We start from the raw sequence: 110961 nt of genomic DNA on the forward strand, positions 1-110961 counted from the left end.
CGGGGGTTTCCTCCGGGTACTCCGGTTTCCTCCCCCAGTCCAAAAGACATGCATGGTAGGTTGATTGGCATCTCTGGAAAATTGTCCGTAGAGTGTGTGAGTGAATGAGAGTGTGAGTGCCCTGTGATGGGTTGGCGCTCCGTCCAGGGTGTATCCTGCCTCGATGCCCGATGATGCCTGAGATAGGCACAGGCTCCCCGTGACCCGAGACGTTCGGATAAGCGGTAGAAAATGAATTAATGAATGAAACGGGTTAGTATAAGAAGCCAAGCCTGATTGTGTGTACAGTAAGACTGCTGACTCAGGCGGCTGGACTGTTTTTTCGCCATTAATTAGATTGAAGCTTGAAGATATGTCAGATTAGACAAAATACAGAAAAACTCTACGCACTTATTTATCTTGCATTTTTAATAAAAACGTCTAAATAAAACACAATCATCTTCAAGATCTTAATATCAGATAAATTATTATATAGCAATCAGAATAAAGACAAAAAAACCAACCTTTTTATTTTTTTAAAGGTTTACTTAAAGCTTTTCTTCAGGAGAATTCTGAAAGTGATCTTTACAATTTACAGTTTAGATAAAATGAACAAAGAACTGGAATAAAATGCTGTAAAGGAATCTTTACTATAAATTACAATCAGATGTTTGGTGAAAATTCCACGACATGGTTGTTATAAAGAAAAAACACATTTACATTGATTTTTATACAGGATAAAGTTTAGTGTTAAATAAGTTGCAAAATCATATAAATAAAAACCAAATGAACATTTAAATTTAAAAATAATATTCCTTATATATTTTATACTAAAAACCTAAAAAGATCTTAACTCCCATTTACAGTAAGTACATTACATTAATCAGAGGTTACTGTTAATGTTTTTAATCCATTTCAGTCCGCATTTACTTTTTGAAAAATTAAATTAAAGATTAAAAAGAGAAATGAGAATCTAATCAGACTTAAGTCACAATTTTGTTTACAACTGACCAATCGCATGTATTTACTCCTCTCAAATCACTCCTATGGTTAAAATAATGGTTTCCCTTCATTACATTTGAAACATTTCTCTGCAGATAGTTGTGGTCTCTTACAGGAATACTCATCTTCCATCCATAGGGAACAAAGGCTCAATGATTGGTTTGATAAAAAAAAAAATACATAAATCACATCTCAGCCCAACTGAACACTGAGTGATGTGTAAGACAATGCTCTCCACCTCCACAACACCAAATTACTAAAGACCTTTTTAATAAGGGATCGTCAAACTTTATCCAGGAGTCGCACCTGACTGTGTAAAACCTCGTCTGGGTCTCTAGTCACCTGTGAAGTCTGCCTCCTGTTTGGCTTAAATGAAAGCATGCATACTAGTTTTTCAGTTAATTAATTAATTAATTTTTAGAAGAGAAAATTGCCATTGATTCAGTAAAGTTTCAGTGTGAAGCCGAACCAAATGATCTGAAGATGTTTCAGAGGCTTGACCATGCAGTGACACGTATTACATTCATTATGTGTCTCTGCTCTAGATTATTATATTATATAAGTAATTGTGAGGGCCGTATCCCAAACACCTTCATCTTCCCTACACAGAGCACACTACAGTGTGTGTGTATATATATATATACATACATATATATATATATATATATGTTTGTATATATATATATATATATATACATATATATATACACAGTTTACAGTTCAGTTAACTAAGATTAAGAAATTTTTCACAGAGGTTTCTGACGACAGCCTGCTGTGTGGCATTACTGTGTTTATCAGTATTATTTTCCTTGATTCTGGTTCCTGATCTGCTTTGGACACCATTTTGTAACGCTGGGGTTTGTGTTGGATTTCTCCAGCACAGAAATGGTCCTGTTGTTGGGTAATGTTGTCTGTGCTGAGATGCAGTAATCACTATTCCCCTTCATGTTCTGTAGATTAGTCCAGCCAAAGCCAACCAATTTCTGATCCAGAGACCCAGAGCACTGAATGCGAGATGTTTTGCTGTCTAGTCTGCAGCCTGGACTGAGTGAGTTTGCACCAGAAGTGGATGGTGTGAGAGAAGCACACTCCAGAGAAGTGTATAAAGAACGCAGCTTGCTTACATTGGGCCAAGGAAATCCCTCGACTGGCACGGGGCTTTTCAAGTGTGAAGGTTCTGGTGATAAAACGGTCACATTACTGGAGGAGGAAGAATGCGTAGGTCGTACGTCTTGTGTTGTCTGAACACATGCTGTCAGTGACAGTGCCAGGTTTGGTTTAACTGTAAAATAAAATTAAAACAGATTAATCAACATCAGGCACAGAGTGTAATTATTACATCATCACTAGGAGTCGAACTAATGTTTTACTGACTTTAAGGTGTAAAAGTAATATTCCTGCTCGTCCTACTATGAGCAGCTGCTTTAAACTGTGGTCCCTTTATTTGATAAACCTAAAGGCTTTTCAGGTTCACATGTAAGTGCACTGCTGAAAACCACTAGTATTGGTAATAAGACTGTATTTGTTTTTTTACATAATGTAATGTTAATGGTTCATTAGTTTGTTTACGATGTTTCTATTGATTTATGAACATATTTGCTCATTTCCCGGGTTGTACAAATAAAACAGAAGATACAGGGTAGATCTCCAGTGATCTAATGCTGTGTGCTCCTCTAAGCATAGAGATGTTCCAGTGTAGATATTAACAGTCTAGGTATTAACACTAATTTTATCTTCTTCTGTTTTACGTAATCTTTAATGACCACGTTTCCTTGTTTACTTGCTGAACAGAACCTTCTACCAATCTGAATGACACTTTGCTGTCATATTCGATTTTAAATGACTGACCATCAAAATGTTTAAATTAGTTTAAATTACTATATTTTAAAGTTCTGTTTTGTGATAATGGAAATATATGTAATGTAAAAATATTCTGACAAAATTTTGTCTAATAGAAAATTTTCAAATACAATCTCTTAACAAATACCTCTTGACCCTATAATAGTACGATTTTATGAATTTGAAGGGAAGCTGTGATAGATATGATAGATATTATTTACTCATATATTATGTCACATTATCCAAACACCAACCTCTGTGTTGCAAAGCCAAGATTTAAGATGTTCTTCTGAAATACATTATAATAACTGAATAATGCACCTATATCAGATACACACATACATATACACATAATGAATGTCTGCACACCTATAAAAAGGTTTTTGTGATAAAAATTGATAAATTATCCATCCATCCATTTTCTTCTACTTATCTGTGTCTAGGTCACAGGGGCATCAGTCAATGCAGAGATACCCAGCATTCCCTCTCCCTAGTCAATTCCCCCAGCTCCTCTTTAGGATTCACAAATTCCAAGATGTGTAATATCTTTTGCTAGAAGCAATATCTCATTCCCAACATGCTCAATAAAGCAAACATAACCACATCATCTGCAAATAACAAAGATGCAACATGCAATCCTGAGAGCAATGCAGCAGACGCACCGGTCATCCTCTGTTCCATGGCTGCATCTAGAGCTTCTGTCTAGAAAATTATGAGTAAAATATGTGACAGCAGATCCCCAGTCCCTAGCAGCCCTGACAGCAGATCCCCAGTCCCTAGCAGCCTTGACAGATCCCCAGTCCCTAGCAGCCTTGACAGATCCCCAGTCCCTAGCAGCCCTGACAGCAGATCCCCAGTCCCTAGCAGCCCTGACAGCAGATCCCAAGTCAGGAAATAATCCACATTGCTGAGTAGTGAGCTGGAACAAACCCTCTAATCCCCCTTCTTAAAGACAGGGACCACAGCTCCAATCTGCTCTGTAGTGTTGAAAAGGTTTGTCAGGTAAAAAATCTCAGGGAAAATTTCATTCACCCCAGTAGCCCAGGCACTAAGATACTTTAACACCCTCATGTTTGATCCTGGTATTCAATATGGACAAAACTTTATTAGCACAGAAATCTAATAACAAAATACCAAGGTATATTTTGAAGGTATATTTATTGGATGATCTTTATATATGGTTGTCTCTGAGGTCTGTTTCCTGGTCTGATTAATCATCGCTCTGCTCTGTGAGTGCTGGTTGAACTTCTCTGTCAGGCTGAAGACACGTACATCTCGTCTTTTTTTCCTTTTCATCTTCTTTACACTTAATTAAGACAAAACAATTTATTTTTCAGTTAATCCAGAAAATTCTTTAAAAATCAAGTGTAAAACACACACACACACACACACACACACACACACACACACACACACACACATTTACTGTGTATAATATTAAGGTATAATAGTTATAGCAGTGTTCTACCTTGACTGGTGATTCTTCTGTAATAGTGCTATCTTCAGCAGTACTCAGTTGCTCTCGAACTTGACCTTCTCTGTTTGTACTGAAACTTTGGGAAAGTGAACACGTTTCTCTGAATCGTGAAATATCTCTTATTTACTACCTATTTTCTCTCAGAGAGCTTGTGACCTCTTTCTCCATTTTCTGCCAAACCTTAATCATTTTTAAGCTGAAGAAAGGAAAAATTCCTCTTCTGATTTGAGACTCATAGAGCCATCGACCTCTGTGCTGAGCAGATCTCTGTGTTCATCAGGTTTTGTGATGATGTCAGAACTTGCAGATGATGATGACAATAACGATGTTTCTGTGTTTGGAGGTTTAATCTGTTCAGTGTGAGGGATTTTGTTAAAGTGGCTGACAGAAGTGCGCACTAACCCACTCGGGATGTACGTCAGACTCTCTCTTCGCTTTAGGCTGAAACCTGCATCATTCTCTTCAGCATTGTCATAGTAGTGCCTGACCTTATCAATCAGCAGCTGTTCCTGTTTAGACAGAGTGGAATCTCTCCTTCTACAAACATGTCGATCTGATCCAGACACCATCTCCTCTCTTGGGGACAGGAGGGCAGAATTTACAGCCTCATTTTTGCTTGATGTTACTTCCTGCTGAATTCGGTGAGGAGACCGAAGCTCATCTGGTGCTGCACTACTGCGGCGAGTGTTAGCAATAAAATGTTCAGCAATGACACCGGATTTATCGAGAACAGACGGTGGAAGGATGGAGTGATTCTCACTTTCTGCACAGTCCTCCGCCACTTCGTCTTCAGAAGACTGTCCATCCTGATTCAGCACAATTTCTTCTTTTATCTTGTATTGGTCAGATCCCTCCACAGTGCTCATGTGATAACCATGGTGTCTGATCTGGGCTAGATCACAATCAGACATGGACTGCAGTCCCTTTTCATATCCAAGCTCTGCTATGTTGTTCTGGACCTGGGAAATGCTCTGTGAAGTCTGCAAATCAAGAAATGCTTCAGAATTAAACTCATCAGATTTAAAAATCTAGTGATTCAATTAAATATTTAATTGAAATGAAGTAAAACATAATACAATGGCATTAACAGGAATGCCACCAAAGCCAAATCTAGACTTTTTTATTTATACATTGCGTCCTAGAAGTAACTTTAAAACAGGAAGTAAGCTAGTAAAGAATAAAACTGTTTTAGTCTTATAAATGTACTCTTTTGTTCGTTTTCCTGTTTGTATTAATTCATCTGCTGGTTTCAACAATTTTAGCCACCGTGGTCTAAAAATCACTAGCTATAAAAAAGTTCTGCTGTAGAAAATCTGTATATTTCTCTTTATCCAAAATTTTCTTTATTATCGCTTTCAAACCTGTAGGAAGGTCAGTAAGGTTTATAAATATTTTTGTATGTAAGGCCAGAGGTTTTGTTTATCGCTAATAATACTCATTAGAACTGCATGTTTAAAAAATACAGTTTTCAGCATATTTCACATCACTAAATCCCTAAACATTTTACAGTTTGGTGTGGAAACCTGAGGCACTGGGATAATCTGATTTTGGGGTTGAAGTCACTTTCTCTGGATGAACCAAGATATGCAGCATGGATTCTCTCTAACGCCACAACACGTCCCAGCAGACTAATCACTAAGTCCAAGGAATATTCCTTATCTTACACATACACATGTTGCTGACATAATAAAGTGTTCAGATCTTACAGTAGTTTTATTTTAACCTATATACGATGATCCTATATACAATAAATCTGTAATACTACAGAATGTACAAACCCGAAGTTGGGACGCTGTACAAATTGTGAATAAAAAAGGAATGCAATAATTTACAAATCTCATAAACTTATCTATAATATAACATATCAAATGTTGAAAGTGAGACATTTTGAAATGTCATGCTAAATATTGGCTCATTTTGGATTTCATGAGAGCTACACATTCCAAAAAAGTTGGGATCACCGATTCCCCCAAAGCTGCGGCGAAGAGAAAAAGTACAAAGAGTTTGAAGTTCTCATCATCTACTGTGTATAATATCATTCAAAGGTTCAGAGAATCTGGAACAATCTCTGTGTCTAAAGGTCAAGGCCGGTAAACCGTACAGGATGTCGTGATCTTCGGGCCCTTAGACGGCACTGCGTCACATACAGGAATGTTACTGTAATGGAAATCACAACATGGGCTCAGGAAAACGTCCAGAAAACATCGTTGGTGAACGCGATCCACCGCCATTCGCCGTCGCCACCTAAATCTCTATAGGTCAAAAAAAAAGCCGTATCTAAACACGATCCAGAAGCGCAGGTGTTTTTTCTGGGCCCAGGCTCATTTAACATGGACTGTGGCAGAGTGGAAACTGTTCTGCGGTCAGACAAATAAAGTTCTTTTTGGTGAACTGTACGTCGTGTCATCCGGACTAAAGAGGACGAGGACAACCCAAGCTGTTATCAGCGCTCAGTTCAGAAGCCTGCAGCTCTGATGGTGTGGGGTTACATGAGTGTGTGTGACATGGGCAGCTTACACATATGGAAAGTCACCATCAATGCTGAAAGGTAGATCCAAGTTCTAGAACAACGTACGCTCTCATCCAGACGTCGTCTCCTTCAGGGAAGACCTCACATTTTCCAACATGACGATGCCAGATCACATACTGCATCTATTACAACATCATGGCTGTAGAAGAAGGATCTGGGGACTGAGATGTCCAGCCTGCAGTCCAGATCTTTCACCCATAGGAAACATTTGTCGCCTCATGAAGAGGAAGATGTGACGAAGGTAATGTGACCTGAGACAGCTGAGCAACTAGAAGCCTGTATTAGGTAAGAATGGGACAACATTCCTATTCCTAAACATGAGAGACTTGTCTCCTCCGTCCCCAGACGTCTGTAGACTGGTATAAGAAGAAGACGGGATGCCACACAGGGGGAAACACAGCCTTGTCCCAACTGTTATGAGATGTGTTGATGCCATGAAATTTAAAATCAACTTATTTTTCCCTTAAAATGACCCATTTTCTCAGTGTAAACTGAATAAAATATTAAATAAAATAATAAAATATTGACATTTGAAACTTCCACATCATCGCATTCTGTTTTTATTCACGATTTGTAGTGTCCCAACTTTTTTGGAATGGGGTTTGTAGAATACTCACTTAGCATTGGCTATGTACCTAAATCCTTTAACCTAGCAGCTATTGAACCCCAGACTAAAAGGTGTTGACTCACGTTACACAATGATGTCTGAAAAGAAGGCCTGGGGCAAAATGATGATGTCATAGCTAGTTTTGTTTGAGTCTCTGCATGTACATCTTCTTGACCCATTACAAGACATAAAACCTAATACTGTAATCTATGTATTCTCTGTATGATGAGCTAAAAAATACTCCCATTGTCCAATGAGCTGGCAGTGAACCTTAATCCTGCTGTCCTCTAGACCTGATCCCATCCTAATGCTCTACATCTCCTTGAGCCTCAGAATCATTAGAATTTCTGCTGAAGATGGTTCCACATGCACAGCTTAGGTTTTGCCATGAGGTTGCTATAGATGGTAGTACATGGACACCATAACAAAGCTGTGTATGGTCTCAGTTGGATAACCTGATGATTGCACTTGCTAGAAATTATGCTTAAGTCTCATTCATTATAGAGTTGATATCATCACCTGGAAACTAATGAAATACATATGACCATGATGTCCATACCAAAGGTCCTTTCACCACACAGCACAGTGTGACTCTGTAGTATACAGCTGCTCAACACATTGAGGATAAATCTAAATCTATATCTCTATCCAGATTACTGTAAAGCTTCTTTGTGGTATTTCCAAAAGTGAAATAAAACTGAATTGCACTGAATTGGACAATTGGCAAAAAGCCAGTCAAATCTAGTTCTTAAAGATAAACTTGTAATTAGCATTTCTCTCTGAAGAAAGCTAATGAAGAAAAACACTTCACACATGACCATGATGTGACCATCAACCATCAATTGTTCTTAATATATCACATGTATCATGCATGATTATGTCATGATGAATAAACTGTAGCACACGTAGAGATGTAAATGTGACTATCTGACCTTGTTCCTGTTTGGATCCTCACACATCTGTGTCTCCTCCAGCTGTGACACTCGGGGATCTCCATGTCCGTGCCACTCTTTATCCTGATCCACAAACATTAATGATTTATAACCATGCATAAAGACTTAATGATCAGTAGTATTACACAACAAAACCTCCATATGGTTTAGTGGTCACACAATAAGTTGTGGTAATTCACATGTAGGGTGGAGTCAGTGAGCAAATGACAACAGTTCTCATGAAGAGCTGTAGATGATGTGATTTCTGCATTAGATAGGCTGTACAATGTGCTCCTCTCCTGTACTACTTTATAGACTAGAAAATGTTGCTGGAATTGCCCTCTCATAGCTGAGGTCTGATTTGTCTGATAGTTATCAGTTTGTAGGTGTAACTGGTGACTTCCATAAGGTTCTGTTTAAGGCCCACTGCTTTTCTCCTTAAATATGGTACCTCATCATACAAGTGTTCAAGATTGAAGAAATCATTATGATTAATAAGTCTAAAGAGTGTGTGAAGGACATTGGACACTAGATTCTTACTAACTTCTTCCTGCTTAACTGGGAGAGACAGAAGTGCTTGTACTAGGATTTCTCTATACTACAGACTTCCAATTAGTGTTCGGGACTCAGACACAGTCTCAGTGTTTAAGTCCAGGATAAAAACACATTTGTTTAGTTTAGATTTTTATGAATATATTTTCTCAGGTAAAGGAGCAGATCTGGAGGGTTAATGGGCATATAGTGAACTGGGATGTCTGGATGTTGTCTCCTTATCACCCTCGCAAGTCACTCAGGTCTGCAGACTGTGGAGCGGTGGGACACTTTACATCCCAGGAAGCCCCCATGTCTGTATCACCTTCTGACTCTAGACTTTTGGTTATGATTTCATAGCTAGTCTTGTCAGAGTCTGCCAGAGTCCCTGTCTGAACACCTAAAATATGTCCATATCTCACTCTCTCTCTCATCCCCTCTCCCCACATGCTACTCCTGAGCTCCCAGTGTCCAAACTCCTTCTTCTCTCCAGACCTGATGCTCAATTTCTGGTTGAACTCTCATGTCTCATCATCGCTCTTGTTGCTGCTGAGGTGCTCCACATGGAGTCTGGGAGATACATGGAAGTGCTGTGGGTAGAACTTCTGAGAGACCACTGAGATGACTTTGGACTGCAGTTGATATGATCAGTTTCTTTCTTGAGTCCCTGTCAGGAATCAGTTGAGAAGATCAATAAGACATACTTCATGTTTTAAGTATAATGAAGCCCCTGGCTATACAACTGCATCACCCACCCAGATGTCACCCACAACCAAGTTTCCCCTGTTGGTGCCCTGAGCAAGGCCATTAACTCTCTGTGCACCAGGGGTGTTGCATCATCACTGCCCCAGTGCTCTGACCCCAACCTCCAAAAAAAAAGGTGTGAAAAGCAAAGAAAGATTTCCACTGTGCTGTAATGTGTGTGGGGCAATAATAAAGACTGTCTCTCATTTTCTCTCAGTGAGTTTTTTCTTCATCATTGTCACCTCTGACTCTCATTATGGATAAACTTACATTTAATATTTTTATTGTGAATTTATATATTTCTGTAAATCTGCTTTGTAACAATGTCTAGTGTTAAAACTTAAGGAAATAACAATTAATTCAATCATTAGGGTTGATAAGGAAATGAAACAAAGTACACTTTGATTTTATTTCTGAACTTATCATAAGTTAAATTTTAATCTGAAAATAAAATACATTTAAAATGCATCAAAAATTTGCCTCAAATGTAGAGCAACAAGTGAAGGGTGAAGAAAAAGAGGAGTGTATCTTCATATTTCAGCATGAAAAATTACAATTCATTCTCTCTCTCTCTCTCTCTCTCATTATATATATATATATATATATATATATATATATATATATATATATATATATATATATATATATATATATATATATATATGCCACACCCAGTGTTCCGAGTTCCTAGTCTGATCATATAATTTTATGGAGCTACTTCATCAATCCTGATGTTCTACCCCTGTCTGGAGTCACGTCTCTCGGTGGTCATCCTGCCAGGGACGACTCATGACATTGTTGTTGCTGGAGCTGCCCGGAGGCTGTCATGCCTTCTCTGAACCAATGCTGTGTCAGTCAGCTGTATGGTCTGGTCTTTATCAGCAATAATTTGAAGACTTTGACAGGAAGGAATTAGTGTTGGGACCCTTTAGTCACCATCCACCTCCACCTGACATCGATAGCTCAGCAGAGCACTGAGTTAGTTTTGCAATCTTTTCAAAATAAAATCAATAGTATATATAATCACTTCACCTCTAGCCCCCACCCTCCAATGAATTTGGTTCAGTTTCTACTCAACATACCTTTGATAACATCACAGTATGGAGACAGCATTACTTAGGGTGGTTAATGATTTACTCATGGCTCGTGGTTCAGTTTGTTTCTTGATTCTTCTCGACATCTCTTTGGCATTTGACACTATATCTCACGACTATCTGCTCTGGGCATCTCTGGCACCGTTTTGTCTAACTTGTTTAAAACATATTAACATATATTTTGCAAAAAAAGTTGTAATATTTGGTATAATAAACCTCATTAATATGCAAAAATGCCTCATTTTCTAGTAAAAAAAAAAAAACAGAAATTTTGAATTATTTTCACTCTAGAGGCACAAAAGTTAATGCACAATTACAGGCTGGTATATTTCAAAGCCAGGAGATTGTTTTGAAACCATTTTGACCATTTTTAATGTCAGTAAATAATAAATTATATATATATATATATATATATATATATATATATATATATATATATATATATATATAAAAATTTATTTTATATATATATATATATATATATATATATATATATATATATATATATATATATAATATTTATATAATAAATTTTCCCTTATGAGAAAAAATGAACACAAACTATATTACAGCTAAATATATATATTTTTGAATAATAATAATAAATAATAATAATAATAAATATCTCTAAAATAAATGATTAAAGTAACTTAAGTGACATTAAGAGATTTTATTATGTTATGTTATGCCTAACTTGAACTGTGATTTCCTTTATATTTTATATTGCTATTATTTGAGTAAATGTAGGCAACATACAATAATAATAATAAGAAGAAGAACAAATGTTAATTTAAAAAATCCCATAGCCAACAGTGTTTCATACTTCTTTATAATTTATTGTGGATGTTTTCTCACAATTCTGATGTAATGTGAGGTAAAATAAAAAATCTAAATTTTTTAAATGTAAATTAATATAAACATATTATACAATCTTAACTAAGTATTAGAATGGTTTTATACTATTGGGGCAGTTTGGAGATATAACTGTATTAGATAAACATTCTGTGAAGATGTTGGTCTATATCAGCTTTACTGATGCTGGTAACGTGCTGGTAACATCACATGGATGCAGTCAGATTTACTTTGAAAGTATTAAATATTGTACAGTAATATCATATGTTGTTGACGTGAAATGTTCTGCACACTAATGTTGAGGATGAAAGTTTACTGAAAGAGTAATAACAGATGCAGCACATTGTGTGGTTTACTTACTGCGGTCAGATGTTGCCATCTAGTGGATATGTGTCGCTAGGAAAAAGTCAGTGTTCTGAGATATAAAGTCTAAGGGCCTTTTTACACCTGGTCACTTCATGTGTTGTCTCTGATCCGATAGCTATCTGATTTGTTAAAATTGTCCCATTTACATTAGGCCACATAAATGAGTCTCGGAGCAGGAGGCCAGGGCGGAGCCGGCAGAGCAGGAGGCGGAGCCAGAGACCAGAGCAGGACCGGAGACCAGGGTGGTGCCGCAGGTCGAGCCAGGGACCAAAGCGGAGTTGGTGGCCAGAGTGGTGCTGGAGGCAGAGTCAGAGACCAGGACAGGACTGGGAGCCAGGGTGGTGCCACGGGTCGAGCCAGGGACCAAAGCGGAGTTGGCGGCCAGGGTGGTGCTGGAGGCGGGGCCAGAGACCAGAGCAGGACCGGAGACCAGGGTGGTGCCGCAGGCGGACGCAGTCATTTCGGTCGACCCGGCTGGTTCGGCTGGTTCCGTCGACCCAGTCGGTCCGGTTGGTTCAGTTGACCCAGTCGGTTCGGCTGGTCCCGTTGATCCGGTCGGTTCGGCTGGTTCCGTCGACCCGGCTGGCCCATCTGGTTCCGACGACCCAGCTCATCGGGGTATCCGCCAGTTTGGAGACCAGCCGGTTCGCACTGGCCTCAGCCGAGCTTGCCGGTACAGTAGCCATGTGAACCGGCTTGGTCACAGGTGTGCATGGGACTGGGCTGGACGGAGGCACTGTAGAGCATTCGGGCGTTCGTGGCTGGTTAGGCTCCGTAGCCCACGGACGCCGATGCTTGCTGCCCCCCAAAAAATATTTAAGGCCGGCTTCCGTCTCTCCACTGCCCGTGGTAACGCGGACCTGCCCAGGAGCAACGCTAAGTTGACAAAGTCTGACAACGACCCCATTTCTCGGTCAGCCGGCATTAAGTAGCGCACCTTGCTCTCCATTCCATGCCTTAAGATGTCTTTCAGGGCCTTCTCCCCAAAGTCCACCTGGTTACATAGGTCCAAAAAGACCTCAGCGTATTCCTTAATTGAGGAACCTTCCTGGCATAAGCAAAACAGAATATCTGCTGGATCCATTTCGGTTATTCGTTCTGTCACGATGAGTCACAGAGGCGAGTGAGGATCCAAATGCAGTTTGAAGTTTTATTAATCCAAGACAAGAAACAAGTACACAAATAAGCAGGCAAAACAGGGCAGAACACTGAGCAGAACAGGGAACAGGAACAGACAACATACTACACCAAACAACAACTAACACCAGGGAAGTGAACAAACAGAGTAGATATAGTGAACAAGAACCAATAACAAAGCAGAGACAATCAGAGACAAAGACAACACACCTGGAGGAAAGATTGAGTACAATTAGTGTACATGGTAACCAAGAAGTGGGTGGAGCAAACAATTAACAACAGGGCAAGGCAGAAGACTACAAGAAGAAATCGCTGATGAACAAAAAAATGACACAGAGTGCCAAGAGATCATAGTTGAAGCCAAGACCCAAAAAAACACAGATCTTAAGAGAACTCACTACGTTTTTAAAAATGAAGTGTTATTTAGGAGCCTTCCAGACTCTAAATAAGGCCAAAGGCTTCAAATTGTAGTCCCTGCAAAACTGAAGGAAGTAATGTTAACTTATGCACATGACAGCCCCCTGAGTGGTCACTTGGGTAAATTCAAAACTCTAATGCAACTTTTAGAATTTGCTTATTGGCCATCGATACTTACAGATGTATGACAGCACTGCAAAAACTGTAAGACATGTCAACAGCATAAGCCCACTAACTTAAAACCTGCGGGTGGTCTACAAAGTGTGCCCATAGTCGAGCCTGGATATATGCTGGGCATGGACATCATGGGACCATTTCCACGGAGCACCCGGCAGAATGAGTATCTTCTGGTTATAGTCGACTATTTCACAAAATGGGTAGAGGTTTTCCGCATGAGAACTGCTAAGGCTGCAATCATTGTACGAATTCTTATAGAGGAGATTTTCACAAGATGGGGAACACCAGCCTTCATCGTGTCTGATAGAGGTACACAATTTACCTCAAACCTCTCGGACCAAGTATGTAAGCAGTGGCAAGTAACACAAAAACTCACCACCGCATACCACCCTCAGTCAAACCTCACTGAACGGGTCAATCAAAATTTGAAGACTATGATTGCCATGTACGTCGAACAAAACCACCGTACCTGGGATCAGTGGATATGTGAGTTCAGATTTGCACTAAATACCGCATGGCACGGAAGTACTGGGTACACACCTGCTGAGATTGCACTAGGATGACAATTGAAAGGTCCTCTGCAGAGAGCTTTACAGAATCCACCAGATCCTGACCAACCAGCCTATAGTACTCTAGAACGCCAAAAAATTCTATACGAGTCAGTAACAGGAGAAAACGTAGAGAAGGCACAAACTAAACAAATAAAATACTACAACCTTAAGAGAAGAGCTCAAAACTTCATTGAGGGTGATTTAGTTTGGGTGTGTACACACCCTCTCTCGTGTGCAGATGAGGCTTTTATGGCTAAGATTTCACCAAAATGGAAACGCCCAGGTAAAATTGTAAAAATACTAGATCCTGTAAATTACAAGGTAGCCATGTTATCTGATCCTACTCAGGTTGACTCGTATCATACCCAGAATTTAAAAATTTGCCATGGGTCATGTAACAGACAAGGTGTTACCGGTTTCTTTTATTGTGTTATTTTGTTCCTTTTATGTTTGTTGATTTCTAAGGGGTAGCTGCAAGCAGGGTTGTAGTACCTCTGGGAGCAGCTTGGGGGCACTAGTGCCGGGAGGTAGCCAGCATATAAGCTGAGCTACCATAGAAGCAAATTTGTTTGGTAGAGGGAAGCCTCATGGTTTCCAATCAAGCTACATTTGTTGTTAAAGTCCTAATTGAGAACTCTGAGTTTCTGCTCAATTAAAGGACTTTCAATTCAATTCAATTCAAGTTTATTTGTATAGCGCTTTTTACAATAGACATTGTCTCAAAGCAGCTTTACAGAACATAAACACAGAGCAGAAGGTAAACATAATTAATGATAAAGGAAATAACGAATAATAAAAGAAATAAGAATTAACAGAATAAAAATTCTAGATTATTATTAGATGTATATAGTTCACAGTGTGTATGTATTTATTCCCCTATGAGCAAGTCTGAGGTGACTCAGGCAGCAGTGGCAAGGAAAAACTGCCTTAAATTGGTAAGGAACCCATCCTCATATGGGTGACACTGGGGGTGTGATTGTAATATACAGTCAGTTAAATGTTGTATTGGTGTGAGGTTCAAGGACTTCTGATCTCCTGAGTACCACAGAGTCTAACTGGAGATGTCTCAGGATTCTTAGAGTCGGCCTCGGCTCAGTGGACGTCCAAAGGCTTCGTCCCACAGAGGACGTTGGGAGCTGGTACAGTGTCTGGATGCCTCGGGATGGGTACAAAGAGAGAAGCGGTGGAAAGGGATTAACATATCTGCTGTTCATAAAAATGTGCTGGTCTGATGTACTGGTGCATGATATTATGGGATGTATTATGTGTACGCCTGACTAAAGAGATGAGTTTTTAATCTACATTTAAACTGGGAAAGTGTGTCTGCGCCCCGAATACTATCAGGAAGACTATTCCAAAGTTTGGGAGCTAAATAAGAAAATGCTCTACCACCTTTAGTAGACTTAGATATTCTGGGAACTACCAAAAGCCCTGAGTTTTGTGATCTCAGAGAGCGTGAAGGATTGTAACGTGTTAGAAGACTAGTTAGATACATGGGAGCTAAACCATTAAGAGCCTTGTACGTAAGTAGCAGCAGTTTGTAATCAGTTCTATACTTAACAGGTAGCCAGTGTAGAGTTGATAAAATTGGGGTTATATGGTCATACTTTCTTGTCCTAGTGAGAACTCTGGCAGCTGCATTTTGGACTAACTGTAACCTATTTATTAAAGATGCAGGACAACCACCTAGTAATGCATTACAATAGTCCAGTCTAGAGGTCCTGAAGGCATCAACTAGCTTCTCAGCATCAGATACAGACAGGATGTTTCTCAGCTTGGCAATGTTTCTAAGGTGGAAGAAGGCTGTTTTGGTAGTATGGGCGATATGATTTTTAAAAGATAAGTTACTGTCTAATATAACACCGAGGTCTTTCACTGTCGAGCTACTTGTAATAGTACATCCCTCTAAATGGGAGTTAAGTTGTGAGAGTTTATGTGCACTGGTTTTTGGACCTATGAGTAGTATTTCCGTCTTATCGGAGTTTAACAATAGAAAGTTGCAGCTCATCCAGTCTTTTATCTCTCTAAGGCACTGAGTTAATTTGGACACTGTGGCTATTTCATCTGGTTTTGATGAGATATATAACTGTGTGTCATCAGCATAACAATGGAAACTAATCCCATGTCTTCTAATAATGTTCCCTAATGGAAGCATGTATATAGAGAAAAGCAGAGGTCCTAGAACTGATCCTTGAGGGACCCCATAATTAAGTGGTAGTAAACTGGAGGATTCACCATTTAATTCTACAAAATGGTATCGGTCAGACAGGTAGGATCTAAACCAGCTTAAAGCCTGACCATGAATACCTGTGTAATATTGTAAGCGATCTAGAAGAATGTTGTGATCTATAGTGTCGAATGCAGCACTAAGGTCAAGTAGAACTAATAGTGACATACAGTCTTGGTCCGAAGCTAAGAACAAGTCGTTTGTAACTTTAACAAGTGCAGTTTCTGTGCTATGATGGGGCCTGAAACCTGACTGAAACTCTTCAAGGATGTTGCTCTCCTGTAAGAAGGAGCTCAGTTGAACAGACAACCTTTTCAAGTATTTTAGACATAAACGGAAGGTGTGAGATAGGTCTGTAATTTGATAGTTCATTAGGGTCTAAGTTAGGTTTTTTGATGAGTGGCCTAATAACTGCCAACTTAAAAGACTTCGGGACGTAACCTAAAGATAACGAGGAGTTAATGATATTAAGAAGAGGCTCACCAGCTTTATGTAACACTTCTTTCAGTAGTTTAGTTGGGATGGGGTCTAGTGAACATGTTGTTGATTTAGCTGTAGTAATAAGTTTATCTAACTCTTCCTGTCCTGTACTTGTAAAGCCTTAGGTGAGATTGTGTCACTGGTTGCTCTCATATGTTGGGCGTCACCTATTTTATTCCTGATACTTTCGATTTTATCAGTGAAGAATCTCATAAAGTCCTCACTACTGAAATGTGATGGAATAGTGTGTTCAGATTTCTGATTTTTTGTTAAACTAGCCACTGTGCTAAATAAAAACCTGGGATTGTTCTGGTTATTTCCTATGAGTTTGCTCAGGTGCTCAGCCCTAGCAGCTTTTAGAGCCTGTCTGTAGCTGGACATACTGTCCTTATACGTGTAGCAACCCGAATGCCCAGGGAACTCAGGTGCATACAAAGAAAATCCACTACAGTAAGCATAAAATAGAAAACACATTAAACTTTATTTAACAGAACATAAAAATAATTTGGGTCGTTCACCCTGACCGGACACAGTCCCCCAGAGCAGCCTCCTTCAGATGGTATACTCAGCAGACAAAAGATAGAGCTTCCTACAGGGAAGAGTAGTTTCACTGCAAACTGTATGAGCACAGCAATCTCCACCCCATAAACCCACCACAAATCATTAATAATGCATCCTCAATATCAATACATCACACAATTAAGCACACAAATCCTGTTGGGGCTCTATCAATCCCCGTCTCTGATTCCCCACAAATTGGTGGGAAGCTACCCAAGGGGTATACCCAAAGGGTACAGGAAGACACAGAAAATCAAATGTACTTAAAAAGAGAAAGGAAAAATAAAAATAAAAACAAAATCCCCTAGCCAACCATTAAACCAAATTACACAAACTTAATAATTCGAAAAGAAACAAAACACCAGCTGGCTAGGGATTTAACATACATTCACCACAGGGAGCAGTCAATTTTACAAAAAAGAAAACCCAAAAGAGAACAGCGACTAGTCACTATCATCCAACAACCTATAACAAAATAGGCCATTTAATTATTACCAGTCACACTCAAATAAACAAACCAAATAAAAATTAAACATACCTTAACGAAACGAAACCAACCAGCCAACTGCACGGTGGTCCCGAACATCAAACCCACATTCTAAATAAATTAAATCATTTACATACATCACTTATAACCAAACACACAAACAAAACAAATAAAAACAAAAAAAACATACCTTGGCAAAACAAATCCACAATGATCCTGAGTTTCAAACTATCACATGCTAAAAACAGTAAAATACTTATACCGGGGGAAATATACCGGGACTAATGGTCCCACACAGCTACAAGCCGAGCACCGGGCAATTGCTAACAGGACCCCAGCCGCCCTTCGCTTTCGCCTGTCCTTTAAATAAGCGTGGCTTATTGGCAATCCGTAATAGGGTTAGAGACCCCGCCCCTCTTTGTTACCTTGCTACATACGCAATTCTAAACACCTCTAATTTAGTTTTTCTCCATTTCCGTTCGAGGTTACGGGTCTCCCTCTTGAGGGTGTGAGTATGACTATTATACCATGATGCAAGTGTTTTATCTCTAACCTTCTGTAATCTGACTGGGGCAACAGTGTCTAATGTGCTAGTGAATATAGCGTCTATGCTGTTAGTCATTGCATCTAGGTCGTTTGAGTTTGAGGGTACAGTAAGAAGTCCAGACAGATCAGGCAGGTTATTTGTGAATCTGTCTTTGGTGGTCGAAATAATGGTTCTACCGAGTCGATAACGTGGTGAGACATAGTTAGTCTGTTCTATAGGTAGTGTGTACATTATGAGGTAATGGTCTGTGATGTCATCACTTTGAGGTATGATATCTATATCAGTGACTTCTATTCTGTGTGATATAATTAAATCTAGTGTGTGGTTAGGTCGATGAGTTGCACTAGTGATGTTTTGTTTGAGCCCAAGTGATTTTAGTAAGTCCATAAATGTGAGTCCTAAAGCGTCGTTTGTGTCGTCAACATGAATGTTAAAGTCTCCTACAATTAATGCTTTGTGAAAGTTAACCAATAGGTCTGAGAGAAAACCTGTGAATTCTCTAAGAAAAACTGTGTAGGGCCCTGGGGGTCTGGGGCCCTGGGGGTCTGGGGGTCTGTACACGGTCGCTAGAGCAAGAGACATCAGGGATTTCTTCGTGTGCATGTGCGATAGTGTAACATTAAGGATGAGCACTTCAAAAGAACTAAATCTATACTGTGTTCTCTGGGTAACAGTGAGGTAATCACTAAGGATAGTGGCGACACCACCTCCACCACCTCCACCACCTCCACGACCAGTCAGACGAGGCTCGTGCTTATAGATATATCCTGATGGTGTAGACTCGTTTAGACTGATGTATTCATTTGGTTTAATCCACGTTTCGGTGAGGCAGAGTGCAGTAAGGCTATTATCTAAGATCATTTCATTTACAATAAGTGCTTTGGGTGCAAGAGATCTAATGTTCAGAAGTCCAAACCTTAAGAACTGTTTTGTTTGTTTCTTTGGCATTTTTCTGGTCTAATTACAGTAAGATTATTTCGAGAACTTCTCGTGTATTTACTTTTGGATCTCACTGCTCGGGGAACAGACACAGTTTCTATAGGGTGAGCTATGTGTGCATTTTCTGTGTCAATGTGCTGAGGTGAAGGATGGCTATTAAGATTTAAATTTAAAGAGTAGTTTACCAGTCAGAAGGTGTTCAGCGCCCTGGAGATGTGGTCCGAGAGGATCTCCGCTCCAACTCTGCTGGGGTGCAGGCTGTCAGCACGGAATAGCCTAGGACGCTCCCAGAAAACATTCCAATTATCGATAAAGAGTAGTTTCTGAGCCTGACACCATGACTGTAACCATTCATTTAAAGCGAAAAGTCTACTGAACCTTTCAATTCCTCGCTGGTAAGTTGGAAGTGGTCCAGACACGATGATTCTCGTCGTGGGCGCTGTGCTGCGAACCGTCTCCACCAGGGTGTTGAAGTCCCTCTTCAGGATCTCCGACTGCCTCAGGCTGGTGTCATTCGAGCCGACATTAAGAACCACAGCTCTGGTGTTTCTGCTCACGACTCTAGGTACCTGTGCAGAGACATCAAGAACACGAGCACCAGGTAAGCAGTGAGTGCGAGCCTTACCTTTAGCCACCGTAGCACGGACGTGGCGGACGATGGAGTTTCCGATGATCACGTTGTCGCAGTCCGTCTTGCGAAGGGGGGCGAAGCGGTTCCGGGTGGGGATCTCGAAGACCGGCGGTGGTGGAGGGGGAGAGGTCCTAGGCCGGGGACCGGCACGCGTCCTCCGCTGCTGCACCCAGGGCCTGCGGTGTCCTGGCGCCGGAGTGAACAGCTCCTGCGCAGGCCACTTCATCTGTGTGTTGGGCCTGGACAGAGAAACACGCGGGGTAGAGGTGGAGGGAGTGGTAATTACATCCTGGGAGTTTACCTGAGACAGGTGAGCGACCGACCGGGGAGCTTCCAGTGCGGCTTTCCGCTCCCGCAGCTCGGCCTGCTTCACCTGTAGTTCGCGGATCTGCTTCTCCACAGCAACCAGCTGGAGTTCTACCAAGTGCAGCTCCAATGCGTCCTCACCTGCACTCAAAGGCAGAGACGTAACCGGCATGGTGTTACAGAGCAAGTACAACAGATTGTAGTAGCGGTAGTCGAGCTAATAGGCTAGTTGTGCTAGCCGGCTAGATGCGGACTATTTAACCTGTTTATTTATTTATTTATTGTATATCACTTGATTCTAAAAGATGAGAAAGGACATGGAGGAGAGCAGGGTGGGAGCGAGCCACTGGACTGAGCAGGTCAACTCCCTGCCACTCACTCCAGTCTATGAAATGAAAATGTGGAAGATGCGAGAGCTTGTACTAGCCATAGCCGAGCTAACAAGCTAGTTATGCTCGCTGGCTAAAAGCTGATGCTGCGGGACAAGTAAATACTTTGTCAAGAATTAAAGTGTAGACTCAAGATAACTCGAAATTGAATAAAAAAATACTCACCCAGGCATATAAATTGGAAGATGCGAGAGCTTCCTGTGTGCAGCTTGCTTCCTGTGTGCAGCTTGCTTCCTGTCTTTTTCCAGCTTGCTTCCTGTCTTCCGGACTTTTTGATTACTTTTCTTGTCTTGGGTCACAATTGTCTCTTTCACTACGGATCAGGGGATTAAAAACATTGCATCGCACTCAAATAAGCTCATCTCATCCCACGAACATTATGACTTATCAGAAAAACTGAATATGGACTCATTGACTTGGAGGGAAAAGGAAGAGGGGGCCAACGCTTGCTTTTGGGTTTGTTCATTGTCTGGGGGTGCGGGTGTGTGGGCACTTGCAGATTAAAAATAAAATGATTGTAAAAGTTCATTTGTTTTATGAAGGTGTATCAGTACAGGTCAAATTTCTGAACCCCTCAGAGTAACATCTAAAGCAAAGGAGGTGTTACAACACCATTTACCCAGCTGAGCCACTTCCTCTCTATAGTGAGTTTCATCGTTGTTGCTGATTGTCAGGGAGCTCTCTGCTTCTTCCACCGTGCAAGCCCCACCCACATGGAGACCTTCGCCAGTCTACTGATTTGGTTCACCTGATGCTCGTTACCCCCCACACATATATACCACAAGCCCAACAATACCCTTTGTTCGTTATTGTTTGTATGGAGTTCACTGGATGCAACACGCCACTAAGCTTCTGCTCTACGCTGCGCTTCCTCCAGCGTACCTGTGGATTATTATCTACACGAACTGCCTTTCGCCAGTTCGGGACTTTGTTGGCCGCGTTCACGGAACGCACGATCGGATATATCCCTGCATTTGCATGCTTTTGTGTTTCCATGCCCTATCGAATGAATAAACATTGATTCATTTGCGATTGGAGCTGAACTTTGCAGTGCAGTCGTGTGTCAGCAGTGTGAAGAGCAGTGGGCTGAGCACACAGCCTTGTGGCGCGCCTGTGCTCAGTGTTGTAGTGCTCGATGTTTTTTGTCCGATAAGCACTGACTGTGGTCTTCCAGAAAGTCCAGGATCCAATTACAGAGGTAGTTGTTAAGGCCCAGCAGTTGCAGTTTTTGAATGAGCTGTTGTGGGATGATTGTGTTAAATGCTGAGCTGAAGTCTATGAACAGCATTCTGACATGGGAATTTTTGTTTTCAAGGTGTGTGAGAGCTAGGTGGAGGCTGAGGGCAATTGCATCATCTGTGGATCGGTTCTGGCGATATGCAAACTGGAGTGGATCGAGGGTGTTAGGGAGACTGGTTGTTATGTTTTTCATGATTAGCCTCTCAAAGCACTTCATCACGATTGGAGTCAGTGCTATGGGATGGTAGTCATTCAAGCAGGACACAGGTGATTTCTTTGGGGCCAGTATGATGGTCATGGACATGTGGGGACAACTGCTTGGCTCAGTGAGGTGTTAAAGATGATATCCGTAAGGATGTCAGTCAACTGTGCCGCACAATCTCTCAGTACCCTGCCTGGTATACCATCAGGGCCCACAGCCTTGCGTTGGTTAATCCTGGATTGAGTTTTCCTTACATCAGCTGGAGAGAGACAGAGCACCTGGTCGTTGGGCGATGTGGGCTGTTTTTGTGCAGGTGTGGTGTTCTGCATGTCAAACCACGAGTAGAAAAGGTTCAGTGTGTCAGGGAGTGATGTGTTGTTTTCACAGGCCTGTGGCGGAGGCTTGTAGTCCGTGATGGCTCGGATGGCTTTCCACAGGCTCTGTGTCTCTACTGTCTGTGAAGTGGCTTTGATTTTATCTGCATATGTCCATTACGCTTTTTTGATGCCCCATGACAGACTGGCTCTTGCTGTTTTATCTCCTGACCTGAAAGCTTCATCTCTGGTCTTTAGCAGCTCATAAACCTCTGCTGTCATCCACTGCTTTTGGTTTGCCAGTCTGGTGATAGTCTTGGTTACTGTGATGTCATCAATGCACTTTTTGATGTATGCACTCATGGTTTCAGTGTACTCCTGCAGATCTGTGCGGTTGTTGTAGGTGGCTGCCTCTCTGAACATATTCCAGTCTGTGCACTGAAAGCAGTCCTGGAGTTTTGAGGTGGCATCCTCTGGCCAGACTGTGATAAGTTTCTGAACCAGTTTTGTGCGTATCAGTAGTGGTCTGTATGCAGGGATTAGCATAACAGATATGTGATCTGAGAACCCGAGATGGGGGCGGGGCTCAGCCCGGTATGCATGCTTCACTGTAGTGTAAACCAAGTCCAGTATATTATTTCCCCTTGTTCCAAAGTTCACATGTTGGTAGAACTTCGGCAGCACTGTCTTTAAGTTGGCGTGGTTAAAGTCTTCGGCTATTATGAAAAAGGCATCGGGGCTGTGTGTTTGAAGTTCAGTAATGCCGCTGTACAGCGCGTCCTTAGCATTAGCACACGGGGGAATGTACACCGCTACAATAACGATGGCTTTAAACTCCCTTGGCTGATAAAATGGTCGGCACTTTACAGACATAAACTCCACCAGTGATGAGCAGTGAGTTTTTACCACCACAGTGTTATTGCACCAGTCTTACCAGACCTGACTTACCAGACAGTGTTTTGTTCCTGTCTGACTGATAGCATGCTAGCCCGTGTAGCTGAATGGCGATATGTTGTTGTTCAGCCATGTCTCAGTGAAAACAAACACACAACAATCCCTTGTCTCGCGGTATGTTGAGCGACTGAGTTGGATTAAGTCCAGTTTGTTTTCCAGAGAGCGAACGTTAGAGAGCATAATCGATGGAATCGCTGGTCTGGTGGGGCTAGCCTTTAGCCTAGCTCGTATACCTCCACGCTTTCCGTGCTTCTGTCTCCTCTCACACCGCCGGCGTCACTGCTTTGGTCTGATAGTGTCAATAGGCGAGTCCGTGGTCTGGGGGTTCGGCTCCCACAGCAAACAGAGGTCCCTTAGCCTTTCGGTGGTCTCCAGTGACAGCTGTTTGTACGTGCTGCCGATTTCTAGGAGGCTCTGTCGATAGTAAATGTATTTCCAGTTGTCTTGGTAATTTATTGATGGGTCCGGGAACGGAGGGACAAGACTAACAGACATGCACACACACACTGTTTTTGGGACCCGGAGTGGTCGCAGCAGATCCCCGCGCCGCCATCTTGCCGCGTCGCCATCTATACGGAAATTCCGCTCTGAAAGAGGCCTTAAAAGAAAATGTATCTCCGAAGATGAACTGGAGTTGGCGGTTTCACAAGCTGTTGTAGACGTGAGAAGTAAGTTACACATAGTAAGTTACTACCGTATACTACTGTATAACGTTAATTTTTAAACATTTATGTAGGTAACTTAAAATGTCAATACTGTACTTGATACTGTAAGAACTGGATCAAAATGACAGAATATTTAATAAATAAATTATTAACTGTATGATACTGTAGTGATAAAATACTGGCTTATACAATCATATTAAATTAATAGTTTACTTCTTTAGATTGTAGTGTGAATCACTTTAGTTTGGCATGCTCTGTCATATAATAGTCTTATAAACAAGACCTTATGTTTATTACATGGTTCGCAGTTTTTCCAAATAAGTTATGTAGGTAAAACCAAAGAAAGGTTTACATATTCATTATGTGCTGTTATCCTGTTTACATGTAAGGTTAATTTTAACATTTTGTTATGTACAGCCTGGACCATATTACGGACATAAAATGATGACAAGCTACCTTGCTGCACAAGGAGTTCATGCATCAGAGGTTCGAGTGGGGCAGACATTGGCACAGATGCATGAACCATATCACCAGCCTCGATGCCAGGTAGACTTATGTGCCAGAGTACATTATTTACCACAAACATACATAATTATCATGTGTTAGCACCTTCATTATTAAAAATTACATAATCATACATCAGTGTGTATTTAGCTTAGCATTTAACTTTCCAAAGTAGATGTATAAAACATACAGGTGAAAATGACATAGGCAAAGGGTAGGTATAGGGTCATTTCCTGAAGGTTTTCTGGACAAGTTTTAGATTAAGCCCGGACAAGACCGTAGATATATTTGGATTTTTAAGTAGTTTTTACAAACATACTTACTGGTGAGACAAAAGAATGGCACTGATATATTTTTAACTCTCAGTGCAAGCTGTTTTCAGTTAAGAGAGCTTAAACATGCATTTTAGTCTGGGACTACACTTACACCCTGTCTGGGAAACTGCCCCATAGTCTCTCTACACCAGTTCTTCTAAAACCAAGGGCTGAATTTCTGGGTGTTCATCTAGCGGAGAACCTCACCTGGTCACTCAACACCAGCGCCATCACCAAGAAAGCCCAGCAGCGTCTCTACTTCCTCCGAAGGCTGAGTAAGGCACATCTCCCTCCCCCCATCCTGACCATGTTCTACAGAGGGACCATTGAGAGCATCCTGAGCAGCTGCATCACTGTCTGGTTTGGGAACTGTGCCATCTCGGATCGCAAGACCCTGCAGCGGATAGTGAGGACAGCGGAGAAGATCATTGCAGTCTCTCTTCCCTCTATCATGGACACTTACACCACACGCTGCATCCGCAAAGCCAACAGCATTGCCGATGACCCCACACACCCCTCGCACACACTCTTCACCCTCCTGCCGTCTGGAAAAAGGTACCAAAGCATTCGGGCCCTCACGACCAGACTGTGTAACAGTTTCTTCCCACAAGCCATCAGACTTCTCAATAACTGAACTGTACTATACTGAGCACAACATACACACACATCATCTGTATGGACTGCACAGACCCTCACAAAACACACACACTGTTTTGCACACTTTTCTGCTGTTTTTGCACAAACTGTCCAACATTTCAGCTGTTTTTGCACATATTGTACAATATCTCAGCCATTACGCACATACTATACAATATTTAAGTCATTTGCTGTTTTTTGCACAACTCTATATATTATCCAAAGGACCTGCTGCTAAGAAACTGTGTTCATTCTAATGTTACTGCACCAAATATTGTTTGAACATTCAGTATACACACCGGTCGGTCGGCGCTGTTTCCATTACTGTTTATTGTCTTTTGTGTATTGCATTTTTTTTGTACTTTTTGTACTGTCTTGTAACTTTTGTCTGCACTGTCTTGTCCTGCACTGTCTTGTTTGTCTTGTCCTGCACTGTTTGCACCAGGTTACTCAGTTGCACTTTATGTGGCTAAGCCCTGTCTTTGTTTTATGTAGCTCCCTGATCCTGGAGAAACGTTGTCACCTTTCACTGTGTACTGCAACAGCTATATATGGTTGTAATGACAGTAAAAGCTTCTTGACTTGACTTGACTTGAATACTTTCTATATGTAACCTAATTAACCCTTGTTTTGTTTCAGGGTGCATGTAATTTAAACCCTGTTCCATATAATGCAGAGTATGTGGGTCACAAACTGCATATGGACCAGAATGAAAAGCTTTGCATGTTTGGTGTGACCCATTTCATAGCCATTGATAGCTTCAGCAAAAAAATTGTTGGACGTCCCACCATGGCAATAAAAAACAATTTAACAATTTATGAAGAGGTGTACAAGTAAGACTAAAATTTTCTGCTCTAATATTACCATATTTTTGGTGCACTAAATGATAACTTGTCAGGACTCAGCCTGAACTGTTGGCCATGTGCCTTTGTTTACCTTCCTCGTCATGTGTCTGCCCCGCCTTCGTCTGCCCCTCCCTATCTCCACTCCTGATCCTTATTGTGTCATCATTGTCTTTTTATATTTAAGTGAGCCACGTTGCCAAAGGCAGCGCGGAATCATTAGTTACGTTTACCCTTCGTCATGTCTAGTCATTGTTAAGTGTCATTTGTATTGTTTCAATTATCGTCTTTTATGTCTTTGTCTTCATTATTTATTAAACCCCTTTCATTTGAAGCTATCCTGCATACGGGTCTGTCTCCTTCCATCCTCGGTTGTGACATAACTTCAAAGTTTGATTATATTTTATTTTCTTAGAAATGCTGTCCTTTCCCATGGGATGTGGGATCAGGTCAGAGTGGAACATGGTAGAGAATTTTATCTAACCCTCTTCATGCAAGACATCTTAGCAGAATACAGGCATAACCAGCAACGACTGCCTTACATCCAGACAACATCAACTAAGGTGACCTTGAATGATTAATTATTTTCACAGATTTTTATGGCATATGTACTATTCTGTATAAGCTATTGGTAACAGTAAGGTTGTATTTGTCAACATTAGTTAATGCATTAGCTAACATAAATTAAAAATTAACAATACTTAATTTATTAATTTGGTAACACTTAACAATATGGTGTCATTTGTCAACATTAGTTAGTGTTAACTAACATGAGCAATGCATTTATTACAGCATAATTATATTAGTATATTTTTATAAGTATAAACACTGACGGATGCCAATTCACTCCCTAGCAACCAAGCAGAGGCACCTTAGCAACCATTAGCAAAACATATCTGCATCAGAACATCATAGAGACACGGTGGTTGGATCATTTCACTTGTGGCTTGGAGTATTATCATGAGTAAAGAGCAATTCACTCCCTAGCAACCAAACGGAGTAGCCAAGCAACCATTGAGTAAAACCACTTAGACTGTTTTTTGCATAAGGTTTGTGGCTTGTTTCTTCCACTCCCGAGGTAAGTCTTGTGAAGCTGTGGCTCTTTGATTGCTCAGTTTAATTGTCTACATGTTGGATTGGAGAAGACTTTCAGACCCGATGGTGGAAGTGTGACCACTCTTTGTAACAATATCAAGTTTTTGACTGCCATGTTTCAAATCCAGAGTAAATATTATTCCATTCATTGTTAAGCGAAAGATACCAAATCTTAAATCCAGCCATTTAGGCTAGCTTCAACCTCACAGGGTTCCAGCTAAGCATGACAAGGCTGTTGGGCTCAACTGGTTAGTGCATGGACTTTCAGACCTGATGATAACAAATGTTTGCTTTTACCAGGGGATGTTATTGTATCTCTTTCTACATGGGCATTGTAGCTTGTTTCTCCCACTTCCAAAATATGTCTTGTGAAGCTATTTGATTGCTCAGTCTAATTGTCTACTATTGTCTACTATTGTCTATTGTTTGGAGAAGCCTTTTAGACCCGATGGTGGAAGTGTGACCACTCTTTGTAACAATATCAATCATTGTCCTTCAAACCTTCTTTTGCTCTCTTGGGGTCCAATGTCTGAAGTAATTCGGCGTGCATTGTGAGATTTTGACTGTTTAAAATCCTGAGTAGGTATTATTCCATTCACCGATAAGGGTGAAATACCAAAGCTTATATCGAGCCATTTAGGCTACCTTCTACCTCGCAGCGTTCTAGCTAAGCATGATTTGGCCGGTTAGCTCAGCTGGTTAGAGCGTGGTGCTAATAACGCCAAGGTCGCGGGTTCGACCCCTGTACGGGCCATTTTCCAAGAGTTCTGCAGTGACATGACTCTGGCAGTTCACTTCTCAACCTGATGCTGCTCAAATGTCATGTATTGTGGTATAAATATTTTTAATATTAAGTGGTAAAATCTGTTTATAAAATATTATCATTTTAAATACAAAATGACCACCATGGTTTGAAGGAACAGCTGTAAAGCATGTTCATGGATACGGGGCTGCATCTTCAATAAACTTTGGTGTACTAGTGTGATGCTTGGGAAATGTCATCACAGTTATGACTTGTGCATGTACAGTTTTATCTCAGGGCCACATACAGGTACAAATATATGAAACATAGCTATTTTTGCTGATAACTTATGAGGTATTCCTAAGTTTTTCAACTGGTTTCCAAAACTCCTGTTAATTTCCTTTTCTGCCCTTGTTGGGCTTGACCCTGGTATTGCTGCTTGCAGCTATATTTAATCTTTGTTAATGAAAATAGTTATTCATTGTTCATGCTAGTTCACAGTTAAATAACTAATGTTAACAAATACGACTTTGATCTGAATAATGAATTAGTAAACAAGAAAAACTAAGATCAATAAATGCTGTAGAAGTATTGCTCATGCTTGGTTCATTTACTAACATTTTTTAAATCTAACATTGTAACATGAAAGTGTTTTGTACTTTATACTGTATAAGTTTTGAGTTATGCTTTACATTGTGGGAATGAACTTTTACTCAACAGAACCATACTGTAGAGAGAATATGGGCCGAAGTAAATAAGCGGGTCAATTATCCAATAAAGTCTGCACTCATCCAAATGGTTGACCAGGAGGCTTTGGATATGGAGGATGGGTTGACAAGATACTGTGTATCCAATCTTACATGTGAGATCAGCCACTCCCCTTGTATCACTTAGTAAAAACAAGTGAAAGCAGTTCACAGTGAAGGGATTTTACAGACAAAATTGCCACCCTTTTGCCATCATTTAATATATGAATGAATTAAATTATAATTATTTCTATATAACTATTATATGAATTGGCAGTTATTATTAAACTTACATACATAAACACTAATGCAGGAGAACATTACAGTTTTTTTCAGTCGCTAACAAGCGTTTGTCCAAACAGTTGTCACATTTTCAAAACTCTAAACACAATTAGCACAGCATCAGGCTTTTGTGGCCATACCTTTCACATATTTCATGTCGTTTTCACACAATATGCAATCAGTGAACACATTTCCACAATGCTTACATGTTCTTAACAGACAAGCTGTACTGCACCTCCCAACAAAATTATGGATTGTTTTTGTAATATTCACGAATGTTAACACACAACATCTCACAATAGCAAAAACAATATTCCAAACTTTAGATACAGTATAAAAACCTCTGCTTCTGCAATGATATCAGTTCAAAAACAATATATCTCAGCTGATAATAAACAAACAATTGAATAATTGACACACAGCTGATTTATGTTGGGTGAATTGGGCCAATCACAGCTGATTCCAGTCAGTGGCAGGGGTTTCTATTACTATAAAATGAGGACTTTGAGGAGTGATGTTTTTGGAAACAGAAAAAGACAAACACTGTAATGTCTGGACGTGGAAGAGGAAGGGGCCCAGGGAGAAGACCAGCTCCAGTGAGAGATGCAAGGCCAGGGAGAGGTGCAGTGAGAGGTGCAATGAGTGGTTCAGTAGGAGGTGCAGGTGGAGTGAGAGGTGCAGTGAGAAGTGCAGTAGGAGGTGCAGGTGCAGTGAGAGGTGCAGATGCAGGAAGAGGAGCAGGCCGAAGGAGAGGGCAAGATAGAGGTGTAAGAATACGTGGTGGTGGCATTCCAAGGGCTGCAAGAACAGTAGTCAGTGGTGAAATTCGTGCCACTATCATTGACCATGTAATCAACCACGGTCTCTCACTAAGAGAGGCTGGTGAAAGAGTGCAACCCAATTTGAGGCGGTCAACAGCATCAGCCTCACAACCATTACACGGACATTGTCCAAACACAGAGTGCGGATGAAGCAGCTCTACACTGTTCCCTTTGAGAGGAACAGTGAGAGAGTCAAGGAGCTATGACGACAATATGTCCAGGTTCTATAAGCTTTGCACTTTGCAAGTACGTAACGTACACAGTAATAGGTTACAGTACAGTATGGTATACAGTAATGTAGGGTGGAAGGAAGAGACTTACCAGTTATCTGGTCTTTTTACTGTTTTGCTTTTATACACAATTATATAAGTCATTCTGAAAAACAAAAGACAAAACAGCAAAAAAAAAAAAACATTCCATGTAAAATGCAATACTTACCTGTTGGTTTGTTGAAAGATGCGAATAATGGAGGTGATTGTTTATTATCAGCTGAGATATATTGTTTTTGAACTGATATCATTGCAGAAGCAGAAGTTTTTATACTGTATCTAAGGTTTGGAATATTGTTTTTGCTATTGTGGGATGTTGTGTGTTAACATTCGTGAATATTACAAAAACAATCCATAATTTTGTTGGGAGGTGCAGTACAGCTTGTCTGTTAAGAAAATGTAAGCATTGTGGAAATGTGTTCACTGATTGCATATTGTGTGAAAAGGACATGAAATGTGTGAAAGGTACGGCCACAAAAGGCTGATGATGTGCTAATTGTGTTTTGAGTTTTGAAAATACGCTTAGAGTTTTGAGTTTAGAGTTTTGAAAAACGCTTGTTAGCATCTGAAAAAAACTGTATATTGTGTTTCTACTGTACCTCCTTTAGTAAACAGTAAAGAAAAAATAACTGATTTGCTTTTTACTGGAATGCATCTGAATGTGAACATTACTGTACATGTGGACATACAGTTCCCATCTAAGACATTTTGTGTAAAAGGTGGATTGCATGTTACCTGAAACATAAAAGTCTATGCAGTTTTTCTAATGTCAACAATAGCCAGTATTTTGAAACCTGGTGTACTTTGATTGACTGCATTTACCTTGTGAAGTGAAAACAAGTGTTATTCTTTGACAGAATAATTTCATTTTGAGTCAGATTTCCAGTGTTTCGGTAAAGTTAGTGTGTGCAGAGAAAGATGTGTTCTGTTTTGAAATGGAGAGTTAGTATATATTTAACAAAATGTGTTTTTGAGAGGAAAATGATCAATTTGGCCAATTGTGTTTTGTAGGTGTAAGTCTGTGTTAAGAGTTTAGTAAAATTATCTTAAGTATAAGTAAGCGCTCGTTAGCGATTGAAAAAAACTGTAACACGTACACACATTATTTGAGCTCTTTGTAAACCTAAACTATGTAAATGATTAAATTCAGTTGAATCATTTGCATTGAAATGGTTAGTATTTTTTCAGCTGCCTTCTTGAAATTATTTCTTCAAAATTACATGAAAATGACAGTTACAGTAGGTGTTGAAGCTAGGCAGGACCTAAACTCTGGTAGGAAGGTCTTAAAGTATGATCAGTATTTATTTACATATTTTCTTATAATTCAAATGTTTCTATTAATAGGCAAAGGCATTCCTAATCTGCTGACCAGAGATGGCTGCAAGAGAAGAATTTCAGAGCAACTGCTGCCAAGGGCCTCAGAAGCTGCAGACCTATACAGACAGGAAATGGGACACAGTTTGATTACTCCATCAGCATTTGGCATCGATCCATTTCAGTCTGAAGAGGACAAAATTAAGGTAGAGACAGAGTTTAATGCACTGAATTTTGACCTTGATAATGTACTGAACTACACTGTAAATGAGTATTACAGACCATACCAAGATGTGCATAGAGATGCTTTATATCGTACCACTTACAGACAAAACTTATCTGATGTTTTTTATTTTTTATCGTAAACTGTAGCATGCAATGTGTAAAAGAACTAGAAGAAGAAATAATAAAAGAACAATGCAGTTATATTAAGTTTTCTTCTGGCCGTACATTTGAACATTCATTATACTATATAACAAACTTCTGCGGGCCTTATTAGATTTAAAACTTTAAAGTGGCCAGCCACCAAAAAATAAATAACAGGACTATTTAAACTTGACTTATTGTGCATTAACTTTTTTAACATTTGAAACATGCACTATATCTTTAACATGCATACACACATTTATACAGAAGTGTACTGCTCTTCTATGGCCCTAATTACATTCAAAACTACAGAGAGGCCAGCTACAGCCACCAGGGATTTCTCTGTAATTGGAGACCGACACTTAACACATCCTTGACCCTCGTGGAGTATAGCGTTGACACACTCTCGACAACCACCCAAACTGCAACAGCAGCATGCCAGCATAGGACTGTTCATCAGTCCTGTAAAAAATATTACAGAAATGTGATAATAATAATACTATATGTGATAACACTAAGGGGCAGTTTCCCATACAGTGTTTAAAGGAGTAGTCCACCCTTAAAATGGCGCCCATTGTCTTTTCATAGTAGGAAAAAAATTACTATGGATAAGTCAATGTGGACCATTTTTGGGTGAACTACTCCTTTAAGTAGTCCCAGACTAAAATGTATGTCTCAACTGTAAACAACTTGCACTTGAATTAAAAAAAAAATCAGTGCCATGTGTTTGTCTTAAGATATACAACCAGTAATGGTTTTTGTAAGGTATGTTTGTAAAAACACTTTAAAATCCTAATATAACTGCTAGTGCTGGCTTAAACACTTTCAGGAAAATAATGCCTAAGTGTCAGACTCATGATCCAGGTAACTGAAAGGACAACGTTGTCCTAAGAAAACAACAGGTACACATTTTGGTACACAAACTTTCATAAAATGGTTTTGATACACTTCAAATTTTGACTACTGTTGTTACATGTCTGTCTGATGACTAGGTGATTACTTGCCTCTGCATACATTGCACCTAAATGAGGTCTTCAATATCTCACTTTGCTGTTCTGTGAGGCCCTCAGAATGCTTGGAGAGCTCCCTGAGATTGGCTGACACAGCTGGTAACCCTTCAGATGCGAGAAGGACCTCCTCGATTTTGTCAATTATTTTTAAGAGCTCCGATTCCTTGAGTCTTTTAGCTTGCCTTTAACAGTTGAAAGACAATTAACAGATGTAAGAATCTCAAACCAAATTTAGACATTGTTTTCTAAACAATATTTGAGTTGCAATTCTTATCACCTGAGATCAGTGATTTTGCATTAATGGGTTTTTCAAAAAAAGTACTTTACGTCTGTAAAACTAATTTCTATAACTACCTCCAGAAAAAATAGTCCCATACATAGGAATTTCTAACTGTTTTTTGTCAAACTTTATTGTCCTCTGAGAAATCCAATCTCATCTGAAAGTTAGTGTCTGTCACTGCAGATAACAAACACCTTTTCAAGTTTTGGTCAATGTGAACAACTACAGATCTTGCTAACTAGCACATATTCTGCTTTCGGCATCCTTTATGTTGTGGCTATCTGTTTTTTCCATCTGGCAACAAAATAAAGAATAATTAAAGTCAACAGCAAAATCTTGTAATTGTGAAAAACTGGCCACTGTAACATCTAAAACATGTGGTTTCTCCATGTTTACATGGGCTTATATGTAGCACATGGCAACAGGACAGATCATATAGTTCACAATAGGACTGTCTCTGTGCATCAACATTGTGTCTAACAGATGTTTGAATATTCTAAACACAGACATTTGGAGTGCTTTAAAATTGCAACAGAAATGAACGATATCAGCTAACTTCATTTCTGCATGCTAGAAACCAGACTCGTAGATTCTTATAATGTGTTTCTTTTACACACACAACACATTATTGAAAAATTGTGTGTGTGTGTGTGTGTGTGTGTCATACAGTATCTACCAGTTTTGTTGAACTTATTTTAAAGCTGAGTTCCTGTTTCTCAGCACCTCATAGTTCTCATCTGCGTTTTATTTTAATTAGTCCATTAATGTTCATTTGTCTTGTTACGGTAAATATTTTTGTCAGTTTTTACCATCTTAGGTTAATTGTTGGTTTCTGGTTTTGTAGCTTCTGCCATTTTCTATTATTTTGTGTTAATAAATATGTATGGTATACTATTGTCACGGGGTGACACGGTGAGACACAGGCGAGTGAGGATCCAAATGCAGTTTACGGGTTTTAATAAACAAAACACAAACAAACAGGCAGGCAACGCGGAACAAACAGGAAACGGGAACATGGACATGCACACACCAACAACGACCAACAACATTGAAGTGAACAGACAGAGTATATATGGTGAACGAGAACCAATCACAAAACAGAGACAGACAAGGACTAAGACAAAACACCTGGGGAAGAGAATGAATGTAATTAGTGTCCATGGTAACAGATAGGTGGGCGGGGTCAACAATTAACATCAGGGAGAGACGGCAGACAGAAACAAGGGGAAAACACAGACAGACACATTACAACTATTACTGGTTACAGAAGATTCAGAGCCATCATCTTGTCAAACAGAGGTTCCACAAAGTATTAAAGGAAGAATGTCAGTAAAAAGAGATTGGATTTTTGTGAAAACATTAAATTAAAAAAGTAAAACATTAAAAACAGACTCAAAAATGCACCTTACCTTTGGTAGATTTTTTGATTAGTTGCAGGATGGGGTGTGCAAGCAGCAGCAGTGGTAGCAGTGGATGATCTTGAAAAACTAAAATGAGGTCGACTCTGACCAGGGTTTGGGTGAAATGGGTTTGTGACTGGGCTTGGTAATGCCCCACACATTTCATCCCCCATCACCTGGAAGGTTCCTCCACCAGTCATGAGATCCAAACTACTAAAGAATCCAGATGAGGATGGAAAAAGTGAAACTTGCTGGTCACTGGTCAAGTAAACACTTGATTGTGTTACCTACAGAGAAATCAAGAGAACAGTTCAATCACAATACAATACAATAATTATATTGAATGTAATTAACACTTTTAACCAACAAAACAGTTGGTTTGTTTAAGTCCTACATGATTACTGGATTTTGATTTTAAAGAAATTGTATATATATTATTCTTAGCATTTAGCCAATGAAATCTTTTAAAGTTGTACATAAAAAATTCATTTATATGTCACTTTTTATATTAAAAGATTTTAATCTTAAGCTTCCGGTAGCTGCACGCATCCGATTCAAAACACTGATGCTGGCCTACAAAGCCAAAAATGGACCAGCTCCCTCTTACCTCAAAGCCCTCATCATTCCTCGCACTGCACCCCGCAACCTCCGATCTACCAGCACTGCTCGACTGGTTCCACCATCTCTCAGGGTAAGAGGCAAGTTTACTACAAGACTCTTCTCTGTTCTGGCACCAAGGTGGTGGAATGAACTTCCCATAGAGGTCCGGACAGCTGAGTCACTGGCTATTTTCAAGCAGCGGTTGAAGACCTACTTATTCAGGAAGCACTACAACTAGCACTTCTTTCCTTATCTTTTACATTTAAGAAGAAAAAAAAAATAACCTTTGACACTTTTTCATTGTAACTTTGAACAAATGTTTTAAACTCATGGTATCTTAAGTATGTAACCTAGTGAACCAGCATTAATGTATTCAGTGTTAGAGATTTAAGCACTTATGTACGTCACTCTGGATAAGGGGTCTGTCACATAATGTAAATGTAATATGCAATATTGTCTATGGGGACTGAACAATCTCAAGTTTATAAGTACTTTCACAGTCACAAACATGTAAATAGATTTATGGCTGAGAATATATGTAATTTATCTCTTGTATAAATCAATTTGCGTAAGTGAAATTTATGCTGATTGCTACACATTTCATTAGCAACGGGGAGGGGGACGTTTATAGGTTATCGATGATTAAAACAGTTTAACTAGAACAAACCTTAAAAATCCTCGCCAAGTTGCCCACTGTTATATCATCCTCTCGAAGTACAGCTGACAACGTACCCCTCCTCAATGTGTAAGTTGTTCCCAAAGACATCTTGTAAAAGTTGAGAGACCGTGCCAAGAAACCGCCAATTTAAGTGCTAGCATACGCCATACGCCACGTCCGTTTGACCTGTGATAGGGCCTGTAACGTTACGCCTCATAGAGGTCATTTCACGTAAATACTTTGATAAAGCATTTCACTGAAATAATATGTTTGTGTATTATTACCATCCAGCCCATGTACTGGATTATTTATCAAATAATGGTATTGACAGACACATTTACAATAATTATGTTTGCAAATGTATTGTTCCCAATTTTCCCATTTACAGAAGTTTAAACATGTCCTTTTATAGGCTATGTCAATTTACACGTACTGTATAAAAGGTTTGGCCTACCAATGAAATGAGCCTATCGCGTGCGCTGTAGGTAACTCACGGGATGGGCTCGCCTAATAAGAAATAACGTGCATTTTAATAAATCACGGGTGGGTCGGAGGTGGATATTAGACATATGATAATATTGTTGTTTTGTTTTTTTTTAATAAATGAACTTCATTTAAAACAGCATTCATTAAAAAAGAATTAAATGATATCGAAGCTGCCGATTCGGGTGACGTTTATGATTCGAGCATCTCTAATGTACAGTAAGAAAAAAGATTAAGCTGGAGATGATTTTAATGGCAGTCTGAATGTTCATCAGTGGTCATCATCACTATTTCAGAATGTGGTAGACATTAGGTGGTTCTAAAACTGTATCAGCATGAGACCCCCTGGCAGTATGCAATGTGCATCCTAGTTTGTGTCCCCTTCCACAATTTCAAACTTACAAACCATACATATGAAATAATACAAAAGAATGCTTTATGCAATGATTTGATAAGTTATGTTGGTTTGTAGTCTTTTTCTCTGATGATTACATTCAATAAATTATATAGGCATAGTTAATAAAATGTCAAAAGTGTGGCTTGCCCTCTGTGCCATCTGGCAACTCCGCAGGAGGCACGATGACCATCCGTTTAGAAACAACTAGGTTAAAATCCATATTAATGGACTATTATTAAATAAAATAATATATAATTTTATTACAAAATGGAGGTTATGCTTTGGTGGGCTTGTTGCCACTGTCTTATTTGTTGAATTCTTTATACTTAACTGGTTTAGTATGTACTACGTTCCAAATAGTTGGTTTTTTAATTGATTCACAATTAAAGACTGAGAAGCATAGTATAACCTTTCAAGGATAGATCTAGTAATAACTATATAACATAAAAACTTTCTTTGTATTGTGTAAGTACTGCTTCTCATCTTGCACAGGTCACTCCTGTGAATTTTAATCTCAGTGAGTTCTACCTGGTTAAATAAAGGTTAAATAAAATAAATAAATAAAAATTTATTTTTATTTCACGCTGGGTATAGTGATGGTGAAGTGAAGCTTTCTTGAAGCAGTGAAGCTTTCAACCCAATTGTATCGGGAAAAGGTTCAGTACTCAAAGCTTTTCAAATCAGAGCTCGATGAGGACCTCTGCTGGTGAAAGTGCTATCACAGAATGTTCCACAACCAAACGTGTTCATTTTAAAAGCAAAAATTAATGGATTGACAAATTAAGGATAGATTAATAAATAAATGAATCAATATATTAAATACAATAATGTAGGTTCTTATTGTATTTCTACAATTTACTATTTTACTTTTAATTATCCACAATGTACTTTAAATTTAACTTTTTTTTACTATTTGTACTATTTGTACTGTTTGTATGCAGCTGCAAATGCTTTGGTAATACAGTTGTAATACAAGTAATACAGTACAAATGTACAGTTTTTGTCATGTCAATAAAGCACACTTAAATTGAAATTAAGAGAGAGAGAGAGAGAGAGAGAGAGAGAGAGAGAGAGAGAGAGAGAGAGAGAGAGACTGTGTTCCTATTTTGATAATAATAAAATAACAGCAGCACTTTTAAATCAGTTAATTATTTTAACTGAATTTCACTGAAGCAAGTGAATAGTAGGCTTTAACCTGGGCTGTTGTCTACATCTTGGACAGAGGATCTGGCTCTGTCATGATTTGCACGAAAATGCCTCAACATGGATGATGTATTATTATTATTATTATTATTATTATTATTATTATTATTATTATTATTATTATTATTATTATTATTATAGACCAGCTGCTGGGAGCAAATCAAACACTGGACCTGAAAACAGATTAAGGATAGAACTTGTCTCAAAAGTACAAAGTGTGAACCATTTATAAAAAGATCACTGTATTAAAATGCACAAAAGGCTTTTCCTTGCATTCCTTTTCATTTTCCAACTTATTACTACTATACAATAAATATATATGACATTAATCGTATAATTGCCCAATGATGAGTGAAGTTATAAATATAGGCTTCACAACAAAGGCATATAGGCTATATCCACCTTATTGGGCGAAATCAGATGAAAGTGTTCCCACATTTCAGAACGCGATCTTTTTGTAACAGGCTCCATTGACAAATCGCGACAATAAACTCTCCTAAACTCGCTATACAGTAATAGATTCCATGTAATACTCCAATACAACACACGAGGGCGCGCTGCCGCGTACGATTTTAAACCTTTGAATCAGATAACGAAGCGGTCACGTGGGTGTGTGTGAGACGAAGCTTCGGACGTCATTGGTCACGTGATTTTGCCAGAACGAATCAAGCTTCGATACAAAGCTTCACTGAAAATCGGTTCATTTTTTGACTCGCGCTCGGAGCCTCGGTGTGACGTCACTGTGGGAACGCTGTGCTGAGTGAGCTGGGAAACGGCGTGTGCTACAGTCTGCTATGCCGGTGTACCCTGACCCCTGACCCCTGACCCTACGCCACAGCAGCGGCGACTCGCTGGACTAAAGACAAACTACGGAGTGTTGTGGACATTATTTAACCTTGTAAAAGACTAACAAAAAATTTTAGAATAATAACATTTCTTACTCCATGTTTTGGGGTGCTGAGGCTGAGCTCCTTTTTAGGGGTGCTGAGGCTGAAGCAATCCTATGGGGCTAGCCTCGCCCATGTTGTAGACTACTGAGTGGGTAAAATATATATATATATATAACCCCCCCAACATCATTCAGAGGCGATGCTTTGAAAAGTGTATTGCGAGAACTGTCTCTGAACTGCACGCGCGCAACACACACACACACACACACACACACACACACACACACACACATTATTGTAGCTGGACACGTGTGTGTGTGTGTGTGTGTGTGTGTGTGTGTGTGTGTGTGTATCATATTAATTTGAAACAGCAACCCAGAATATTTGTCACAAGCATTGATTAAAACAATGATGACAATAATCACATGAAAAAAAAACGACTTAATTTCTGGACCTTTGGCAGTGGGGGTGGGGGGATTTGTACGAAACAAAGTCCCCCCCTCCCCCACGGGCTTGTTTAAATCTATCTAATATTAATCTTGAAGTTTGTATTATATTAATCTTTATATTATTCTTTATAATAACCTTTTGTTCTATGATTATGTTCTGTAAAGCCGCTTTGAGACAATGTCAATGTCAAGCGCTATACAAATAAACTTAAAAGCTTTTTCATATATACTATTAAAAGATAATGGCTGCATTTGTCTCTGTTGTATTGACCATTTGACCGTAGTGGGCCTGAACATGCTGTGGTGTAACTGGGCTGTAAACTGAGCTCTGTTGTGTTTCATTTCTTACTGAATAATAACCCACACTGAACAGATATGATGTTATGACCTAAGAGTACTCAGACAACTCAAACTGTAAAAGGTCTGGAACCAAAACTCTTTACATAGGACTGAGAATTAATTTGTGCTACAATTCAGTACATTTTAATCATTATGGTCAAAATAAGACCAGATATAAATATAAAAAATCTACCAGATAAATTTACTAAAAGCTTGAAGTTAAAGGCACATTATTGTGTCACTGTCTGGCAATGAAGAAAGATTTAATCATTTTATTTCATATATAAATTGTATATTGTGTATATACAGATAGATAGATAGATAGATAATGTATAAAATTGGTATAAAATAAAAAAAAAATGGTATATAATGTATAAACATATATATATACATACATACACACAATTTTATACATTATTTTCCATAATAGCACCAGAAAATGATCATTTGATGATTAATTTCTACTTTAAAAGTCAGTGATTTTTTACCCTAATTCAATTCAACACAAGTTTATTTGTATAACACTTTTTACAATAGACTTTGTCACAAAGCAGCTTTACAGAACATAAACACAGAGCAGAAGGTAAACATAATTAATGATAAAGGAAATAACGAATAATAAAAGAAATAAGAATTATATAGTTCGGAGTTTCGCTCATTACAGCTGCGGCTATAAACTGCCTCTCGCTTCAGCAGCGTTAGTCACAGATGACAGTGTACGTGATTGGCTGACGGTGCAGTAAAGTCGTAACGTGATTGGCTCTCGCGCCAAATGATTGACGGACAATGTCTCCGCTTTCGATTTATATTTTGATATATAACCTATAGTGCTAGTGACGTCACTGGGGTGAACGCGATAGAATCACGTGAGGAGATTCGACTAAATTCGACTTCTAATTCTACTCACGTCATTTTACTGTGTTACACAAATCGCTTGACAGGTAAACTACAATCCTCATTATTATTATTATTATTATTATTATTATTATTATTATTATTATTATTATTATTATTATAATTTGAAGGTAGCTCTTCTTCATGTTAATATTTTCTTATTTGCTCAAAAGATCATTTAGAAGCTTTTGGTCTAAAACATGTTTAAAAGGAGACGAGGCGAGTCCAGACCTGAGCATAAACATGGTATGTTAATGAAGCCACTCGAACACTTTATACACTTCACTTTACCCCCATTGTGTGTTCAAACAGATCTGTTTGTGTTTTTGTAGATAAAGCAACTCAGGAGAAAATTCATACCCAGGTATGAAGTCAGGTTCATGTGAATCAGTGCGAGCGTAAACTGGATGTTAATCCATTTGATTCTAGGACTAAAAAAGGATGAGTGCTAATATTTATGGTGGTTGTTGTAATTATTAAAAACTCTAAGTTAAAGCACTGACACTGATGTGCTCTTTATAGATGATTGAGAAGAAGAGACAAACTGGAGCAGGTGGAGGGTCCACAATGAGCACCTCATCTGACCAGAGACCAAAATGTTTCAGGGACATTATGGACCTGGTTCTTCGTCTGAGTGATGAGTATGATCGAACTCTGACTCTTTAACATTTTATTCAGTTTATTTACACTTGAATAAATGATTAGATGCTGATTTACACTTTGTGTGTGTTTAAAGGGAATGGAAGGCTCTGAGCAGGGGCATGACGAAGAAGGTGAGTGGAGAATATCGAATAACAAATGGGTTGTAAATATGAGAATGAGCTGATATGTTCTGGCCAATGAAGAGATGAATCAGTGTAATGTGTAATATTTTATTTACTTTATTAATGCCAGAAACAGTTATTTGCTGTTATATGAAGTGTTAACTGATGATGTTGTAATCACAACATCAACCACAGCAGAGTTAAACACCATTTGGTTAAACACTGATCATGTTTCAGATTTATTTCTTTTACCTTAAAAGGTCACAAGGTTGGAGTTTGCTGCCACCTGCACTAAAATTGTGACGGCGGTCTCTTCTGCTGTTGTACGGCGTTTATTGAAGCCTCTCAGCAAAAGCTTCGGGATCAAAGCGATTCTCGAGGCGAACGACAAACTGAAGAAGATGGCCAAGTCAAAATCAAGCATGTGCCCTGCCTCAGACGCCTCGGCTCAAAGGTAAACTTTATCTACCTGCTGCTCAGATTTTACTCTTAATATTCACAAGGATCAATAATTTACTGTTTAATCAACACCAGAGTAATCAGGATCCAGGATTCAAGAGCGTTGTGTTAGAAGGATAATCACACTGGTTTTCTGTGTTTTGGATCAGTTGGGTGTTTAAAAAGAGAAAATGAATTTAACATTGTGCTATTTTACTTGCATTTATTTATTTCAGTTCATATGTGCATTGACATGATTAATATTATTTATAAATATAAATATTAATTCCTTTTACTGTTCCCTCTTCCCTGTGTGTGTATAAAGATCCCCTATGCAGGTGTCTGATTTTATCTGTCATCTTGGTCAGAGAATTGTCATTGAAATTAAAGGTGCGATGCTGGAAGCGATCCGGAGTACGGCAGCAGGACAGAAGCCGAGCTGCTCTGAAAGTGCGTCATCACCTGCAGAAGATCCGATCACACAGATAGATGATCTCAGTGTTTCATGCACTAATGAGATCTGTGATAGGATCCTATCCCTGTATCACTCTGAAGCACTCCACAGGCCTGGAGGAGAGACATCAGTAATGTCGTTAAAGTCTCTCCTGGAAGTCCATAAAATAATGAAGGGCTTGGAAAAAGTTGTCTCCACCACTAGGTCTTCTTCGTGGTTTACCGTATCCACGACTTCTGACTCCAGCTCCATGACAACTGAAGTGGAGACTCCAAGCTGTGGTTCAGAACCTCCACAAACTGAGAGTCCTTTCAGTGATCAGTTTATGAGCAAAGCCTCACATGTGGTCAGTGAAGTTCTTCTGGAAACGGAGCAAAAAATCGCTGCCTCAGTGTCGTCTCAAACTTCTGTCCCTGCCGCCATTGAGACAGAACCGAATTTCCTGATGGAGCTGGCCAAGAGCACAGCCATGGAAATTCTACAGAAATTATTTTGTATACTTGTCAGTTGCAGCGATGCTGACCAGTCTGGTCCAGAACATGAGCAGAAGTTCCTCTCTTTTGCTCAAAGGATCCACATGGACATCCACAAGCGGGTGTTTACGTTCATCTGTGAGCGGAAGCAAGCAATTTCAGAGAAAAGCAAGACGCTCTTGGACGTCTGTACCGAAACTGACGCTGAGCGCGACATCATCACGGAGAACATAAAGAAATCTGCTGATGTTGAACAGTTCCTTGGTAAAGCCACTCAAGTTGCGAGCGATATCCTGGTAAAGAGGTTAACTTCACACATTTCCACAGGTTTAATCGGTACAAAAGCCACAGGTACCAGCACAATGCCATCATCAACAGCAGCAGTAGATCTGGATCACATAGCTTCTGGTAGCATAAACAAGGTGATCAGTGGAGTAGCTCAGGAGATCGGAATATCTGACACAGAAAACGGATTGGAAGCTCAGGTAGGTGAAGCTCATGTCAGTGATGTTAATGCTCCCTACACAAAGAGCTACTCAGACTTTTCCCCAAATCTCCAGAGTCTGCCAGGTCTGGAAGAGAGCATTATAGATTTAGAGAGCGAGTCTCTGCCTTCGAGCCAGAAGAGTCCGTACGTTCCTCTGCACCTTTTCACTGTGGTGCGCAATCAGCTGAAGTCTTTCTTCACTTCCTTCAATAAAAGTGCTGCTGATGATAAAAGGACAGATGCATCAGCACTCTCGGAGAGCGATGAGGACAGTGCCGTTCCCATCCACATCAGTGAGGAAAGCTCCGTTCACAAGCTGGACATTGGCCGGAGTTTCTCAGATTCTCTTCTGTTGAGAAGGAACAGCATGTTACACTATGTGCAGTTTCCCTCTGAGCTTGTTTACAGGTTTGTAGAGGAGTCCACCAAGGCTTTACTGCAGAATGTGCTAAATGTCATCGATATAACTGAAGAACGCTCCGAACATGCAGCTGAGGATCAGGAGAAGAAAAGGAGGTCTAGAGTTCGCTTTGTGGTGAAGACGAGCAGGACCATAGTCGTTAAGGTACGCAGGACCCTAAATGTTTTTATCTGGTTCTAGGATTTTATTTCTGTTATTGATAATTTAATGGTTTATTGTAAACATCAGTGACCTTTACAGCATTAATCACATTCTTACTGAACGTCATTAATCATCTTAGTCGTACGTTTCCTACTTTGTCTTTTTATCTTCATAATTCTCAGCATCCCAAGAAGCAGAAGAAGCGGCGCAGAGTTCCAAGCCCTTCTGCTTCTGCAAATCTCCAGGACGGTAAGTTGTTAAAACAAAATGAACCTGTTATTTTTGACCAGATTTACACCACTTGTCTTTTTAGTGTAAAACACATATTTTGACCTTCATCAGCATCCTGTATCTTGTGGTTTAAATTGGAACTAATGATGATAACGATCGTGTTTGTTTATGACATTAACTGATGATTTTTAATGTGCGTAATGATCATGTTTAAGAGTTTTAGTTCTCATCTGTTCCTGATAATCAGATTAAGCAGCAGGTTTTGTCATTTTGCTGAAAACTGCTTTTTCTACTTTCCAGCTTCACACAAGAACCTGGTCTTCAAGAAAGCTCGCAGGATGCTGGGCAGGTTCTTGTCTGACTTCTCCAAGACCTTCTTCAACTCTTCAACCCACTGAAGAAACTGGTCAGTGTAGACCTGTGCCTGGTGACTGTAAACCAGGTTACCATAGTAACCGATGGCGGAGACAGAAAATAGAAACAAATGTAAATAACCCCAAAACGAAATATATCAAATTAAAAACAATTTAAAACTCAAACAGAAAAAAGAACCAAACAAAAATATCCCAGACACATTTACAACAAATAACTAAAAACAAACAATAAATAAATCAATAATGAAACAACTGGCTTTGTGTATATTGGATTATTATAATAATGTGTTTTTCTGGGTTTTATCTAACTTTTATCCTTTCATTCTACATTCTATTCTACACATTTTGAAATCACTTTATACAGATTTGTAAGACTTCACATCTATTAGTTCATTTTGCTGTGTTTAGTAGTAGTAGTAGTAGCCTTTATTGTCACAGGAACCAGCGAAATTAGCCATCAACCTGTCCATACATACAATACATACAATATGACAAGGGGGGGACAGGACAGGAAGACAGGGACGGCGCTGGTCACAGACCCGCTTGTCAGACTGGCTGTACAAAGCGGCGAAGGCCTGGGATGGGGGTGAGGGGTGAATGCATATCTTTGAACATGTGCGTGTGTGTATGTATGTAAGTGTGTAGGCCTGGAGAGTCGTTGCTCCCGGCATCAAATCTCGGTGCCTCAGTCCGCAAGATTGTCATAGCGATACACAGCAAGTTGCCATAGAGACAGCCTTGATCAGGTCCCAGACCGAGTCAACAATCAGCCGAAAGCAGATAAGATTGGGATTGTTTGGTCTTGGGGCAAGTAGACGCATTCCAATTTACACGACTACACTCTTAGCCCATTCTCTCCAAATTGATCCATTGTTCTTTCCAAAGCAGTGAGCTTCCGGTGATGTTATCTAAAGCAGTGAGCCTCATCATGATGTTCTCCATATTGCGATTAATAGTCCCAGCCTCAGTGCTGACCGCTCGCCCACTGCATCAATCATGACGGGCAGCCTTGGGAGGTTTTGGACAGCTGTCACCGTTTTCTGATTTCCTCGATAAACCAGGGCAATGCCTAATCCAATCAGCAGAACTCCTGTTATCATGGTTCCCAATAGGTAGATATCTTCAATGTCCTCCACGGAAAGAGCCGCCAGACACACGACCCGCCACCTCTCCCACCCGTCCATCGTAGTATAGCCAGCTGTGAACGTTCCGGCAGGGCAGTAAGGTTCCCCCGAACGCAAGCTTCTCGTTGAGAAGATGGTGTCAATTGTGTTGAGAGACCAGTTTATAAATCCATATTCATATTTTTAGTTTGGAGCGCAGTGTGGAGAGAGTCTCAAAGTATAAAACAATAGATAAGACGAGAGAAGCGAAGCAGGTTAAAGCAAGGGGGAGGGAGAGGGAGAGAAAATGCGACTGCCTTCATTGAGAGCCAGAAGATAAGAGAGTTTATTTGTGAATAGTTATAAAGCGTGTACATTTATTAGGAACCACTGTCCACTTTATTAGGAACACGTGTCCTCTTGCACATTTATACAGTAATCCAATCAGCCAATCACGTGGCAGCAGCCAATGCAATGCACTCATGCAGGTGCCGCTTCAGAGCTTGAGTTAGTTTTCACATCAGAATGAGGAAAGTCTGACCTGAAAAAAATTATTGTGTAAACACATGTACAATGATTTTACAACCAAATATCCAGCTTGATTTACGAGGCCCGTTATTTATACAAACTGAATGAAGGTTTTTGCCCCAGGGTAAGATTGAAGAGTAAAGATGATCTTGCTGATTATTTCTTGTCCAGCTGAAGAGAAAATGAATCAATTCAAGAAGCTTTTATTGTCATTACAACCATATGTAACTGTTACAGTACACAGTGACATGAGACGACTTTTCTCCAGGATCAGGGAGCTACATAAAACACACACAGAGCTATAAGGACTTAGTAAGCCCTATATACATAAAGTGCAACTGTGCAACCTGGTGCAAACAGGACAAGACAAAGACAGACAAGAGACAGTGCAGGACAAGACAAAGACAGACAAGAGACAGTGCAGGACAAGACAAAGACAGACAAGAGACAGTGCAGGACAAAAGACAGTGTGCAAAAAAACTGTGCAAGACAGCATGTAAACAGCTTGATGACTGTACAATGGACGAGTGTGTAATTGGTGTAGCAAGTGTTCTGACTCTGATCAAGAGTAATTGATTTCCATAAGGCTGGGAAGGGTCTGGAAAAGAATCTCAAAATGTTTAGACATTCATCAGTCAACAGTTAGACAAATTGTCTATAAATGGAAACTGTACTTTTCCTAGAAGTGGGCCAAGATGACTCCTAAAGCATAATGGAAATCCGCAATGAGGTAAAGAAGAACCCTCAAGTAACAACTACAGGCTATCCACAGTGCTACTAGGGAAATGTTCTATGGACTTATGAAACAAAAGAATTGTTCAGAAAGAATACTCAGCAGTATGTATGGCCCAAAAGGGCACAGCTTTCCAGCATCAAAACATCATCCCAATGGTGAAGTATGTCGGAGGGAAGATCATGATTTGGGCTTGCTTCACTGCATCAGGGCATGAAACACTTAGCACAAAAAAGTCTGCATAATTCTCACCAGCAGAACTGGAAATGCTTATGCAGGCATATGGAGAATATGAACACGTATTTAAAAACAATAAACAATAAAACAATAGTGTATTTAAAAAAAATTATATATATATATATAAAATTGTATTTTTATATATATATAATTGTAGATTCACACTGAAGGCATCAAAACTATGAATGAACACGTGTGGAATTATATACATACATAACAAAGAAGTGTGAAACTACTGAACATATGTCATATTCTAGGTTCTTCAAAGTCGCCACCTTTTGCTTTGATTACTGCTTCGCACACTCTGGGCATTCTCTTGATGAGCTTCAAGAGGTCGTCACCTGAAATGGTCTTCCAACAGTCTTGAAGGAGTTCCCAGAGATGCTTAGCACTTGTTGGCCCTTTTGCCTTCACTCTGAGGTCCAGCTCACCCCAAACCATCTCGATCGGGCTCAGGTCCGGTGACTGTGGAGGCCGGGTCATCTGGTGCAGCACCCCATCACTCTCCTTCATGGTCACATAGCCCTTACACAGCCTGGGGTCTGTTTGGGGTCATTGTCCTGTTGAAAAGGTGGTGTGTCCAAACAAACTTTTGGAAGGTGTGTCCAAACTTTTGGTCTGTACTATATATATATATATATATCACAGTAAATTACTGCTCCAGAGCGGTGTGTGGCATTCCACAGACTAAAATAACTCAAATAACTCAAAAGAATGGAGAAAAGCCATAGATGAAGAAATCCAGTCTCTAAACGAGAACAAAACGTTTACCCCGACAACACTGCCAATAGGCAAGGAAACAGTGGGGGTAGATGGGTTTACTCTATCAAGACTGATGTAGATGGAAAAGACAAATACAAAGCAGGGTTTGTGGCCAAGGGTTACAATCAGAGAATGAGAATAGACTATGGGGAGACTTTTTCACCAACTGCAGATTTAACGATTGTAAGGAGCAGAAAGCAGCACAGGAAAATTTACTCCTGCATCAAATAAACATGAAAACAGCGAACTTGCACGCTTCCATAGACTATGAGATCTACATCAATCCACCAGAAGGTTACCAAGAGAAAGAGGGTATAGTTTACAAGCTAGAGAATCACTTTACCGTTTGAAACAATTCAATTCAATTCAAGTTTATTTGTATAGCGCTTTTTACAATAGACTTTGTCTCAAAGCAGCTTTACAGAACATAAACACAGAGCAGAAGGTAAACATAAATAATGATAAAGGAAATAACGAATAATAAAAGTAAAAGAATTGACAGAATAAAAAATTCTAGATTATTATTAGATATAAATAGTTCACAATGTGTATGTATTTATTCCCCTATGAGCAAGTCTGAGGTGACTCAGGCAGCAGTGGCAAGGAAAAACTCCCTTAAATTGGTAAAGGAAGAAACCTTGAGAGGAACCGGACTCAAGGGGGAACCCATCCTCATATGGGTGACACTGGGGGTGTGATTGTAATATACAGTCAGTTAAATGTTGTATTGGTGTGAGGTTCAAGGACTTCTGATCTTCTGAGTACCACAGAGTCTAACTGGAGATGTCTCAGGATTCTTAGAGTCGGCCTCGGCTCAGTGGACGTCCAAAGGCTTCGTCCCACAGAGGACGTTGGGAGCTGGTACAGTGTCTGGATGCTTCGGGATAGGTACAAAGAGAGAAGCAGTGGAAAGGGATTAACATATCTGCTATTCATAAAAATGTGCTGGTCTGATGTACTGGTGCATGATATTATGGGATGTATTATGTGTACGCCTGACTGAAGAGATGAGTTTTTAATCTACATTTAAACTGGGAAAGTGTGTCTGAGCCCCGAACACTATCAGGAAGACTATTCCAAAGTTTGGGAGCTAAATAAGAAAACGCTCTACCACCTTTAGTAGACTTAGATATTCTGGGAACTAGCAGAAGTCCTGAGTTTTGTGATGTCAGAGAGCGTGAAGGATTGTAACGTGTTAGAAGATGTGTGTGTCATCAGCATAACAATGGAAACTAATCCCATGTCTTCTAATAATGTTCCCTAATGGAAGCATGTATATAGAGAAAAGCAGAGGTCCTAGAACTGATCCTTGAGGGACCCCATAATTAACTGGTAATAAACTGGAGGATTCACCATTTAATTTTACAAAATGGTATCGATCAGACAGGTAGGATCTAAACCAGCTTAAAGCCTGACCATGAATCCCTGTGTAATATTGTAAGCGATCTAGAAGAATGTTGTGATCTATAGTGTCGAATGCAGCACTAAGGTCAAGTAGAACTAATAGTGACATACAGTCTTGGTCCGAAGCTAAGAACAAGTCGTTTGTAACTTTAACAAGTGCAGTTTCTGTGCTATGATGGGGCCTGAAACCTGACTGAAACTCTTCAAGGATGTTGTTCTCCTGTAGGAAGGAGCTCAGTTGAACAGACACAACCTTTTCTAGTATTTTAGACATAAACAGAAGGTGTGAGATAGGTCTGTAATTTGATAGTTCATTAGGATCTAAGTTAGGTTTTTCGATGAGTGGTCTAATGACTGCCAACTAAAAAGACTTTGGGACGTAACCTAAGGAAACCTGGGCGAAACTGGAATAAGATTTTGCACGATTGTCTTTCTGAGAATTAATTCACACAAAACCCAGCCGACCACTGTGTTTATGCTAAAGAGTCAAAAGCAGAAAAAGTGATCATAATTACATGGGTCGATGATTTAATTATTGCAGCAAGCAATCAAGACAGACTGAAAGAAGTGAAAGAGAAAAGTTTAAAATTAAAGACCTGGGTAAACTGAAACATTTCCTGGGTATTGATTTCAGATCAGATGGGTGTGTAAAAATGACACAAAAAAGGATACTAACAAGATACTACAGTGTTTTGATATGCAAGACTGTAGGATCAGAGAAACACCATGTGAACAAAAGTTAGAGTAAAATGAAAATGCAGTAAAAACGAAGGATATCAAAATGTACAGAGAAGCTGTGGGAAGTCTTATATACCTGACTGTTTGCACCAGACCAGATTTGAGTTTTGTAGTGAGAAAGTTATCACAGTATTTTTCTGAACCTACAGAAGAACAGTGGGTCACTGTGAAGCATGTGTTTCGTTATCTCAAAGGTACAGCAGAGGGTAAGGGTTAAGTTTTAGAAGAAATGACTGTGAGAAATTAGGTATACAAGACTACAGTGATGCTGACTGGGCAGCTGATACCAGTGACCGACGCAGTACTACCGGATACTGTGTGAGTTTAAGCCAAAACATCTCTCTGGTATCATGGAAGACCAGAACGCAGCCAACTGTGGTGCTTTCCACATGTGAAGCAGAATACATGGCACTTGCTTCAACCATACAGTACATGAGTGTTTATACCTAGAGCAGTTACTGGGAGGTATAGATAGAACTACAAGTACACACAAATGAGGACATGAAGACAATCAGGAACAATTGCTCTCGCCAAAAACCCTGTAAACAGACAGAGATGTAAACACATAGACATAAAGTATCACTTTATCAGGTCTATTGTAAATGGGGGAAGGTTAACTTTGATGTATTGTGCTACTGATAACATGATTGCTGATGTAATGAATAAAATAGGTGACACTCAACGTATGAACTAGTGAAAAACTAGTGACCCAGTCTCACTTAAGGCTCTACACACACAACTTCAGAGCTTTACAAGTACAGGACAGGAAGAGTTAGATAAACTTGTTACTACAGCTAAATCAACATGTTCACTAGACCTCATTCACACTAAATTACTGAAAGAAGTGTTACATAAAGCTGGTGAGCCTCTTCTTAATATTATTAACTCCTCGTTATCTTTAGGTTACATCCCGAAGTCTTTTAAGTTGGCAGTTATTAGGCCACTCATCAAAAAACCTAACTTAGACCCTAATGAACTATCAAATTACAGACCTATCTCACACCTTCTGTTTATGTCTAAAATACTAGAAAAGGTTGTGTCTGTTCAACTGAGCTCCTTCTTACAGGAGAGCAACATCTCTGAAGAGTTTAAACACAACTGAACACAACTGCTGAGGCTTTAGTTCACTGACAGATAAACTACTAGAGTGATATTTATATTGTGATGTTTTAGAGTAAATCTTACTATTTCTGCTTTTTACAAACTAAACTATAACCTTATAGAACAGAATAAAAACAATTTATTAATTTATAATAAAGAATGTATATTTATTTGTAATTATTCCAAAGTTAATACATGCTTCATCAGTGAACTATGTTAATATATAATAAAGAATTTAAAAGATGTGTTTTTGATGCGCTTTATTTATAAGAGCGTCTGCCAAATGCTGTAAATGTTTACATTGTTTATCATATAGATTTAATTACAATACTAAGCACATTCATAGAGTTTATTGATTTTCATAACATCAATTTTACTTGGACCAAATCGCTGTCCCAGTTTAATGTTCCAGCTTCGTTTTGGAACAATGGTAGGATCACCGTTTTCAGAGTAGGCGTATCTGAAAAGACAGAAAAAAAATTCAGATGTATATTACAATCATCTGTGTATTATATCTTTGCAAAACAAAGAAGCTCCTCATGGCCTTCAGGTCACGTGCACGTACACCACATCCCCATTCAGGTCACGTGCACGTACACCACATCCCCATTCAGGTCACGTGCACGTACGTCCCATCCACATCACCGAGCTGCAAGTTTAACATGTCTCCAGCTTCAAGTTCCTGGGATCCACATATCTCATGGACCACCAACACCTCCAGCCTGGTCAAGAAAGGTCACCAGCACCTTATCTTGATGAGGACACTAAACATCACCTGTCTTCAGCCATCCTGGTGCAATTTTATTGCTGTGTGATTGGGAGCCTTCACAGTCTGGTACAGGAAGTATGCAGTCGCAAGGCACTGCAACGGGTGGTGAAAACCGCTCAGCGCATCACAGGAACACTACTTCCATCCATTGAGAATGTCCAAAGGAAACGCTGTCTGCCTCACAGCATTCTAAAAGACTCCTCTCACCCTGACCATAGACTGTTTGTCTTCCTTCCATCTGGTAGTCACTTCATTAGCCTCCATAACAGTAGACTGAGGAACAGCTTTTTCCCTAAAGCTGTCACCTTACTGAACTGCGTCCCGGTGACAACCCACCTCTGTGCATTATGCCAATATCACCTTTATATTTGTGGATTCATATTATAAATACTGTACTCATGGTGTAAATATTGTACATCTTGCACTTGGAGCTTATTGCACTTCTGGTTAGATGCCAAACTGCATTTTGTTGCCTTGTACTTGGACATGTGTAATGACAAAGTAACACAACTACTGCATGGTAATGAAAGTTAATGTCAGTTTGTGGGTGTTATTAAACTTGTGTCAAACCTACAGTAGGCTGAACTGCAGTAAAAGCACAGTGTGATTAGTGTAATTCTACACATGTGTACAATTTCGAGGCACTGTTTTCAACATCATTTTGTCATATTGCGTTCTTTAATTATCGCTATTATGTTGAAAATGATGTGCGGCCAACAAATTTAATTCTGTACAAGTGCAGTAAGTTGTACACATGACTGAAAGACACTATTTAAATGACATACTTTCCAAAGTGCATGATGGAGCCATAGTCATAAGGCATGTCTATGTTGTTCATCTTAAACTTCTCAAAGTTCCTTACATGATCTGCAAAACACAAACATATCACTTGAGCCTAGAATATATCACCGCAGAAATCTTCTTAACTGTAAGGATCACTTTATTTATTTATTTATTTATTTATTTATTTATTTATTTATTTAACCTTAAATAGCAATGTGTGCATGGAATATAGACAATTTTACCACATTTTTATTTTGATTATTAAATTTTATAAAATGTGAGAAAAACATGCTTTGGTTCAAAATGAGACTAAGGGTTAGGTCACAACATGCTTCTGTGCATCATTTAGATCTGCGTCATTTTCTTCCATAACTTGACAAAATGCTTCTTACTTCATCTCTTACAGCTATTGGTTTTAGTGGTGAACACTAAAAGATAAAAACCGGGTCCAATTTGGGTTTGATTAAATATCAGGTTGATGATGTGAACCTCCAGCTTCTCTTTTCTATAATGAGATGAAAGATTAACAGATTCTAACAGTGATGAATTGTGTAACGTCCTAAATGAAGTGAACAGTGTTGACTAATGATGTGAGCTAATAACTACGGAAGCTGAATACCTGTGTATATGCAGTGGGGTGTCAGATGACATCACTTCATGTGTGTGTTTAACAATACGGCGCTGTGCGCTTAACACTTCACTAGTTTGTGGAAAAGTTCAACTTCAAGTTCAAAGCATTTTTTTCTTTTACATTTTTTACATATGTTTGCTAAAAATGTGTGGTCTTGCTTTCTGGATAAAACATACAGGTTTACATTATTTACCTATAGAAGAGAAGTTAGGGGCAGGTGGGGAATGTTATACCATAAGCATGTGACACATTTAAATCCCCTACCACGATATATTGTCAGAAAACCCATTTAACCATGAAGTTGCTTTATTTACATATTTATAATGATCTGTCTGTAAAGGCCATCTATAAATTAATTATGTATGAATTAGGTAAACATGCTTTCACTGGTATATCCACTGTGTTGTACACAAGCTGTAGTACATGCAGATGCTGTATAAATGTACTGAGTACTTTAAGTCGAGGTATCTACTGATGACTGGAGAAACCCACAGCGCTGTTCTCCATCGTTCCTGCCCAATCTTTTTATTTATCTTTAGTGTCAGAAAATAAATCATAAATTTGAATTGTGGATTAGTTATTTTTGTAATATCAGTGTAAGGTTTTTAACGCAGCGTTAGAACATTCCCCTTGTGTATTTCTGAGATTCTGATCTGATTACTCAATTAAGTTAAAGCCTTAACTTAATTTACTGATAATCAGTAAATACAGAAAGTTTCATCATACTAGTGTACGATAATCTGAAAGGAAATCTCAGCTATAAACTGTTTATGGGCCATATTCAGAAAGGAAATTGTCCAACTCAGTTTTCCTCAATTCTAATCTTGAAGCTAAGCACATTTTCTTGTGAGATACAGTTTGAGAGAGGAGCAGTTTTAAATCCTGTGCCACATTCTGACAGTCTGAAGTCATGATGAAATGTGTTTATTTGTTTGGACACAAAGCTTTCATAGTAATCATAGTCCTGGGCCATCAGAGAAAACAATCACATCAATGAAGAGTTACCACTTCACCTGTGTGTGTGTGTGTGTGTGTGTGTGTGTGTGTACCTTTCTGAATTTTTGACCACTTGATGGTGATGTATTTATCACGATCAGCACGTGACTGTTCATGTACAAATCCAAGCACATGCATGAGCTGATGAGAAACAACTCCAGAGCTCACACACTCTGGACTTTGTAAGGAAAGAGTCTGTCTGCCGCCGCTGGAGCCCAAATATGACCAACACCTAAAATAAACACACAATCCAACTTCTTCACTCTTCACTTGTGGGTTCATATACAGTTTATTCAAAATGTATTAACAATTACTTTCAGTTTATTTGACTTCTATGCAGATTTTATTTCCTCATGTTTGTTAATTTTGTATTTTATAATAACAATGCATGCATTTAAAAAACAATACATTTTCATACCCAGTTTTAGGCTGAATGTCCAGGAAGTCTCTCTGGTGTGTTCTGGGTACAAAGCGCACACACGTGTTTCTCTCAATCAGATTCATCCCTTGTTTTATAGTTCGGCGATCCACTTCAGCTGAAGGATGGGAATGTAGGAGAGAGTTGTAGTGTGTGTGTGTGTGTGTGTGTGTTTGTGTGTGTGTGTGTTTATGTGAGAAAGATGTAAATATATCTTACTGTACTCAGGTGAGAGTGTGTATGCGATGTAAACATGCCCATCTACAGATTTGGACCATAAACAGCTTTGGGCGAAACAACTTTTCTCAGTTCTGCTGGAGACGGCAATATCTCCCTCTCTGAGTTTCACTCCATCTTTCACATCCACTGCTACATTAAAAGGAAAAAACAACACACTCTTATTTCCCTGATATATTTAATGGAGACGCACCAATCATGACAGAAAAGCTTTTATAAATCTAACCATAAACTACAATAAAATCTCACTATAATCGCTGTAGGACCACTTAATGATATACAGATACATTAATGTGGAATTATTATTATTATTATTATTATTATTATTATTATTATTATTATTATTATTATTATTATCTTATAAACATTATTAAACAAATAATTAATGTACCTTCATAGTCATTGATGTCCATAATTGTGTCCACCGCAGTTCTTTCGTTCTCTTGTAAGTAACTCATAATAGATTCTAATAAATCAGAACATGACAAAATACAGTGACTTTTTATATTTAACTTCACTTCATAAATCTGTTCAGCATTAAATCCAAACCTACATCTAGTCTATTTTTACTTGCACTATACAAATAAAAATAAACTAAATGTCAGTATTTTAAAAAATGTGATGCTGAAACACAGAAAACCTTCAACCTGGGTTTGATGCTTATTGTAAATTGCAGTAAAATTATCATTACAGACCTGATGGTTAATAATGTGGTAAAACTGTGTTTACCTGCGTAACTACTTCTGTATCTCACATTTCTGAACTCAGATCCGATGGAATGCTGTAACGTACAAACCATCGCTCACTCCAGTGAATAACAAAGCGTACAAACAATAAGATAGTAACTAATGTATAAATAAATCCTGTACCTGGAACAGCAGAGTAAAGCAGTGGAAAAGGAGGACGAGGAGCTCAGTTTGTCTCATGCTGACTACAGATCCAAATGTGCAGCTTCACTAAGCTCTGCTTTAATAGGTTTTTACTGCGACCTGATCATTAAGGTCATGATGTCACTAATAACCTGCCATTAGTGTGTCTGTATTTCCAGAACTTTCCGTAAACATACACCTAACACCAAGCACTCCATAAATATCTGGAGAAAATAACAATCTTGCACTTAAGAGTTACATGTTAAAGTGTAATATTCCATGCGGCTGTAGAATTCTGCTTACTGCTTAAAGATGCTGATTAATGTTCTGTAACAAGAGCTCAGGTTTATATTAATGCACTTGTTCTCAAAGATTATCGCTTCTGTTGTAACAAACTCAATCAACATCATTCAACAGCCCAATTACTTGACTGATACAACTTTGTCTTGTTTTGATTATTCCTTTGTCTTCATTAAGCTGTGTGTTCATACTGTATAGGTTCTCTAACAATCGCTGGGTTCTTCGAGGAACAAATGTATTTATGCTGAGAACAGGTAACATTTATAAGCTAGCTTTTACTTGTAGATGTGATTCTTTCACTGTGGATGATCAGGAAGAGGGTAGAATATTTACACATGCATGTAAATGAATTACTTATATAGAGAAGCTGAAAAAAGTACAAGTTCTGTATTTGACTGTAGGAATTAATAATAGAAGATAACCCAGACATTGTGATGCATTGGGAGGAGAAAGGGATCGATTATAAACTGAGTAAATTTGGACTGTAAGTGTTTCTGAAGTGTTTTGAGCGTATCTGTACATCTACATCTCCTACACTGTGTGTTAATCAGGATAGTAAAGTGTGATCCTTAAACCTTTATAAAATCTCTCACTTTATATATTTCTATCAGCACAATATCACGATTATATGTTCTACAGGAATGTGATCGTATCGCTGTGTGTGATGAGAAGCTTGCTGGAGTTCATTTATAGTGTTTAGTGAAACAGTTTATTCACCTATCGCTGTGCAGTGAGTGTTTTTTTCACAGAGGTGTTTATTAAAGACTCAGGACTGAGAAACAAACAGTGAATCTGCTGACACTGAGATTTAACAATAATACCTTCTGTCACAAGCTGTTTTAAACTTTTTAACATACCAGACTTCAGAAAGCAGCAAATTCAGATCACAAGCTTGTCTAAGATAAAAAGTAAAATAAATAAATAAACAAACAAATAAACAAACAAATAAATAAATAAATACATTTAGAAACCCTTCAAATTCAAATTAAATTTATTTCTATTGCACTTTAAACAATTCCCATTGAAGAGAGAGAAGAGAGGAAAAATAAATACATTAATATATAATAGTAATAATAAGAAAAAATAAATAAATGAATACATACGATTTTAAGATTAAAATTAATTTAAAAATATTAATAATAGTAAACTAGAATAAAATCTATCCCTATCCCTAATGAGCAAGCCAAAGGAGACGGGAAAGGAAAGAACTCCCTGAGATGATATGAGGAAGAAACCTTGAATCCTCATTGGGTGACACTGGACAGGAGATTATGTCAGTGTAAATAATGTAAATGTAAATAATGTTCTTTCTACAACAGTTTATAATGCAGTTATAATTTATTATAGTGCATCTGAGAGCTCCTGAGGAATTAATGGGTCATCACAAACCTAACACTAATTCCTTTCTGTCAAAGACTTCAGATGATCTCTGGACCAGACCTTACAGCTGACTGACACAACATTGGATTAAAAAGAAGGCATGACAGTCTCCAGCCGGCTCCATCAACAGCAATTCCATTAGCCACTGGCTGAACATGCAGATCCCTGGCAAGGTGACCACCAGGAGACGAGACTCCAACCTGGGGTAGAACATCAGGATTGATGAAATAAAAATCATAAAAAGCTAAACTAAACAAATCCCTACAACACAATCTTCAGTCTTATTAATCTGGTGTCTCACATCTGACTGAGCTGAAACATGTAGCTGTGTGTCATCAGTGTAACACTGGAAGCCAATACCATGTTTACGAATAATTGCACCAAGGGATAACACATATAGGGATAAAAGCAATGGGCCTAAAACAGAACCTTGCGGAACACCGAACATTACCTTAGTTTGTTTAAAGTAGTCACCATTTAGATCTACAAACTGATAACAATCTGTCAAATAAGACCTGATCCAGGAGAGAGCTGTCACTTTAACCACAACATGTTCTAGTCTATCAAGTACAATAACATGGTCAATATCAGAAGCTGCACTAAGATCAAGTCACACCAGCAATGAGACACACAACACCGATGAGACACGCAACACAGATGAGACACGCAGCACCGATGAGACACGCAACGCCGATGAGACACGCAGCACCGATGAGACACGCAGCACCGATGAGACACACAACGCCGATGAGACACACAACACCGATGAGACACGCAACACCGATGAGACCGATGAGACACGCAACACCGATGAGACACGCAACACCGATGAGACACGCAGCGCCGATGAGACACACAACACCGATGAGACACACAACACCGATGAGACACACAACACCGATGAGACACACAGCACCGATGAGACACACAACGCCGATGAGACACACAACACCGATGAGACACGCAGCACCGATGAGACACGCAACACAGATGAGACACACAACACACAGGCAGCCACTGTGCACTAGCACGTTTCTTCATGCCACATTACCCATGATCCCCTTTGGTGTATCATGCCACATTACCCATGATCCCCTTTGGTGTATCATGCCACAAACAGGTGTTAATTCAGAAGTATAACTCTACACACACAATATATCAGTATCAGAATACTTTATTTAACCCCAGGGGGGAATTGGGTTCAATATACATATACACACACATTATAATTATGTCATCCCCCCCCCCCCCCCCCACACACACACACCAAAAAGAGCAGAGGGTCACTTTTCTAATTTTGTAGCTCTTTCAAAAATGGTGTAAGGATATTAATATATCGTGTAGGTAAGTGTGTGTGTGTGTGTGTTTGTGTGTGGTTTTGTGTGTGTGTTTGTGTGTGGTTTTGTGTGTGTGTGTGTGTGTGTGGTTGTGTGTTTGTGTGGTTGCTTTACACAGCCACATTGTCAAGTTGTGGGCGGTCCGTAAACACCACTCGTCTGTGATTGGCTGCTCTCTCCAGCTCTAGCACAGTGATGTTGTTGGTTACTGTGGCACTGATTAATGATGCAGGAACATACAGTGTGTGCTGAGGACCACGTTCTGGCCAGAACCGACCCACATTAACACCATTAATGAACACCTGACCCTGAAACAGACACAAACACATAAATAAATTAGAATAGATTGTTGATTGTTTGGCTGTAGACTTGTGATGACATTATATACTGAATCGAACATAAAAAACACACGTTACTAGCTACATGCATTGGAGTACAAGGCTGCGTCTTACAATGTGTGCAGTGCGGTGAAGGAAGCAAAGCGGCGCTACGGGAGGAAATAGAGTCACAGATCAAACATGGTGGCTCTAGGGGCCTGTGGCAGGGACTAAGGAACTTACGGACGTAGAACACCAGCTCTTCTGGAATGGGGGAATGCGGACGCTTCTCTGGCCTGACGATTGCATTGTTTACGCTCACATTGAGGCTGCAGCTAACGGCAACAAACAGCACGCACGCTGAGAGGCTGGAGACGTAAACACGTTCACCATCTCGGAGCATGACGTGAGGAGGGCGTTCAGGGCGCAGGACCAGATGGCATCACAGGTCGGGTTCTGAAAGCCTGCGCCTGACCGGCTTGCACCAGTGTTCACTGAGATATTCAACCTCTCACTGGAACTGTCTGTTGTCCCCTCATGCTTCAAAACAGTCCACCATTGTTCCTGTCCTGAAGAAACCCCAGCCCACCTGCCTCAACGATTACCGCCCTGTAGCTCGAGAGGTGCTTCGAGAGACTGGTCAGAGACTCCATCACTGCTTCACTACCAGAACACTGGATCCACTACAGTTCGTGTACCACCAGAAACCGCTCTACTGAGGACTCCATCGCTCACCTTCTCCAACCCCGATGAGGCCACCTGGACTGCAGAAAAAGGGAATTATGCAAATAATGCTGTTTGTGCACCAAGTTCAGCGTTTAAACACCATAATTCCCTCTACGCTCCCCTCTAAGTTGGAGGTCCTGGGACTCCGCCTGCCGCTGTGTCAGTGGACCTCCAACTTCCTGACAGACCAACCACAAGCCGCTGCGGGTGGACAAACACACCTCATCCACCCTCACCCTCAGCAGCTCCCCAGGGTTGTGTTCTGAGCCCCCTGCTGTACTCACTGTACACTTATGACTGTGTGGCCACTTCCAACTTCAACACCCTGGTGAAGGCCCGGCAGCGTCTGTACCACCTGAGACGCTTAAGGGACTACAAACTACCCTCTCAGGTGCTAAAGACTTTCTACACCTGCACCACCGAGAGCGTCCTGACAAGTAGCATCACTTCCTGGTTGGGGAACAGCCCCCATGCAGGACGGCGAGCCCTCCAGAGGGTGGTTGCGGTCCAGCTGATGTAGCATCCACCACCGAGCTCCCTGACCTGCAGGACATCTACAGCCGTGGTGCAGGACCCGGGCCAGGAAGATTGTAAAGGACATTCAGGCCATTCGGAGTTTAAACCAGGAAATGACCAGGATCTAGTTCTGGACCTCTTCCTCCATCTACACTGATTTTATGTGCACCTTCTTTACACTGACACTTAACTCTGGACTTGTACAGCCACTTTATACTCTATACACACACCATACTGCACATGCACACTTTAAGGATAATCATTAAAAAACATACACATTTATGTATATACATTATTTTTCACATTTATATTTGTGAGAAGAGAAGAAGAAGAGAAGAAGAAGAGAGAGAGGCATATACAGTGGGGGCAGTAAGAGGAACCCAACAGGAACAGGGTTAGTATGTAACAGTCCATTTAAACACTGCACCATTTACACTCCAAAACCTTGTCCTTAACAGACCCAACACTGAGACCCAACACTGAGAGCCAACACTGAGAGCCAACAACTGAGAGCCAACACTGAGAGCCACACTGAGACCCAACACTGAGAGCCAACACTGAGAGCCAACACTGAGAGCCCAACACTGAGAGCCAACACTGAGACCCAACACTGAGAGCCAACACTGAGAGCCAACACTGAGAGCCCACACTGAGAGCCAACACTGAGAGCCAAACACTGAGACCCAACACTGAGACCCAACCCTGAGAGCCAACACTGAGAGCCAACACTGAGAGCCAACACTGAGAGCCAACACTGAGAGCCAAACACTGAGACCCAACACGAGACCCAACACTGAGAGCCAACACTGAGAGCCAACACTGGAGACCCAAACTGAGAGCCAACACTGAGACCCAAACATGAGAGCCAACACTGAGACCCCAACACTGATGACGACCCAACACTGAGAGCTAGCGTTATTTATAATTGTAAAGTGATCATCCTGAGCTGCTGCTGCTGCTGAACATGAGAGATTTACTGCACCTTGGTCCAGCCAGTAAGTTTGATGAAGGTGTCTCTGGAGATTCCGTTGGGTTTTAAAGTGCCAGAATAGAAACATGGTCCAACGTCTCCTTCATTCCCATCTGCCTCCCATCCTGACTGCAGCCAGCCATTTGCAATGACACCATCAATATCCAGAGGGAAAATCAGCCAATCAGAAAGCACGTCATTACCCAGGATCAGATTTCCCAAGATGCCCTGTTTGTGTACACACAGACAGAAGGTAACTAACACACACACACATTACCACACCATACACACTAACACACACACATTACCACACCATACACACTAACACACCATACACACTAACACACACACATTACCACACCATACACACTAACACACACACATTACCACACCATACACACTAACACACCGTACACACTAACACACACACATTACCACACCATACACACTAACACACACACATTACCACACCATACACACTAACACACACACATTACCACACCGTACACACTAACACACACACATTACCACACTGTACACACTAACACACACACATTACCACACCATACACACTAACACACACACATTACCACACCGTACACACTAACACACACACACATTACCACACCGTACACACTAACACACACACATTACCACACCGTACACACTAACACACACACATTACCACACCGTACACACTAACACACACACATTACCACACCGTACACACTAACACACACACATTACCACACCATACACACTAACACACACACACACACACAATAAATAGAGCTGTACACACTAACACACACACAGTAAATAGAACTGTGCACACTAACACACACACACAGTAAATAGAGCTGTACACACACACAGTAAATAGAGCCGTATACACACACACACACACACACTAACACACACACACACACACACAGTAAATAGAGCTGTACACACACACACACAGTAAATTGAGCTGTACACACACACACACACACACACACACACACACAGTAAATAGAGCTGTATACACACACACACACACACACACACACACACACACACACACACAGTAAATAGAGCCGTACACACACACACACACACAGTAAATAGAGCCGTATACACACACACACACTAACACACACACACACAGTAAATAGAGCTGTATACACACACACACACACACACACAGAGTAAATAGAGCCGTATACACACACACACACACACACACACACAGTAAATAGAGCCGTATACACACACACAGTAAATAGAGCTGTACACACACACACACACACACACAGAGTAAATAGAGCCGTATACACACACACACACACACACACACACACAGTAAATAGAGCCGTATACACACACACAGTAAATAGAGTACATCTTATTAAACACCTTCCCTGTTGTGGTGTTTTGCAGCCCCTAAAGTGAGTGAGGTACACGGGGGTAAAGTTGGGAATCTGTACTGGCCTGCAGCTTCAGCTCTCACCGCACGCTTGCGTCGCCTTATTACTGCGTACCAGCGCTGTCACAAGAGACAGGAGATGCTGATTAAACCGGACGGCCGTAGACGCAGACGTCACCGTGACGACCACCTCCTTGTCATGGCGACTGAGGGCGGGGCCTACAGTCTGGAGCCCAACAGGATGGCTGCGACATCATATCTGACTGAAGGAGCTTCGTTTGTTAAAACCTCACCATTCCTACACGAGAGCGCCGCCCTGTTGGCCGACGGAGCTGCATTCTTCAAAGAGAGACGTCAGAGGTGAGGCTTTTCTACATGTTTAACTTCATATGATTAGGTGAAGACTTCAGCTGAAATTATTTATAAACACACTGAGCTGAGTGTAAAATATCTTAACCTGATCTTTATTTTCCTCTCTCTCTCTCTCTCTCTCTCTCTCTCTCTCTCTCTGTTTGTGTCTCTGTCTCTCTCTCTCTGTGTCTCTCTCTGTCTCTCTCTCTCTCACTCTCACACTCTCTCTCACTCTCTCTCTCTCTCTCTGTTTGTGTCTCTGTCTCTCTCTGTCTCTCTCTCTCTGTGTCTCTCTCTCTCTCTGTGTCTCTCCGTCTCTCTCTCTCTCTCTCTCTGTGTCTCTCTCTCTGTGTGTCTCTCTCTCTGTCTCTCTCTCTCTCTGTGTCTTTCTCCATCTCTGTCTCTCTCTCTGTCTCTCTTTGTCCCCCCCCCCCCCCCCCCCGTCCTCCAGATGGACGAGGCGTGAAGAGGCAGATTTTTACCGTGTGGTGTCTACATTCGGGGTTGTTTATGATGTCCAAACCCAGTGTTTTGACTGGTCCCAGTTCCGGGCCTTTGCTCGTCTTGATAAGAAGACCGATGAGAGTCTGGAGAAATATTACTATGCCTTTGTGGCCATGTGCAAGCGCGTGTGCCGAATGCAGGTCAAAGACTCAGGTACGACTTGTCCTTATTTTCAGCTTATTAACGCATCGACTTGTTTAAGTCATTCGCTCCTGTTTTAGTACGAGTCCTAAAGTGTGTGAGGTGTCTCCTGTGTCCCAGCAGAGCTGGCCGACCCGACTCTGATCATCGACCCCATCACAGAGGAGAGAGCCTCCCGCACACTGTACCGTATCGAGTTACTGCGGCAGATTAGGGAGCAGGTTTTGCCCCACCCCAAACTGGAGGAGAGACTCCGCCTGTGTCAGCCCAGCCCCGACCTCCCGGCCTGGTGGGAGGCAGGAAAACACGACCGGGATCTTCTCTACGGAGCTGCCAAGCATGGAGTAAGTCGCACAGACTACCACATCCAGAATGACCCAGAGCTCGGCTTTCTGCAGGCTCAACGCAGGTTCATCCAGAGCCGAGGACCTGACACGGCCCTGACCTCAAACCCTCTCACCACCGGGGATCTGATCAAAGACCAGCCGAAGGACCAGCTCAAATACGACAGTATGGGAAAAGCAGACATCGAGGAAACGAAAGAGGAGAAAGCGGAGGCCGCTTCACCCAAACAGGAAGTGAAGACGGAAGAGGAAGAAAAGACTCAGGACAGGGAGCAAAAAGAGAATGACAATGAAGCAGAAGTGAAGAGCGAAGAAAGTCACAGTATTCCTCAATCGACCGACGAGGAGAAGGTCACACAGTCTGAGGACACACTCACACTTCCTGTTAGTGTCGGCAAGGACACCATCACGGGGGAACCGGAGAACCCGACAGGTCCGGAGGAGAACCTCAACACAGAAGAGGAGGAGGAGGAAGAGGGGGAGAAGATGGATGAGGACAAATCAGAGAAATCATCACAGGCTGAAGGTAAACAAAGTTCACATGTGATTATCTCCCCCTGGACACATGCTAATGATTAGATTCAGACATGTGGATGTTCAACACTGCTGTAATTCATCATGTTCTGTCTCCGTTAGCTGAAGCATCCTCAGAAAGGAAGAACTTTGACGAAGAGAGTAACGCCTCCATGAGCACAGCACGAGACGAGACACGCGATTATTTCGGCATGGACGATGGCGAGCCCTCTGTGTCTCAGACCTTTGGTGAACGAGCTACCTTCTCCTTCTGGCCCAAGGTAAATAAATACAGGAAGTCTCTTGTCACACATTTTAGGCTTAGGGCAGTTTGATCAGTCCATCTCATTGTAAACACGCACACACACACACACACACACACACACACACACACACACACACACACACTTACATGCGTCTGTGCTGGGTGTGTGTTACAGGACCGGGTGATGATCAATCGAATGGACAGCATCTGTGAGGCCATCATCAAGGGCAAGTGGCCATCCAATAGGAGGCAGTTATTTGACTTGCCTGGCCTGTTGCCTGGATATAATGCCATGGCAACGGACAGCCCTATACCCAGGAGGAGCATGGGAGACTTCTCCATGATGAATCAGAGCAGCTACAGTGGGAGTGATGACATCACCTTGTCACCACAGGTCAATAAGGCAAGTCTCTCTCTATCTCACACACACACACACACACACACACGCACACACACACACACACACACACACACTTTCTCCCAGGCACAGTGTCTCCATCTATCCTCCCAACACCCACAATGCTTTTGTTCTATTATAGCAACATTATTTTAAAAGTCTATTCTGATGGTTTCTTCTGATCTTTATTGTTACCTGGGACTTTTAGATCTTATAAACATTTATAAACTGAAACTACAATTAATACAGAAATGTCATAGTACCTTTTTACCCCCGGTCACTTCGTGTGTTGTCTCTGATCCGATAGCTGTCTGATCTGTTAAAACTGCCCCATTTACATCAGACCACATAAACGCATCTCGGCGAATCGGATATCGATCCGATCTTTCTGCTCCTGCCCAAAATGCAAATATATTTGCCCTCATTTCCGGGGTAACTGAAACAGAACGCGATCAAAAAGAAGGCATAAAAAACGGTTACGACGTTTATGCTACAAAAAAACAGCGTTTACTGTTTGCTGCATTTTCGCTGGCGGCAGCAGCGCGTTTTAAGCCCCGACGAGACGCCTGGGTGAAAGATCACCTGCGAGTGACGTAGTTCCGTTTGGGAGGAGTTTAGCGCTGACGTATGTGGCTCGAACAACCACATTCATTTACACCTGTCCAGTTTCATCTGAAACGCGTCCCAGACCTCCTCCTGAAGGGGTTTGTACCATCGGGGTTATATCCGTCTCCAAACCGTTTCAGAGGGCATTTAGACCTGGTCTTTTTACCATGGGGTAGATATCTGATCACAGAAAACACAGGAAGTGACCAGGGGTAAAAACGCCCTTAGGCTATGCTGGGGTAAAATAAATGAAGGTACTAAACTACAAAATTCAGGTGTAATTTAATATAATCAGGCTGGTGGGTTGCAGGTGAAGTCTTTATTCCCTTTGTTTCTCTTTCTGTTTGAGGTCAGTCATTTATCGTGTGTGTGTGTGTGTTTGTGTGTGTGTGTGTGTGTGTGTGTGTGTGTGTGTGTGTGTGTGTGTGTGTGTGTGTGTACAGGAAGAGGCCCTGAGTCTGTCTGTTCCTCGTCAGCGGAGACGCAGAAGAAGGAAAGTGGAGATCGAGGCCGAACGAGCCGCAAAGCGCCGCAATCTCATGGACATGATATAGTTCGGAGTTTCGCTCATTACAGCTGCGGCTATAAACTGCCTCTCGCTTCAGCAGCGTTAGTCACAGATGACAGTGTACGTGATTGGCTGACGGTGCAGTAAAGTCGTAACGTGATTGGCTCTCGCGCCAAATGATTGACGGACAATGTCTCCGCTTTCGATTTATATTTTGATATATAACCTATAGTGCTAGTGACGTCACTGGGGTGAACGCGATAGAATCACGTGTGGAGATTCGACTAAATTCGACTTCTAATTCTACTCACGTCATTTTACTGTGTTACACAAATCGCTTGACAGGTAAACTACAATCCTCATTATTATTATTATTATTATTATATTATTATTATTATTATTATTATTATTATTATTGTTGTTATTATTATTATTATTATTTGAAGGCAGCTCTTCTTCATGTTAATATTTTCTTATTTGCTCAAAAGATCATTTAGAAGCTTGTTGGTCTAAAACATGTTTAAAAGGAGACGAGGCGAGTCCAGACCTGAGCATAAACATGGTATGTTAATGAAGCCACTCGAACACTTTACTTTACTTCACTTTACCCCCATTGTGTGTTCAAACAGATCTGTTTGTGTTTTTGTAGATAAAGCAACTCAGGAGAAAATTCATACCCAGGTATGAAGTCAGGTTCATGTGAATCAGTGCGAGCGTAAACTGGATGTTAATCCATTTGATTCTAGGACTAAAAAAGGATGAGTGCTAATATTTACGGTGGTGTGTGTAATTATTAAAAACTCTAAGTTAAAGCACTGACACTGATGTGCTCTTTATAGATGATTGAGAAGAAGAGACAAACTGGAGCAGGTGGAGGGTCCACAATGAGCACCTCATCTGACCAGAGACCAAAATGTTTCAGGGACATTATGGACCTGGTTCTTCGTCTGAGTGATGAGTATGATCGAACTCTGACTCTTTAACATTTTATTCAGTTTATTTACACTTGAATAAATGATTAGATGCTGATTTACACTTTGTGTGTGTTTAAAGGGAATGGAAGGCTCTGAGCAGGGGCATGTCGAAGAAGGTGAGTGGAGAATATCGAATAACAAATGGGTTGTAAATATGAGAACGAGCTGATATGTTCTGGCCAATGAAGAGATGAATCAGTGTAATGTGTAATATTTTATTTACTTTATTAATGCCAGAAACAGTTATTTGCTGTTATATGAAGTGTTAACTGATGATGTTGTAATCACAACATCAACCACAGCAGAGTTAAACACCATTTGGTTAAACACTGATCATGTTTCATATTTATTTCTTTTACCTTAAAAGGTCACAAGGTTGGAGTTTGCTGCCACGTGCACTAAAATTGTGACGGCGGTCTCTTCTGCTGTTGTACGGCGTTTATTGAAGCCTCTCAGCAAAAGCTTCGGGATCAAAGCAATTCTCGAGGCGAACGACAAACTGAAGAAGATGGCCAAGTCAAAATCAAGCATGTGCCCTGCCTCAGACGCCTCGGCTCAAAGGTAAACTTTATCTACCTGCTGCTCAGATTTTACTCTTAATATTCACAAGGATCAATAATTTACTGTTTAATCAACACCAGAGTAATCAGGATCCAGGATTCAAGAGCGTTGTGTTAGAAGGATAATCACACTGGTTTTCTGTGTTTTGGATCAGTTGGGTGTTTAAAAAGAGAAAATGAATTTAACATTGTGCTATTTTACTTGCATTTATTTATTTCAGTTCATATGTGCATTGACATGATTAATATTATTTATAAATATAAATATTAATTCCTTTTACTGTTCCCTCTTCCCTGTGTGTGTATAAAGATCCCCTATGCAGGTGTCTGATTTTATCTGTCATCTTGGTCAGAGAATTGTCATTGAAATTAAAGGTGCGATGCTGGAAGCGATCCGGAGTACGGCAGCAGGACAGAAGCCGAGCTGCTCTGAAAGTGCGTCATCACCTGCAGAAGATCCGATCACACAGATAGATGATCTCAGTGTTTCATGCACTAATGAGATCTGTGATAGGATCCTATCCCTGTATCACTCTGAAGCACTCCACAGGCCTGGAGGAGAGACATCAGTAATGTCGTTAAAGTCTCTCCTGGAAGTCCATAAAATAATGAAGGGCTTGGAAAAAGTTGTCTCCACCACTAGGTCTTCTTCGTGGTTTACCGTATCCACGACTTCTGACTCCAGCTCCATGACAACTGAAGTGGAGACTCCAAGCTGTGGTTCAGAACCTCCACAAACTGAGAGTCCTTTCAGTGATCAGTTTATGAGCAAAGCCTCACATGTGGTCAGTGAAGTTCTTCTGGAAACGGAGCAAAAAATCGCTGCCTCAGTGTCGTCTCAAACTTCTGTCCCTGCCGCCATTGAGACAGAACCGAATTTCCTGATGGAGCTGGCCAAGAGCACAGCCATGGAAATTCTACAGAAATTATTTTGTATACTTGTCAGTTGCAGCGATGCTGACCAGTCTGGTCCAGAACATGAGCAGAAGTTCCTCTCTTTTGCTCAAAGGATCCACATGGACATCCACAAGCGGGTGTTTACGTTCATCTGTGAGCGGAAGCAAGCAATTTCAGAGAAAAGCAAGACGCTCTTGGACGTCTGTACCGAAACTGACGCTGAGCGCGACATCATCACGGAGAACATAAAGAAATCTGCTGATGTTGAACAGTTCCTTGGTAAAGCCACTCAAGTTGCGAGCGATATCCTGGTAAAGAGATTAACTTCACACATTTCCACAGGTTTAATCGGTACAAAAGCCACAGGTAAAAGCACAATGCCATCATCAACAGCAGCAGTAGATCTGGATCACATAGCTTCTGGTAGCATAAACAAGGTGATCAGTGGAGTAGCTCAGGAGATCGGAATATCTGACACAGAAAACGGATTGGAAGCTCAGGTAGGTGAAGCTCATGTCAGTGATGTTAATGCTCCCTACACAAAGAGCTACTCAGACTTTTCCCCAAATCTCCAGAGTCTGCCAGGTCTGGAAGAGAGCATTATAGATTTAGAGAGCGAGTCTCTGCCTTCGAGCCAGAAGAGTCCGTACGTTCCTCTGCACCTTTTCACTGTGGTGCGCAATCAGCTGAAGTCTTTCTTCACTTCCTTCAATAAAAGTGCTGCTGATGATAAAAGGACAGATGCATCAGCACTCTCGGAGAGCGATGAGGACAGTGCCGTTCCCATCCACATCAGTGAGGAAAGCTCCGTTCACAAGCTGGACATTGGCCGGAGTTTCTCAGATTCTCTTCTGTTGAGAAGGAACAGCATGTTACACTATGTGCAGTTTCCCTCTGAGCTTGTTTACAGGTTTGTAGAGGAGTCCACCAAGGCTTTACTGCAGAATGTGCTAAATGTCATCGATATAACTGAAGAACGCTCCGAACATGCAGCTGAGGATCAGGAGAAGAAAAGGAGGTCTAGAGTTCGCTTTGTGGTGAAGACGAGCAGGACCATAGTCGTTAAGGTACGCAGGACCCTAAATGTTTTTATCTGGTTCTAGGATTTTATTTCTGTTATTGATAATTTAATGGTTTATTGTAAACATCAGTGACTTTTACAGCATTAATCACATTCTTACTGAACGTCATTAATCATCCTAGTCGTACGTTTCCTACTTTGTCTTTTTATCTTCATAATTCTCAGCATCCCAAGAAGCAGAAGAAGCGGCGCAGAGTTCCAAGCCCTTCTGCTTCTGCAAATCTCCAGGACGGTAAGTTGTTAAAACAAAATGAACCTGTTATTTTTGACCAGATTTACACCACTTGTCTTTTTAGTGTAAAACACATATTTTGACCTTCATCAGCATCCTGTATCTTGTGGTTTAAATTGGAACTAATGATGATAACGATCGTGTTTGTTTATGACATTAACTGATGATTTTTAATGTGCGTAATGATCATGTTTAAGAGTTTTAGTTCTCATCTGTTCCTGATAATCAGATTAAGCAGCAGGTTTTGTCATTTTGCTGAAAACTGCTTTTTCTACTTTCCAGCTTCACACAAGAACCTGGTCTTCAAGAAAGCTCGCAGGATGCTGGGCAGGTTCTTGTCTGACTTCTCCAAGACCTTCTTCAACTCTTCAACCCACTGAAGAAACTGGTCAGTGTAGACCTGTGCCTGGTGACTCTAAACCAGGTTACCATAGTAACCGATGGCGGAGACAGAAAATAGAAACAAATGTAAATAACCCCAAAACGAAATATATCAAATTAAAAACAATTTAAAACTCAAACAGAAAAAAGAACCAAACAAAAATATCCCAGACACATTTACAACAAATAACTAAAAACAAACAATAAATAAATCAATAATGAAACAACTGGCTTTGTGTATATTGGATTATTATAATAATGTGTTTTTCTGGGTTTTATCTAACTTTTATCCTTTCATTCTACATTCTATTCTACACATTTTGAAATCACTTTATACAGATTTGTAAGACTTCACATCTATTAGTTCATTTTGCTGTGTTTAGTAGTAGTAGTAGTAGCCTTTATTGTCACAGGAACCAGCGAAATTAGCCATCAACCTGTCCATACATACAATACATACAATATGACAAGGGGGGGACAGGACAGGAAGACAGGGACGGCGCTGGTCACAGACCCGCTTGTCAGACTGGCTGTACAAAGCGGCGAAGGCCTGGGATGGGGGTGAGGGGTGAATGCATATCTTTGAACATGTGCGTGTGTGTATGTATGTAAGTGTGTAGGCCTGGAGAGTCGTTGCTCCCGGCATCAAATCTCGGTGCCTCAGTCCGCAAGATTGTCATAGCGATACACAGCAAGTTGCCATAGAGACAGCCTTGATCAGGTCCCAGACCGAGTCAACAATCAGCCGAAAGCAGATAAGATTGGGATTGTTTGGTCTTGGGGCAAGTAGACGCATTCCAATTTACACGACTACACTCTTAGCCCATTCTCTCCAAATTGATCCATTGTTCTTTCCAAAGCAGTGAGCTTCCGGTGATGTTATCTAAAGCAGTGAGCCTCATCGTGATGTTCTCCATATTGCGATTAATAGTCCCAGCCTCAGTGCTGACCGCTCGCCCACTGCATCAATCATGACGGGCAGCCTTGGGAGGTTTTGGACAGCTGTCACCGTTTTCTGATTTCCTCGATAAACCAGGGCAATTCCTAATCCAATCAGCAGAACTCCTGTTATCATGGTTCCCATTAGGTAGATATCTTCAATGTCCTCCACGGAAAGAGCCGCCAGACACACGACCCGCCACCTCTCCCACCCGTCCATCGTAGTATAGCCAGCTGTGAACGTTCCGGCAGGGCAGTAAGGTTCCCCCGAACGCAAGCTTCTCGTTGAGAAGATGGTGTCAATTGTGTTGAGAGACCAGTTTATAAATCCATATTCATATTTTTAGTTTGGAGCGCTGTGTGGAGAGAGTCTCAAAGTATAAAACAATAGATAAGACGAGAGAAGCGAAGCAGGTTAAAGCAAGGGGGAGGGAGAGGGAGAGAAAATGCGACTGCCTTCATTGAGAGCCAGAAGATAAGAGAGTTTATTTGTGAATAGTTATAAAGCGTGTACATTTATTAGGAACCACTGTCCACTTTATTAGGAACACGTGTCCTCTTGCACATTTATACAGTAATCCAATCAGCCAATCACGTGGCAGCAGCCAATGCAATGCACTCATGCAGGTGCCGCTTCAGAGCTCGAGTTAGTTTTCACATCAGAATGAGGAAAGTCTGACCTGAAAAAAATTATTGTGTAAACACATGTACAATGATTTTACAACCAAATATCCAGCTTGATTTACGAGGCCCGTTATTTATACAAACTGAATGAAGGTTTTTGCCCCAGGGTAAGATTGAAGAGTAAAGATGATCTTGCTGATTATTTCTTGTCCAGCTGAAGAGAAAATGAATCAAGTCAAGAAGCTTTTATTGTCATTACAACCATATATAACTGTTACAGTACACAGTGACATGAGACGACTTTTCTCCAGGATCAGGGAGCTACATAAAACACACACAGAGCTATAAGGACTTAGTAAGCCCTATATACATAAAGTGCAACTGTGCAACCTGGTGCAAACAGGACAAGACAAAGACAGACAAGAGACAGTGCAGGACAAGACAAAGACAGACAAGAGACAGTGCAGGACAAAAGATAGTGTGCAAAAAAACTGTGCAAGACAGCATGTAAACAGCTTGATGACTGTACAATGGACGAGTGTGTAATTGGTGTAGCAAGTGTTCTGACTCTGATCAAGAGTAATTGATTTCCATAAGGCTGGGAAGGGTCTGGAAAAGAATCTCAAAATGTTTAGACATTCATCAGTCAACAGTTAGACAAATTGTCTATAAATGGAAACTGTACTTTTCCTAGAAGTGGGCCAAGATGACTCCTAAAGCATAATGGAAATACGCAATGAGGTAAAGAAGAACCCTCAAGTAACAACTACAGGCTATCCACAGTGCTACTAGGGAAATGTTTTATGGACTTATGAAACAAAAGAATTGTTCAGAAAGAATACTCAGCAGTATGCATGGCCCAAAAGGGCACAGCTTTCCAGCATCAAAACATCATCCCAATGGTGAAGTATGTCGGAGGGAAGATCATGATTTGGGCTTGCTTCACTGCATCAGGGCATGAAACACTTAGCACAAAAAAGTCTGCATAATTCTCACCAGCAGAACTGGAAATGCTTATGCAAGCATATGGAGAATATGAACACGTATTTAAAAACAATAAACAATAAAACAATAGTGTATTTAAAAAAAATTATATATATATATATATAATTGTATTTTTATATATATATAAAATTGTAGATTCACACTGAAGGCATCAAAACTATGAATGAACACGTGTGGAATTATATACATACATCATAAAGAAGTGTGAAACTACTGAACATATGTCATATTCTAGGTTCTTCAAAGTCGCCACCTTTTGATTTGATTACTGCTTCGCACACTCTGGGCATTCTCTTGATGAGCTTCAAGAGGTCGTCACCTGAAATGGTCTTCCAACAGTCTTGAAGGAGTTCCCAGAGATGCTTAGCACTTGTTGGCCCTTTTGCCTTCACTCTGAGGTCCAGCTCACCCCAAACCATCTCGATCGGGTTCAGGTCCGGTGACTGTGGAGGCCGGGTCATCTGGTGCAGCACCCCATCACTCTCCTTCATGGTCAAATAGCCCTTACACAGCCTGGGGTCTGTTTGGGGTCATTGTCCTGTTGAAAAGGTGGTGTGTCCAAACAAACTTTTGGAAGGTGTGTCCAAACTTTTGGTCTGTACTATATATATATATATATATCACAGTAAATTACTGCTCCAGAGCGGTGTGTGGCATTCCACAGACTAAAATAACTCAAATAACTCAAAAGAATGGAGAAAAGCCATAGATGAAGAAATCCAGTCTCTAAACGAGAACAAAACGTTTACCCCGACAACACTGCCAATAGGCAAGGAAACAGTGGGGGTAGATGGGTTTACTCTATCAAGACTGATGTAGATGGAAAAGACAAATACAAAGCAGGGTTTGTGGCCAAGGGTTATAATCAGAGAATGAGAATAGACTATGGGGAGACTTTTTCACCCACTGCAGATTTAACGATTGTAAGGAGCAGAAAGCAGCACAGGAAAATTTACGCCTGCATCAAATAAACATGAAAACAGCGAACTTGCACGCTCCCATAGACTATGAGATCTACATCAATCCACCAGAAGGTTACCAAGAGAAAGAGGGTATAGTTTACAAGCTAGAGAATCACTTTACCGTTTGAAACAATTCAATTCAATTCAAGTTTATTTGTATAGCGCTTTTTACAATAGACTTTGTCTCAAAGCAGCTTTACAGAACATAAACATAGAGCAGAAGGTAAACATAATTAATGATAAAGGAAATAACGAATAATAAAAGTAAAAGAATTGACAGAATAAAAAAATTCTAGATTATTATTAGATATAAATAGTTCACAATGTGTATGTATTTATTCCCCTATGAGCAAGTCTGAGGTGACTCAGGCAGCAGTGGCAAGGAAAAACTGCCTTAAATTGGTAAAGGAAGAAACCTTGAGAGGAACCGGACTCAAGGGGGAACCCATCCTCATATGGGTGACACTGGGGGTGTGATTGTAATATACAGTCAGTTAAATGTTGTATTGGTGTGAGGTTCAAGGACTTCTGATCTCCTGAGTACCACAGAGTCTAACTGGAGATGTCTCAGGATCCTTAGAGTCGGCCTCGGCTCAGTGGACGTCCAAAGGCTTCGTCCCACAGAGGACGTTGGGAGCTGGTACAGTGTCTGGATGCTTCGGGATGGGTACAAAGAGAGAAGCAGTGGAAAGGGATTAACATATCTGCTGTTCATAAAAATGTGCTGGTCTGATGTACTGGTGCATGATATTATGGGATGTATTATGTGTACGCCTGACTAAAGAGATGAGTTTTTAATCTACATTTAAACTGGGAAAGTGTGTCTGCGCCCCGAACACTATCAGGAAGACTATTCCAAAGTTTGGGAGCTAAATAAGAAAACGCTCTACCACCTTTAGTAGACTTAGATATTCTGGGAACTAGCAGAAGTCCTGAGTTTTGTGATGTCAGAGAGCGTGAAGGATTGTAACGTGTTAGAAGACTAGTTAGATACATGGGAGCTAAACCATTAAGAGCCTTGTACGTAAGTAGCAGCAGTTTGTAATCAGTTCTAAACTTAACAGGTAGCCAGTGTAGAGATGATAACATTGGGGTTATATGGTCATACTTTCTTGTCCTAGTGAGAACTCTGGCAGCTGCATTTTGGACTAACTGTAACCTATTAAAGATGCAGGACAACCACCTAGTAATGCATTACAATAGTCCAGTCTAGAGGTCATGAAGGCATCAACTAGCTTCTCAGCATCAGATACAGACAGGATGTTTCTCAGCTTGGCAATGTTTCTAAGGTGGAAGAAGGCTGTTTTGGTAGTATGAGCGATATGATTTTTAAAAGACAAGTTACTGTCTAATAAACACCAGGTCTTTCACTGTCAAGCTACTTGTAACAGTACATCCCTCTAAATGGGAGTTAAGTTGTGAGAGTTTCTGTGCACTGGTTTTTGGACCTATGAGTAGTATTTCTGTCTTATCGGAGTTTAACAATAGAAAGTTGCAGCTCATCCAGTCTTTTATCTCTCTAAGGCACTGAGTTAATTTGGACACTGTGGCTATTTCATCTGGTTTTGATGAGATATGTAACTGTGTGTCATCAGCATAACAATGGAAACTAATCCCATGTCTTCTAATTATGTTCCCTAATGGAAGCATGTATATCGAGAAAAGCAGAGGTCCTAGAACTGATCCTTGAGGGACCCCATAATTAACTGGTAATAAACTGGAGGATTCACCATTTAATTCTACAAAATGGTATCGATCAGACAGGTAGGATCTAAACCAGCTTAAAGCCTGACCATGAATACCTGTGTAATATTGTAAGCGATCTAGAAGAATGTTGTGATCTATAGTGTCGAATGCAGCACTAAGGTCAAGTAGAACTAATAGTGACATACAGTCTTGGTCCGAAGCTAAGAACAAGTCGTTTGTAACTTTAACAAGTGCAGTTTCTGTGCTATGATGGGGCCTGAAACCTGACTGAAACTCTTCAAGGATGTTGTTCTCCTGTAGGAAGGAGCTCAGTTGAACAGACACAACCTTTTCTAGTATTTTAGACATAAACAGAAGGTGTGAGATAGGTCTGTAATTTGATAGTTCATTAGGATCTAAGTTAGGTTTTTCGATGAGTGGTCTAATGACTGCCAACTAAAAAGACTTTGGGACGTAACCTAAGGAAACCTGGGCGAAACTGGAATAAGATTTTGCACGATTGTCTTTCTGAGAATTAATTCACACAAAACCCAGCCGACCACTGTGTTTATGCTAAAGAGTCAAAAGCAGAAAAAGTGATCATAATTACATGGGTCGATGATTTAATTATTGCAGCAAGCAATCAAGACAGACTGAAAGAAGTGAAAGAGAAAAGTTTAAAATTAAAGACCTGGGTAAACTGAAACATTTCCTGGGTATTGATTTCAGATCAGATGGGTGTGTAAAAATGACACAAAAAAGGATACTAACAAGATACTACAGTGTTTTGATATGCAAGACTGTAGGATCAGAGAAACACCATGTGAACAAAAGTTAGAGTAAAATGAAAATGCAGTAAAAACGAAGGATGTCAAAATGTACAGAGAAGCTGTGGGAAGTCTTATATACCTGACTGTTTGCACCAGACCAGATTTGAGTTTTGTAGTGAGAAAGTTATCACAGTATTTTTCTGAACCTACAGAAGAACAGTGGGTCACTGTGAAGCATGTGTTTCGTTATCTCAAGGTACAGCAGATGGGTAAGGGTTAAGTTTTAGAAGAAATGACTGTGAGAAATTAGGTATACAAGACTACAGTGATGCTGACTGGGCAGCTGATACCAGTGACCGACGCAGTACTACCGGATACTGTGTGAGTTTAAGCCAAAACATCTCTCTGGTATCATGGAAGACCAGAACGCAGCCAACTGTGGTGCTTTCCACATGTGAAGCAGAATACATGGCACTTGCTTCAACCATACAGTACATGAGTGTTTATACCTAGAGCAGTTACTGGGAGGTATAGATAGAACTACAAGTACACACAAATGAGGACATGAAGACAATCAGGAACAATTGCTCTCGCCAAAAACCCTGTAAACAGACAGAGATGTAAACACATAGACATAAAGTATCACTTTATCAGGTCTATTGTAAATGGGGGAAGGTTAACTTTGATGTATTGTGCTACTGATAACATGATTGCTGATGTAATGAATAAAATAGGTGACGCTCAACGTATGAACTAGTGAAAAACTAGTGACCCAGTCTCACTTAAGGCTCTACACACACAACTACACAGCTTTACAAGTACAGGACAGGAAGAGTTAGATAAACTTGTTACTACAGCTAAATCAACAACATGTTCACTAGACCCCATTCACACTAAACTACTGAAAGAAGTGTTACATAAAGCTGGTGAGCCTCTTCTTAATATCATTAACTCCTCGTTATCTTTAGGTTACATCCCGAAGTCTTTTATGTTGGCAGTTATTAGGCCACTCATCAAAAAACCTAACTTAGACCCTAATGAACTATCAAATTACAGACCTATCTCACACCTTCTGTTTATGTCTAAAATACTAGAAAAGGTTGTGTCTGTTCAACTGAGCTCCTTCTTACAGGAGAGCAACATCCTTGAAGAGTTTAAACACAACTGAACACAACTGCTGAGGCTTTAGTTCACTGACAGATAAACTACTAGAGTGATATTTATATTGTGATGTTTTAGAGTAAATCTTACTATTTCTGCTTTTTACAAACTAAACTATAACCTTATAGAACAGAATAAAAACAATTTATTAATTTATAATAAAGAATGTATATTTATTTGTAATTATTCCAAAGTTAATACATGCTTCATCAGTGAACTATGTTAATATATAATAAAGAATTTAAAAGATGTGTTTTTGATGCGCTTTATTTATAAGAGCGTCTGCCAAATGCTGTAAATGTTTACATTGTTTATCATATAGATTTAATTACAATACTAAGCACATTCATAGAGTTTATTGATTTTCATAACATCAATTTTACTTGGACCAAATCGCTGTCCCAGTTTAATGTTCCAGCTTCGTTTTGGAACAATGGTAGGATCACCGTTTTCAGAGTAGGCGTATCTGAAAAGACAGAAAAAAAATTCAGATGTATATTACAATCATCTGTGTATTATATCTTTGCAAAACAAAGAAGCTCCTCATGGCCTTCAGGTCACGTGCACGTACACCACATCCCCATTCAGGTCACGTGCACGTACACCACATCCCCATTCAGGTCACGTGCACGTACTTCCCATCCACATCACCGAGCTGCAAGTTTAACATGTCTCCAGCTTCAAGTTCCTGGGATCCACATATCTCATGGACCACCAACACCTCCAGCCTGGTCAAGAAAGGTCACCAACACCTTATCTTGATGAGGACACTAAACATCACCTGTCTTCAGCCATCCTGGTGCAATTTTATTGCTGTGTGATTGGGAGCCTTCACAGTCTGGTACAGGAAGTATGCAGTCGCAAGGCACTGCAACGGGTGGTGAAAACTGCTCAGCGCATCACAGGAACACTACTTCCATCCATTGAGAATGTCCAAAGGAAACGCTGTCTGCCTCACAGCATTCTAAAAGACTCCTCTCACCCTGACCATAGACTGTTTGTCTTCCTTCCATCTGGTAGTCACTTCATTAGCCTCCATAACAGTAGACTGAGGAACAGCTTTTTCCCTAAAGCTGTCACCTTACTGAACTGCGTCCCGGTGACAACCCACCTCTGTGCATTATGCCAATATCACATTTATATTTGTGGATTCATATTATAAATACTGTACTCATGGTGTAAATATTGTACATCTTGCACTTGGAGCTTATTGCACTTCTGGTTAGATGCCAAACTGCATTTCGTTGCCTTGTACTTGGACATGTGTAATGACAAAGTAACACAACTACTGCATGGTAATGAAAGTTAATGTCAGTTTGTGGGTGTTATTAAACTTGTGTCAAACCTACAGTAGGCTGAACTGCAGTAAAAGCACAGTGTGATTAGTGTAATTCTACACATGTGTACAATTTCGAGGCACTGTTTTCAACATCATTTTGTCATATTGCGTTCTTTAATTATCGCTATTATGTTGAAAATGATGTGCGGCCAACAAATTTAATTCTGTACAAGTGCAGTAAGTTGTACACATGACTGAAAGACACTATTTAAATGACATACTTTCCAAAGTGCATGATGGAGCCATAGTCATAAGGCATGTCTATGTTGTTCATCTTAAACTTCTCAAAGTTCCTTACATGATCTGCAAAACACAAACATATCACTTGAGCCTAGAATATATCACCGCAGAAATCTTCTTAACTGTAAGGATCACTTTATTTATTTATTTATTTATTTATTTATTTATTTATTTAACCTTAAATAGCAATGTGTGCATGGAATATAGACAATTTTACCACATTTTTATTTTGATTATTAAATTTTATAAAATGTGAGAAAAACATGCTTTGGTTCAAAATGAGACTAAGGGTTAGGTCACAACATGCTTCTGTGCATCATTTAGATCTGCGTCATTTTCTTCCATAACTTGACAAAACGCTTCTTACTTCATCTCTTACAGCTATTGGTTTTAGTGGTGAACACTAAAAGATAAAAACCGGGTCCAATTTGGGTTTGATTAAATATCAGGTTGATGATGTGAACCTCCAGCTTCTCTTTTCTATAATGAGATGAAAGATTAACAGATTCTAACAGTGATGAATTGTGTAACGTCCTAAATGAAGTGAACAGTGTTGACTAATGATGTGAGCTAATAACTACGGAAGCTGAATACCTGTGTATATGCAGTGGGGTGTCAGATGACATCACTTCATGTGTGTGTTTAACAATACGGCGCTGTGCGCTTAACACTTCACTAGTTTGTTGAAAAGTTCAACTTCAAGTTCAAAGCATTTTTTTCTTTTACATTTTTACATATGTTTGCTAAAAATGTGTGGTCTTGCTTTCTGGATAAAACATACAGGTTTACATTATTTACCTATAGAAGAGAAGTTAGGGGCAGGTGGGGAATGTTATACCATAAGCATGTGACACATTTAAATCCCCTACCACGATATATTGTCAGAAAACCCATTTAACCATGAAGTTGCTTTATTTACATATTTATAATGATCTGTCTGTAAAGGCCATCTATAAATTAATTATGTATGAATTAGGTAAACATGCTTTCACTGGTATATCCACTGTGTTGTACACAAGCTGTAGTACATGCAGATGCTGTATAAATGTACTGAGTACTTTAAGTCGAGGTATCTACTGATGACTGGAGAAACCCACAGCGCTGTTCTCCATCGTTCCTGCCCAATCTTTTTATTTATCTTTAGTGTCAGAAAATAAATCATAAATTTGAATTGTGGATTAGTATTTTTGTAATATCAGTGTAAGGTTTTTAACGCAGCGTTAGAACATTCCCCTTGTGTATTTCTGAGATTCTGATCTGATTACTCAATTAAGTTAAAGCCTTTTTTTTACACAAATGTTGGTCTGATAATCAGTAAATACAGAAAGTTTCATCATACCAGTGTACGATAATCTGAAAGGAAATCTCAGCTATAAACTGTTTATGGGCCATATTCAGAAAGGAAATTGTCCAACTCAGTTTTCCTCAATTCTAATCTTGAAGCTAAGCACATTTTCTTGTGAGATACAGTTTGAGAGAGGAGCAGTTTTAAATCCTGTGCCACATTCTGACAGTCTGAAGTCATGATGAAATGTGTTTATTTGTTTGGACACAAAGCTTTCATAGTAATCATAGTCCTGGGCCATCAGAGAAAACAATCACATCAATGAAGAGTTACCACTTCACCTGTGTGTGTGTGTGTGTGTGTGTGTGTGTGTGTGTGTGTGTGTACCTTTCTGAATTTTTGACCACTTGATGGTGATGTATTTATCACGATCAGCACGTGACTGTTCATGTACAAATCCAAGCACATGCATGAGCTGATGAGAAACAACTCCAGAGCTCACACACTCTGGACTTTGTAAGGAAAGAGTCTGTCTGCCGCCGCTGGAGCCCAAATATGACCAACACCTAAAATAAACACACAATCCAACTTCTTCACTCTTCACTTGTGGGTTCATATACAGTTTATTCAAAATGTATTAACAATTACTTTCAGTTTATTTGACTTCTATGCAGATTTTATTTCCTCATGTTTGTTAATTTTGCATTGTATAATAACAATGCATGCATTTAAAAAACAATACATTTTCATACCCAGTTTTAGGCTGAATGTCCAGGAAGTCTCTCTGGTGTGTTCTGGGTACAAAGCGCACACACGTGTTTCTCTCAATCAGATTCATCCCTTGTTTTATAGTTCGGCGATCCACTTCAGCTGAAGGATGGGAATGTAGGAGAGAGTTGTAGTGTGTGTGTGTGTGTGTGTGTGTGTGTGTGTGTGTGTGTGTTTATGTGAGAAAGATGTAAATATATCTTACTGTATTCAGGTGAGAGTGTGTATGCGATGTAAACATGCCCATCTACAGATTTGGACCATAAACAGCTTTGGGCGAAACAACTTTTCTCAGTTCTGCTGGAGACGGCAATATCTCCCTCTCTGAGTTTCACTCCATCTTTCACATCCACTGCTACATTAAAAGGAAAAAACAACACACTCTTATTTCCCTGATATATTTAATGGAGACGCACCAATCATGACAGAAAAGCTTTTATAAATCTAACCATAAACTACAATAAAATCTCACTATAATCGCTGTAGGACCACTTAATGATATACAGATACATTAATGTGGAATTATTATTATTATTATTATTATCTTATAAACATTATTAAACAAATAATTAATGTACCTTCATAGTCATTGATGTCCATAATTGTGTCCACCGCAGTTCTTTCGTTCTCTTGTAAGTAACTCATAATAGATTCTAATAAACCAGAACATGACAAAATACAGTGACTTTTTATATTTAACTTCACTTCATAAATCTGTTCAGCATTAAATCCAAACCTACATCTAGTCTATTTTTACTTGCACTATACAAATAAAAATAAACTAAATGTCAGTATTTTAAAAAATGTGATGCTGAAACACAGAAACCTTCAACCTGGGTTTGATGCTTATTGTAAATTGCAGTAAAATTATCATTACAGACCTGATGGTTAATAATGTGGTAAAACTGTGTTTACCTGCGTAACTACTTCTGTATCTCACATTTCTGAACTCAGATCCGATGGAATGCTGTAACGTACAAACCATCGCTCACTCCAGTGAATAACAAAGCGTACAAACAATAAGATAGTAACTAATGTATAAATAAATCCTGTACCTGGAACAGCAGAGTAAAGCAGTGGAAAAGGAGGACGAGGAGCTCAGTTTGTCTCATGCTGACTACAGATCCAAATGTGCAGCTTCACTAAGCTCTGCTTAATAGGTTTTTTACTGCGAACTGATTATTAAGGTCATGATGTCACTAATAACCTGCCATTAGTGTGTCTGTATTTCCAGAACTTTCCGTAAACATACACCTAACACCAAGCACTCCATAAATATCTGGAGAAAATAACAATCTTGCACTTAAGAATTACATGTTAAAGTGTAATATTCCATGCGGCTGTAGAATTCTGCTTACTGCTTAAAGATGCTGATTAATGTTCTGTAACAAGAGCTCAGGTTTATATTAATGCACTTGTTCTCAAAGATTATCGCTTCTGTTGTAACAAACTCAATCAACATCATTCAACAGCCCAATTACTTGACTGATACAACTTTGTCTTGTTTTGATTATTCCTTTGTCTTCATTAAGCTGTGTGTTCATACTGTATAGGTTCTCTAACAATCGCTGGGTTCTTCGAGGAACAAATGTATTTATGCTGAGAACAGGTAACATTTATAAGCTAGCTTTTACTTGTAGATGTGATTCTTTCACTGTGGATGATCAGGAAGAGGGTAGAATATTTACACATGCATGTAAATGAATTACTTATATAGAGAAGCTGAAAAAAGTACAAGTTCTGCATTTGACTGTAGGAATTAATAATAAAAGATAACCCAGACATTGTGATGCATTGGGAGGAGAAAGGGATCGATTATAAACTGAGTAAATTTGGACTGTAAGTGTTTCTGAAGTGTTTTGAGCGTATCTGTACATCTACATCTCCTACACTGTGTGTTAATCAGGATAGTAAAGTGTGATCCTTAAACCTTTATAAAATCTCTCACTTTATATATTTCTATCAGCACAATATCACGATTATATGTTCTACAGGAATGTGATCGTATCGCTGTGTGTGATGAGAAGCTTGCTGGAGTTCATTTATAGTGTTTAGTGAAACAGTTTATTCACCTATCGCTGTGCAGTGAGTGTTTTTTTTCACAGAGGTGTTTATTAAAGACTCAGGACTGAGAAACAAACAGTGAATCTGCTGACACTGAGATTTAACAATAATACCATCTGTCACAAGCTGTTTTAAACTTTTTAACATACCAGACTTCAGAAAACAGCAAATTCAGATCACAAGCTTGTCTAAGATAAAAAGTAAAATAATAAAAAAAAAAAATAAACAAATAAACAAACAAACAAACAAATAAATAAATACATTTAGAAACCCTTCAAATTCAAATTAAATTTATTTCTATTGCACTTTAAACAATTCCCATTGAAGAGAGAGAAGAGAGGAAAAATAAATACATTAATATATAATAGTAATAATAAGAAAAAATAAATAAATGAATACATACGATTTTAAAATTAAAATTAATTAAAAAATATTAATAATAGTAAACTAGAATAAAATCTATCCCTATCCCTAATGAGCAAGCCAAAGGAGACGGGAAAGGAAAGAACTCCCTGAGATGATATGAGGAAGAAACCTTGAATCCTCATTGGGTGACACTGGACAGGAGATTATGTCAGTGTAAATAATGTAAATGTAAATAATGTTCTTTCTACAACAGTTTATAATGCAGTTATAATTTATTATAGTGCATCTGAGAGCTCCTGAGGAATTAATGGGTCATCACAAACCTAACACTAATTCCTTTCTGTCAAAGACTTCAGATGATCTCTGGACCAGACCTTACAGCTGACTGACACAACATTGGATTAAAAGAAGGCATGACAGTCTCCAGCCGGCTCCATCAACAGCAATTCCATTAGCCACTGGCTGAACATGCAGATCCCTGGCAAGGTGACCACCAGGAGACGAGACTCCAACCTGGGGTAGAACATCAGGATTGATGAAATAAAAATTCATAAAAAGCTAAACTAAACAAATCCCTACAACACAATCTTCAGTCTTATTAATCTGGTGTCTCACATCTGACTGAGCTGAAACATGTAGCTGTGTGTCATCAGTGTAACACTGGAAGCCAATACCATGTTTACGAATAATTGCACCAAGGGATAACACATATAGGGATAAAAGCAATGGGCCTAAAACAGAACCTTGCGGAACACCGAACATTACCTTAGTTTGTTTAAAGTAGTCACCATTTAGATCTACAAACTGATAACAATCTGTCAAATAAGACCTGATCCAGGAGAGAGCTGTCACTTTAACCACAACATGTTCTAGTCTATCAAGTACAATAACATGGTCAATATCAGAAGCTGCACTAAGATCAAGTCACACCAGCAATGAGACACACAACACCGATGAGACACACAACACAGATGAGACACGCAGCACCGATGAGACACGCAACGCCGATGAGACACGCAACGCCGATGAGACACGCAGCGCCGATGAGACACGCAGCACCGATGAGACACGCAGCACCGATGAGACACGCAGCACCGATGAGACACACAACGCCGATGAGACACGCAACGCCGATGAGACACGCAACGCCGATGAGACACGCAGCACCGATGAGACACGCAGCACCGATGAGACACGCAGCACCGATGAGACACGCAGCACCGATGAGACACGCAGCACCGATGAGACACGCAGCACCGATGAGACACGCAGCACCGATGAGACACGCAACGCCGATGAGACACGCAGCGCCGATGAGACACGCAGCGCCGATGAGACACACAGCGCCGATGAGACACACAGCGCCGATGAGACACACAGCGCCGATGAGACACACAACACCGATGAGACACACAGCACCGATGAGACACACAACACCGATGAGACACACAACACCGATGAGACACACAACACAGATGAGACACACAACACACAGGCAGCCACTGTGCACTAGCACGTTTCTTCATGCCACATTACCCATGATCCCCTTTGGTGTATCATGCCACATTACCCATGATCCCCTTTGGTGTATAATGCCACAAACAGGTGTTAATTCAGAAGTATAACTCTACACACACAATATATCAGTATCAGAATACTTTATTTAACCCCAGGGGGGAATTGGGTTCAATATACACTCATTATATATATTTATTTATATACATATACACACACATTATAATTATGTCGTCCCCCCCCCCCCCCACACACACACACCAAAAAGAGCAGAGGGTCACTTTTCTAATTTTGTAGCTCTTTCAAAAATGGTGTAAGGATATTAATATATCGTGTAGGTAAGTGTGTGTGTGTGTGTGTATGTGTTTGTGTGTGTGTTTGTGTGTGGTTTTGTGTGTGTGTGTGTGTGTGTGTGTGTGTGTGTGTGTGTTTGTGTGTGGTTTTGTGTGTGTGTTTGTGTGTGGTTTTGTGTGTGTGTGTGTGTGTGTGTGGTTGTGTGTTTGTGTGGTTGCTTTACACAGCCACATTGTCAAGTTGTGGGCGGTCCGTAAACACCACTCGTCTGTGATTGGCTGCTCTCTCCAGCTCTAGCACAGTGATGTTGTTGGTTACTGTGGCACTGATTAATGATGCAGGAACATACAGTGTGTGCTGAGGACCACGTTCTGGCCAGAACCGACCCACATTAACACCATTAATGAACACCTGACCCTGAAACAGACACAAACACATAAATAAATTAGAATAGATTGTTGATTTGTTGGCTGTAGACTTGTGATGACATTATATACTGAATCGAACATAAAAAACACACGTTACTAGCTACATACATTGGAGTACAAGGCTGCGTCTTACAATGTGTGCAGTGCGGTGAAGGAAGCAAAGCGGCGCTACGGGAGGAAACTAGAGTCACAGATCAAACATGGTGGCTCTAGGGGCCTGTGGCAGGGACTAAGGAACATTACGGACTGTAGAACACCAGCTTCTGGAATGGGGAATGCGGACGCTTCTCTGGCTGACAATTGCATTGTTTACGCTCACATTGAGGCTGCAGCTAACGGCACAAACAGCACGCACGCTGAGAGAGCTGGAGACGTAAACACGTTCACCATCTCGGAGCATGACGTGAGGAGGGCGTTCAGGGCAGCAGGACCAGACGGCATCACAGGTCGGGTTCTGAAAGCCTGCGCTGACCGGCTTGCACCGGTGTTCACTGAGATATTCAACCTCTCACTGGAACTGTCTGTTGTCCCCTCATGCTTCAAGCAGTCCACCATTGTTCCTGTCCTGAAGAAACCCCAGCCCACCTGCCTCAACGATTACCGCCCTGTAGCTCGAGAGGTGCTTCGAGAGACTGGTCAGAGACTCCATCACTGTTTCACTACCAGACACAGTGGATCCACTACAGTTCATGTACCACCAGAACCGCTCTACTGAGGACTCCATCGCTCACCTTCTCCACACCACGATGAGCCACCTGGACTGCAGAAAACGGAATTATGCAATAATGCTGTTTGTGGACCACAGTTCAGCGTTTAACACCATAATTCCCTCTACGCTCCCCTCTAAGTTGGAGGTTCTGGGACTCCGCCTGCCGCTGTGTCAGTGGACCTCCAACTTCCTGACAGACCAACCACAAGCCGTACGGGTGGGCAAACACACCTCATCCACCCTCACCCTCAGCACTGGAGCTCCCCAGGGTTGTGTTCTGAGCCCCCTGCTGTACTCACTGTACACTTATGACTGTGTGGCCACTTACAACTTCAACACCCTGGTGAAGGCCCGGCAGCGTCTGTACCACCTGAGACGCTTAAGGGACTACAAACTACCCTCTCAGGTGCTAAAGACTTTCTACACCTGCACCACCGAGAGCGTCCTGACAAGTAGCATCACTTCCTGGTTGGGGAACAGCACCATGCAGGACAGGCGAGCCCTCCAGAGGGTGGTGCGGTCAGCTGAATGTAGCATCCACACCGAGCTCCCTGACCTGCAGGACATCTACAGCATGTGGTGCAGGACCAGGGCCAGGAAGATTGTAAAGGATCATTCAGGCCATTCGGAGTTTAAACCAGGAAATGACCAGGATCTAGTTCTGGACCTCTTCCTCCATCTACACTGATTTTATGTGCACCTTCTTTTACACTGACACTTTAACTCTGGACTTGTACAGCCACTTTATACTCTATACACACACCATACTGCACATGCACACTTTAAGGATAATCATTAAAAAACATACACATTTATGTATATACATTATTTTTCACATATATTTGTGAGAAGAGAAGAAGAAGAGAAGAAGAAGAGAGAGAGCATATACAGTGGGGCAGTAAGAGGAACCCAACAGGAACAGGGTTAGTATGTTAACAGTCCCATTTAAACACTGCACCATTTACACTCCAAACCTTGTCCTTAACAGACCCAACACTGAGACCCAACACTGAGAGCCAACACTGAGAGCCAACACTGAGAGCCAACACTGAGAGCCAACACTGAGACCCAACACTGAGAGCCAACACTGAGAGCCAACACTGAGAGCCAACACTGAGAGCCAACACTGAGACCCAACACTGAGAGCCAACACTGAGAGCCAACACTGAGAGCCAACACTGAGAGCCAACACTGAGAGCCAACACTGAGACCCAACACTGAGACCCAACACTGAGAGCCAACACTGAGAGCCAACACTGAGAGCCAACACTGAGAGCCAACACTGAGAGCCAACACTGAGACCCAACACTGAGACCCAACACTGAGAGCCAACACTGAGAGCCAACACTGAGACCCAACACTGAGAGCCAACACTGAGACCCAACACTGAGAGCCAACACTGAGACCCAACACTGAGACCCAACACTGAGAGCTAGCGTTATTTATAATGTGTAAAGTGATCATCCTGAGCTGCTGCTGCTGCTGAACATGAGAGGATTTACTGCACCTTGGTCCAGCCAGTAAGTTTGATGAAGGTGTCTCTGGAGATTCCGTTGGGTTTTAAAGTGCCAGAATAGAAACATGGTCCAACGTCTCCTTCATTCCCATCTGCCTCCCATCCTGACTGCAGCCAGCCATTTGCAATGACACCATCAATATCCAGAGGGAAAATCAGCCAATCAGAAAGCACGTCATTACCCAGGATCAGATTTCCCAAGATGCCCTGTTTGTGTACACACAGACAGAAGGTAACTAACACACACACACACGCATTACCACACCGTACACACTAACACACACACATTACGACACCGTACACACCAACACACCGTACACACATTACCACACCGTACACACTAACACACCGTACACACATTACCACACCGTACACACTAACACACCGTACACACATTACCACACCGTACACACATTACCACACCGTACACACTAACACACCGTACACACACTAACACACCGTACACACATTACCACACCGTACACACACTAACACACCGTACACACACTAACACACCGTACACACACTAACACACCGTACACACATTACCACACCGTACACACACTAACACACCGTACACACATTACCACACCGTACACACACTAACACACCGTACACACATTACCACACCGTACACACACTAACACACCGTACACACATTACCACACCGTACACACCAACACACACACACATTACCACACCGTACACACCAACACACACACACATTACCACACCGTACACACCAACACACACACACACATTACCACACCGTACACACCAACACACACACACATTACCACACCGTACACACCAACACACACACACATTACCACACCGTACACACCAACACACACACACATTACCACACCGTACACACCAACACACACACACATTACCACACCGTACACACTAACACACACACATTACCACACCGTACACACTAACACACACACATTACCACACCGTACACACTAACACACACACACATTACCACACCGTACACACTAACACACACACACATTACCACACCGTACACACTAACACACACACATTACCACACCATACACACTAACACACACACATTACCACACCGTACACACTAACACACACACATTACCACACTGTACACACTAACACACACACACATTACTACACTGTACACACTAACACACACACACATTACTACACTGTACACACTAACACACACACACATTACCACACTGTACACACTACCACACACACAAATTACCACACTGTACACACTAACACACACACACACATTACCACACCGTACACACTAACACACACTCATTACCACACTGTACACACTAACACACACACACATTACCACACCGTACACACTAACACACACACACATTACCACACCGTACACACTAACACACACACACATTACCACACCGTACACACTAACACACACACACATTACCACACCGTACACACTAACACACACACACATTACCACACCGTACACACTAACACACACACACATTACCACACCGTACACACTAACACACACACACACATTACCACACCGTACACACTAACACACACACACATTACCACACCGTACACACTAACACACCGTACACACATTACCACACCGTACACACTAACACACCGTACACACATTACCACACCGTACACACTAACACACCGTACACACATTACCACACCGTACACACTAACACACACACATTACCACACCGTACACACTAACACACCGTACACACATTACCACACCGTACACACTAACACACACACATTACCACACCGTACACACAAAAACACAATCAGGACTGGAAGCACCACATTTCTACCACTACTTTTTGGCTGATCAGCTCCAAAACATATACAAATGGATTCATCCTAACCCATCAGAAAGCACATGGCTAGATGTTGAACAGACAATTTGTAAAGAGATTAACATTTCAGAATTACCTTTCTAGAGTCAGGCAATGAAAAAGCACCACTGTTTCAAATCACCAACAATAGCCACAGCTCTGACAGCCTGGTGGAAATGTCATCAAATCACAAACACCCCTCTTGCACCATCTAAATACACCCCGATCTGGAATAACCCAGATTTTATAGTTAATAAGAAGACACTCAGCTTACGCACATGGGTAGATAAGGGCATCACACAACTTCAACACATCCTCCTTAATAACAACTTGGCACCATTTTCCCACTTGGTCCAGAAATACGGCATTGGGAGTAATTGTTTTTTGGAATATTTACAAATCAAATCATCTATTCAATCAAAAATTGACATTCACAGAATTAATCTAGACCTTTCGCCCAATTTCAGAACTAATTAATATAACCTCCCCAAAAAAAATTACTCTCCAAAATATATAAAATAATATCCAAATCAGACAACATTAAGCCTACCCAATGCTAAATGGGAATCAGACTTATCTATTGCTCCCAATGCCGCTTTCTGGACACAAATCTGCAAAAATATCTACTTCATGACAAAAAATGCCAACTTACAACTTATACAGTATAAAGTACTTCATAGATTTCACCCAACTGGACAGAAATTATTTAAAATGGGTTTTACTTCAGAAACATGCTCACATTGCACACAAAACACCCCAGACACATATTTACACGCTATTTGGCAATGCACTGCGGTTAAAAAATTCTGGGAAAACGTTACTGACTCACTATCCAACCTTATGGGTTGTCACATCCCGCTGTCTCCCTCCTTCTGTATCTATAATCAATTTAAACAGTACAAACAGTCAATTACTCCTAGTGGCTCTAACTATCGCCAAGAAAACTATCCTCATGAACTGGAAATCAAGGAATGCCATACACAATACAACTTGGAAAAATGTACTAATAGAGTACATCTCCATGGAAAACTTGTCTACCTCCACTCAAAATAATACATCAGAATTACACCCGTCTTGGTCGTCTCTCTGTAACTTCAAACAGTCATGAATCCACCCTCAATGATACACCATCAATAATCACATCAATAATCACACATGATTGGGAGGAGGGGGGTCAGGAAGAGGCAGCAACACAGAATAATAAATATAAATTAAATACTTATATTTTAAACTCTCTCTCTCTCTCTCTCTCTCTCTCTCTCTCTCTCTCTCTCTCTCTTTCCCTTTTTCGCTGCTTCTGGACCCTGGTTGGCTGTGGCATACCAGTCCCTGCCATGTGCAGTTCTGATTAGTTGTGGGTGGGTGTGATGTGGGGCCGAGGGCATTGGACTTTCACCCTCCAGCCTGTACTTTTGTCTGATATTTCTTGTCTCCGGCTGGCCCAGCACTTGTCTCGCTGTTTTAATGCATCACATATTAGATGAGGTGCACACACATTCATTTGGAGCATAATGATATAAAAAAAAAAATACATAGGGTAAGTGTGGCGTGTGCACATACATAGGGTAAAGCACTATTCGGACGGGACTAGTTCTACGTGGGGACGTGGGGGGTAAAGTAATTATTACCACAGCCTCTCTGTGATTTTAGTCCCATCCGAATGTGCCATCTCGGTAATCGTTACGGACAATGTCAGTAAAGATTACGGCGACTTTTACCTTCTGTAAAAAGGTCTGGAAAAATGACCTCAGGTAATACTGATCCCGTCCGCATAAATCCGCTGTAAATATGTACGGTAAAATTCAGTCATGTCCTGTTTAAAAGTTTCGCGCGGTTTTCAAGCATGGAGGGCCAAGTTGTCTGTTTGCGCATGTGATAACAGGAAGCAACGTCATACGCACATGACAACAGGGAGGTTACTGTGGTGCGTAAAGCGGGTTACCCCTCCCACTTCTGCTATTTTTACTGAGATGTCTTGTCCCGTGCGAATTGGCCAATTAATATTATAGACGTCCTGAGGTAAAATTGCATTACTCCGCGTCCCCACGTAGAACTAATCCAGTCCGAATAGTGCTTAAGTGTGGCGCGGGTGTGGTGGCCTGGGCTTTGCACTGGGCTGGTTCCATGCTACACGCCATGCTTTTTTAATACATTATACACTAGTTGACAACACACACAAACAGGTTAAGCGTGGCATGTGCGGGACGGCTGGGGATGGGTATGGATTTTGGGACCATGGATCCCGCAGCACCTCACCTTGATAGCCCGTTGTAATATGACGCCGGCGGGGGTCTATACTATGCCATGGCCATGAGGGTTATCAGCGGCAGCTTTATAATACCTTATCATTAATAGCTGTATCAATATTACCATTATTATTATTATTATTATTATTATCATTATTATTATTGCTATTATAGCTACTACTATTATCATTACTATTAATGGCTGTATCAGCATTATTACTGCTATTACTACTACCATTACTATTTGTCCTCTTCCTGATCCTTTAACCTCCCCTTCATTCCGTATGAAATGAGTATATTTGTAAATATATTTATTATTACTACTACTGCTAATACTATTATTACTATTTCTTATTAATTGGATTTTTCATTATTATTATTATTGCTATTACTTTTGATATTGTCACCTTCCTCATACCCAATTTTACATTCACATTTTGTCTTGTGTGATACTATTACTGTCTTCATCGTTATTATTGTCATTAGGGGTCAAGCCCCGAAGGGGCGTAGACACCTATTGTTATTGTCGATTTTCATATTATTAATGTGCTTGCAAAGCACATTCTTATTCTCTTGCATACTTTATTATTATTATTATTATTATTATTATTATTATTATTATTAATTATTATTCCGGACACTTTTTCGGCACGTGACTTGTCCCGCAGCTTTTGTCCTAGACCCATGCTCATTGAGGAGAGGTGTGCTTTGGTTTTTATAAGCGATCCGACCAACGATGTTCGCACAGCGGACGAAAAAGCGGCCAAAAAAGTCCCATAGAAATGAATGGGAAATTCCTAAAATTCATGCTAAATCAAAAAAATTTAGCACAACATGGACATGTCATATATCAAAACACTCAGCACGAGGAGGGGAACCTGCCACGTGCAAGCACATTCACATTTTCTTTAGGAAATGTACCGTTCTAGTTAATGTGCTTGCAAAGCACATTCTTATTCTCTTGCATACCTATCATTATTATTATTATTATTATTCTGATAATTATAATTCTTCTTCTTCTTCCGGACAGGTTTTCGGTGTGTAACTTGTCCCGCAGCTTTTGTCCTAGACCCATAAATGAGGTGTCAAATCGACCGGCTCATTGAGGAGAGGTGTGCTGTCTATTTTGTAAGCGATCAGAATTCCAGAATTCCCAGTATGAAAGTTCAAAGGGGTGTTTTTTCCCCATAGACTTGAATGGGGAATCTCTCTGTAGATGTGCTAACATCTAAAAGAGGGCAGCAGACACCAGTGAATCTGTGTAAAGGTCTTCAATTAAAGCTTGTTCCTATATTTCACAGTGAGCTTCAGTTTCATTTCACATATATATATTGTGGGATCGTCCCCTATTTTCATGATTTTCGTTTGATTCGTTAGGCCCTGGACTACAAATCTGACGGCTCAGTGTAGTTTTTTAAGCCTCCTAGGACAAGTGACAGCCGAACACAAAGGACGGAAGTGCTGTGTGTTTCGGTCAGAAACGCGTTTTGGATTAAAGCGTTTTGGATTAAAAGGCTTACATATTCCAGTTCCTTAGACTCTTGGGGATTTTTTACAAGCATTTGTTTTGGAAAATATTACCCCAGTGAAGAAAGGTAAGCGCCGCCTATTTCCAGTGACTATCAAGTTGGATTAAATTAGTATGATGGCTATAAATCATATTATGCTTTGTGTGTGGGCTTAATAAAATCCCGAGAGTCTAAGCTTTCAAACACTAACATTTAACCGTGTATTTAATGCTTAACCCTAGTGGTCGCGTGCCTTGGACAGCACGGCGGTCACATATGTTGTTGTTTCTGCCATTTGTAGAACTTTTTGTTGTTTTCAACTATCAGTGTAGTTTTTATAATTTTTTATTTCACTTTAAACTAATGTCCTTTTAAGAACAGCAACAGCTCTTTTAAGAGCCACCCATTTGTAACAAATCGGTCTCAGTGAGTTCTTGGACCTACAGTTACACTAACATTCGGCACTCAAATACTGTGTTTAAATAGAAAGCGGCCAGAAAAGGACACAACAAAAATTCCACACAACTAGGTTGAATACAAATGCAAATATTAAGACAGCAATTACAAACACCAACTGTTCACCACTTAGCTGCTTGTCTTTAGTTGGTCCTTAGTTAGGCCTCTCTCAGTCCTTGCAGAAACAATGAATAATCCGAAAAAACAGATAAATCCCAAGGTTGAAGAGAAGAACAAAAAAGTAATCCAATTCTCTCTTGAAACTTAGCAGCCGTGAAAATCCACCCTCGTTTCAACTGGAGACCTTTTCCTGGAGAGAACTTGTAGGGAAGCACCAGCATGCACAACTCCCAAACATTGCCTACTTTATTCTCTAGGCCTTCCTTCCTCTCCGGTGTACTCCTTCAAAATAAAAGTCCCTTCAATTACCCATAATAGGGTTTCAACCTAAAAGTCCCCCAAAATTAACAACATAAATAAAGGATGTTGATATAAAGGCATACAAACTCAAAACCAGCTCAAACAAACAATGAACTTAAATTAAGGCCTGAAACACAAATAAAATATATATGCATTAACAAAACTGGGCCTGTTTTTAACAACCAAAAAGCAAGTATGTGCATAAGATATTGTTTTTGTGGGCCTTAATAATGTAGCAAGGCTACACATTAATTAAAATTAAGTGCATTTTTTCTTTGTCTCCTCACATTACATAATTATTTTTTAAACATATGACACGTATATCATAAAGAATGATAAGAATGACTGTAATATAATAAAGCTTGGGTATTGTTAGACGCGCCATTCTTCACATTAATGAATTAATACATAAAACCGCAAAGGCTTTCTCGTGTTCCTGGATGGCCTAGTGGATAGTGAACCCGTTTAGTATGCAGAGATTCGGGGTTTGAATCCACCCTCAGACAGTTTTATTTCTAAAATTTTATAATAAAGGTTCTTTAGTTGACATTAGTTACCACATTACTTAACATGAACTAATAATGAACTGCACTTCTACAGCATTTACTCATTTTGTTCATGTTAATTTCAACATTTACTAATACATTATTAACACCGTGTTAACATTACTTAATATACTGTGAACTAACATGAACAAAGAATAAACTTTATTTTAACAAAGATTACTAAATACAATAATTTATTACTCACGGTTAGTAAATGTTAGTTAATACATTACATTTGAACTAATGATCCTTATTGTAACGTGATTATATTTTTTCCCAGTAAAATCACTGATTGATGCTTTAGTTCAAGATCTTCATGGTGCTTGTTTCAGGAAAAGATAAATGGATTTTCAGGTGTGCTCTTTTGTTGCAGGTGAGAAACTAGTCTGCAAATATAACCATAGTAACTGTGCAGCCATACCCTAGCAACCATGTAGTGCACCTTAATAAATAAAGAAGCCATATCTCAGTTACACAACATAAAACACTCAACACGATGAGGGGAACTGACGTCACGTGTAGCCCCGACCCCAAAATAAGCGAAATCAAAAATTTAGCACAACATGGACAAGTGACATATCAAAACACTCAGCACGATGAGGGGAACTTGCCAAGTGCAAGCACATTTCTTTACAAAATGTACCGTTCTAGTTATTATTAGGGGTCAAGCCCCGAAGGGGCGAAGACACCTATTGTTATTGTCGGTTTTCTTATTAGGGGTCAAGCCCCGAAGGGGCGTAGACACCTATTGTTATTGTCGGTTTTCTTCTTCTTCTTCTTCTTCTTATTATTATTATTATTATTCCTCTTCTTCCATTGAAGTCAATGGCAGCCCATAGAAAAGTTATATAATTTGGCACACATATAGAGGCCAGTCTTAGAAGTTACTCTAGCAACTTTGGTGTGTCTAGCTCAAACCCTTTAGCGCCACCAACAGTCCAAAATCCAATTATGTTCATGTTCATAACTGCTGACTGGTAAGGCCTAGAGACACAGTTCTTGCATATTGTGGATCCTTTGCTCATGCCGATGCACCATATGACATCATTTCCGTCATGAATACCTTTCCGCCATTTTGAATTTTCCGTAAAACTTAATTTTTCGAACTCCTCCTAGACTGTTTGTCCGATTTGCATGTTCTTTCGTATCTAGCATCTAGAGACACCGAACAAAAAGTTATCAAAAGTTTTTTGATAGACCAATGCCTTGTATAGCGTTGCGACATACATGGTGGCGAGCACGCCAAAACAGACGTGAAGCCGTATCTTCGCAAAACTTATGCATGTCGACACGAAACTTGATATATGTCATTATAGTCATGACCTGAGGGTGCATGCAACGTTTCGTGATAGCGCCACCTAGTGGTCACGAGATTTTAAAAACAGATATTTTCGCTTATAACTACGGCAAACTTTAGTCTAAAATCATGAAGGAGGTGTTGTTAGACTCCTTGAGGCATGCCGAGTCAAACGATACCAAACCCGTCGCAACATACATGGCGGCGAGCACGCCAAAACAGACGTGAGGCTGTATGTTCGCAAAACTTATGCGTGTCGACACGAAACTTGGTAAATGTCATTATAGTCATGACCTAAGGGTGCATGCAACGTTTCGTGACCGTGCCACCTAGTGACCACGAGATTTTAAAAACAGCTTTTTTCGCTTATAACTACTGTAAACTTGAGTCTAAAATCATGAAGGGAGTGTTGTTAGACTACTTGAGGCATGCTGAGTCAAACGATACCAAACGGTTTTCAGACGGCCATTTTGTGTGGTGGCGAGCACGCCAAAACAGACGTGAGTCTGTATCTTCACAAAACTTATGCGTGTCGACACGAAACTTGGTATATGTCATTATAGTCATGACCTGAGTGTGCATGCAACGATTCGTGACAGCGCCATCTAGTGGCCACGAGATTTTAAAAACAGCTATTTTCGCTTATAACTACTGCAAACTTGAGTCTAAAATCATGAAGTGAGTGTTGTTAGACTCCTGGAGGCATTCTGAGTCAAATGATACCAAACGGTTTTCAGACGGCCATTTTGTGTGGTGGCGAGCACGCCAAAACAAACGTGAGGCTGTATCTTTGCAAAACTTATGCGTGTCGACACGAAACTTGGTATATGTCATTATAGTCATGACCTGAGGGTGCATGCAACGTTTTGTTACAGTGCCACCTAGTGGCAACGACATTTTAAAAACAATGCCATATCGCTACGAAACTTGGTTTGGGTCATCAGTGACATGTTCTCAGCGCACCTGATCGGCTTGACCCGGGAATGGCTGCTTGCAGCTATATTTAGGGGTCAAGCCCCGAAGGGGCGTAGACACCTATTGTTATTGTCGGTTTTCTTCTTCTTCTTCTTCTTCTTCTTCTTCTTCTTCTTATTATTATTATTATTATTATTATTATTATTCCTCTTCTTCCATTGAAGTCAATGGCAGCCCATAGAACCGTAAATAGGAAAGTTATGTGGTGTTTGGTGTGTTTAGCTCAAACCCTTTAGCGCCACCAACAGTCCAAACATCTAATTATGTTCATGTTCATAACTGCTGACTCCTAGTGACTAGAGACACAGTTCTTGAATATTTTGGATCCATTGCTCATGCCGATTCGAATGCACCATATGACATCATTTCTGTCATGAATACCTTTCCGCGATTTTGAATTTTCCGTAATACCTACTTTTTTGATCTCCTCCTAGACCGTTTGTCCGATTTGCATGTCCTTTGGTATGTAGCATCTAGAGACACCCGTGACAAAAAGTTATCGAAAGCTTTTTGATAGACCAATGCCTTCTCGTATACCGTGGCAACATTCATGGTGGTGAGCACGCCAAAACGGAGCTGAGGCCGTATCTTCGCAAAATTTATGCGTGTTGACACAAAACTTTGTATATGTCATTATAGTCATGACCTGAGGGTGCATGCAACGTTTTGTGACAGCGCCACCTATTGGACATGAGATTTTAAAATCAGCTATTTTCGCTTATAACTACTGCAAACTTTTGTCTAAAATTATGAAGGAGGTGTTGTTAGACTCCTTGAAGCATGCTGAGTCAAACGATACCAAACCGTCGCAACATACATGGCGGCGAGCACGCCAAAACAGACGTGAGGCTGTATGTTCACAAAACTTATGCGTGTCGACACAAAACTTGGTATATGTCATTATAGTCATGACCTAAGGGTGCTTGCAACGTTTTGTGACAGCGCCACCTAGTGGCAACGAGATTTTAAAAACAATGCCATATCGCTATGAAACGTGGTATGGTTCATCAGCGATATGTTCTGAGCGCATGTGATCGGCTTGACCCCGGAATGGCTGCTTGCAGCTATATTTATTATTATTATTATTATTCCTCTTCTTCCATTGAAGTCAATGGCAGCCCATAGAACCGTATGTAGGAAAGTTATGTAATTTGGCACACATTTAGAGGCATGTCTTACAAGTTACTCTAGCAACTTTGGTGTGTCTAGCTCAAACCCTTTAGCGCCACCAACAGTCCAAACATCCAATTATGTTCATGTTCATAACTGCTGACTGGTAAGGCCTAGAGACACAGTTTTTGCATATTTTGGATCCTTTTCTCATGAAGATTCGAATGCACCATATGACATAATTTCTGTCATGAATACCTTTCTGCCATTTTGAATTTTCCGTAATACCTACTTTGTCGAACTCCTCCCAGACTGATTGTCCGATTTGCATGTCCTTTGGTAAGTAGCATCTAGAGACACCCGAGACAAAAAGTTATCAAAAGCTTTTTGATAAACCAATGCCTTCTCGTATACCGTGGCAACATACATGGTGGCAAGCACGCCAAAACAGACGTGAGGCCGTATCTTGGCAAAACTTATGCGTGTCGACACGAAACTTGGGATTGTCATTATAGTCATGACCTGAGGGTGCATGCAATGTTTCGTGACAGCGCCACCTAGTGGTCACGAGATTTTAAAAACATTTCCATATCGCTACGAAACTTGGTATGGTTCATCAGCGACATATTCTGCGCATATGATCGGCTTGACCCCGGAATGGCTGCTTGCAGCTATATTTATTAGGGGTCAAGCCCCAAAGGGGCTTAGACACCTATTGTTATTGTCGGTTTTCTTATTAGGGGTCAAGACCCGAAGGGGCGTAGACACCTATTCTTATTGTTGGTTTTCTTATTAGGGGTCAAGCCCCAAAGGGGCGTAGACACCTATTGTTATTGTCGGTTTTCTTATTATTATTAGGGGTCAAGCCCTGAAGGGGCATAGACACCTATTGTTATTGTCGGTTTTCTTATTAGGGGTCAAGCACCGAAGGGGCTTTCTTCTTCTTCTTCTTTTTCTTCTTCTTCTTCTTCTTATTCTTCCTCTTCTTACATTTACATTTACAGCATTTGGCAGACGCCCTTATCCAGAGCGACGTACATAAGTGCTTAAATCTCTAACACTGAATACATTAATGCTGGTTCACTAGGTTACATACTTAAGATACCATGAGTTTAAAACATTTGTTCAAAGTTACAATGAAAAAGTGTCAAAGGGTTTTTTTTTTTTTAAATGCAAAGGATAAGGAAAGAAGTGCTAGTTGAAGTGCTTCCTGAATAAGTAGGTCTTCAACCGCCGCTTGAAAATAGCCAGTGACTCGGCTGTCCGGACCTCTATGGGAAGTTCATTCCACCACCTTGGTGCCAGTACAGAGAAGAGTCTTGTAGTATACTTGCCTCTTACCCTGAGAGATGGTGGAACCAGTCGAGCAGTGCTGGTAGATCGGAGGTTACGGGGTGCAGTGCGAGGAATGATGAGGGCTTTGAGGTAAGAGGGAGCTGGTCCATTTTTGGCTTTGTAGGCCAGCATCAGTGTTTTGAACCAGATGCGTGCAGCTACCGGAAGCCAGTGGAGGGATCGCAGCAGCGGGGTGGTATGCGAGAACTTTGGCAGGTTGAAAACAAGCCGGGCAGCTGCATTTTGGATCATTTGCAGAGGACAGATTGCTTTCATAGGTAGACCTGCCAGCAGTGCATTGCAGTAATCCAGTCTAGAAATGTACCTGGGCAGTCTGTGTGGACAAAAATCGCCGAATCCTTCTAATGTTGTAGAGAAGAAACCGACATGAGCGAGTCACATTTGCAACATGAGAGGAAAAGGACAGTTGATTGTCCATGGTTACCCCAAGGTTGCGAGCTGTGGCTGAAGGGGAGATCAGATCGTTGTGCAAGGATATAGCAAGATCGTGACCTGGGGATGAATCACCTGGGATGAACAGCAGGTCAGTTTTGCTAGGATTGAGCTTTAACTGATGAGCAGTCATCCATGATGAAATTTCTGCCAGACATGCTGAGATCCGGTCAGAAGCTGTGGCATCTGAGGGTGGGAAAGAGAAGATAAGTTGTGTATCATCAGCATAGCAGTGGTAAGAGAACCCATGTGATGAAATAACTTCACCAAGAGAGTGAGTATACAAGGAGAAAAGAAGAGGACCAAGTACTGAGCCCTGTGGGACGCCAGTGGAGAGTCTGTGTGGAGCAGATGTCACTCCCCTCCATGTTACCTGATATGAGCGTCCTTCCAGGTAGGAGGCAAACCATTCCCAAGCTGATCCACAAATCCCAAGACTCTTGAGGGAGGATAAGAGTGTCTTGTGGTTGACCGTATCAAACGCTGCTGAAAGGTCAAGGAGGATAAGGACGGATGACAGTTTGGCTGATCTAGCAGTATGTAGCTTCTCAGAGACATCCAAAAGGGCTGTCTCTGTAGAGTGAGCTGCTTTAAAGCCAGACTGTTTGGGATATTGGAGGTTGTTCTGTGAGAGATAGACAGACAGTTGATTATAGACAATGCGTTCAAGAGTTTTTGAAAGAAATGAGAGAAGTGATACCGGTCTGTAGTTACTGATGTCTGATGGATCCAGAGCAGGTTTCTTTAGGATGGGAATAACCCTTGCTCTCTTGAAAGTAGTTGGTACCTGACCAGATGCTATGGATCTATTGATGATAGTGGAAATGAAGGGCAGAAGGTCTTGTGAGATGGTCTGGAGCATAGTGGTAGGGAGTGGATCCAATGGGCAGGTGGTAGGATTGCAGGACTGGATGAGTTGTAAAATCTCTTCTGCTGCCACAGTTGAAAAATGTGACAACGAAGGTGTAAGGGAATCCACACTCTGAGATGTAAGTGCAGTCGGGGCTGAAGTGAAGGTCCGGCAGATTTCCTCAATCTTCTCCTGGTAGAAAGAAGCAAAGTCTTCTGCAGTCAGGGAGGATGAAGAAGGTGGAGCCGGGGGGTTGAGCAGAGAAGAGATGATGTTGTGGAATTTCCGAGGGTCATGTGAGGAAGCTTCAAGCTTTTCCTTGTAGAAGGAAGTCTTGGCAGAAGTCACATCTGAGGAGAACTTGACAAGAAGTGTTCTGTAAAAATCAAGATCTGCATCAAGTTGTGATTTCTTCCACTTTCTCTCTGATGATCTGAGCTCTCTTCGATTGTTGCGCAGCACATCTGAAAGCCAAGGAGCAGAACAAGAAGTTTTCTTGGTTTTATTGAACATAGGGCAGAGGAAGTCCATAGTTGAGGAAAGAGATGAGAGGAAAGTATCTGTGGCTGAGTCTAAGGGTAGTGAGGAAAAAGACTTAGCATCAGGAAGGGAAGAAAGAGTGCCAGAAGCAACAGATGAAGGTGAGACAGAGTGAAGGTTGCGGCGAGTAAGAGCGAGGGGGTGAGAGGTAGTTTTAGGTAAGATAGGTAGAGTGATGGTGAAGGATACCAGGTGATGATCAGAGACGTGGAGTGGGGTAGCAGTCACATCTGTAGCTGGAGAAGGACGGGTGAAAACCAGGTCCAGGACATTGCCTCCTTTGTGTGTGGGGATGTAGCTGTTGAGTGTGAGGGAGAAAGAGTCGAGAAGAGACAGGAGGGAAGAAGAATGTAGCTTGTCAGAGGGGAGGTTGAAGTCACCAAGCACTGTCAGGGGGGAGCTATCGGAAGGGAAAGCACTAAGCAGTGAGTCCATTTCTTCCAGGAAGTCTCCTAGGGGACCAGGAGGGCGGTAGACAACAATGATAACAAGGTTGATAGGAGAGGTAACTGAAATGGCATGAAATTCAAAAGAAGAGATGGTTAAATTAGAGAAGAGTAGAGGTTTAAAGCACCATTTCTTTGACAACAATAAACCTGTACCACCACCCCTGCCTGTTTCTCGTGGTGAGTGAGAGAAAGCATAGGCAGAGGATAAAGCAGCTGGTGTAGCAGTGTTCTGTGGGGATATCCAGGTTTCTGTTAGAGCAAGAAAATCAAAGGAGTAATGGGAAGTTAAAGCAGAGATAAAATCAGCTTTCTTTACCGCAGACTGACAATTCCAGAGCCCACCTACCACTACTGTTTGAGACTTACACAACAGAGGAGGGTAGATGAGGTTATTGGGATTGTGACCTCTGCTTTGTGGATGAGAGCGTCTGCGAGAGTAGGCCTTGAGTACAGAGATGGGTTTAAGGCACATATTTGTAGTCAAACAAGAGTGAGAATTAAGGTATGGTAGAATATATCAAAACAGTACTAGACACTAATGTTAGACAGAGAACCTTCAATTTAAATAGGTAAGCCCTGCCCCCAATTCACACCTTAAGGGAGACTGAAACTACTCCTGATTAATCAGCTGAGAGAACAACAAAAACCAACACTATAAAAATCAACAATGCTATAGAATATAACACGATTCAGAATATAACACTTCTTCCATTGAAGTCAATGGCAGCCCATAGAACCGTACATAGGAAAGTTGTGTAATTTGGCACACATGTAGAGGCCAGTCTAAGAAGTTACTCTAGCAACTTTGGTGTGTCTAGCTCAAACCCTTTAGCGCCACCAACAGCCCAAAATCTAATTATGTTCATGTTCATAACTGCTGACTCGTAAGGCCTAGAGACACTGTTCTTGCATATTTTGGATCCTTTGCTCATGCTAATTCGAATGCACCATATGACATCATTTGCGTCATGAATACCTTTCCGCCATTTTGAATTTTCTGTAAAACCTAATTTTTCGAACTCCTCCTAGACCGTTTGTCCGATTTGCATGTCCTTTGGTATCTAGCATCTAGAGACACCCGAGAAAAAAAGTTATCAAAAGTTTTTTGATAGACCAATGCCTTCTCGTATACTGTGGCAACATACATGGTGGCGAGCAGCTATTTTCGCTTATAACTACTGTAAACTTTAGTCTAAAATCATGAAGGGCGTGTTGTTAGACAACTTGAGGCATGCTGAGTCAAACGATACCAAACGGTTTTTGGATGGCCTTTTTGTGTGGTGGCGAGCACGCCAAAACAGACGTGAGGCTGTATCTTCGCAAAACTTATGCGTGTCAACACGAAACTTGGTATATGTCATTATAGTCATAACCTGAGGGTGCATGCAACGTTTTGTGACAGCGCCACCTAGTGGCCACAAGCTTTTAAAAACAGCTATTTTCGCTTATAACTACTGCAAACTTTAGTCTAAAATCATGAAGGAGGTGTTGTTAGACTCCTTGAGGCATGCTGAGTCAAACAATACCAAACCGTGGCAACATACATGGTGGCGAGCATGCCAAAAACAGACGTGAGGCTGTATGTTCGCAAAACTTATGTGTGTCGACACGAAATTTGGGATATGTCATTATAGTCATGACCTGAGGGTGCATGCAACGTTTTGTGACAGCGCCACCTAGTGGCAACGAGATTTTAAAAACAATGCCATATCACTACGAAACTTGGTATGCTTCATCAGCGGGCTTGATCCCTGGAATGGTTGCTTGCAGCTATATTTATTCTTCCTCTTCTTCCATTGAAGTCAATGGCAGCCCATAGAACCGTACATAGGAAAGTTATATAATTTGGCACACATGTAGAGGCCAGTCTTAGAAGTTACTCTAGCAACTTTGGTGTGTCTAGCTCAAACCCTTTAGCGCCACCAACAGTCCAAACATCCGATTATGTTCATGTTCATAACTGCTGACTCGTAAGGCCTAGAGACACAGTTCTTGCATATTTTGGATCCGTTCCTCATGCCGATTCGAATGCACCATATGACATAATTTCTGTCATGAATACCTTACCAATGCCTTCTCGTATACCGTGGCAACATACAACGTTTTGTGACAGCACCACCTAGTGGCCACAAGATTTTAAAAACAATGCCATATCGCTACGAAACGTAGCTATATTTATTATTAATCTTCCTCTTCTTCCATTGAAGTCAATGGCAGCCCATAGAACCGTATGTAGGAAAGTTATGTAATTTGGCACACATGTAGAGGCCAGTCTTAGAAGTTACTATAGCAACTTTGGTGTGTCTAGCTCAAACCCTCTAGTGCCACCAACAGTCCAAAATCCAATTATGTTAATGTTCATAACTGCTGACTCGTAAGGCCTAGAGACAAAATTCTTGCATAGTTTGGATCCTCATGCCGATTCGAATGCACCATATGAAGTCATTTCTGTCATGATTACCTTTCCGCCATTTTGAATTTTCCGTAAAACCTACTTTTTCGAACTCCTCCTAGACGATTGTCCGATTTGCATGTCCTTTGGTATGTAGCATTTAGAGACACCCGAGACAAAAAGTTATCAAAAGCTTTTTGATAGACCAATGCCTTCTCGTATACCGTGGCAACATACATGGTGGCAAGCATGCCAAAACGGACGTGAGGCCGTATCTTGATAGACCAATGCCTTCTCATATACCGTGGCAACATACATGGTGGCGAGCATGCCAAAACGGACGTGAGGCGTGAGGTCCGTTAAATCTCGTATGGCAACATACATGGTGGCGAGCACGCCAAAACAGACGTGAGGCCGTATCTTCGCAAAACGTATGTGTCTCGACACGAAACTTGGTATATGTCATTATAGTCATGACCTGAGGGTGCATGCAACGTTTCGTGACAGTGCCACCTAGTGGCAATGAGATTTTAAAAACAATGCTATATCGCTACGAAACTTGGTATGGTTCATCAGCGACATGTTCTGAGCGCATGTGATTGGCTTGACCCCGGAATTGCTGCTTGCAGCTATATTTATTATTATTATTATTATTATTATTATTATTATTATTATTATTATTATTATTATGTTTGGCTTTTTAGAAGCCAACATTCTGATTTCCGTTATAAGCTTATTATTATTATTGTTATTATTATTATTCTTAGACAAAAATTTATTTAAGAAATGTCGCCTAGGGCTTTCGAGCCACATGCACCAAATTCAGATATGTTGTAAAGCCTGGTCTGAAGTTTGTTGCTTCTACTTTTCTAAGCGATCGGAATTCCGGCATTCCGTACCGGATTCAAGTCTATGGGATGTTCGATCGTCGACTATGGGAAAACCGAAAATTCTGCCAGAACTCCGGGAAAAAAAACTTCATCCGGAGTAAGGTCCTAAAGAACCTGTCCGAGTTCGGTGTAAATCGCTCGAAAACTTGCCGAGTAGCGGTACCGGGAATGCCGGAATTCCGATCGCTTAGAAAAGTAGAAGCAACAAACTGTAACTCGGCAAGTTTTCGAGCGATTTACACCGAACTCGGACAGGTTCTTTAGGACCTTACACGTGACGTCACGTGTAGCCCCGCCCCCAAAACAAGCGAAAATTAAAAATTTGCACAATATGGACATGTGACATATCAAAACACTCAGCACAATGAGGGGAATCTGCCACGTGCAAGCACATTCACATTTTCTTTAGGAAATGTACCGTTCTAGTTAATGTGCTTGCAAAGCACATTCTTATTCTCTTGCATACTTAATAATAATAATAATAATAATAATAATAATAATAATAATAATAATAATAATATTATTATTATTATTATTATTAATGTGCTTGCAAAGCACATTCTTATTCTCTTGCATACTTAATAATAATAATAATAATAATAATAATAATAATAATAATAATATTATTATTATTATTATTATTCTGATAATTATAATTCTTCTTCTTCTTCCGGACACTTTTTCGGCACGTAACTTGTCCCGCAGCTTTTGTCCTAGACCCATAAATGAGGTGTCAAATCGACCCTCAAAATCGACAAATCAAAGTTTTGGAAAATATTGCTCCAGTGAAGAAAGGTAAGTGCCGCCAATTTCCGGTGACTATCAACTTGGATTAAATTAGTATGATGGCTATAAATCATATTATGCTTTGTCCATCCATCCATTTCATCCATTTTCTACCGCTTATCCGGGGCCGGGTCGCGGGGGCAGCAGTCTAAGCAGGGATGCCCAGACTTCCCTCTCCCCAGACACTTCCTCCAGCTTTTCCGGGGGAATACCGAGGCGTTCCCAGGCCAGCCGAGAGACATAGTCCCTCCAGCGTGTCCTAGGTCTTCCCCGGGGCCTCCTCCCGGTTGGACATGCCCGGAACACCTCCCCAGGGAGGCGTCCAGGAGGCATCCGAAACAGATTCCCGAGCCACCTCAGCTGACCCCTCTCAATGTGGAGGAGCAGCGGCTCTACTCTGAGCTCCTCCCGAGTGACTGAGCTCCTCACCCTATCTCTAAGGGTGCGCCCAGCCACTCTGCGGAGGAAACTCATTTCGGCCGCCTGTATCCGGGATCTTGTCCTTTCGGTCATGACCCAAAGCTCATGGCCATAGGTGAGGGTAGGAACGTAGATCGACTGGTAAATAGAGAGCTTCGCCTTGCGGCTCAGCTCTTTCTTCACCACAACAGATCGGTATATCGACCGCATCACTGCGGAAGATACACCGATCCGCCTGTCGACCTCCCGCTCCATCCTTCCCTCACTCGTGAACAGGACCCCAAGATACTTAAACTCCTCCACTTGAGGCAGGAACTCTCCACCAACCTGAAGAGGGCAAGCCACCCTTTTCCGGCTGAGAACCATGGCCTCGGACTTGGAGGTGCTGATTCTCATCCCCGCCACTTCACACTCGGCTGCAAACCGTCCCAGTGCATGCTGAAGGTCCTGATTTGAAGAAGCCAACAGGACAACATCATCTGCAAAAAGCAGAGACGAAATCCTGTGGTCCCCAAACCTGACTCCCTCCGGCCCCCGACTGCGCCTAGAAATCCTGTCCATATAAATAATGAACAGGACCGGTGACAAAGGGCAGCCCTGCCGGAGTCCAACATGCACCGGGAACAAGTCTGACTTACACCCGGCAATGCGAACCAAACTCCTGCTCCGGTCATATAGGGACCGGACAGCCCTTAACAGAGGGCCCCGGACCCCATACTCCCAGAGCACCCCCCACAGGCCATCACGAGGGACACAGTCAAATGCCTTCTCCAGATCCACAAAACACATGTGGACTGATTGGGCAAACTCCCATGAACCCTCCAGCAACCTGGTGAGGGTATAGAGATGGTCCAGTGTTCCACGACCAGGACGAAACCCGCATTGTTCCTCCTGAATCCAAGGTTCGACTATCGGCCGAATTCTTCTCTCCAGTACCCTGGCATAGACTTTTCCGGGGAGGCTGAGGAGTGTGATCCCCCTATAGTTGGAACACACCCTCCGGTCCCCCTTCTTAAACAGAGGGACCACCACCCCAGTCTGCCAGTCCAGAGGCACTGTCCCCAACCGCCACGCGATGTTGCAGAGGCGTGTCAGCCAAGAAGGCCCCACAACATCCAGAGACTTAAGGTACTCAGGGCGGATCTCATCCACCCCCGGTGCCTTGCCACTGAGGAGCTTCTCAACTACCTCAGTGACCTCAGCTTGGGGGATCGACGAGTCCACAACCAAGCCCTCCACCTCTGCTTCCTCAATGGAAGACATGTTGGTGGGGTTGAGGAGATCCTCGAAGTACTCCTTCCACCGTCCGAGGATGTCACCAGTCGAAGTCAGCAGATTCCCACTCCCACTGTAAACAGTGTGAGCAGGGCACTGCTTCCCCCTCCTGAGACGCCGGACGGTTTGCCAGAATTTCTTCAAGGCCAACCGATAGTCCTTCTCCATGGCCTCACCGAACTCCTCCCAGACCCGAGTTTTTGCCTCTGCAACCACCCGGGCTGAAGCTCGCTTGGCCCTCCGGTAACTATCAGCTGCCTCCGGAGTCCCCCGAGCCAACCAGGCTCGATAGGACTCCTTCTTCAGCTTGACGGCATCCCTTACTTCCGGGGTTCACCACCGGGTTCGGGGATTGCCACCACGACAGGCACCGGAGGCCTTACGGCCACAGCTCCGTGCGGCTGCATCAACAATGGAGGTGGAGAACATGGTCCACTCGGACTCAATGTCTCCAACCTCCCTCGGGATCTGGTTGAAGCTCTGCCGGAGGTGAGAGTTGAAGATCTCTCTGACAGGAGACTCTGCCAAACGTTCCCAACGGACCCTCACAGTACGTTTGGGTCTGCCAAGTCTGTCCAACTTCCTCCCCTGCCATCGGACCCAACTCACCACCAGGTGGTGATCAGTTGACAGCTCCGCCCCTCTCTTTACCCGAGTGTCCAAGACATACGGCCGGAGGTCAGATGAAACAACCACAAAGTCGATCATCGACTTCCGACCTAGGGTGTCCTGGTGCCATGTGTACTGATGGACACCCTTATGCTTGAACATGGTGTTTGTTATGGATAAACTGTGACTAGCACAGAAGTCCAATAACAGAACACCACTCGGGTTCAGTTCGGGGGGGCCGTTCCTCCCAATCACGCCCCTCCAGGTGTCACTGTCGCTGCCCACGTGAGCGTTGAAGTCCCCCAGTAGAACGACGGAGTCCCCAGTCGGGGCACTTTCTAGCACCCCTTCCAGAGACGCCAAGAAGGTCGGGTACTCTACACTGCCATTTGGCCCATAAGCACAAATAACAGTGAGAGACCTCTCCCCGACCCGAAGGCGCAGGGAAACGACCCTCTCGTTCACCGGGGTGAACTCCAACACATGGCTGCTGAGCTGGGGGGCTATGAGCAAGCCCACACCAGCCCGCCGCCTCTCACCGCGGGCAACTCCAGAGTAGTAGAGAGTCCAGCCTCTCTCGAGGAGTTGGGTTCCAGAGCCCAAGCTGTGCGTGGAGGCGAGCCCAACTATCTCTAGTCGGTATCTCTCAACCTCCCGCACCAGCTCAGGCTCCTTCCCCCCCAGCGAGGTGACATTCCATGTCCCTAGAGTCAGATTCCATGTCCAGAGATTGGGTCGCCGAGGCTCCCGCCTTCGACTGCCACCCAATCCACATTGCACCAGCCCCTTACGGTTTCTCCTGCAGGTGGTGGGCCCACAGGAGATCGGCCCCACGTCGCTCCTTCGGGCTGAGCCCGGCCGGGCCCCGTGGGGTAAGACCCGGCCACCAGGCGCTCGCATGCGAGCCCCAACCCCGGGACTGGCTCCAGGGTGGGGCCCCGGTTGCGCCATACCGGGCGACGTCACGGACCTTGTTATTATTTTCTTCATAAAGGGTTATTGAACCGCTCTTTGTCTGGCCTGTCACCTAGGACCTGTTTGCCTTGGGAGACCCTACCAGGGGCAGAAAGCCCCAGACAACATAGCTCCTAGGATCATTCAGGCACGCAAACCCCTCCACCACAATAAGGTGGCGGTTCAAGGAGGGGATTATGCTTTGTGTGTGGGCTTAATAAAATCCCGAGAGTCTAAGCTTTCAAACACTATAACATTTAACCGTGTATTTAATGCTTAAACCTAGTGCCGTGGTGCCTTGGACAGCACGGCGGTCACATATGTTGTTGTTTCTGCCATTTGTAGAACTTTTTGTTGTTTTCAACTATCAGTGTAGTTTTTATAATTTTTTATTTCACTTTAAACTAATGTCCTTTTAAGAACAGCAACGGCTCTTTTAAGAGCCACCCATTAATTAAAATTAAGCGCATTTTTTCTTTGTCTCCTTAAATTACATAATTATTTTTTAAACATATGACACGTATATCACAAAGAATGATAAGAATGACTGTAATATAATAAAGCTTGGGTATTGTTAGACGCGCCATTCTTCACATTAGTGAATTAATACATAAAACCCCAAAGGCTTTCTCGTGTTCCTGGATGGCGTAGTGGATAGCGAATCCGTTTAGCATGTAGACATTCGGGGTTCGAATCCACCCTTGGACATTTTTTTTTTCTAAAACTTTATACTAAAGGTTCATTAGTTGACATTAGTTACCACATTACTTAACATGAACTAATAATGAACTGCACTTCTACAGCATTTATTCATTTTGTTCATGTTAATTTCAACATTTACTAATACATTATTAACACCGTGTTAACATTACTTAATATACTGTGAACTAACATGAACAAAGAATAAACTTTATTTTAACAAAGATTACTAAATACAATAATTTATTGCTCATGGTTAGTAAATGTTAGTTAATACATTACATTTGAACTAATGATCCTTATTGTAACGTGATTATATTTTTTCCCAGTAAAATCACTGATTGATGCTTTAGTTCAAGATCTTCATGGCGCTTGTTTCAGGAAAAGATAAATGGATTTTCAGGTGTGCTCTTTTGTTGCAGGTGAGAAACTAGTCTGCAAATATAACCATAGTAACTGTGCAGCCATACCCTAGCAACCATGTAGTGCACCTTACGAACCATATTGCAATATAAAGAAGCCATATCTCAGTTACACAACATAAAACACTCAACACGATGAGGGGAACTGACGTCACGTGTAGCCCCACCCCCAAAATAAGCAAAATCAAAAATTTAGCACAACATGGACATGTCATATATCAAAACACTCAGCACGATGAGGGGAACTCACGTCACGTGTAGCCCCGCCCCCAAAATTAGCGAAATCAAAA

General features: G+C 41.0%; 5 protein-coding genes, 4 long non-coding RNA genes, 1 other non-coding gene and 1 pseudogene across 10 annotated transcripts; 5 read left to right on the top strand and 6 right to left on the bottom strand.

The window, feature by feature from the left end:
• Positions 1–1680: 1680 nt before the first annotated feature.
• On the bottom strand, positions 1681–8536 carry LOC113636608 (annotated as a pseudogene).
• An 8708-nt stretch (positions 8537–17244) lies between these two features.
• LOC125141512 lies at positions 17245–18539 on the bottom strand. The gene is made up of 3 exons (XR_007140912.1): positions 18178–18539; positions 18039–18098; positions 17245–17965 (listed from the first exon to the last, which is right to left on the bottom strand). It is a non-coding gene; the product is annotated as an uncharacterized LOC125141512 (long non-coding RNA).
• A 7782-nt stretch (positions 18540–26321) lies between these two features.
• Positions 26322–32109, top strand: LOC125141383. Its single transcript, XR_007140752.1, has 3 exons — positions 26322–26460; positions 26885–27032; positions 31769–32109. It is a non-coding gene; the product is annotated as an uncharacterized LOC125141383 (long non-coding RNA).
• On the top strand, positions 28245–28318 carry trnai-aau. Its single transcript has one exon. It is a non-coding gene; the product is annotated as a tRNA-Ile (tRNA).
• Positions 32110–40707: 8598 nt separating the features above from the next.
• On the top strand, positions 40708–44742 carry LOC125141366. The gene is made up of 9 exons (XM_047814522.1): positions 40708–40754; positions 40881–40953; positions 41040–41071; positions 41230–41348; positions 41444–41480; positions 41732–41925; positions 42235–43888; positions 44068–44134; positions 44417–44742. Exons 2-9 carry the CDS (start codon positions 40908–40910, stop codon positions 44512–44514), a joined length of 2247 nt encoding a protein of 748 aa, XP_047670478.1. The 5' UTR covers positions 40708–40754; positions 40881–40907; the 3' UTR covers positions 44515–44742.
• A 6585-nt stretch (positions 44743–51327) lies between these two features.
• LOC125141509 (hatching enzyme 1.2-like) lies at positions 51328–55448 on the bottom strand. Its single transcript, XM_047815206.1, has 6 exons — positions 55322–55448; positions 54913–55062; positions 54694–54811; positions 54329–54507; positions 52651–52732; positions 51328–51556 (listed from the first exon to the last, which is right to left on the bottom strand). Exons 1-6 carry the CDS (start codon positions 55386–55388, stop codon positions 51427–51429), a joined length of 726 nt encoding a protein of 241 aa, XP_047671162.1. The 5' UTR covers positions 55389–55448; the 3' UTR covers positions 51328–51426.
• A 3187-nt stretch (positions 55449–58635) lies between these two features.
• On the bottom strand, positions 58636–61666 carry LOC125141364. The gene is made up of 2 exons (XR_007140727.1): positions 61358–61666; positions 58636–59124 (listed from the first exon to the last, which is right to left on the bottom strand). It is a non-coding gene; the product is annotated as an uncharacterized LOC125141364 (long non-coding RNA).
• Positions 61667–62743: 1077 nt separating this feature from the next.
• LOC125141371 (chromodomain-helicase-DNA-binding protein 7-like) lies at positions 62744–66428 on the top strand. The gene is made up of 6 exons (XM_047814533.1): positions 62744–63113; positions 63556–63761; positions 63873–64619; positions 64730–64887; positions 65047–65274; positions 66318–66428. Exons 1-6 carry the CDS (start codon positions 62893–62895, stop codon positions 66426–66428), a joined length of 1671 nt encoding a protein of 556 aa, XP_047670489.1. The 5' UTR covers positions 62744–62892.
• Positions 66429–66652: 224 nt separating this feature from the next.
• LOC125141369 lies at positions 66653–70707 on the top strand. The gene is made up of 9 exons (XM_047814528.1): positions 66653–66727; positions 66871–66944; positions 67032–67063; positions 67222–67340; positions 67436–67472; positions 67724–67917; positions 68227–69880; positions 70060–70126; positions 70409–70707. Exons 2-9 carry the CDS (start codon positions 66899–66901, stop codon positions 70504–70506), a joined length of 2247 nt encoding a protein of 748 aa, XP_047670484.1. The 5' UTR covers positions 66653–66727; positions 66871–66898; the 3' UTR covers positions 70507–70707.
• A 7166-nt stretch (positions 70708–77873) lies between these two features.
• LOC125141510 (hatching enzyme 1.2-like) lies at positions 77874–82412 on the bottom strand. Its single transcript, XM_047815214.1, has 6 exons — positions 81865–82412; positions 81492–81641; positions 81271–81388; positions 80906–81084; positions 79215–79296; positions 77874–78120 (listed from the first exon to the last, which is right to left on the bottom strand). Exons 1-6 carry the CDS (start codon positions 81929–81931, stop codon positions 77991–77993), a joined length of 726 nt encoding a protein of 241 aa, XP_047671170.1. The 5' UTR covers positions 81932–82412; the 3' UTR covers positions 77874–77990.
• A 2945-nt stretch (positions 82413–85357) lies between these two features.
• On the bottom strand, positions 85358–88507 carry LOC125141365. The gene is made up of 2 exons (XR_007140729.1): positions 88170–88507; positions 85358–85942 (listed from the first exon to the last, which is right to left on the bottom strand). It is a non-coding gene; the product is annotated as an uncharacterized LOC125141365 (long non-coding RNA).
• Positions 88508–110961: the final 22454 nt, after the last annotated feature.

The sequence above is a fragment of the Tachysurus fulvidraco genome, chromosome 6 (genome assembly GCF_022655615.1).
Source record: "Tachysurus fulvidraco isolate hzauxx_2018 chromosome 6, HZAU_PFXX_2.0, whole genome shotgun sequence".
In the NCBI taxonomy this organism is placed as follows: Eukaryota; Metazoa; Chordata; class Actinopteri; order Siluriformes; family Bagridae; genus Tachysurus; species Tachysurus fulvidraco.

Excerpts from the sequence above, each read along its gene's own strand:
- LOC125141366 (XM_047814522.1), top strand. The coding sequence starts at position 40,908 with ATGTTTAAAAGGAGACGAGGCGAGTCCAGACCTGAGCATAAACATG. Across the intron at positions 41,072-41,229 it reads AGGAGAAAATTCATACCCAG|ATGATTGAGAAGAAGAGACA; the intron begins GTATGAAGTCAG and ends TGCTCTTTATAG. Across the intron at positions 44,135-44,416 it reads TTCTGCAAATCTCCAGGACG|CTTCACACAAGAACCTGGTC; the intron begins GTAAGTTGTTAA and ends TCTACTTTCCAG.
- LOC125141509 (XM_047815206.1), bottom strand. The coding sequence starts at position 55,388 with ATGAGTTACTTACAAGAGAACGAAAGAACTGCGGTGGACACAATTATG. Across the intron at positions 54,812-54,912 it reads CACACTCTCACCTGAGTACA|CTGAAGTGGATCGCCGAACT; the intron begins GTAAGATATATT and ends CCCATCCTTCAG. Across the intron at positions 51,557-52,650 it reads TCCATCATGCACTTTGGAAA|ATACGCCTACTCTGAAAACG; the intron begins GTATGTCATTTA and ends CTGTCTTTTCAG.
- LOC125141371 (XM_047814533.1), top strand. The coding sequence starts at position 62,893 with ATGCTGATTAAACCGGACGGCCGTAGACGCAGACGTCACCGTGACGAC. Across the intron at positions 64,888-65,046 it reads CCTTCTCCTTCTGGCCCAAG|GACCGGGTGATGATCAATCG; the intron begins GTAAATAAATAC and ends TGTGTGTTACAG. Across the intron at positions 65,275-66,317 it reads TGTCACCACAGGTCAATAAG|GAAGAGGCCCTGAGTCTGTC; the intron begins GCAAGTCTCTCT and ends GTGTGTGTACAG.
- LOC125141369 (XM_047814528.1), top strand. The coding sequence starts at position 66,899 with ATGTTTAAAAGGAGACGAGGCGAGTCCAGACCTGAGCATAAACATG. Across the intron at positions 67,473-67,723 it reads GCAGGGGCATGTCGAAGAAG|GTCACAAGGTTGGAGTTTGC; the intron begins GTGAGTGGAGAA and ends TTACCTTAAAAG. Across the intron at positions 69,881-70,059 it reads GCAGGACCATAGTCGTTAAG|CATCCCAAGAAGCAGAAGAA; the intron begins GTACGCAGGACC and ends CATAATTCTCAG.
- LOC125141510 (XM_047815214.1), bottom strand. The coding sequence starts at position 81,931 with ATGAGTTACTTACAAGAGAACGAAAGAACTGCGGTGGACACAATTATG. Across the intron at positions 81,642-81,864 it reads GGACATCAATGACTATGAAG|CAGTGGATGTGAAAGATGGA; the intron begins GTACATTAATTA and ends CTTTTAATGTAG. Across the intron at positions 78,121-79,214 it reads TCCATCATGCACTTTGGAAA|ATACGCCTACTCTGAAAACG; the intron begins GTATGTCATTTA and ends CTGTCTTTTCAG.